At 44.2% G+C, this 144179-nt stretch overlaps 1 protein-coding gene and 4 non-coding genes across 5 annotated transcripts; 3 read left to right on the top strand and 2 right to left on the bottom strand.

Moving 5' to 3' along the window:
- Nucleotides 1–12677: 12677 nt before the first annotated feature.
- Nucleotides 12678–12759, bottom strand: trnas-gcu (transfer RNA serine (anticodon GCU)). Its single transcript has one exon. It is a non-coding gene; the product is annotated as a tRNA-Ser (tRNA).
- A 4116-nt stretch (nucleotides 12760–16875) lies between these two features.
- Nucleotides 16876–16957, top strand: trnas-gcu (transfer RNA serine (anticodon GCU)). Its single transcript has one exon. It is a non-coding gene; the product is annotated as a tRNA-Ser (tRNA).
- A 1981-nt stretch (nucleotides 16958–18938) lies between these two features.
- Nucleotides 18939–19020, top strand: trnas-gcu (transfer RNA serine (anticodon GCU)). The gene has a single exon. It is a non-coding gene; the product is annotated as a tRNA-Ser (tRNA).
- A 2521-nt stretch (nucleotides 19021–21541) lies between these two features.
- Nucleotides 21542–21623, top strand: trnas-gcu (transfer RNA serine (anticodon GCU)). Its single transcript has one exon. It is a non-coding gene; the product is annotated as a tRNA-Ser (tRNA).
- A 45135-nt stretch (nucleotides 21624–66758) lies between these two features.
- Nucleotides 66759–138247, bottom strand: c5 (complement component 5). The gene is made up of 42 exons (XM_061729639.1): nucleotides 138090–138247; nucleotides 135974–136169; nucleotides 131263–131416; nucleotides 129858–129928; nucleotides 129669–129766; nucleotides 129503–129585; nucleotides 129335–129425; nucleotides 127372–127480; nucleotides 123851–123983; nucleotides 122581–122696; nucleotides 114814–115002; nucleotides 112716–112919; nucleotides 112424–112636; nucleotides 109977–110126; nucleotides 109774–109900; nucleotides 109519–109584; nucleotides 108486–108677; nucleotides 105021–105105; nucleotides 104173–104255; nucleotides 103754–103893; nucleotides 102378–102611; nucleotides 100236–100296; nucleotides 99546–99635; nucleotides 99250–99462; nucleotides 92744–92819; nucleotides 89849–90008; nucleotides 89642–89746; nucleotides 88128–88299; nucleotides 87213–87337; nucleotides 84590–84670; nucleotides 84281–84433; nucleotides 83611–83673; nucleotides 83446–83539; nucleotides 79061–79100; nucleotides 78853–78955; nucleotides 77785–77859; nucleotides 75004–75109; nucleotides 71285–71368; nucleotides 71079–71168; nucleotides 68196–68288; nucleotides 67374–67512; nucleotides 66759–67291 (listed from the first exon to the last, which is right to left on the bottom strand). Exons 1-42 carry the CDS (start codon nucleotides 138152–138154, stop codon nucleotides 67159–67161), a joined length of 5055 nt encoding a protein of 1684 aa, XP_061585623.1. The 5' UTR covers nucleotides 138155–138247; the 3' UTR covers nucleotides 66759–67158.
- Nucleotides 138248–144179: the final 5932 nt, after the last annotated feature.

The raw sequence follows: 144179 nt of genomic DNA, 5'->3' as shown, positions 1-144179 counted from the left end.
CTGGTAGATCTGCTGCAGACTCACAAACTTGAGTGAAAATAAAACATGTTCTTCGTCTGAGTTACAGAAACAGACACAAATGTCCTCATCTCATCCTCGCAGTGATGCAGAAAAACTAGTTCACGCGTCTGTATCTTCTAGACTAGATTACTGTAATGTGTTGTTAGCAGGATTTCCAAGTAATTTGCTGAATATCCTCCAGATCCTGATCCAAAATGCAGCAGCACGAGTACTGACAGGAATCAGCAGGAGAGACCACGTCTCTCCAGTGTTAGCGTCGCTCCATTGGTTACCCGTAAAATTCAGAATCCAATTTAAAATTTTATTACTTGCATATAAAGCCCAAAAAGGCTTAGCTCTGCATTATTTACAAGACCTGATAGTGCCTTATGTTCCTGGCAGAGCTCTCCGTTCTCAGAGTGCAGGTTTACTCGTAGTTCCTAGAGTATCTAAATGTAGATTTGGAGGGCGGGCGTTCTGCTATCAGGCACCACTACTATGGAACCAACTTCCAATCTGGGTTAAGGAGGCTGACACCACCTCCACCTTTAAAACTAAACTTAAAACCTTTCTGTTTAATAAAGCCTATAGTTAGTGTTTAGTAATCCTCTAGCTGGTGTTGGTAAATCTCTAGGTAGTGTAAACTCTAGTGTGTTAGAGTCAGTAGTCATAGTTGCAGCTATAGAACAAGACTACCGGTATAATAGTTAGTCTCAAACATAGCTTGGTGGTAGATATGCTGCTATAGGCTTATGCTGCAGGGGGGCACCGACATGATCCGCTGGGCGGTGCCTCTCACCCTTCTTCTCCTCTCCTCTCCATTTCCATTTTTGTTTATTATAAGTATCTCATAGCTATCATTTTTGTCCATCGCTCCTGTAGTGTCTTGTGCTGCCCCCCTTTTCTTCTCTTTTTTCTCTTTTGTACATGGTGAAGCATCCTCTGCCGGTGGCGAAGAGCATCTCTGAATGCACAACACCGGAACCTGCAGCGTGGGAGTGAGAGGGGCAGGGTAACGGCCCAGTCAGGCGGGGGAGAGGTTTGTCCGTCAATACTCCTCTCCCTGGCCCTGCCCCTTCTCAACCTTTCCCCGACACTGCACCTAACCTGGGGCTTTCTGATTGGGCCTGCCTGCTGTCCCCACCCCCGGTCATCCCGCTGCTGCTTCCACCTGCCTGCTGTGCTGCTGACGTCCCCGACCCCCCAGTCTGGCCCTCGGCAGGAGGGTCCCCCCTTATGATCCAGGTCCTGGTCCAGGTTTCTTCCCTCCTAAAGGGGAGTTTTTCTTGCCACTGTTTGGCTTAAGGCTTTTCTCCCAATAGAGGAGTTTTTACCTGCTATTGTTTATGTAATAATTGCTCGGGGGTTTATGTTCTGGGTCTCTGGAAAGATCCTAGAGACAACTTCTGTTGTATTAGACGCTATACAAATAAAATTGAATTGAATTTAATTGAATGTTGCCCTGCTATTGCCCGTTGAATAAAATGAACAAGAAGCCGCCGTCAGAGTCTCTTTCTCTGATGTCACATCCTGACTCAGACGTCTGACTCCAACCCCCCGACCAATCGGTGGCCTGTAGTGTGATCTTCTATCAGATACCTGCTCTGTGGAAGCTGAGCTCCACCTTCAGCCTCTGCTCCTCCTCTCTCAGCTCCTCCACTCTGCCTACAGCGCCCTGATGCTCCTGGTCCTGGTCCTGGTCCTGGTCCTGGTCCTGGTCCTGGTCCTGGTCCTCCTGGACAACAACAGCAGCTGTTTTCTACCAGCTCTCACCACCCAGAGCTGAATAGCAGACTGTAGTGTTACCTGACAGGTGAGCAAGTCCAGATGCCTCTGAGCCTCCCGACAGTCTGACAGCAGGTCACCGAGTCTACACACACACACACACACACACACACACACACACACACACACACACACACACACCCCTCACATCTCTGCAGTTCCAGTGCTGTTATTGTGAGCAGCTGCAGGTGTGAGCCTCACCTGTGCGCAGCGGAGCGTGTTTTCCTACAGAGTTGTTGGAACTCCTCATCTCTGCTCCTCAGCACCTCCTCCATCTCCTTGAGAGCCTGCTCCCGCTCCCACCTCCTCCTCCTCAGCTGCCCCGCCTCCTCCCAGACGTCCCTGCAGTCACATGACGGTGGTAAAGAAGGATTCCCTGCTGATGTCAGAGGTCAGAGTTGGAGCCGAGGGTCACCTGAGCTGCTGCGTGGCCTCCAGCAGACAGGCGGCGCCGTCCCGAGCTCTGCTCTGCAACACAGCCGTCTGCAGGAGAAACAGATGGAGGCGCAGGTTTGATCTGGCTGTTGTCACCTCACCAGGACGGCGGGTCGGTCCCAGACCTGGTTGGACCCGGACCCAGACGGGGCTGGTGTTGGGATTGTGTCCAGGTTTGGGTTGTGGGTGAGGTCGGTACCTGCTCTCTGCTCGTGTGGACGCAGCTCTGAGTCTCCAGCAGCAGCCGGTCAGCCTGACGGAGCTCTGCCCGTCTCTTCAGCAGAGTCTTCTCCACACAGGCCACCTCCTCACACACCTGCATCACCCTCCTGCACACACACACACACACACACACACACAACAAATCAAACGTGTGTACAGTAATCCCTGGCTACAACGCGGTTCACCTTTCACGTCTCGCTGCTTCACGGATTTGCATTGTGCATCGTGTTCTGCATTCTGATTGGTCTCCCTGCTTCTTCACTTCCTGTATCAATAACGTTGGTTGCTTAGCAACAAAACTGAGAACGGCCAATGAGCTTCAGCAGCAGCTCAAGAACGGGACCTTTAATGAATCGTTCATTACAGTCTCAGATATAATCCATGGTGTCGGTTTATAAGAATCTTTTTGCCCAGAAGAAAAAAAAGCGACACCAACGACCCGTAACTATGTTCTTCTCTGGAAAAAACACTCCTGCACCGCGGCTTTAGGAGAAAAAGACGCTACAGAGCGAGTCAGGATGCAGCAGCATCAGAAGAGCAGGGAAATACATGCCAGTCATGATTTGTCCTACTGTACTTGTATTTTTTTTCATAATCATTTTTCATTTTCTCCTGTTCAAATCCAATAACCCAGGTCGTGGTGGAGCTGATCTCCGCAATTTGAAGCCTTGTATAATAATTGTAAAAAAGAAATGGTTGCTACTTTGCGGATTTCACTTATCACGGGTTCTTCTTGGAACGTAACCCCGTGAAAAACCGGTATTATTGTAGTCAGGGCTGAAGGGGTGAAGAGCTCAAATCCTGGTGTCACTAGCTGATGGCAGGATGGCGCATTCAATAAACACAGTTTGAAATTGACAATCCCCATTTAGTGTTGACACAAGTCGTGTCTGATCTTCCACAAACTGATGCTGCACCGTGTGTCCAAACTGAACATTTTTAAGCTGTAGAGTGGCAACACACAGAAAAAGCTCTGCATGGCTGTTCTTTTCAAAGGTTTTTAACTTCTGCAAAAGTAGATTGCAGTTGTATAGCTGTTTAGATATGTGTGTATGTGTGTGTGTTCATGAATAATTCCCCATATAGTGGATGTGTGACCACACACACATCTACATACACTGCGATTGTCGGCTCGTTTTGAACCGATTTTCCGTTCATGCGACTATTTTTTGGATCGGGCCGGATTTCCACCCAATCGTTGCTCGTGCCTCGTGCAGTAAACGTGGGCGACGACGAGAGATTAACGCCTCACGACGAGAGAGTAAGACCTCACGATGAGAGAGTAACACCTCACGACGAGAGATTAACACCTCACGACGAGAGATTAACGCCTCACGACGAGAGATTAACACCTCACGACGAGAGATTAACACCTCACGATGAGAGATTAACACCTCACGACGAGAGATTAACACCTCACGATGAGAGATTAACACCTCACGACGAGAGATTAACACCTCATGATGAGAGATTAACACCTCACGACGAGAGATTAACACCTCACGACGAGAGATTAACACCTCACAAATCGTGTGCTCGCAAGAAAATCAAGCGTGTTTGAAATCCTGGTCGCTCCTCGTGAAGGAATCACAGTTGAAGCAGCCACGACCCGATTGGACTCATCCTTTCACAGAGAGCATGCACAATCTCTGATGTCACGTCAAAAACTAACATTTTAGTTTAAAGTGTTGCAAATTCACATTACAAATCATGTTTTAATAGCAGAAAAAAAAAGACCGCATTTCCCACGTCTGCCCAGCCAATTCCTTGTCCAATCACGACGTTGTCTAATCTTTTTTCATTTATCGCCACACAGAATGGCACAAATTGCTAAAGGCTGATTTATGGTTCCGCGTTACACCAAGGCAGAGCCTACGGTGTAGGGTACAGCGGCAATTTAACACGGAACCATAATTCAGGCTTAAGGCAGTGCGTTTGTTTTTGATGAGCATCTTCGGGGTCTCCCACTTCGGGGTTCCTCCTCTTCCACTTCTTTTTGACGTTGCAGTTCCAGTAACAGAAGTCCGATGTGAGGATTATGAACATATAGTGTGAGCAGACGGGAGGATTATGATCGTATAGTGTGAGCAGACGTGAGGATTATGATCGTATAGTGTGAGCAGACGTGAGGATTATGATCGTATAGTGTGAGCAGACGGGAGGATTATGATCGTATAGTGTGAGCAGACGGGTCGCATCGGGTCGTACAGTGTGAGACCATAAATCGTGGGCTGTGAACTTTTGAACTCAGCGATCTAGTCGTGCAGTTTGAGATTGGACTGAATCAACTATTTAAAATATCGCACAGTGTATGCCCAGCTTTGGCCGTGTGTGTTACCTGTGTGTGTTACCTGTGTGTGTTACCTGTGTGTGTTACCTGTGTGTGTTAGCCGTGTGTGTTACCTGTGTGTGTTACCTGTGTGTGTTACCTGTGTGTGTTATCCGTGTGTGTTACCTGTGTCGTCTCAGCGTGTGTTGCAGCTTCTTGGTCTTTAGTCGGAGCCTTGTCTTCTCTGCCTGAACTCGCGCTGCTTCTTCGTGCACACACTCACACACACACCGGTGTCCCTGCTGACATACAGGACATGTGGAGCAGGTGTCACAGATGCCCCAGGTCCCACCAGCTGGAAGAACAAACCCCCTGTGATGCCACACATGGCTTTATTAATGCATACTACTGATATTTACTCAAAAGTTTGCCGAACTTCAGTATACTTTTTGAGTATACTGTTTAGTATGGCATTCGGGACGCAGCGCAGGTTTTCCTCCAGCTCACCCAACCCCCCGCTGAGGTTGAGTTTCCAGTCGCTCCACCCTTGTCTCTGGAGCGATCCCCACGACGTCACAAACTCAGATTCTGTCCATAGGTCTCAGCTCAAAACCCGTTTATTCAGGCAGGCGTAGCCTCACGTCCTAACAGTAACATGTTTGCTATTATTTATTTACTGTAATATTTGTCATGGTTTTTCCTGCTTAGACGGCGATCTTGAGTATCTTGCGAGCCGCCTAATCAATTAAATGTATTATTATCATGGTTACTTTTAGGGATGCCCTGATACCGATACTGCTCTCATATACTCGTACTCTCAAAAATTATCCGATACCACACACCGATACTTCATTGTTGTTGTAGTTACTGGTTAGTGACTCTAGGGGGAGATGTTGAGCTGCAGTCAGCGGTGATGAGAAGAGAGTGATACATGAGTGAGAAGAGTGATACATGAGTGAGAAGAGAGTGATACATGAGTGAGAAGAGTGATACATGAGTGAGAAGAGAGTGATACATGAGTGAGAAGAGAGTGATACATGAGTGAGAAGAGAGTGATACATGAGTGAGAAGAGAGTGATACATGAGTGAGACTGGCAGGGCCGTTTCAGGCTAGATAGAGACAATTAATGCAGCGGGACGTCAGCAGTTGGACATATTTCAGAATAAGGGACGGCGACAGAAGCAAGACAGACTGAAGCTACTGCTGCTAAAGTGTCAAGAGGAGGAAAGGAGAATACGTTGTTTAATACCAGCAACTTGATAAAACATCTCCAGACGCATCATAAAGCTGAATATACGGAGTTTACTAATGCTACTGCCAGAACACAACAGCAACATTAGCTCAGGTTGTGCAAAACAGACAGACGATGGCAAGAGACAAGTTAAAATACCGGAGGCTCTAACCCGTTATCTAGCGCTGGATGAGCAGCCACTGTCAGCTGGAGAAGAAGAAAGATTTCACCGTCTTCTCGACGCACTCGAGTCGTGATATGATGTTTCATTGATATGTTATATGCCAGTGCCAGCGTGGAGACTTTTTATTTACACAGATTATTTTTTGTTTAAAATAGTTATTCTACTCATTTTATTTATTTTTATTGAATTTATCTGTTGCTAATAAAACCTGTCTTCCAATTCATTGCATTTTTCATTGCATTTATAGCCTAGTTATTTTTGTGGTAGAAGTATCGGCAAGTACACAAATTAAAATACTCGTACTCAGTGTGAAAAAATGGTATGGGGGCATCCCTAGTTACTGTCATTATTAATCAACATTTTCACAGTGTGATGTGAGGACAGGCTGCTGAGAGTGGTGTGTGTGAGTGAGTGTGAGGCGGACCGGGTCTGTGGGTTCTGCGGGACGACCACGGAGCAGCCTGGGGGGGACGGGGTCCACCAGGGACGTCCCCGCTGCTTCAGGAGGAGGAGGAGGAGACGTCCCTTCATCAGAGCTGCTGTCCCTGCAGCCTGCAGGAAACCCTCATTAGTCTGACAGTCACAGGCCCGCATGAGTGTGTGTGTGGGTTCATACATAGAAATATAAAAGTAGATGCCGCATCGAGCGCTGAGCCGTACGTCAATGTCGCCGCCATATTGGATGTTCAAGACTGCGCTGTAAACTAATACAAGTAAATGGACTTATTATATAAAGCGCCTTTCTACAAAGAAATGTACGTTTTACGTCTCATTTATTCATTCACACACGCACTAATATACTTGGGAAACAGTTTGGCACCAAATATAATATATTTAATTTTCTCAGATGGCAAAAATAAGAACTTTATTGATCCCACATAGGAGTAATTAATGTTATATCAGGTATAGAGAACAAGGTAGCGCCGAAAAACAATATATATCCCCCCTCACAAAAATAAGAAACATAGAGAAACATATTTTCTCATCAACAAAACATATTTAAAATGTTTCAAATAACAAAATAACATATTTGAACCATTTTTTCAGACAATAAAATAACTGAAAAAATCTGAAAAATGGTTCAAATATCTTACTTTGTTACTTGAAAAATGTAAAATATGTTTATGTAAAATATTTTACATATTTTTTACATATATATTATATTTGGTGCCTAACTGTTTCCCAAGTATATTAGTGCGTGTGTGAATGAATAAATGAGATGTAAAACGTACATTTCTTTAGAAAGGCGCTTTATGAAAATAATTCCATTTACTTGTATTAGTTTACAGCGCAGTCTTGAACATCCAATATGGCGGCGACGTATCACAGCAGCGCGCGGTGGGGCGTCTACGTATAAATGTCTATGGGTTCGTACCTGTGTGAGTGTGTGTGGGTTGGTACCTGTGTGTGTGGGGGGGACGTAGACCCAGTATCCTCTCCCAGGCGGGGGTCTGCCCCGCTGGGGCCCCCTGTCGGGAGAGCTGAGGTACTGCAGCCCCAGACCAGAGTCCTGCGTCCCCTGAGAGGCCACACTGGGGGCCTGAGACGGACAGGGAGAACATCAGAACACCACACCCACAATCATGTCTTCAGAAACATCAAAATACTAGGGCTGTCAAAGTTAAGGCGTTAATAACGCGTTAACTTAACGTCCTCTTAACGCCGACAACTTTTTTAACGCAAGATTTTTTAGTGCGTCCGAAACATTAGTACATACTCAATAGTATGTACTATCCATACTCATTCTGGATAAATGTATTAGTATGGATTGATGGACACTAGCTGAGCAGAAACTTCCCACAATGCAATGCAGGGGTGTTTGGTTGCTAAGTGATACGTATATGTTATAAGTATAATATTAAGTATAATAATAATATTATTATTATATAATATTAATATTATAATATTCGTATATAATAATATTATATAATATTAATAACACGTTAACTTAGCGTCTTAACACCGACAATTTTTTTAACGCACGATTAACGAGCAGGCTAAAAAAAAAAGAAAAAAACGTGCATTATATAATATGTGTAGCTTGAGGAAAAGTATGGTGGACTACAGCATGAACCTTTTTTGGAAAAGCAAAGAAAGATGGAGAATGAAAAGGGACTTTTGAACGGCAAGTTCCCTTTCAAAAAGATGCCAGAGGGTTCGCTGGACAAGACTAAAGTTATTTGCATGTACTGTCGATTTGAAATGAATTACCATGGAAGTACGTCGAGTCTGAAATACGACTTGCAGCCAAACACACGGCCGATGCAGAGAGCAACCCCCCCTCGTCAAACGCAGACAACACTGGATGAGCCTTTTATTTATAATTATATATAATTACATGAAAAATGTACCTGACCAATGCAGTTCTTGTACAATGTTTGTGATGCATATGGTTCATTGTTTTACACTGAGCTGCTTAAAACAGGAATCTTAAGTTAGTCTTTACAAGTGTAAAGTTGGGGATTACATTGTGTTTGTATTTATGAAGGAATGTTACATTCAGGTCAAAAACTTTTTTTTGTGGAAAGTTGAATAAACATTGGCATAAAACAAGCATATTGGCCCTTTCTCATGTTGTTAACAGTATTAAAAACATTTAAAAAATACCTTAAGGTTATTTAGAACAGCAAAAAATGTGTGAATAAATGTGTTAACTATGGAAAACATGCGATTAATCGCGATTAAAAAAATGTATCGTTTGACAGCCCTAGTAAATACTAATGCTGATCATTATAAACACATGATGGGGCTTCAGTTTACTTTTCTAAATCACTTGTTCTTTCCTTTTAACGGTAGAAGACGATTGTTTTACCGGGACGTGTGATGCATGAAGGTCTGAGACCTCTGAACCCTAACCCTAACCCTCTGACCTCTGGTCAAGTGTGTATTGGTTTCCGGACTCACATTGACTCCAGCGGGTACGAACCAGCCCCGTCCTTTTCTTCCGGCCACGGCCTCACTCCCAGTCCCAGTCCCGGTACTGGTTCTGGTTCTGGTTCTGGTCTTCATCCGGTCTGGCTTCTGTCTGGGTCTGCGTTTCCCAGCGTCAGCAGACTCACCCACATCCTGAAACATAAACATGAAGTTAAAGGGCCAGTTCCAATCCCCCCCTAGTCCTACTTTTCAGTCCTACCCCTAAATTTTGCGCGTTCCTGTGAGGGTAGTGGTGTCCCAATTCCTCTTTGCATGTAGGGGTAGTGGGGAAAACGAGGGGTAGGGGGGATGAATCTAACCCTTCAGAACGAGGGATTTCAGATACTGACTCGCTGACCGAGGGCCTGAGAAAATTTCCCAGAATGCTTTACGTCATCATTTGCAGACTGAATCAAACAAAAAAAAAAATGGCGGACATTTCTAATTTTTAGTGAATAAAATCAATATTTTGAGTTAGTTTCTGCATAAAAATGTGTTTTGATTACATTTCTAGCGAGAAATATATATTTTACTTTCATAATATTCACTCAGTGAATGTACATAATCACTTGCTTGCTCGTTGTTGCGTTGTATCTTCAGATCTCGCCAGAATAAAGGCTGATTTATGGTTCCGCGTTACACCAACACCTACGGCGTAGGCTCTGCGTCGATTTAACGTGGAACCATAAATCAGCTTCTCATCCCCCGAAAACATTGGATCAAATTTCTTAACAGGCGTTATTTGGATAAACTGAGCCCAGGTTGGGGATCTTAACGGTTACTTTTACACCTGAAAAAATATTATAACTTAGTAAAGTGGCATATTAACAGCGCTACAGCTTAAATTAAAACAGCTTTTAGCTCTGGGCTTCCTGATATGGTGTGACGTTTGTGCAAACGTAACTACGCAGTCGCTTACGTACCCGAACGTAAACCACGCAGTGACGTAGCAAGTGGTGTCCCAATCCCTAGGGAAGATTACAAGGACCCTAAAGTTTGTGGTTTCATTTTTAGGGCTAGTGGTAGAAAGTAGGGGGTGTAATGGGATTGGCCCTTAAGCCTCCCCGTCCTGCTGCTCCACCCACTTCCACTAAGGTTCATCTGGTGGTTGAAGCAGTTTCACTTCCTTTTCCCTCCAAAACCCTGAATGTTTAATTGGGTGCATTTGTCAGCATGTGACTGCTGCAGGTCTCCAGCGGTCAGTGGGTGTAGTGATGCTGCACCTGTGCATGCAGCAGCTCCACCGTGTGGTTCAGAGCCCTCAGCTGATCCGTGGTGCAGCTCAGCTGCTCGGCCGTCAGCCGGTCGGCGTCACGCATGAACCCGTCCAGCTGCCGCAGCTTCCTGTTGAGACGGTCCAGACCCCTCTGATGGCCGTCGGTCAGGGAGCGCAGCTGCACAGGCAGACAGGAAACACTCATCAGGACCGCAGACCCCTCTCTGTCTGGGGTGCAGATGGGAACTACATATGTTGGAAAGGAGCAGCTGATGTCTGACCTGCTGCAGCAGAGCGTCTCTCTCCTGCTGCACCGCCTGGAGCTGGAGACCACTGGGATGTAGATCCTCCTCCTGCAAGACCAACCACGTCTGATCAGTCACAGTTACACAGATCTGATCCTTACGGGAGAGTATTAGGGCCGTGCAGGAGAAAAAATATTTGAGAAGGGAAGATTTTTTTTTATTTTGCACTTCGAAAAGTCGAAATGTCGAGAATAACGTTGAAATACAATTTCAAGAATAAAGTCAAAATGTCGCCTTTTTTCCTCAACATTTCAACTTTATTCACGAAATTTTGACTTTTTTCTCGAAGTGCATAATGAAGAAAAAAATATTCCTCCTCTGCAGATGTACCAAAACATTAAATCAGATGCAAATACTGCTATTTTTATTTTTGTCCTGCCTGGCCCTAATACTCTTCCGTAGATCTTTCAACCTCTTCTAACCCTGCAACGACACCAGCACGATCTTCTGGTGCTTCAATTCAATTCAATTCAATTCAATTCAATTCAATTTCATTTATATAGAGTCTATAACAACAGAAGTTGTCTCCAGGATCTTTCCAGAGACCAGAACATGAACCCCCGAGCAATTATTACATAAACAATGGCAGGTAAAAACTCCCCTAGAGGGAGAAAAACCTTAAACCAAACAGTGGCAAGAAAAACTCCCCTTTATTCAGGAAGAAACCTGGACCAGGACCTGGATCATAAGGGGGGACCCTCCTTGTGGGTCTTGGATGAGACAAACAAAGACCAGTCACACACGCCAATAGAGGGAATACGCATGACGTCACAGATGTGACTTTACAGTGGATTACGCCCACTGAGTGTCAGAAAGACTGAGTGGATTCCCACAGCAAGAAGCCTCAATGCAGATTGTACTTTCATGTACACACAAACGTACACTCATTCACATGCGTACAGGAGCAGAGCTGTGGACTAACACACTTATTTTATCAGGAATTAATATATTTCATCCAGCAAACTGACATTTTTGCTGATTTGACTGCCGTTTTTACCTGAACTGCTCATGTGAAACACGTAACTGATGGTTGAGGGGCTGTTTGGTCTGAACTATTTTATTTGCTACATCGATCCAATGCAAAATAATTAAAAACCTTGCTTATTAATCACAAAACACAGTTTAAATAATATGACCAAATCCACTACGACCCGGTGTGTCAGTGTTCACCGCAGACAGACTGCAGCTTCACCGGGACCAACGGTTCTGATGGCTGCTGTTGATCCGGTGTTCTGCCAATTTCTGCTGCTTTGCCAAAAAATGCTCCCCAATGGTTTTCTACCTTTGTAGAGCTACAATTTTACTGTGTTTTACTCCCTAGCCCACTTCCTTTTACCCCAAGTGGTCCTTGTCTCTTGCCAGGCCGTCATTGTAAATAAGAATGTGTTTTTAATGACCTGCCTGGTTAAATAAAGGCCAATGACTGAATGAATATCAAATAAAGCCATAGAATTGTTGTTGTTTTTTCTCTTTATGGTATAATGTTCACAAAGTGTAATACAATTCATGTCATAGGTAGTGTATTTTGAAGGATCCAATACTCAACATCCCATATTATCAATTTTACATCGTGCAAGAAATCATGCAAACTTTGAAAATCCACTGTGCGCATGCGCAGAACCAAAGTAGCATTTCTCGGCAGGTAAGTTTGGCAGAACACCTGGACCGACCATGTTAAGGAGCATCAAACTCACTCTTCTTATCTATGCGTTAATAACGCAGAAATATTAAGAAGGCTTCCCAAAGTGTGACGCATGGTGAAATAGGAAACTAAGATGTGCACGCTATATAAAGAAGATATATGAAGTTTATATACACTTTGTTCCTCCAGTTCTGCAGCGCAGCGCCGCGTACCCTAGGGCGTTATATACGCCGTCGATTTAACGCGGAACCATAAATCAAGCTTTACACCAACGCAGACCCTACGGCGTAAGGAACCAGGCGACGCGCACCCACCGCCGTAGGTACTGCGTCGATTTAACGCAGAACCATTAATCAGGCTTTAAAGGCGTCCCGAGCCTAAACGGCCGATTTTTGACGCTTTCGCTATAAATCCACCGTGACAGTCGCCGTGGTGTTCGGATTCACTTCTAATCACAGACAAAAGACAAAAGCACGACGAGGATGGGATTCGAACCCACGCGTGCAGAGCACAATGGATTAGCAGTCCATCGCCTTAACCACTCGGCCACCTCGTCTGCTCCGCTGGCCCGAGCCCTGAGCCGGGCTGGACCGTGTCCCCTCCCGCTGCAATGGTCGGCACATAGATATTAATATATAAAGGCCTTTATTAAAGGCCTTTATTATATATCTATGGGTCAGCAGGCCGCAGCGAGGCGTCGGTGACGTCACGCACACGTGACTCACCCACCTGCCCCCCCACCAATTTCTGGTGGACGGCACAATAATAATTGCAAAATATAATAAGCAAAATAATTGTTAAAAACGAACGTCACATGATCAGATTATGGTATACACCAGCTCCTACAATGGTCTTAACTCCATAAGAAACTTTTTTTATTTTTATCAATTAGCAGAAGCTAGAGTGCCACCAGAAAATAAATCCTACCGCAAACAACTGTTTTTTTTAGTTCCATCCTCCATAGAAAGGTTATTTTTGTGATTAGACTTTTTTTATGTAATAAACATATGTAATTTAGTTAACGTGACACAATTTTTCTCCTACCTGGCCCACACAGCTCAAAAAACTTCTGGGCGTCTTGGGTTTTTTGATCAACCCACTTGGAAACAACCAATTACCTGATTAACTGGTTTTCCAGTTAATCCCCAATGTCCCATTTGTCCCATCTCAAATCCTGGATGAGAACCAACTTCCTCAAATTTAACAGCGATAAGACAGAGCTCATGGTTGTGGCCCCCAAAGCCACTGCTCTGGAAGGTGGAGATCTTCTCATCCAGGTGGACGGCTGCTCCATCACACCATCCTCCGAGGTCCGTAACCTGGCCGTCATCTTGGACTCCACCCTCTCCTTCCAGTCAAATCTGTTACCAAATCTGCCTTCTACTACCTCAGAAACATTGCACGTCTCCGTCCCGCACTCTCTGTGGCAGAAATTCTCATCCACGTTTTCATCACCTCCCGACTGGACTGTAATGGAGTCCTGTCCGGGATTCCCAGTAAAACCCTGGACAGGCTCCAGTACGTGCAGAACTTCTCACACACACCAAGCCCTGGCAGCACATCACCCCCACCCTCATCCACCTCCTCCACCCTCATCACCCCCACACAGTACTGGAGTTGAGGGGGGATGAGGGGGAATGAGGGGGGATGGGTCCAAATCATCCCCCCTGAAATAAAAACGGTCCAAATCATCCCTTATGTCATTTCATCAATGAATGTGGTTTTACTGTTATTTCAACATTTAGAGTCATCACCAGAAAAATAACTTATTTGACAATTTTCACCTGTTTCAGGTAGATTTTCACTTGAAATAAGTAGAAACATCTGCCAGTGGGACAAGATTTATCTTCTTATTACAAGCATAAAAATCTTGTTCCACTGGCAGATTTTTCTACTTATTTCAAGTGAAAATCTACTTGAAACAGGTGGTTTTTTACTAAAATGAGACATTTTAACTAGAAATAAGACAAATATTCTTAAGATTTAGAGTTTTTGCAGTGATCCATTTTACTTATCCTGGGAAGAACAGAGTCATATTGATAAGTTCAGAAAAGTGTTTTTTATTGTTGTGTTTTGATGTATTTGATGTAAGCCCAGTGGATATTTAAAGCTTACAGAAGGCTGCATTTAACTGCTGCTATGTCATTCCTGCAGTATTTCTGCAGGTGTTTTGGTCACTGCTATTATTTGTAATATATTATATTATTTGTAATCAGCACAAATTATCTGTCCCCATATGATAAAATCCACCATCCCCCCTGATTGTTTTTTACAACTCGAGTACTGATCAGAGTGATGAAGTGCAGTTGTGTAACATCTGAATTCAGGTTACATCATCAACGCCGTTCAGTTCAAAGTCCTGTACAACCCAGATGGGAATAAACCATAGGGACGAGGAGGTCCTAACACATCCTAACAGGTCCGAACAAGATCAAAGAGTTTCCACTGAGGTCCAAACAGATCCGAACAAGGTCCGAACAAAGTGCCTGGTCACGTGATGTAGGAGGGGGCGTGGTTATCGCTTTAGAATGTCGGCCATGTTTTTCTCCGCATCACCGGACAACACCAAAAACGGAAAAAAGTTTGAAAACTTGATTAATGCTCATAAAGGCACTGGCAGGTACAAGCCGAATTTTAAAGCGTGTGACAAAACGACGAACAAAGTATTTTTCCGTACCGCCAGCCCGTTATTTAACTTGTATTTTCAACTTTCTCGTTAAATAGCCGATTTGCTAATGGAGTTTCTGCCTGTGTGTGACGGTGGGTTATGATGCTGATGTGACTGAATCAGAACAACAATAGTAACGTATTCCTTTGTTTATGTACTGAATAAACTATGCCGATTTCTCGGGAAAAGCCTTAAGATGTGAAAAAATATTTCCAAATGTCATTGTCCATCAGTGGAATAGTATGTATCTGCTATCTGTGGCGTTTTCTCTCCTCTGGTAATGGAGCCTGGTTATACAGTTAGAGCAGCGCAGACAGATGTGTACTGATGTGTAGAACTGTCCAGATGTATTAAGCATGCTTAATTAGGCCAAGTTTAATTTTTCGTCAGTGGAATAGTATTTTTACATCTGTCTGTGTGATAATATATATAGCACCTTTCAAACCATACAGTTACAAAGTGCTTCACAACAATAATAAAACAGTAATGCAAAACATAACTACATACCCATACATCCAGGGTGCGATTTGTGAAAAAACCAGAGGGAGGGATAATTTTGAGAAACATTTTTTTTCAGAAAAATTACCACACAACAGCGGTCCAACAGTATAGGCTATATGAAAACTTGTTTCTTGTGTAAACCTTACACTTAAGCTACATGACGTACGCGGTAGGCCGATTTTGAACATGAACTGAACCACTACATTTGCAGAAATATTTTCTCCTAATATTGTTTTTAAATGTGCCAAATAAAAATAAATAAACAAAATAAATATTTTTTAAATTCTTTCTCGATATCAGTTTAACAGAAAACATGAAATAAAGTGCTGTCAAAATGTTTTTGTTTTTTTTGTATTTGTTTTTTGTGGTTAATCAATCAATTCAGAGTCTGACCATCAGACTAAAACAGTCTGCTCTGATAACGCACTTCAGCCTTTTTTTTCTGTTTTCTGGTTGGCGGATCAATAGCAGCGTGGTGTCCCTGCTTCAACCACATCTCCACAAGTCTGCGGGCCGGGAAGGAGCAACATCTGGTCTATTTACAGAGATGAATAGTAGATTGTTCAGTGTGGACACATTCATTCTGTTTGTGCCTTCTGTAAGAACGTGGCACTGAAAGCTCTCTCATACTCGGCTGTGGTTCCTCAGGTGAGGAAGGCTGTGGCCGAAACGCGTGGGCTGTAACCTACTTTTTTAATCTTCTACATGAAATAGCCATTTCAAATAAAGGCTTTTTATATTTAAAGAAGAGTGCCTTGGATTTTTCTTCTTTTTCTGTCCTCCCTCATGCATTTTGTGTTCACACCATGGTCTTCCCTCATTGATCTCAGTGCGCTCAGCGCCCACCTCAGTATCAGCCACGCCCACCTCAGTATCAGCCTGACTGCTGCTGGTCTCTCCTCTGAAGGAAAAGTGAAAGGGGCCTGCAGGATCTCCAGTGCATCTTTAATTAATTTAATTAAGAAGCGGCCTGACTCAACGCAGCCCCCAACCATAGTTTCGGCGGGGGGATGAGCTTGTGATGTGTGAGCTCTCCTCAGCTGGGGAGATGATGCTGTCCACCATCCCATCAGCAATGTCACATCTGGTTTCATCTTCGCATTTTTTCTCTGGATTTTTGGTTGTGATCCTGTAAAATATGAGGATATGCTGCTCTGGATTCTTTTCATTTTTTCATTCATTTTGACTGGCCGTATCTTTTAATTTGGCGGGCCGGAAGTCGCACTTTTGGAATGCAAGACAATCTGGTTTTCAAAATAAAACTGCTTTCTGTGGGCGCGATGCCTCTGACGCGCTCCCGGTATCAGCAGAGGGTAGGACGTGTAAACCAGTGGGGGGGAAAATCCCCACCATCCCCACCGGCAAATCGCACCCTGCATACATCCATACATAGTCCTCTGCTCTCTCTGTACAGCCTATAGCTTGATATTATCCTGTTTTATATGTAATGTTTGCAGATGACTAAGACAGGAAAGCCAGACAGTTACCAGGGGCACCAGAGCAGACGAGGTGGCCGAGTGGTTAAGGCGATGGACTGCTAATCCATTGTGCTCTGCACGCGTGGGTTTGAATCCCATCCTCGTCGTGTGTCTGTTTCCTGTAGGGGTGAGGCTCACCTGGTGTGTTGATGGAGGAAGGAAGCTGACGGTTTTGTAGTCACTTACTCAAAGATTTAATTTAGCATTTATTTATAGGAAACGTCTAGAGAGAACCTGCTACTGAATGTGGACCTACAAGCTGCTGGATCATGACGACCCTGCTGAGTCCTCTGCTTCCTGCATGGAAAATGATCTTCTATTTCTGCTCAGTATGGAGTAAAAGCAACCTCTGATACTGACCGGGTTCTGCTGGACGAGCCTGCATCTCCGCTGGTCTCTCAGTCTCTGCGGATTACGGCAGGGAGAGAGTTCCAGAGGGTGGTACTGTAGTACTGTAGTACTGTAGTACTACAGTACAACAGTACTACAGTACTACAGTACTACAGGGAGAGAGTTCCAGAGGGTGGTACTGTAGTACTATAGTACTACAGGGAGAGAGTTCCAGAGGGTGGTACTGTAGTACTATAGTACTACAGGGAGAGAGTTCCAGAGGGGGCAGCAACACTGAAGGCTCTGTCCCCGACGGTCTTCAGTCCGGTCCGGGGGATGGAGAGCAGACCAGCGTCTGAAGACCGCAGGTTCCGGGAGGGAGTGATGGAGGAGGTCAGACAGGTACTGGGGGCCAGAGTGTGGAGGGATTTGTAGGTGAGTAGCAGGAGTTTGTACCGTATGCAGAACTTGACGGGTAGCCAGTGGAGGTGGATGAGGGTGGGAGTGATGAGGGTGGGGGTGATGAAGGTGAGGGTGAGGGTGATGAGGGTGGAGGTGGGTGAGGGTGGGGGTGATGTGCTGCCAGGGCTTGGTGTGTGAGAACCCTGGCAGCTGAGTTCTGCACGTACTGGAGCCTGTCCAGGGTTTTACTGGGAACCCCGGACAGGACTCCATTACAGTCCAGTCGGGAGGTGATGAAAACGTGGATGAGAGTTTCTGCCACAGAGAGTGAGGGACGGAGACGTGCAAAGGTTTCTGAGGTGGTAGAAGGCAGATTTGGTAACAGATTTGACTGGAAGGAGAGGGTGGAGTCCCAGATGACCCCCAGGTTACGGACCTGGGAGGATGGAGTGATGGTGCAGCCGTCCACCCGGATGAGAAGATCTCCAACCTTCCGGAGCAGTGGCTTGGGGGCCACAACCATGAGCTCTGTCTTATCGCTGTTCAGTTTGAGGAAGTTGGTTCTCATCCAGGATTTGAGATGGGACAAATGGGACATTGGGGATTAACTGGAAAACCAGTTAATCAGGTAATTGGTTGTTTCCAAGTGGGTTGATCAAAAAACCCAAGACGCCCAGAAGTTTTTTGAGCTGTGCAGTGCTGGCGGTTTCCTGATCAGGAGGGCTGGGGGTAAACGATTATTTTTAAAACGATGATTCGGGCGATTGTTTTATCGATTAGTCGACTAATCTAATGAGGAATTGGACGATTAGTCTACGGATTATTTTTCAGTTTGATTGATAAAAGTACGGAAGAGTTTTAGGGCCAGGTAGGAGAAAAATGGCGTCACGTTAACTAAATTACATATGTTTATTACATAAAAAAGAACTAATCACAAAAATAACCTTTCTATGGAGGATGGAACTAAAAAAAAAAGTTGTTTTCGGTAGGATTTACTTTCCGGTGGCACTCTAGCTTCTGCTAACTGATAACAATAAAAAAAGTTTCTTATGGAGTTAAGCTGGTGTATACCATAATCTGATCATGTGACGTTCGTTTTAGCAATTATTTTGCTTAATCTATTTTGCAATTATTATTGTGCCGTCCATGGGGGGGGGAGGGGCTGGGGATTTGGGCAAAAGTGCGAACTGTTTGTTTTGGGTGAGTCACGTGTGCGTCGCCTCGCTGCGGCCTGCTGACCCATAGATAAATATGAAGGCCTTTATATAAAGGCCTTTATCTATAAATCTATGTGCTGACCAGTGCAGCGGGAGTGGACACGGTCCAGCTCGGCTCAGGGCTCGGGCCAGCGGAGCAGACGAGGTGGCCGAGTGGTTAAGGCGATGGACTGCTAATCCATTGTGCTCTGCACGCGTGGGTTCGAATCCCATCCTCGTCGTATGTCTGTTTCCTGCAGGGGTGAGGCTCACCTTGTGTCTTCATGGAAGGAAGCTGATGGTTTTGTAAATTCAATTCAAGATTTAGCATTTATTTATAGGAAACGTCTACTGGGAGATCCTGCTACTGAATGTGGACTGCTGGATCAGGAGGACCCCGCTGAGTCCTGAGCTTCCTGCATGGAAAATGAACTTGTCTTCTATTTCTGCTCAGTATGGAGTAAAAGCAACCTCTGATACTGACCGGGTTCTGCTGGACGAGCCTGCATCTCCGCTGGTCTCTGAGTCTCTGCAGCCCCTCCTTCAGCCTCTGGTCGGAGTCCTGCTCCACCCCCCGGGTCGTCTGGTCCTTCAGATTACCCGTGACCCTGAAGGGGTCCCGGTCCAGGGTCAGCTGGGCTTGGAGTCCCCCTGTGTTGTCCTGGTTGTGGCCGTGGGCCTGCTGGACCTGCTGGACCTGCTGTTTGCCGGTACCGGACTGCTGGATCCAGAACGTACCCTCGGGACCTGCAGAACTACAGGAGGACAGAGGACAAGATCAACTGAAGTGTGTCCTGTAATCAGCAGCTCAGCTGTCTTCAGTCTCCAGACAGTCCCAGTAGTTAACCCTTGTGCTGTCTTTGGGTCAAGGGAGGGGGAAGGGAGAAAAGAAGGAATGAAGGAATGAAGGAAGAAAGGAAGAAAGGAGAAAAGAAGGAAGGAAGTAGGAAAGGGAGTAAGGAAGGGAGAAAAGATGGAAGGAAGGAAAGAAGGAAGTAATGAAGAAAGGAGAAAAGAAGGAAGTAGGAAAGGGATTAAGGAAGGGAGAAAAGATGGAAGGAAGGGAGAAAGAAAGGAAAGAAGGGAGGGAGGAAGGAATGGAGAAAAGGAAATGAAGAAGGGAGGGAAGAAGGAAGGAATGGATCAAATAAGGAAAGAAGGAAGGAAAAGCAAAGAAGGTAATAAAGGAAGGAATGACGTAAGGGAGGTAGGAAGAAAAAGGAGCAACGGAGGGTAAACAAGGAGGAAAAGAGGAAAGGAAGAAGGAAGGAGAGAGCATGGCAGGAGGAAAGAAGGATAGAAGAATTGGCAGCACAAGGGTTAAAGTGTCCCCCTGCTGACTGGTATCATGGTGTCCACTAGACTAGAGCAGGGATGTCAACCGGTGGTCCTCGGCCCTCTGGTGGTCCGTGGCGGTATTGCAGGTGGTCCGTGAAATTGTAAATGGAAAACAATAATAATTTAAAAAATATATATTTATTCTTTAGACTCAATTTATTTTCCATTTACTAGTCATTTTTGTGAATAATTTACCCATCCAAATATTGTCAAATGAGTGAGAGTGAACTGTAATATTATAAGCCCTCTGGGCTTTCTATTGTTCATTTTTCATTGACTCTTTTTTGTTTGTTTTTTTTTATAGTAAAAGCTGCAAATAAAAATAGACACTGATGCAAATAAATAGTCTATATAGGCCCATACTCTTATTTAAAAGCAAGGTGCAAAATAAAACAAACATCCCCAAAAGCAGCGGTCCCCCGAGTTGCTTCTTTTTTGACTAAAAAAGAAACATTTCAACTAGAAATAAGACAAATATTCTTGTTAAGATTTTGAGTTTTTGCAGTGTGGTGACGTTTCTGTTGCATAATGTGACGTTCTGAAGCCTAAATGTCCGTTTCTCTCCGTTTACAAGCAAACGTGAAGACGGAGTTTTTGAAAATCTCCACTTTGGCCGGAGTTTTCAGAAATGATGGTTTTTGGTGACTTTGAGCTTCGTTTCCGTGTAAACGAACGGCCAAAACGCATGAAAACACCACCGTTTTTGCTACGTGGAAACGGGGCCTGAATCTCTATCGGCTAGTTTATAAAAAGGAAGCATCACGTTGTCGTGGTAACCGAGCTGCAGCTGTGATCAAATAACCCCTGCCTGGTTCACAGAGCATGTTTCCATGGCGATTAACTGTAAGCACAGCAGGAAGTCACAGAAGCTGCGTTCTTGAATGTCCACTGATGGAGACAACAGTTGTGGTACCAGTACCTGTCCTGGTCCCGCTCCGCGGGGGTCCTCAGCTCCTCCTCTCGTTCTGACAGGACACATGGAAACTGCCCCATCTGGGTCCTGGTCTGGTCCAGCCGGCTCTGCAGCGTCTGAACCTCTTCCTGGAGATGGAGACATGGAAAGACGGACAGATGCAGTGACAGATGTGCTGCTGACATCCCCGACCCCCCAGTCTGGCCCTCGGCAGGAGGGTCCCCCCTTATGATCCAGGTCCTGGTCCAGGTTTCTTCCTCCTAAAGGGGAGTTTTTCTTGCCAGTTTGGTTTAAGGTTTTTCTCCCACTAGGGGAGTTTTTACCTGCCATTGTTTATATAATAATTGCTTGGGGGTTTATGTTCTGGGTCTCTGGAAAGATCCTAGACACTATACAAATAAAATTGAATTGAATTGAATTGAATAGATGTCTGGTTTACCCTCGACACTTGGAACACGAGACCTGAACGTCAAAGCACGATTGATTAAAGGGGATGGGTATATGACATACAGGACGAGGTGGCCGAGTGGTTAAGGCGATGGACTGCTAATCCATTGTGCTCTGCACGCGTGGGTTCGAATCCCATCCTCGTCGTGTGTCTGTTTCCTGCAGGGGTGAGGCTCACCTGGTGTGTTGATGGAGGAAGGAAGCTGATGGTTTTGTATATAGAACCATTCAAGGAACAAAGTCAATTACTCTAAAGTTTAATTTAGCATTTATTTATAGGAAACGTCTACAAGGGGTTTTCAGGGGGTTAAATCAACACTGTCACCTGTGGGTTTAGCTCCTCCCTCAGCTGCAGAAGCTCCGCCTCCAGCGCCGCCTGCCGTCTGCTGCTCTGCACCCGTCCTTGTCTCAGAGCCTGAGCCTCCGTCTGCAGCAGAGACAGCTCCTCCTGCTGCACCTGCATGTTCTGAAGACACCAGAGACATCTGCAGCAGCTCAACTGGACTGGTGGACGTACACGACTGCAGAACTGCAGAACTGCAGAGCATAATCACACTGGACTAGAAGCATTTGGAGGGTCATTTTTAATTATTATAGAGGACGCCTGTGACATGAGTTCAGATGCTCCACGTCCATGATTTGTAAAGTAAAACTTTTAGGCTTCAATGAAAGCTCCGGTTACATTAACCGTTAAGTTTACTGTTATCTTGGCAACTTCAAACACACTGGCCAAAACGGCATTTTCAAATTTAGTCATTCATCAAAATGTGACTTGTTACTGTAACCTAACTGCTGATTGGCTGATCAGTCACTTCCGGGATCAATGTCTGTAAATCATGATGAAACACAGTGTGATACATGCATGACACACATCAATTACTGCAGGTCCACAGATACATTTAGTCCCGTGTGAACTAGTGATGCTAATGAATACTCTCTAATATTCTCCGATACCACGCACCGATACCACTTCATTGTTGTTGTAGTTACTGGTTAGAGACTCTAGGGGGAGATGTTGAGCTGCAGTCAGCGGTGATGAGAAGAGAGTGATACATGAGTGAGAAGAAAGTGATACATGAGTGAGAAGAGAGTGATACATGAGTGAGAAGAGTGATACATGAGTGAGAAGAGAGTGATACATGAGTGAGACTGGCAGCGCCGTTTCAGGCAACATAGCAACAATTAATGCAGCGGGACATCAGCAGTGTGGACATGTTTCAGAATAAAAGACGAGGACAGAAGCAAGACAGACTGAAGCTACTGCTGCTAAGGTGTCAAGAGGAGGGAAGGAGAATACGTCGTTTAATACCAGCAACTTGATAAAACATCTCCAGACGCTTCATAAAGCTGAGTATACAGAGTTTACTAATGCTACTGCAAGAACACAACAGCAACATTAGCTCAGGTTCCGCAAAAGAGACAGACAATGGCAAGAGACAACCGTTAAAATAACGGAGGCTCAGAGCCGTTATCTAGCACTGGATGAGCAGCCACTGTCAGTTGGAGAAGACGAAGGATTTCACCGTCTTCTCCACGCACTCGAGCCACGATATGATGTTTCATTGATATGTTATATGCCAGTGCCAGTGTGGAGACTTTTTATTTACACAGAAAGATTATTTTTTTGTTTAAAATAGTTATTCTACTCATTTTATTTATTTTTATTGAATTTATCTGTTGCAAATAAAACCTGTCTTCCAATTCATTGCATTTTTCATTGTATTTTTAGCCTAGTTATTTTTGTGGTAGAAGTATCATATCGGTATCGGCAAGTACACAAATTAAAACACTCGTACTCGGTGTGAAAAAAATGGTATGGGGGCATCCCTAGTGTGAACAGAAGCGTTGACTGGTCAGAAACTCACCTGTGTGTGCAGGACAGCCGCGTCCTCCAGCTGCCTGCAGTGTCTCTGAGCGTCCTCCAGGTGGAGCTGCAGAGTCTGGTTCTCAGTCTGCAGACGCTGCACCTGCTGCTGGGAGCGCCGGGCCTGGAACACACACCACACACACACACACACACACACACACACACACACACACACACACACACACACACACACACACACACACACACACAAACACACACACACACGTAAAACTTCAAACCGCGACGGGAGGTCCTTCAAAGACCCAGCTAAACACAGAGTTGCACATTACACTACATCCTATTTTCTCTTTAATTTAGCTGTCAACATTTTTGGATCCATCAGGGTTGGGCGGGTCCAGTTCCTGTCGAGATGGTGCCGGCCCCTCCCCATGAGTCCCTCTCATTACAGAGGAAGCATCGACAAAGATGTTGGAGCTGAACATCCAAAGCAGTGTGGCTTCCTTAGCTGGGCTGTTAGCTTAGCGGGGTCCCATCGGCCCGTCCATCACCTCTAAACGCGTTTCTGTCCAGGACTCCAGGGTTCTGCTGGTGTCCATCCCAGCAGGCACCAGGACAGATCAGCAGCCCATTGCAGGCCTGAATTGGTATTAAATCCATTTTCATAACTGAACTGAACAGCACCCAAATTGTTTACTTTCCATGTTTAGTTTCATTTTATTGTTTTACATAAATAACAAGAAAAACATTCTGTCTTGATAGCAGCAGCGTGGTAGACTGCGGTAACAGTTAAACGCTGATCGATGATTTTTTTATAAGTGTGGACACATGCTTCTCAAGATTTCATTAAATAAATGATGGGGTTCCCCAAGGATCAATTTTAGGCCCATTACTTTATACATGTCATCAGGAGACATGGCGTTGATTTTCACTGCTATGCTGATGATACACAAGTTTACATCACTGTGTCTCCTGATGACATAGAACCCATTCACGTTCTTTTAGATTGTATTTTAGAGATTAAATCATGGATGGCAGATAACTTCTTACAGCTTAACCAGGACAAAAGTCTTAATTATGGTTCCTGAAAACAAGAGAGAGATCATCTTAACAAAACTGCAACATTCAAATCTTCTAAGTGTGTGAGAAATATGGGTGTTCTTTTTGACTCTCAGCTGGATTTTGTTTCACGTATTAGAAATGTAACAAAGACAGGATTTAATCATCTTAAAAACATCGCCATGCCTGTCTCTTGCCAGCACGGAGGTGTTGATGCATGCTGCTATTTCTAGAATAAACTACTGTAATACTCTGCTCTTTTCCTATAAAGAGTATTTCAAGTTTACAACTACTACAGAATTCAATTCAATTCAATTAAATTTTATTTATATAGCGTCTAATACAACAGAGTTGTCTCTAGACGCTTTCCAGAGACCCATACCCAGAACATGACCCCCGAGCAGTTATTACATAAACAATGGCAGGTAAAAACTCCCCTAGTGGGAGAAATTCAGAATTCAGCTGCATGTGAGCTGACGAGGACCAGAGGGCAGGACCACGTTACACCAGTCTCAAAATCACTGCACTGGCTCCCTGTACATTTCAGGATTGATTTTAAGGTTTATTTTATTAATTTATAAATGTCTTAATGGTCTCGGGCCTTCTTATTTATCTGGTTTGCTTTTAAATTATGCGCCCTCGCGGACCCTAAGGTCCTCTGGTACTGGCCTTTAAATTGTCCTAAAATAAGAACAAAAACTTTTGGTGAGACATCGTTCCACTACTACAGTCCTCACCTGTGGAACAACCTACCAGAGAACCTCAGGGCCGCAGAGACCTTCCTTTTTAATTTAGCTTATAACTGAATTTCATTTATTGAATTAGTGTGGTTTAGTTTATTGTTATTTAAAGGGGACCTATTATGAAAAACACGTTTTTTCTTGTTTTAACATATATAAAGTGGTCTCCCCCCACCCTGCCAGCACAGGGGAGACAAAATACCATGAATTTCTGCAAGGTCTCTAACCCCCGCCGGACAGAGTCCCCCAGTGTCACGTGGTTTTTTTTGAGCCGATTAGAATCTGCTCCTGTCGTTACGTAACGACAGGAGCAGATTTCCATAGGTTCAGCCTCCGCTGCTGAAACCACGCCCACAACCAGCTCTCTCCGCTGCTGGAGCGGTCCTTTCATTGAGCCAGTCGGACGCGGCGCCGCGGCGCAGCGGATCCGGGTTAAATCATCCAGGTTCCCGGGTGGTTTGGGAGCTGGTTCCTCGGGGGTCTGTCCCAGGCTGGACCAGCTTCACCCTCCGAGATTTTCAGGCAAATCTGTCGGTTTGATCCCCGGTAACGGGCGATGCGCCGCGGATGCGCCCCGGAGCCGATCTGTGCGCCCGCCGTGGAGTTGCAGCGCCCGTCGCGCAGAATCCGCCGGGCAGATCCGGCTGAAATTCCGCCTGTCGGTCCCCGGGAGTCCCTGCTACCAGTCCAGGCCGGTTCCTGCGGTCTCGGCCGGTCGGAACCGGTCAGATTCCCCCGTTAAAGCCGCGGTGACGCGCGCTGCTCCAGCAGCGCTGCTCTCCCGGCGTGGCTCCGGGGCCAGCGTTCAGCATCCGCCGGGTAGATCCGGCTTAAATAGTGCATAAATGTTATTTATATACAACTCATGTTTTATTTTTTTAACAATAAAGTTTCCATTTGTGAAAATTCAGTGTTGTGATAATTTACAGGCTCGGGCTGCTCTGGCGGAGCGAGGTTTATGCTCCTCCCCTGCTACCCGTCATTCAGGGAGCCAATCAGCACAGAGCCTCATTATCATACCCCCCCCTTCCCTAAAAATGAGGCACAGAAAAAGAGGTTAGAAGCGGTAAAACTAGTGACAGGGCCCACAGGCTGGACTTATGATTTATGTAGAAAAAACTAGCTTTAGATTGTTTTTAAGACATTCAAGGCCTGTTTAAAATATACATTAAATGCCATAATAGGTCACCTTTTAGTCATTATTATTTTAACTACTTATTTTTCAATTATTTTATATACTTATTCTTTTGTATTAACTTTTTAGGTTTATTTTAATGTTGTTTTTGCTTTTTAACTCCAGTGCTTTTTCCTCATGGGGATCTTCCACACCGAGACTTTTCCTGTGAAGTCGTTGCCGTGGCGATGGCCCTGGTCGTGGTCACTGGGGAGTCCGGGCTGTGGTGATCTGGGCGTTACCGTGGTGACGCCCTCATGGGTCTTTGGTGGGGGGTCCTGGCGGGGGTCCTCACCTCAGCATCAAGCCAGGTATTTATGATGTTTATGATTATGTTTTGATGTGTATGTGGGGGGGTGAGGGGGGGTTATATGTGCTGTGTGGATATTAAAGTGAGGATGTGTGTGAAAATGACCCCATGTTTATTTATTTATTTGTAAGGATCCCCATTAGCTATCCCCCTAAACACAGCTAGTCTTACTGGGGTGCACATTAAAAACAATACATTTAAAACATACAGTTAAAAACAAGACATTAAATTAAAAAAGAACATACATGAAACATTCCAATATACAGTAAAACATCATCTAGGCCATGAAAATCAGATCAAAAATACACCTTACCCTGTCCAGTATCTATATGTGTCTGTATAAGTGTGTGTGCGTGTTTGGTATTGATGAGGCATCGTGACACCGTGGCTGACCTGAAACTCCAGCTTCCTACCCCCTGCAGGGGCCACACCTTGGAACTAGCTTCAACAAAGACTTGAACCACGGGAATGCCATATGACAAAGTTCCTGACTGATTGATATGTTAATACCAACTCATTTGGCCACAGACTTGAACCACGAGAACACCCTATGGAGTAATTTACAACTGAATGATATTCATGCCGAATGCCCGAGGACGACATTTGGCCACAGATCACATCTGATTGTAAATTGTTTTTGTCTCTCACTTGGCTTGTTTATTCCTGCCTTTTGTGCTTTGAACTTACTGTATAAAAAGTCATGATTCCAACCACTCTGGGTCGGCACACCAGCTCAGACCTGATCTGTGTGGGTCTGCTCACCGCCGGCTTACTGAATAAAACTCACTACACCACAGCGGACTTCTGGACTGGTTTTGATAATATTCTTCAACAGTATCCTGTACATATGATATTCCAAGGTTTTTCTTAATTTGCTTTTTGAATATTTATTTCTGTGTTAATTTAGTCATATAGTGGTAAAGAATTCCATGATTTCTACTGTATGCTTCAGAAAATTAGTGTTTGGCTTAGGAAGTGAAAACCGGCCCTTTGTTGCCTGTCTAGTGGCGTATGGATATGTGTGTTTTAAACCATGAGTGTGTGTTTTTCTGTGTTAAATGTTGATTTGATTATGTAAAGCACTTTGCGTTACTCGTGTGTGAGAAGTGCTACATAAATAAAGTTTGATTTAGACGACAGCGGGTACCTGCTGCCTCAGTCCTCTGAGATACTCCTGCAGTCCACAGATCACGCTCTGCAGATCCTGCTGAAGAGCCTCGTTGGCCAAGATCTGACCTGGAGAGGGAAGAGGAGGAGTTAAGCTGTCCAGTCAGAGAGCTGCTCTGTGATTGGTCAGGTTTCTCCTCACCGTCGGTCAGCTGCTGCTCCAGCTCTCCGATCTCCTGCGTCTCCATGGCGATGCGTGACAGCAGGTCGTCCAGGCGTCCCTCCAGCTCGCTCTGCTTGGTGTTCATCGTGATCGGCAGCTGCTGCAGCTGGATCGCTGATCAGTCACATGAGCCTGAGAGGGAAACACCCACCAATCACAACGCTGCTTTCTTCATCAATCACTCAGGGAACTGAGTTCTATTCATTTCACTTTATTTTAATAGCAGCAATTCACTAAAAAGACATCCTGAAGACCTTAAAACAAAAAAGTTGAATCGATCCAATCCGCACAATCCAGTTCAATTTGATAGATAGATAGATCGATTCGATTCCGATTCTTAAGATTCAGAATTGATTATGAAGATTTGATCTGATTCGATTCGATTCCGATATTGATTTGGGGTAGTGTTATTAAAACTGTTTTTTGAGCTGTTGCATGAATGATATGACTGTAGTCAGTACTCGAGTTGAGGGGGGATGAGGGGGGACGGCATCCCCCCTGAAATAAAAATGGTCAAAATCATCCCCCCTGTAAAACTGCCATCCCTTATGTCATTTCATCAATGAATGTGGTTTTACTGCTATTTAAACATTAGAGTCATCACCAGAAAAATAACTTATTTGACAATTTTCACCTGTTTCAAGTAAATTTTCACTTGAAATAAGTAGAAAAATCTGCCAGTGGGACAAGATTTATCTTCTCATTACAAGCAAAAAAATCTTGTTCCATTGGCAGATTTTTCTACTTATTTCAAGTGAAAATCTACTTGAAACTTGTTGTTTTTTCCAGTGATGAGTCTTGTTTTAAGTGTAATAGGATTTTTTACTAAAATGAGACATTTTAACTAGAAATATGACAAATATTCTTATTTTGAGTTTTTGCAGTGATCCATTTTACTTACCGTATCCTGTGAAGGACATAATCATATCGATAAGTTCAGAAAACTTTTTTATTTTTGTGTTTTGATGTATTTGATGTAAGCCCAGTGGATATTTAAAGCTTACAGAATGCTGCATTTAACTGCTGCTATGTCATTCCTGCAGTATTTCTGCAGGTGTTTTGGTCAGTGCTATTATTTGTAATATATTATATTATTTGTAATCAGCACAAATTATCTGTCCCCATATGATAAAATCCACCATCCCCCCTGATTTTCTTTTACAACTCGAGTACTGACTGTAGTTCTGCAACATATTAATACTAGTATTATATTGAGATTCAACAGCAAGTATTGCAGCTAATGATGCTGTAAGGACCAATCAGCTCCCAGAATGCTGATAGAACTGCTTTCAGAAACAGAGTCCGTATGAAATTTGTTTTTATTTTTTCCCACATTCCGTTAAAATTTTTTCAGTTTTCGTTTTTTAATTTTTGAGAATTTGTTTTTTTTAGCATTTTATGCAAATGTAACCCCAATACAGTATATAAAGTAATGAAATATAGATAATTTATGCAATTATAACTGAAAACACATTTAAAGGCAAAAACATGGCACCAGTTATTGTGCTGTCCAACAAAACATTATTTTTTGGGCATAAACAAAAAAATACCAAAAGTTGTACAGCGGAAATTAAAACATCTACTAGTCTGCTTTTAGATCTCAGCTTTCGCTGTCGTTTTGGTGCGAAATGCATTCTGGGATACTTGGCTGCTACTGCTGTGTGAACGGTCTGCTGGAGCGGCTACTGAATTGTTCATTTAGTAGGCAGTATACGGTACATACTTTGCAGTATGTAGCATGTAGTACATTAGTATCCGAGTTCGGATACAGCCTCAGGTCGTTTCCGAATTCGCATACTGTACTACAAGTATACACTGATTTGGCCAAAGTGTAGTAAGTAGTATGCTGTATGTGAACAGAAGGAAATCTGCAGTGTGCGAAAAATACCCAGATGTTGTACTGATTTGGAAAAAAATCCACAGCATGCATCAGACCAGCCTACCTCACTTACTATATCCCAGAATGCAATGCGGCCTCGGCCGGGCAGCGCTTTTTTCTTTTTTTTCTCAAAGCTTTATTGAGAAAACACGGCAACCGGACAGTGATGTGATGTGAAGGCAGAAAGGACTGTAGTTTGTAGTTTTGTCTGAATATAAAGTGAAGCTTCATGTCCTCTATTTTTACTAGATAGATGAATAAAGATCTATCTATCTATCTATCTATCTATCTATCTATCTATCTATCTATCTATCTATCTATCTATCTATCTATCTATCTATCTATCTATCTATCTATCTATCTATCTATCTATCTATCTATCTATCTATCTATCTATCTAGTAAAAACATGAAGCTTCACTTTATATTCAGACAAACTAACGTGACAGCTACGACTGTTAGATTTCATCTATTAAACCAACATTTATCTTCCTAAATGATTTATTTCAGCCAGCGGTAATTCTCCACAGAGCTGCAGGTTTCTCCCCGGGACGACGCCGTAGTTTGACTCGGCGTTCGCGTCTGTTCTCCGACCGTGAGCTGCTGCTGTTACCATGGTAACAGCTGCTGTTGCGGCCGGACCGGCGGCTCTTTTGATCCCCGGAACATCGGATCAAATTTCTTAACAGGCGTTATTTGGAGAAACTTGCTACTAAACTAAACGGTTACTTTTACGCCTGAAAAGATGTTAAAACGTAATAAAGTGGCATATTAACAGCGCTACAGCTGGAATTACAACAGCTTCTAGTCTGCTTTTAAATCTCATCTCTGCTGACGTTTTGGTGCGAGATGCATTCTGGGATACACTCTAGCACACTGCTGTGTGAACGGTCTGCTAGAGCAGCGTACTGAATCCTTCATTTAGTAGGCAGTATTCAGTGCATACTTTGCAGTATGTAGCATGTAGTGCGGTAGTGTCCGAATTCGGAAACGACCACAGTCATCTGTATCAGGGTTTACTGGAGCAGGGAAACATCTAAGATATGCAGCACAGCGGCTCTCCAGGACCTGGCATGAAGACCACTGCTCTGTAATGACACTCACATCTCAGAAGGGTCAAAAGTGGAGAATGCGGGCATCGATCCCGCTACCTCTCACATGCTAAGCGAGCGCTCTACCATTTGAGCTAATTCCCCTGTAAGAAGCCTTCGTCCCACCCCCACTAGCCCCCACCAAACCCCCCAAACCCTCACTAGCCCCCACCAACGCTGCAGCTGCAGCTGCAGCTCGTCATCCTGCTCAGGCCAAGAAGGAACATTGACAACGGCGACCCCTGAAGGAAACCCCCCCCCCAAACCCTGACTAGCCCCCACCAAAGCTGCCGCTCGTCTTCCTGCTCAGGCCAAGAAGGAACATTGACAGCAGCGACCCCTGAAGGAAACCCCCCCAAACCCCCACTAGCCCCCACCAAAGCTGCAGCTCGTCTTCCTGCTCCCCCACATCAACAGTCAGGTCCAGGACAGCAGCAACCCCCTGAAGGAAGCAGCCCAAAGGAAAATAAATTTTGTGACCTCTCTCCAGACCTAGAGATGTGTTCCCCAGGACATGGCCTGTGTTGAAAAAATCTATTTTCTGATTCTAAATCAATTCTCATATAATTTTCATTATAAAGCGATTTCATCCGTCCTCTGTTTGCTGCCCTGGATCTGTTTGGTAATTCTGCCCCACACTTTTCAGAAAGCAGTTCTATCAGCATTCTGGGAGCTGACAGCATCATTAGCTGCAATACTTGCTGTTGAATCTCAATATAATACTAGTATTAATATGTTGCAGTCAGAACTACACAGTCATATAATTCATGCAACAGCTGAAAAAACAGTTTTAATAACACTAACCCAAATCAATATTGGAATCGAATCGGATCGAATCAAATCTTGATAATCTATTCTGAATCTTAAGAATCGGAATCGAATCGATTCTTGACATTTGAATGGATCCCCAGCCCTGGTCAGGACATGTTGTGACAATCGTTTCATTGTTGACTAGTTAACAAACTAAAGTGCCATGCAGAAGGCACCCCCATGAAATCCTCCTGGGAGTCAGAGTCCCCCCTCCTGTTCACTAAAATCAGCTTAGAACCAAGCGACTTGGTTCCTCCTGATGTGCTGACATGAAGCCTGATGACAGGCACTGGTACCGGTGCCCCCCCTGGATCCTCCTGGATCCTCCTGTCTGACCTGAGGTTCTGGACTCAGACCTGGGGCCTCATTTAGAAAGCTTGGGTGCGCACAAAACAGGGCTTGAAAGATGCGCATGCCACCTTCTACACAAAGGTTGGGATTTAAAAAAAAACTTAACGGGAAAATGTGCGTATCTCTACGCAAACTTTGATCCTAGCGCACAAACATTTTGAAGATATGAGGGAACTGGCGACGCAGACGGTGAGGTGGTGAAATGAAGCCAGATTCATGTCATACTTTTAATGTCATCACATATCAGACTTGTATTATAATAGCGCTGATCGTGTCCCTCTGTGTTTGAAACACAGCGTCAGTCAGGACTCTGGTGCTGCTGCTGCAGCCGCGGTGCAGGACACGCCGGGTCGGTGTCGTGCCAAAAAGAGATTGCCTGCCAGAATCTGATTTCTCCCCTGAAAATGGGTCTTTTTACCTGCCAAAAATTGATTGAAGGCCAAATACAGTTAATGAAAAGTTGTTTCTACCTAAATATGACTTGATCTCATTCTTGAGCTTCATAATCTGAAAATCTGATGTTTTAGCGCTATCGCTCAACGGGCTGCTGTGCGCGCTCCCGCGGCCAGAAATCACATTCTGGCAGGCAATCACTTTTTGGCACGACACCTGTCGTACGACACCTGGCCACTCTCCTCTTGGCCTCCTCCTTCAGATCACACAATTTCTTTTTATTTCTGCCACAGATCTGTCCGTGGCACTCACGGCGTTTACAGCAGCAACGGCGTGCTGCCACTCACTCGCTTTCTTTTTGTTAGTGATGCCATTACTGTGACCACCAAATAATGTGGTTTTCCTGTCCTCCACCTCATCCATAAGCATCTCGATCTCAGTCTCCGTGAAATTTAGTGGCACGGTGGCTCGACACGTCTCAATTATCCTGACCCACAGCAGAAACAGACTGCAGGAAGCCGCTGCGCATGCTCAGCAGGCTCATTTATATGCAAATACAGTCATCAAGTAGTTTGCATTGCCCATTCATGGTAGAAAGTGGGCGTGTAGAGGGCGGGATATAAAATTTAAATGAGGCCCCTGATCTGTAGCAGCCACATTAAAGGCCCTTTTACATTAGTCCCGCTTCACCTCGGTTCTATCCGCCACGGCCCCGTTTTGCGCTTTTGCACTAGGGCTGAGACGGGTAGAGCCGCTCCAAGCCGATACATTTTTTTGTAACCATTCTGGCGAGGTTCTATCTGGGCTGAGCCGGGACTATTTCTCACGTCACCACCCTCCTCGCCACCGATTGGTCAGGGGGCGGGGCCGTCATCAAACTACAGGCCCCTGATTGGTCGGGGGGCGGGGCCGTCAGACGTTTGAATCAGGAAGCGGGAGTCAGCGGCGGCGATTTTATTATACAGCACAAACGTCTGTTTGGTGATCCAACTCTGAGGTGCAGATGTTCATAAACCTGGTGGCTGACGAGAGAATCAAAAAAGGGATATAGACGGGCTGTTTTTTTCTCAGCCGCTCGCGGCTCCAGCTGATTTCTCATCTGCGCCGACACAAACAAAGGTGTTGCACAATCGAGCACGTCACAGCAGCTTCACCCCAACCCCCCCCCACTTCTCACCTGGGGGTGGAAAAACAAACGGGAACAAAACGGGTGGAGCCGCGACGAGCCGCACCGAGCCGAGCTGGGCGGAGGCGGGACTAGTGGAAAAGCGCCATAAGACAGTAGTGAAGTCTGTTATCGCATGTGGAGGATTAAAGGACTGATGTCTCAGCAGTACTTAGAAGACCTGGTCCAGCTTTTATCTCCAGTAGACTGGACTACTGTAACGCTGGTCTCACGGGTCTAGAACTTCCATCACCAGCTGCAGTTAGTCCAGAACCTGCTGCCCAGGGACCCGGGTCCTCACTGAGACCCGGGTCCTCACTGAGACCAGGAGACCTCCTCACTTGTGGAACAAACTCCCACGATGCATCAGGGATCCCTTAAGTCAAAGTTGAAAACCTTTTTATTTACTCCTGCATTTCAGTAATCTCCCACAATGCACTGCAACCTGTGTTTCTTGCATCTCATCTGTTTTATTCTCTTTAACTTACGTCTGTCTTTAATTTTTTTACTTTTAAACTCTTACTTTTTCATCATTTTACGTAAAACAATGTAAATCATGTTGTCTATGACATATGCTAAACATATAAACCTGCCTCTGCTTCACTCACAGGTCACAGATGGAGCAGAAAGGGTTAAAAGTGGAGAATGCGGGCATCGATCCCGCTACCTCTCACATGCTAAGCGAGCGCTCTACCATTTGAGCTAATTCCCCTTGTAAGAAGCCTTCGTCCCACCCCCACTAGCCCCCACCAACGCCTTCGTCCCACCCCCACTAGCCCCCACCAACGCTGCAGCTGCTGCTGCTCGTCTTCCTGCACAGGTCCAGACGGAACATTGACAGCAGCGACCCCTGAAGGAAACCCCCCCCAAACCCCGACTAGCCCCCACCAAAGCTGCAGCCCGTCTTCCTGCTCCCCCACGTAAACAGTCAGGTCCGGGACAGCAGCGACCCCTGAAGGAAACAGCCCAAAGAAAAAGAAGACCGGAAAGCAGAGAAACAGAGCTCTGCTGGCATAGACGAGTCTTTATGGTGGCAGACAACAATAACAGTGTTTTTTATACTTACAGTTGGAAAAGTGCCAGTGTCTGCACCTCGTACTTTCTTGTTTTGTTGCTATGTTTTGCCTGAAATTGTATTTATGAGCTTACTTTCGCTATCGTATTTACAGGACTGTCTCAGAAAGTTAGAATATTGTGAAAAAGTTCTTTATTTTCTGTAATGCAAAAATGTCATACATTCTGGATTCATTACAAATCAACAAGCCTTTTATTATTTTAATATTGCTGATTATGGCTTACAGCTTAAGAAAACTCAAATATCCTATCTAAAAAAAATTTAATATTCTGGGAATCTTAATCTTAAACTGTAAGCCATAATCAGCAATATTAAAATAATAAAAGGCTTGCAATATTTCAGTTGATTTGTAATGAATCCAGAATGTATGACATTTTTGTTTTTTTTAATTGCATTACAGAAAATAAAGGACTTTATCACAATATTCACATTTTCTGAGACAGTCCTGTAGTTTTACTTTTGGTCTTGTCTTTTAGAATTTTCTGTTCAATAAAAATTATTTTATTTAATTTCTTTAAGAAGTGTTGTAAGTTACAACCAACAGACTTTCGGTGTCACCACCTAACAACTCACTTTGTAATGACTTGGGAGCTAATTGTGCCTGATATGTCACGTATGTATTGGACATCGCTCCCGCTACCGCTTGCATGCTAAGCCAGCGCTCTACTATTTGAGCTTGACCTCTGTCTCCAGCCGGCACTTGAGGACATTTTAGGCAAAGGACCGTCGACTAAGAAGACATAAATGGTCCAGTTGTTCCCCCTTCCCTCATTTCTTAAACACAAAGAAGTTGATCAGAGGGCTGGAGCTGATATCAGGTATTGAGTTGGTATTTGGCAACTGCCTGACTGAAGTCCAGGACATCTCAAAACCAACGTCGGAAGATGGGACTGTCACCCAAATCATTCATTCATTCAATAATTGAAGTCCAGCTGAGAACGTCTGGAGCTTCATGGAGCAGAGGATCCAGGACTGTGTCCATAGCAGAGCGAAATGGGACAACATTCCTCTCCCTAAACCCCATCAACTGGTCTCCTCAGATCCAGATGTTTTTGGACATTTGTTAAGAGGAAATGTACACAGAGGTGTTTGTTTCTTAAAATGATACATTTCTTCAGTTTAAATATTTGAAACGTCTTTTGTGTTTAGTCATGAATTAAAGGGGACCTATTATGAAAAACAGGTTTCTTCTTGCTTTAACAGATATAAAGTGGTCTCCCCTCAGCCTGCCAACTCAGAGAAGGAGGAAAGCAACCAAATTCTGCAGTGTCTGTACAGCCGCCCGGATGAGCCGTCCAGTGTCATGTGGATCTACGAGCCAATAAGATTCTGCTCCCGTCGTGAGTCACGACAGGAGCAGAGGTTTGGCCTCCGATAAGTGAAACCAGCCCACAACTGTAAAAGCGTGTAACTGCATGAGCGTCCGACTATCGTAGCACTGCGTGACATCGTACTCTCTGTCCATCTTCCTCCAGCAGCTGCCACTTTATTGAGGTTTTTGTAGTGAAATGAGGAGGAATCATAGAGATAACTTCTCATTTCAACTAACTGGATCAGCCGTTCCTCATCCGTGACTGTTTCCTACAGCGCTTTCAACCGGCTTTCAACGCGAGCGACAGGAAGAAAATAGAAGCAGGGCGTCCGACAAATGTTCAGCTCAAACTGCCCGAGGCACGACCAACGATTGGGTCGAAATCCGGCCTGATCCAAAAAATAGTCGCACGACTGGAAAATTGGCTCAAAACGAGCCGACAATCGCACAGTGTATGCCCGGCTTAAATCGACGCCATACGCTACGCCGTAACATCTGCGTTGGTGTAACGCGGAACCATAAATCAGCCTTCAGTGTGTGCTCTGTCTGCTGTTCTCAACACTCTCTGTTGTGCTCATTTTGCTGGGACGTCGGGTCCCTCCGCCGAGACACAACTTTTGCAGTAGGCCTATGTGTCATTGTTGTGTCTAAAAATGATGCGCAGTGCCCACCCAATCAGAAACATTACAGATATTTTGTGATTTTTTTTTATATATATAAAAAAATAAAATTATAAAAAAATAAAGGATCCCCATAACCTTTGATTGGGTGGGCAGGACGCACGTTTGGGTGGACACAGCCCACCCCTGCCCCAAAACCGGCCTCGAGTTCCAGTAACAGAAGTCCGACGGGAGGATTATGATCGTATAGTGTGATCAGACGGAGCATCCGAGCATCGGGTCGTACAGTGTGAGACCATAAATCGTGGGCTGTGAACTTTTGAACTCAGCGATCTAGTCGTGCAGTTTGAGATGGGGCTGAATCAAACAAATTAAAATATCGTACAGTGTATGCCCAGCTTTAACGCAGAACCATAATTCAGGCTTAACTCCGCCGGCCGCAGCTTCCGCCATTTTTTCATAGCGGTGTATCTTGTCATTCAGGCAGCCAATCAGCACAGAGCCTCATTATCATAGCCCCGCCCACTCAGAATCCCTCATAGATAATGAGGTTAGAAATGGTAAAGATAAAGAAATGGCCCAGAGGCTCAATTTCTAATTTATATAGAAAAAACCATCAAAAGCTTGTTTTTAAGACGTTCAAGGCCTGTTTAAAATAGACATTAAATGCCATAATAGGTCCCCTTTAAATACGGGTTTATGACGTCTGTCAATCAGTGTATTCTGTTATTATTTGTATGTTACAAGTGTCCCCACTATTGTGGAGCTGAGGTCGGTGTGTTAACAGATGGCTGCGGTCAAAGACACTCACTGAAATGCTGTTGTGTTGTTGTTAAATTGTTATTATGCTGTTGTTGCTCATTAGTTGTTGTACTCACAGCAGTTTACCTCCTCTCTTCATCCTCTCTTCTCTCCGTTACAAACTTCTCTTCCTCCCTCCGCTCGCCCAGTCTTCGAATAAACACAGGAACTCTTCCTCTCAGCCAATCAGAGAGTCTCTGCTCAGTGAATAGAACACTTTCAGCCAATGGGAGTGAAGAAAAGCTGTGCGGACCCTGGAGGGGAGGAGTCAAGTCTTCTTAAAGAGACAGTGACCTTTTTCTGTCTCCTATTTTAACATTAACAGCTCTAGAAACTTTTTCACATCTCAGCCTGACTCTACAGGACTGTCTCAGAAAATTAGAATATTGTGATAAAGTTCTTTATTTTCTGTAACGCAATTAAAAAACAAAAATGTCATACATTCTGGATTCATTACAAATCAACTGAAATATTGCAAGCCTTTTATTATTTTAATATTGCTTATTATGGTTTACAGTTTAAGATTAAGATTCCCAGAATATTCTAATTTTTTGAGATTGGATATTTGAGTTTTCTTAAATTGTAAGTCATGATCAGCAATATTAAAATAATAAAAGGCTTGCAATATTTCAGTTGATTTGTAATGAATCCAGAATGTATGACATTTTTGCATTACAGAAAATAAAGGACTTTATCACAATATTCTAATTTTCTGAGACAGTCCTGTATATTACGACTATAAACTATATTACGAGTATTAGGGCCAAACTAAGACAAAGAAAAAATGGAAATTACGAGAATAAAGTCATAATATAATGAGAATAAAGTCGTAAAATTACGAGAATAAAGTCATAATGTTGCGAGAATAAAGTCGTAATAGAATAAAGTCGTAATATTATGAGAATAAAGTCGTAATATTACGAGAATAAAGTCGTAACATTACGAGAATATAGTTGTAATATTACGAGAATAAAGTCGTAATTTATGAGAATGAAGTCGTAATATTATGAGAATAAAGACGTAATATTATGAGAATATAATTTATGAGAACTCTAACAGGGAATGAGGAATAGTGAGCATCTTGTGAAGTTATATTTATAATATATTTAATATTACAACTTTATTCTCATAATATTACGACTTTATTCTCAAAATATTACGACTTTATTCTCGTAATATTATGACTTTATTCTCGTAATTTTAAGACTTTATTCTCATATTATTATGACTTTATTCTCGTAATTTCAATTTTGTTTGTCTTAGTTTGGCCCTAATACTCTGTCGTACTATATGGTTTCATATCCCCATGTCCTTGTTTAGTACAATCGGTGGCTTAGAGTTTCTCTTAAAATGTGATTTTGAAATGGGCAACATTTCTGTTAAATTGTCAAATTTCCACAAGCAGATTCTCAATTTCTGGAAGATGCTGTTCAAACATAATTTTCCCCCCATAGATCAACTCTATGGAACAATAGAGTAATATTATCTAATAGAAGATCTTTGTTTAAACAAAGCTGGTTTGAGAAAGGGATAGTTTTTGTCACTGATCTGCTAGATGATAATGGGAATGTATTGGATTTTGCATCCTTTTTGAACAAATATGGTTTAAATTGTCATGCAGAATTTATAAAGGTTTGTAAAGCCGTTCCCCTGCCACTTATTCATTTGATTAAAAGTGCTCTAATGTATGGAGATATTGAGACAACACTTCCTGTGTTAGTTATTGTGGATTATGAGTTATTGGATAAGAAATGTAATAACAAGTTTATAAGTTCTGTCTTTAAGTTGAGATCATTTAATGACTATCACAGAGGGTTATATTCTGACACTTCACAGTCTTTAAGTTTGTCTACACTAGAAAAAGACCACTCAAACTATATCAAATGGCCCATTCCCCCCTCGTTTTAAATTGATCACTAACATTTGTCCAACCACTACATTTTTGAGACAAAGACTTAAATTTGAAGTTGACCCCTCTGCTTTTTGTAATGAATCTGAAGAATAACTTGATCACATGTTTTTATTGTGTCCTGTCTCACACATTTTTTGGCCTGAAATTAGAAATTGGCTATCTTAAAAAATGAACGACATCCCAAAATTAGAAATCGCCAATATTATTTTTTATATAGATACAATTGACAAATCAGTGTCTCTCTTGGTAAATGTCATTCTTTTACTCAAATAACTCTGCAAAAAAATGAGTAGCTGATACAGTATATCAAAGTATATTTTATTTTAATCTCTTTCTGAAATGTTGATGCTATTTGCCTTAAAACGCCTTACTGTTTTTGTTATTACGTTTATTTATGTTTACCTTATTGTTTTTGTGTGTATGTCTCTTGTTCATGATACCTCCCAAAATATGTTCTATTTTATTATATTGTATTATATTTCTTCCAGCAGTTTGTATAAATGTGTGTTTTTGTTTATAAATTGTGTAAATTGTGTAAATTAAAAAAAAAAGAAAAAAAAAACCTTTTTCACTCAGATAAACTTAAGCTCACTTTGATAACCCGGGGTTTTAAATGATATGTTGGAAAACAAAAAGCAGGGTCTTAAAAACCGGGAATCAAAAAATAACCTTTCACACCCGTCTGTGAAGGCATATTTATTCAATTCAATTCAATTCAATTTTATTTATATAGCGTCTAATACAACAGAGTTGTCTCTAGACGCTTTCCAGAGACCCATACCGAGAACATGACCCCCGAGCAGTTATTACATATATAATAAATAATAATAATAAACAATGGCAGGTAAAAACTCCCTTAGTGGGAGAAAAACCTTAAGCCAAACAGTGGCAAGGAAAAACTCCCCTTTAGGAGGGAAGAAACCTTGAGCAGGACCAGGCTCATAAGGGGGGACCCTCCTGCCGAAGGCCAGACTGGGGGAGTCAGGGACGTCGACAGCACACAGCAGGCAGGTGGAAGCAGCAGCGGGATGACCAGAGGGGGGGGGGGGGGGCGTCAGCAGCACACAACAGTCATGTGGAAGGAGTAGCGGGATGACCAGAGGGGGGGGGGGGGGGTGCAGGCAGGCGGAAGCAGCAACAGCAGACATCCACGTAGGCAGGTGGAAGAAGCAATGGGATGACCAGAGGGGGGGGAGGGCCGGGAACTCACGGCCAGAACGCAGCTCCTGAGGCTCCGGCCTGCAAACATACACAAAAGAGAAAAAAGGGGGGCCGGCACAAGAAACTACAGGAACGATGGACAAAAATGATAGCTATGAGATATTTATAATAAATAAAAATGGTAATGGAGAAGAGAGGCAGGGAAAAGGAGAGGAGAAGAAGGGTGAGAGGCACCGCCCAGCGGATCATGTCGGTGCCCCCCTGCAGCATAAGCCTATAGCAGCATATCTACCGCGAAGCTATATTTGAGACTAATTCACTAGCAAGGACCACGCCATCAACAGGATACGTTTAAATGATTTATTGATACGAAGATGATAACGATGACGATGGTGATGATAATGGCGATGACAATGGCGATGATGATGATCTATGGATCAGTCGATGCGTTGTGGGGAAGCTGGTAGGGAATCCGCCGCAGCGCCCGGGCAATGACGAACCCCCTAGGAATCTATGAGGTAGAGAAAGAGAGGGAAGAAGGAGAAGAGAAAAGGGGTGGGGGGGAGGGGTGCATAGAACGAGAGCGAAGAGGAAGTGAAGGTTAGGCTGGTATTTGAAGGTTTGCCGGAAGAGGCGTGGTGCCGGAGGAGGCGTGGTTGAGGCGTGGTTGAGGCGTGGTCCTGCTCCCGAAATTCGCTTGTTAAGCTCCAATTCACTAGCAAGGACCACGCCATCAACAGGATACGTTTAAATGATTTATTGATACGAAGATGATAACGATGACGATGGTGATGATAATGGCGATGACAATGGCGATGATGATGATCTATGGATCAGTCGATGCGTTGTGGGGAAGCTGGTAGGGAATCCGCCGCAGCGCCCGGGCAATGACGAACCCCCAAAACCGTGGATTATTTAAGGAGATGAGACTGAGCGGATCTGAGGTCGCTAAGATCTGAGCGAATGTAGCGATGATAGTTGGGAGGACCATCGGCCCATGAGCTGTATGAGGTGCTCTGGGATACGTGGCGGGAGGCTGAAGTGGCGGCTCCGATCCTAAGGAGTGACCGGAGTAGTGCGTTGGGGAGATGCCAGATAAGGAGAGTATATGACGGAAGCGATGGTGAAACCAGAAACTGGTGACGACTGTCCTGACTCGGACGCAAGGATCTGTCGAAGATGTGCTCTGTGTTTTCCAGGAAGACAAGTAGTTGGCCAGGGTCTCGAAGTATTCAGGGGAGATTGGTCTTCGGGGATGAGAAACGAGAAAGAGAGTCGGTGATGGTGGTGGAGTGACCGGGGACATGTGCTGCATGGAGGATAAATTGATGTATGGCTGAGTGCCAGACTAGACGGCGCATGAACAGCATGATGGATGTGGAGTTGGAGCGTCCTTTATTAATTATGTCGATACTTATCGATATGAAGATGATGGCGATGATGGTGGCGAAGAAGATGGCGATGATGATGGCGATGAATGATGATGGCGATGATGATGACGAAGGCGAAGGCGAAGGCGATGACGATGATGGTGGCGAAGACGATGCCGATGATGATGGCGATAAATGATGATGGCGATGATGGCGATGAAGATGTTGACGAAGGCGATGACGATGGCGAAGACGAAGGCGATGACGATGACGATAACGATGCCGATGCAAGTGATGATGGCAATGACGATGTCGATGGCGATGACGATGAAGATGATGGCGATGATGGTGGCAAAGACGATGCAGATGATGGCGATGAATGATGATGGCGATGATGATGATGGCGATGACGAAGGCGATAACGATGACAATGACGATGCAAATGATGATGGAAATGACGATGGCGATGACGAAGGAGATAACGATGACGATGAAGATGATGGCGATGATGGTGGCGAAGACGATGGCGATGAATGATGATGGCGATGATGATGATGATGGCGATGATGATGATGGCGATGACGAAGGCGATGACGAAGGCGATGACGAAGGCGATGACGAAGGCGATGACGATGATGATGCCAATGACGATGCAAATGACGATGGCAATGACTATGGCAATGACTATGGCAATGACTATGGCAATGACGATGATGATCTATGGTTCGGTCGAAACGTTGTGGTATTCGTTTGCGCGCTCTGAGGGCCGTCCTGCTGCGAACCATCTGCCATCGTAAAAGCCCCCAAAACCGATTGAAGGAGCAGCATCAGTGTATGGATTGATGTCGTGGAGGTGAGCCAGTTGGTCATCATAAAAGAAAGTGATCCCCTTCCAGGTGGCAAGGAGGTTGAGCCACGACGAAGCTCGGCATGGCTCGAGTTGTCTGGGGAGATGGGAGACAAGAGAGATGGAACAGCGGAAGCGATGGACGGCAAGTGTGAGATGAAGGCCCGCCCTTGGGGAATAATGCGCATGGCAAAATTGAGGAGCTTTCGGTTGGAAGAGAAGCCTGAAACAGATCCGTATCGAGAGTGATACCAAGGAATTTGAGGGAGGCGGAGGGGCCCGCCGTTTTCTCAGCGGACAATGGAACCCCGAGTTCGGAGAAAACGGAAGTCAGGGTGACCAGGCCGGAAGCGGGTGGCGATGAGAGAGGGGTAACGATGAGGAATCATTCAAGAGATGGACGAGGAAGGAATGCCGTGGTTGTTGGAGAGGATCCAGCAGAGGGCCTCTGAAGGTGTCGAAAAGTTAGGGGCTACTCTTGCAGTGACTGACTGCAAGTAGTATGCACCTCGCCAGCGGACGCTGAAGTACACCAGCCCGGAAGCGGGTGGCGATGAGAGAGGGTGCCAGAAACCCTGGCCGGATCTAGCGGCTGTAGTTGGTGGAGGTGGGCTGAGGGGGGCAGTGGCATCCCGGTGCCAGTAACCCCGGCTGAAGTTAGCTGTTGTAGGTGCTGGAGGTGGATTAGGTGCTGGAGGTGGGCTGAGGGGGGCAGTGGCATCCCGGTGCCAGAAACCCCGGCCGGATCTAGCTGCAGTAGTTGGTGGAGGTGGGCTGGGGGGCAGCGGCATCCCGGTGCCGGAAACCCCAGCCGGATCTAGCTGCCGTAGTGGCATCCCGGTGCCATAAACCCAGCCGGATCTAGCTGCTGTAGTTGGTGGAGGTGGGCTGGGGGGGGCAGTGGCATCCCGGTGCCAGAAACCCCAGCCGGATCTAGCTGCCGTAGTGGCATCCCGGTGCCATAAACCCCAGCCGGATCTAGCTGCTGTAGTGGCATCCCGGTGCCAGAAACCCCAGCCGGATCTAGCTGCTGTAGTTGGTGGAGGTGGGCAGGGGGGCCAGTGGCATCCCGGTGCCAGAAACCCCAGCCGGATCTAGCTGCTGTAGTGGCATCCCGGTGCCAGGGACCTTGGGGAGGGAGTGAGGAGATTGCTGGTGTGGGTGGAAATCCGACCTGCGAACGACGGCTATGGGCTGATCCGGATTGTCCGCGTCCTCTTCCCTCCGATGGCGGAGGTGGGCTGGAAAGGCTGGAAGATGGTGAGCTGCAGTGATGCCGGATGTTCAGAAGGGATGAACCGGGTGGAATGTGGACGACTGAAGAGGCAGAAGTTTCTGGGCGGCTGTCAGGCTCGGGAGAGCGGTGTTTCGGGCACGGCGGCGGCTGAGGAGTTTGCCTCCTCCGAAACATGGCGGGGTGTGCTAGCATCCCGGTGCTAGTAACACCGCTGAGTTAGCTGTTGTAGGTGTTGGGGGTGGACTGGGGGGGGCTAGCAACCCGGTGCTAGTTACCCCAGCCCCGAAGTTAGCTGTTGTAGGTTTGTTTGCGCAGGTTTGGCCGGAACCGGAGAAGTGCGGGAAGCGAAAGCGTTGGGATGACGGGCGGCGGGACCAGCCGCGGACAGGGCGAACGAGCAGCTGCCCGCGGGGCCGGAACGAGTCGAGGAAGAAAACCGGGCCGAAATGCGGTGGGAGGGAAGCCAGGCACTGGCCGGAACTGGGGAAGGGCGGGAAGCGAAAGCGTTGGGATGACGGACGGCGGGATTAGCTGTGGACGGGGTGAAATGAGTAGTTGCCTGCGGGGCCGGAACGGGTTGAGGAAGGAAACTGGGTTGAAATGCGGTGGGAGGGATGCCGGGTACCGACGTCACGATGCCGGTGGCCCCCAACCGAGGTAACCTGCTGGGACTGATGGAGCTGGGAAGCAGAGGATCCTGGCAACCCGGTGCCAAGAGCCCCTTCTAGCGCTGGCGGTTGAGGCTGCTGAATGAGCATAGCCAGGGTTTCTAGCATCCCAGTGCTAAAAACCCCGGCTGAGTTAGCTGTTGTAGGTGCCGGGGGTGGACTGGGGGGGGGCCTAGAAACCCGGTGCTAGCAACCCGGGCCGAAGTTAGCTGTTGTACTTGCTGGAGGTGGGCAGTGTAACGATGGAATCGTTTATGTTTCCACACGGACGGCTTAAGGTGAAAGACCGCTCATGTGCAGTTAAGGTTCCTGCAATGAGGCAACGTTGTTCGGAGATTATGTTTAACGAGAATGTTAATAAAAGACCTTGTGAGTAAAGGTAATGCTCAACGTCCGGTTTGTACGATCGCTTCTCTTTTACTATTGCGGTCTATGGGAAGCTTTCGGGGCCCCATGGGATGATTTTTTTTTTTTTTTTTTGGCGCAGTACCATGGCTGGCCACTGGAAAATCTTCTGAGTGCGAGACCTGGGGGTCGACGTCACGGCGCGCCCTCGGAGTTGGCGTGATGACGTCATCCGGAAGAGAGCAGGTGGCTGATGGCGTGGCAGGCTGGCATGAGATTGAGAAGTTGAGAAGTTTTTTCTTTTTGTTCATGCGGTGAAAAGGGACTCCTCCACCAGGCGGTGGCCCTATGGAGGGTGGCGACAGTCCAGCCCGAAACACCTGCAAAAGGCGGGCCGTCGGGGGCCCCTGCCGGGGCGTGGCTAGACCGCCAGCGGATTGCGCAGCCGGGGATTGCCCGCGTCCCCGCCGATGACGGAGGCGGGCCGGGGGACGGGGAACGCACCTGCAGGCGGGCTGCCGCGATCCAGGATGTTGATGAGAGATGAAGCGGACGGGATGGACCACTCGTTTCTGGGTGTGGGTCGCTGGAGCCGGGTTGACAGCAGCTCCGCAGGTGGCTGAGAGAAAAGAAAAAGGGTTGGAGAACACGTGCGTTCCGGAGGAATAAACCGCCGCCGGAGCGGCAGCCGACGTGGGAGGTCGGCGGGCTCTTGGCGGGACACCGGGGCGGACGGGGCGGCTCGGTCTCGCTGCGCGGCCCCCCCCGGGGGTGGGGGGGGGCGGCGGATTGCGCAACCTGCGCTGTCGGATCAATGGCGGAGAACACAGGAGGAGTCGGAGACCTGCGGCGACAATCCAGGATGTTCAGGAGAGGTGAACCGGACGGATGTGGATCACAGAGGATACGGGGCTTGACCGGGCTCGCCGGGCGGCCGTGGGGGCCCGGAAGAGCGGCGCTTCAGCGACGGCTGAAGAGTTTTCCTCCTCGGAGGAAATCCCGATCCCGATCAGCTGGTGCATGTTGCTGGTGATCTCCTGCAAGCCGATCGTGGTCCGAAGGCGGTAGCAACACGAGATCCATAATGCCTGAATGGGTGAGTAACTGTTTTTCGAGATACGAGAGTGTGTAGGAGCGTTGACGTGCTGCCCGAGAGCCAGCGTGCATAGAACGAGAGCGAAGAGGAAGTGAAGGTTAGGCTGGTATTTGAAGGTTTGCCGGAAGAGGCGTGGTGCCGGAGGAGGCGTGGTTGAGGCGTGGTTGAGGCGTGGTCCTGCTCCCGAAATTCGCTTGTTAAGCTCCAACTATTATAGTTTTGTTCTATAGCTGCAACTATGACTACTGACTCTAACACACTAGAGTTTACACTACCTAGAGATTTACCAACACCAGCTAGAGGTTTACTAAACACTAACTATAAGCTTTACTAAACAGAAAGGTTTTAAGTTTAGTTTTAAAGGTGGAGGTGGTGTCAGCCTCCTTAACCCAGATTGGAAGTTGGTTCCAAAGTAATGGTGCCTGATAGCAGAACGCCCGCCCTCCTAATCTACATTTAGATACTCTAGGACAGTGATTCTTAACCATAGGGCCGCGGCCCACACTTGGGCCGCGAGCGCCATCTAGTGGGCCGCGAAAAAAAATCAGTTTTGTACGTGTGGGCCGCGACCAAATGAGGAGAAGAAGACCCTCAGCTAGTTGTACGTGTAATAGTAAGAGAAATGGTGTGTATTTAGTGAAAATCCTTCATTTTGCACAGAGTAGGTTTAGATCCGCCAGGATCAGGGATCGATTACTTGGGTCTGCGCCCAGAGCAAGCGAGCGCGGCGTGTTCATTCATCCCGACGCGTCCCCGCGGCCGGGGAGGTCGGTGCCGCTCGGGCGGCTCCGTCGTTACTGCTGAAGGATTGTACATGTAGATGTGTGGGCTGGACTGTTGTTCGGGCTCGCAAAAGCATCGGAAAGTGACACGGCTGCAGCGCAGCCAGAGAGCTGCGGGCCCTGCCCGGCCGTCTCAGCTGATCAGGCTCGGATGAAATCCGACACGCGCAGTCCTGACAACTTATTAATGTAAATAAAACTTAGTAAGTTACTTAGTAAGTAATTAGCTTGACTCTTACAGAGATGAGAAGCTAAATAAAACTAAATATCGTTCCAGGCTCATCAATGAGCACCTTCTCATGAGAACCTGACACCATCCAGCCCAGATTTAAGTTCTGGCAGGAGAAATTAGAGCTCAGTTGTCTCACTGAACGACAGAAAGTGGGGACATATAAGATTATAAGGGGAAGAAAGAAAAACTGCAAAACTGTTCAATTGTTAAGATGTGTTTATATTCATTTATTATAAAAATGTGTTGAGACAATTAACAAAGAAAAGGGGAAATTCAAACTGCTGGTAAAGAAATAAAATAAGATAGCATTTGAAAAATAAAATAAAATCTATTTTATTTTTAAGAGAAAAAAATATGTGTAATTGAAGTTACACATGTTAATGGGCAAATACCGGTATTTATTGTGATGTTCTGGACCTTCGCTTGAGTAAATTTTATCTAAATGGACCTCTTAAAGTTGAATACCCCTGCTATACAGTGTTAATATTTAATGGGCCCCGGGCCACTCTGTACTGAAAAAATTGGGCCCCAAGGTCAGAAAGGTTAAGAACCCCTGCTCTAGGAACTACGAGTAAACCTGCACCCTGGGAGCGGAGAGCTCGGCCAGGAACATAAGGCACTATCAAATCTTGTAAATACTGCGGAGCTAAGCCGTTTTGGGCTTTATATGCAAGTAATAAAATTTTAAATTGAATTCTGAATTTTACAGGTAGCCAATGGAGCGACGCTAACACTGGAGAGACGTGGTCTCTCCTGCTAATTCCTGTCAGTACTCGTGCTGCTGCATTCTGGATCAGCTGGAGCCTATTCAGCAAATTACTTGGACATCCTGCTAACAACACATTACAGTAATCTAGTCTAGAAGATACAAACGCATGAACTAGTTTTTCTGCATCACTCTGCGAGAGGATTTTCCTAATCTTTGCAATATTACGGAGATGGAAAAACGCTATTTTACAAACCTGATTAACATATGGTTTAAACGACAAATCCTGATCGAAAACAACACCAAGATTTCTCACAGTTGCACTGGAAGCCATCGCAACACCATCTAATCCCTTCCTAAGATGCTCTGGACCAAGAATGATAACCTCTGTTTTATCTGAATTTAGAAGCAAGAAATTTCTGGACATCCAGTCCTTGATGTCCCTAAGACATGCCTGAAGTTTAACTAACGGTTCTGTTTCATCCGGCTTCATAGACAAGTAGAGCTGCGTATCATCAGCATAACAATGAAAGTGTATGCCGTGATTCTGGATTATACTTCCCAAGGGCTGCATGTATAAACTAAACAAGATTGGCCCTAGCACTGAACCCTGCGGAACACCATAACAATAAAGTAAAGTTTGAATAAAGTTTGAATTTAATATTGTCGATGTTGAAGCGCAAAATAGGAGGTATTATTTTAGCAGATGTTTGTCTGATGAAGCTATTGCTAAATTTAGGGAGGCCATTGCTCATCTTACGACAGTGGAAAATAGTGATGTACTGTAGTCGAGGCCAGTGACCTGGGTTCTACCCAGCCCCCCAGTCTCGAGCTCAACAGGCACGCCGATTGTTTCCAGTGGTCAGCCGCGGTACTGCAACAAAAAATCCCATGGGGCCCAGAAAGCTTTTTTCCCATAGACCGCAATAGTAAAAGAGAAGCCTCTAAAACTGTTCACAGGAACCTCCAGCTGTAATCACCGGCAATTACTAATCTTTGTATTCTATATTTTTAATTCATGGACTTTATATCCGTCAAAAATGTTTTATAGCGGCCAGAAAAGTCAAAGAAAAGTCTCTTTCTGGGCGTGACGTCACGGATGACGTCACAGCCGTGTCCGTGCATTCCACGGATGTTTTATATTAATATATATTATATAATTATATTATATTAATACATTAATAATATATGTAATGCTATACATGTAATAATATACATTAATTAATATATTATTTTAATCAGAGGTGGGTAGTAACGAGTTACATTTACTCTGTTACATTTACTTGAGTAAGTTTTGGGAAATGTTGTACTTTTAGGAGTAGTTTTGAATCACTATACTTTTTACTTTTACTTGAGTAGATTTGTGAAGAAGAAACTGTTACTCTTACTCCGCTACATTAGGCTACGTTGAGCTGTTACTTTTCTTTTATCCCTTTTATCCGCGTACGCGTCAATCTCATGACATCACTGGGTGATTCTTTGGGAAAAATGTTTGATTTTGCATGTTTTGTCACATTTACACAGACTCAAACACACACAGAGTTTCTATGAGTTCATGTTTGTTCTAGTTCTGCCTGGTTAAAAAAGAAAAGTACAAAGGCTTGAAACTTTGTGCTACTTGTGCTTAATTTATTTTTTTATTCTGTTATTATTTTATTTATTCTATTATTTATTAACGTACTTGAATTTACTTTAAGATTATTTTAATTTAAGCTTTTTTTTATTTTTTATTCATTTTAATGTATTTTATTGATTTAATTTGCCTGAAGATGATTATTTTGTACTTTTGTCTGTTTGAATGGTTGTGTTAATAAAAATTAATCAGACGTTACTCAACAGTTACTCAGTACTTGAGTAGTTTTTTCATTAAGTACTTTTTTACTTTTACTCAAGTAATGATTTGGATGACTACTTTTTACTTCTACTTGAGTCATATTATTCTGAAGTAACAGTACTTTTACTTGAGTACAATTTTTGGCTACTCTACCCAGCTCTGCCCATTTCAACTATGCGTCTCCCTTGATGGAGGGATCGCCACAGTAGAATTGGAGACACGAGCATCAACCAAGCTGCATGTCTTGACAGTCATTCCTCTTATTAAATTTAGAATAATCAATTAACCTGACATGCATGTTTTTGAACTGCAGGAAGAAGACCAGAGTGTCTGGAGAAATCCTACACAAGTACAGAGATCATTCCAACGCCCCACTGAAAGACTCCTGGAGGGAGTTGAAGCAGAAACCTTCTTGCTGTGAGACAACAGTGCTAATCATGAAGCCTCCTCGTCATTATTCACTTTAAAATGCATGCAGATCTCTTTTGAACTTGTCAGGTGGAGTACAAAACAACTCAGTTTTTCACAGAGGACCCCGGTTTCATCTTTTCAGTCATATAACTTTAGACACAATTTGTTTTCAAGTTCTTACTTTTAAGGTGAGCAAAGAAAAGCAGTCAAAACCCCTGCAGTCCGATCACTTTCACCTGCAGTATTTTGTTATTAAAGTCTAACTTTCATGCAAAACCCCAACAATTTTACTCTGCCACATTTAATGGATACATAGGACTTTTTCGGTGAGAGACACATCGTCATCATCTAATCCAGTAAGAGTGTTGGTAGCAGCATGGTTTTAATACACCTTAAACACAAATTGAAGCCTCAACTTAACCAGCAGTCAAATACTTTAGCTCTTTTGTGTGACCTGGATTTTCTGATTTAGCTTTTCCCCTCAACGAAAGAGGTAAACAATTCAATTTAATTCAATTCAATTTTATTTGTGTAGCGTCTAATACAACAAAAGTTGTCTCTAGGATCTTTCCAGAGACCCAGAACATGAACATAAACCCCCGAGCAATTATTACATAAACAATGGCAGGTAAAAACTCCCATAGTGGGAGAAAAGCCTTAAGCCAAACAGTGGCAAGAAAAACTCCCCTTTAGGAGGGAAGAAACCTTGAGCAGGACCAGGCTCATAAGGGGGGGCCCTCCTGCCGAAGGCCAGACTGAGGGGGTCGGGGACGTCAGCAGAAAAGCAGACATCCATGCAGGCAGGTGGAAGAAGCAGCGGGATGACCGGGGGTGGGGGGGCGCAGGCCAGCAGGCAGCTCCTGAAGCTCTGGCCTGCAAACATGCACAAAAGAAAAAAAAAGGGGGCCAGCACAAGAAACTATGGGAACGATGGACAAAAATGATGTCTATGAGATACTTAGAATAAATAAAAATGGAAAAGGAGAAGAGAGGAAGAGAAGACGGTGAGAGGCACCGCTCAGTGGATCATGTCGGTGGAGAAGGTGGAGAAGTGAGGGGCCACAACCATGAACTCTGTCTTATTGCTGTTAAGTTTGAGGAAGTTGATTGTCATCCAGGATTTTATTGCAGAGTGGCAGTTAAGGGGGAGCTGGGAGGATGGTGAGATTTTTTTTTTTTTTTTTTGTTTTTCACCTTGTCTGCACACATATTAATGATTGATACCATGACGGTAGAAACCAAAGGCATCTATATGTGCATTATTACTATATTTAATATATATACATATATATACGCATACATATGCATACACATACATAAATATACACATACAAACCCAGTGATTTTTTTTTTTTTTTTTTTGGGGGGGGGGGGGTGACGACACACATCAAGCACTGGAGCAAGCATGCAGGTGAACAAGCCAGTGTGTATGTCTATGTGTGTTCCCCGCCAATGGAGGCTCAAATCCTCCATGGCAGGACCCTTTCACACCGCATTCTCACCGACACAGACACACAATCACGCACCGTTTCCCCCTCCCCGGGGGGGTCCAGCACCGCCAGAAGGCACCCCAGGCTGCACGGCGAGCCCCGCCAGGCCCGGGCATCACGACCCACCTATCCCAGGCCGGTGAGGGAACGCGGGTGATGTGGGACCCCCTCCTAACCCTGGTGTTGAGTGCATGTGATTAATGCCATAAAAACAGGGAGGGGGAGGGCCAAGTATTGATTTGACACCGACCCCCCCCTCCCGAACTACGTGTCCTTGTCAAATGTATTTATTAAGTGTTGAATGTGCAGTGTCTACATTGCTGTTAAAACCGTGAGGCGGGGAGTGCCGGGCCACGCGGGACAATGCCCCCCACGACCCGGACCCCCCGTCCCTTCGCCTATGTGTGTATGAATCGTTTAGGGGGTTAAGGAGGGGGAGAAGAGGCCGAAGCCAGGAAGCAGGACCAGCAGAGCCGGCCCTGGTAAGACACCCACGTTCCCCCACCGGCCATCCAGTAGACGGGAGCCGGCCCTCCGAGCCCACCATACCTCCACGGGCACCCCCGGCGCCGCCGGAGCCCCCAGACGGAGGGGGAACCGGTCCAACATCCCCCCATTCATACTGACAACATAAGACATAGACACCTGGGAATGGTGCCACCCCGCCGTCGCGCCCGCTGACGCGCCCGCCGCGCCCGCCGGGGTCGTTTGTGATTTTGATCATGGCGGTCTCAGTACTGTGGTGGGTTCTGTAAGCTGACTGGAAGGGTTCATAGAGCTCATGGTTGGACAGATGCTGGTGGAGCTGGGCCGCCACTGCTCTTTCCAGGATCTTACTGAGGAAAGGAAGGTTGGAGATCGGCCGGAAGTTGTTGAGGTCCTCAGGGTCCAGACCAGGCTTCTTCAGAATGGGAGTGATGGAGGCGATTTTAAGACTGGGGGGCACTGTACCAGAGACTATGGAGGAGTTGATTATGTCAGTGATGACAGGACAGAGGGTAGGTAGGCAGGCTTTAACCAGAGCAGTAGGCATGGGGTCCAGAGGGCAGGAGGAGGCTTTGGCTTTGGTGACCAGTTTGGTAACCAGTGCAGTGGTGACAGGGGAGAAAGAAGAGAGAGAGCAGTGGGGGGGGCTCCAGGAGCGCTCCAGGAGTGCGCACAACTTGGAGCAGCGATCAGGGTCATCGGTGGTAGCGGGGGCAGCAGGGGGGTGGAGCAGGCGATTGATGGTGGAGAACAATGTCCTGGGGTGATTCTGTTGAGCACCGATGAGGGTGGAGTAATACCTCACCTTGGTTATGGCAAGTTCGTCCTTATATGAACTCACATGCTCTTCAAAAGCCAGTGGACAGCCAGGCCAGTTCTTTTGTGCAGCTGCTCCAACCGGCGACAGGTGGTCTTCAAGATACGGAGGTCAGAGGTGAACCAGGGGGCAGGGCGGACATAGGAGACAGACCGGTATTTGAGGGGGGCCAGAGAGTCCAGGCTGCTGGATAGAGCCGCGTTGTAGTGGTTGACCACGTCATCCACCGAAGTGGCCTTGCAGACCTTGCAGCATTGTTCGGCCTTGATGGAGGACAGAGTCTGTCTTGGCATCTGGGGGGGTTGCAGTCTGTCTCTCAGCAATGAGTCTGTACACCAAGCCTTGTTCTTAAAAATGCACAGACCCCCCACCGCTGGTCTCACCAGAGTCCTCTGCTCTTCTGTCATATATATGTAAATAAAACCAACAGTAATGGATCCTATTGTCCACTGCAGCATCTGATGCAGACGAGTGTTTCACTAACTCTCCAGGTCAGTGTGCAACGTGTGGGTTCACACATTGTGTCAGTGTCCTCAACATCTTTCTTGGGATGTTGAGGAGCCCGGAGAAGGTGGACGAGAACAACACTTTCAGTGAGTTACGTCTCTTGGAGATGATTATCTCTCTGAAGGAGGAGATGATGATGTTGAGCAGCCTGAAGTCTTCTACTGAAAGTAGATCCAGCACCAGCTTTTTTGGACAGCCGTATTTCTTACAGATGTCTTTGAAAATTTTCTTGTGGATTTTCTTTATCTTTTCTTGGCTGATGTCAAAGTCTTCTCCTTTAACTTGAGTCCATATTTTCTCCAAAAGCCAGTTATGGATGGCTTGAAAATCCTCCGGACTGCATGGCAGCTGTGCTATTTTAACAGCTCGCTCTATCAGGGCCTCGACAACTGAGCTGGCAGCAACTTTGCGACTGTCCAGCTCATCTTCTTCCTCCCACGTGAAGGTGTCTGAGTCATCTGACTGGGTGGACTCTGAGGACGTCTCTTCAAAGTCAAAGTCTTCCTCAGGTGTGATCCATGGTGAATCTTTGCAAGCTGCAAAATGCTCCTCATGAGAGAGCGATGTTGATTCCTCACAAGCTGCAAAATGCTCTACTTGGGAGAGCAATGTTGATTCCTCACAAGCTGCAAAATGCTTTACTTGAGAGAGCGATGTTGATTCCTCACAAGCTGCAAAATGCTCCACATGAGAGAGCGATGTGGATTCCTCACAAGCTGCAAAATGCTCTACTTGGGAGAGCAATGTTGATTCCTCACAAGCTGCAAAATGCTTTACTTGAGAGAGCGATGTTGATTCCTCACAAGCTGCAAAATGCTCCACATGAGAGAGCGATGTGGATTCCTCACAAGCTGCAAAATGCTCTACTTGGGAGAGCAATGTTGATTCCTCACAAGCTGCAAGTGCAGTTGAGGGTCCAGATTCATGAGGTTCTGCATCTTCCACAGATGTCATTTGTACCTCAGGTGCAGACGTCTCTATGACGACTGCCGGCGTTTTAGGAAACACTGTAGAAATAGGATTAGTGAAGACGTTCTTTATCCTTTTCATCAGTTCTCCTGCTCTCTCTTTAACTGCTCCAGCAGGTCCTTTGGTGTCCACGGCTGCTTTACGGGACTGTAGCTGAAGTTTGCATATCATCTGTATGAATTGTATTATTACATCAGATGATTGTTCAACTGCATCATCAAAGCTGGGGTCAGTGATCTGGTCGACCAAACGTGCAGCACGGTTCTGATGACCGTGAGGGGAAGATGAACCTCTCTCCTCTACGTGTTTGATGATTAACTCTCTGATGATGCCTGAGATCTCTGGCCGGAGCTCTTGTGTGATGGCTCCGATCCTCTCCTTTGATAAGGCAAATCTGATCAGATATTTCTGCAAAACTGCAGCTATGATGTAAACTGTCAGGTCCCACTTCAGCTTTTCCAGCAGGCTTTTTCCACGATCATCATGGTTGTTGGGGACCAACCATGGACAGTTGTGTGTGATGACCGTGTTCAAGAAGCTGAGGAGTCTCGGTCTGACGTCGTCTGAGACGATGTCCACAATCTCTGACGACGTTATTCCCTTTATTGTCTGCTCAACAGTGATTTCTGAATCCTCCTCATCTACAACACCTTCTTTGAGTGCAGTCGGTGGGGATACAGGTTCTTTCTCAGCTGTTGGCCCGTGCTCCTCAGGTGCAGACATATCAGGATTGACTGACGGCACGTCAGAAAACATTGTGGGAGAAGGATCAGTCCAGGTATTTTTCATTACTTTTTCCTGTTGTTCTCCCTTGCAAGTGACGACTTCAGCAGCTTCATCAGTGTCCTCTGTTGAAGGAGGGACGTCAGCTTCTTCACTGCAGGACGCTTCAAGTCCACACAGTATCATTATGAAGTCTATTATCGTGCCAGATGACTGTTGGATGGTTTCATCAAAACTGTAAGAGTCAGTGAACTGGTCTACGATGAGAGCTTCCAGGTCCTGATAACACTTAACAGGAGATTTAAATGTCTCCTGCACATGGCTGAAGATCAGCTGTGTTATAATGTCAGGGACCTCAGAGTGGAGCTCTTTTCTGACGTCCTGGATGTCTTTGTTAGTTACGTCGCACTTGTCTGCTACTTTCTCCAAAAGAGCTGCAGTAATGAATCCAGTGAGGTTCAGCTTAAGCTCTTCCAGCATGTTTTCACTGGGATCATCACAATTATCGGGGGCCAACCAAGGCCAGTCGTGTGCAATAACTGCGTTCAAAAAGACTGGCAGCTCAGGTTTGACTGTGTCCCTGATGAGGATCAATAACTCTTCTGCTGCTATTCCCTCCATGGCGTATGTAAGGAAACACCTGGTGATGGTTGTCGCAGGAGAAGACTTGGAAGGAAATCCAAAGTAACTTCAGATTATTTTTTTAGCAATAATAGCTGGGATTTTTTTCCAGAAAGGCTTTTGTGATTATGCTTGATATTCTGTCAGAAATACCAACTGCTTAGTTTTAAACTCGACTGTGTTGCACATAATCTCCAAATGCTTTGACGCATCAAAGCACAAACGGTGACGTTTGTTTATTCAGAACGTAACTAACCGTTGCCTAGCAACCGTTAGCGAGCGCACGTCATCCAATTTTCGGTTTGAACCGAATGCAGAACTAAGATTCATTGTAGTTCCTCAGCTGGCCGCTAGAGGGGGAAAAAGAGAATCCATCTGCATCGACTCCCATGTTAAAATGTTTCACTTTAGAATATATAAGGGTCAATGACGAATAAGGATATTCAACAGGTCAATTTTAAAATAATAAAAAAAAGAATATCTATTGCAGTAGTTCAAACATTAAAAATGTTGTGTACACATACATTTTGACAAAAATCATTTTTTGTCTAGATGAATTGGCACTAGCCTTAAAAAAAAGTAATGTGGTGCAACCATGATTCATATTAAAATAAATTAATTTCCTTAACATCTTGACATCTTTTTTTTCAGTATTATACAAAAATTGTTGTTTTTTTTAATGGTCGCCCCACATGATATTTCATAAAATGGGCATCAGTCAAACTTTGTTTGTATATTATGATGGAAATATAAATACAAATATGTTGCAATCTTACACGCTACAAGACACTTGGGAAATCATTCCAGATAGGGCAGAAGATTGATTTAGAAACATTTAGATTGATTTCAAAAAAGTGTTCAAAACAAGAATCCTGGTCGGACGGTCACACCACATGACATTTTGATACTTAAAACGACAACAAAATCCCAAATAACTAGTATTTTTGTAAAATTCAAGTGGGTCCATATGTGGGACAGGTCGGTCATATATATGGTATTTTTTTATCCATTTAAACCTTTTTTGAATTGAAAAAAAAATCTGTTTTTCAGAAAATATAGGTGTCACGTCATTGACTAAACATCCAGCAGCAGCTGCCACAGCTAACCTGAATTGGTATAAAGTGGTGTATTCTCACAAGGAATGTAGCTTGGCAAAGTACTAAGAAAAAAACAAAGGTTCATCAGAAACTACCCAGATAGAAAATCATTCTGGCTTTTTTGTGGTATATATCTGGCCTCTTTTTGACAAAGGATTAGGGTTTTGGGTCAGCTTTGGTTTAGTTATGATTTGCCATAATAAATAAATGGCGCGAGTTTCGGCTTCTGTTTGGTTAACCAGCCAAAAAGGCGATGAGCGCGTTCACATCTCATGATTTTATGGCAGCGCTTTGTCATCTAATCCCTCCGGCTGGACAAAAGTCTGCACAAACACCAGGAATTGTTTTAATGGTTACAAGAGTCTCACATCATTTCTCGGCTGGATCACTGGAGGTGAAAGCGAAAATATTCCTTCTCTCCGAATTGGTTTGTTTCTGCTAACCACAAGTTTCATGGTTTTGTTTGATCTGTTTGAGAAGCAGGTCATGTACGCAACTTGCATTTTATAATAGGCTATAATATAGCCTAATGAAAAACATGACGTTTGTGTCGGCTCGTCATCGCTGATGACAATTAAAACGTCTCTGATAATACGCTTTGCATTGAGTGCATATGCTTAACATTTTAATATGCCAGCGAGACGTCTGGTGATTTTGCGACCAAGTGTAGTTACACTTTTAACCAGAACAGGAGTCCAGGTGTTGTGATTGCCTGCCAGAATCTGATTTCTCCCCTGAAAATGGGTCTTTTTACCTGCCAAAAATTGATTGAAGGCCAAATACAGTTAATGAAAGGTTGTTTCTACCTAAATATGATTTGATCTCATTCTTGAGCTTCATAATATAAACACTAGAGCTCACATGATTGCTTTTAACTCTTTTAAAGGACCATTACAACCAGTACTCGAGTTGAGGGGGGATGGCATCATCCCTCCTGAAATAAAAACTGTCAAAATCATCCCCCCTGTAAAACTGACATCCCCCCTTTCCATCCCGTATGTCATTTCATCAATGAATGTGGTTTTACTGCTATTTCAACATTTAGACTCATCACCAGAAAACTTATTTGACCATTTCCACCTGTTTCCAGTAATCTTAAAATAAGTAGGAAAATCTGCCAGTGGGACAAGATTTTTCTTCTCATTACAAGCAAAAAAAAACCTTGTTCCACTGACAGATTTTTCTACTTATTTCAAGTGAAAATCTACTTGAAACAGGTGAAAATTGTTGTTTTTCCAGTGATGAGTCTTGTTTTAAGTGTAATAAGATTTTTTTACTAAAATGAGACATTTTAACTAGAAATAAGTGATCCATTTTACTTATCCTGTGAAGGACAGAATCATATTGATAAGTTCAGAAAAGTGTTTTTTATTGTTGTGTTTTGATGTATTTAATGTAAGCCCAGTGGATATTTAAAGCTTACAGAAGGCTGCATTTAACTGCTGCTATGTCATTCCTGCAGTATTTCTGCAGGTGTTTTGGTCACTGCTATTATTTGTAATATATTATATTATTTGTAATCAGCACAAATTATCTGTCCCCATATGATAAAATCCACCATCCCCCCTGATTTTTTTATAACTCGAGTGCTGACTGTAGTGAATTGGTGCGTACAAGTAAAACTTAAATGAAGTGAAAACAAGTCAGTTTTCCTACAACAGTCGGTGGTCGTGTGGCCGAGCGGTCCAAGGTGCTGGAATTAGGCTCCAGTCTCGGAAGAGGCGTGGGTTCAAATCCCACCACTGTCATCAAGGCTTCAAAGCAACCTGATAAATTAGTTACCAGTGACATCTAGTGTCCAAATTTGTGCAGTGTTTTAGAGGCACCAAACATTCATCAATATCAGAGATGGTAGTTTTTTTTTTTTTTTTTTTTCATTCATTATCTTACCCGCTTTATCCCTTGCGGGGTCACGGGGGTCTGCTCGAGCCTATCCCAGCTTATTTTAGGTGAGAGGCAGGGGTTACACCCTGGACAGGTCACCAGTCCATCGCAGGGCCTGGAGGTGGTAGTAACGAGTTACATTTACTTGAGTAAGTTTTGGGAAATGTTGTACTTTTAGGAGTAGTTTTGAATCAGTATACTTTTTACTTTTACTTGAGTAGATTTGTGAAGAAGAAACTGTTACTCTTACTCCGCTACATTAGGCTACGTTGAGCTGTTACTTTTCTTTTATCCCTTTTATCCACGTACGCGTCAATCTCATGACATCACTGGGTGATTCTTTGGGAAAAATGTTAGTTTTTGCATGTTTTGTCACATTTACACAGACTCAAACACACACAGAGTTTCTATGAGTTCACGTTTGTTCTAGTTCTGCCTGGTTAAAAAAGAAGTACAAAGGCTGGAAATTTTGTGCTACTTGTGCTTAATTTATTTTTTTATTCTGTTATTATTTTATTTATTCTATTATTTATTAACGTACTTGAATTTACTTTAAGATTATTTTAATGTAAGCTTTTTTTTATTTTTTATTCATTTTAATGTATTTTATTGATTTAATTTGCCTGAAGATGATTATTTTGTACTTTTGTCTGTTTGAATGGTTGTGTTAATAAAAATTAATCAGACGTTACTCAACAGTTACTCAGTACTTGAGTAGTTTTTTCATTAAGTACTTTTTTACTTTTACTCAAGTAATGATTTGGATGACTACTTTTTACTTCTACTTGAGTCATATTATTCTGACGTAACAGTACTTTTACTTGAGTACAATTTTTGGCTACTCTACCCAGCTCTGATTTTAATACATATTATATTAATACTCGTTCTCATTGCCCCGGGGCATGATGGGAGGGCCCAGAGCATCATGGGAGGTGACTCAACTGCGCATGCTCTATGGGCCCGTGTACACGGAAGTAAACCAGGAAGTCCGAGATTTTTTCGGCGGATGCGCTGGCTGAGCAGAATGCATTGAAATGAATGGGCGGCCATTTTTGGTACAGTATCCAATTATATAATACATCCATGGTTCTACCTCTGCAGATGTTGATTTCCTTGCTAGTTATTATTCAACGTTGATAGAGGATAACAAAAGTAACCCACGTTTTCTGTTCAGCACTGTAGCCAGGCTTGACAAAGAGTCACAACTCTGTGGAGCCGTGCATTCCTGCAGCTCTCAGTAGTGAAGACTTTATGAGCTTCTTTAACAGTAAAATGATGAAAATTTGAGAAGAAATCAATCAGTCGGCTGTGGGCGTTTCTTCAGCTTTAGCAACTTCCCTAGGTTCTGACTTTAGGTCTGACTTGACTCTAGACCAGGGATATTCAATTGGCGGCCCGCCAGGAGCCTTTATGTGGCCCCTGGTCATATTTCAAAAAAGGGGGTGTTTGTTGAAATTTTTTTTTTTTTTTTTTTTATAATAGTGATGCACCGAATGTTCGGCCGAAAATAGCAAAAAAAACACTTTCGGTGTTCGGTGGAATAAGTGGGGAAAAAACCGAACAGTTAATAACACCTGGAGTGAGGGAGCAGTGTTAAACGCAGCAAACCTGTCAGCATGTCAGATCATTACTTGGATGGAAAAAGCAGAGGACACGAGAAATGATCCAGGCTGAGTTGGATTTGGAAAAGCCGCTTGGTGATGGAGACGGTGACGGGACGCACAGCGCAGGAGATCGGGGAGAGAGCGCAGAGAGAAGGGCCGATGCGGTGGAGAACCCTCACTATATGTTTGACGAGATCCTCCAAGAAAATAACCCAGATTTTTACAATTATTATACAAGGCTTCAAATTGCGGAGATCAGCCCCACCGCGACCCGATTAACTGGGCTGCGCTGCGCCCGCTGCACACCGCTGGCTGACGAGCAGCCTTGAGACACAGGCAGACACACAGGCAGACAGACATGCCAGGAATGCGTTCACACAAGGTGCGATTTTTATTTGTAATGTGTGCAGAGAATGCATATCGCATTTAAGTTTAAGATGCTTGGTAGCCTTTTTTTAGTTGGTTAACGATGCATAGTGTTTGTACATGTTAATCTCTGTTGGAGATGTTTTTTACTTCAGATTTTTTGCCAGTGTTGCACAGTGTTAATGTTTGTCACATTATTATTAACCTCCGTTGTATAGAGGACTTGTTGACATCATTAGGCTTCTAGGATTGGCCTGAAATTTTTTTCATTTGAATAAGTGAAGACTTTGCATTTCAGATGGAACTTCTAAGCCTCCTATAATTTCATGCGATTGTTTTGTTTTGCTGATATAATGCACAGATGTGTCATAAATAAAGGAGCTTATGGTTAATATTTTGGTTCCTTATTTATAACATCAAACTGGCTACTATGGACTAAAATGCTTGTGCTCAATGCTTAATATAATATTCAAATAAGGAAATCTTGGTGGAAAGTGGTGCTTTGTCATTATGGCGTGTTTTATTAAAAGTAGGTCAATATCAATTTCATTAAGTTTGCACAATGCATGGTTTCAAAATGAACTTGCATTTAAAATAATATTTCTTTATCTGAATATTATATTTAACATTCACAATGACTAAATCTGGAGACAATTAATACATAATTCATATGTAAACTAGATATATTCAAATGTATAATACAAATGTATTATATTTACATAAGTCTTCGTCTTTGAGTGCAAAATACATTTTGAAAACCCCCACATTTTCAAATTGTGCGGCCCTCTCCATACAGTCCTTTTGCAGATGTGGCCCCCGGCCGAATCTAGTTGAATACCCCTGCTCTAGACAGAGCCGGATTAAATAAATGGACTACACTAGGCAGACTGTGATTTTTGGGCCCCCCTCCATCGATGTTATTTATGAAATCTTAAACTTACCAAAGTTACTACCGGTAATAAAACTTAATTCCCATTTTACATAGCATAGTCATAGATGTCTATCAGACTATTTTTAGATTTTTATTATTTATACGTTATTACAACGCTCTATTAAATGCTATTAAATTATCCTTATCTTATCGATTGTGAGCATTTTGCAGAAAATCTTAATTAAATGTGTTGATTAAATTGAATAGTTAAATAAGAAGTCAAATCTACAAAGACCAATAAAATTTGCAGTAAGACAAAGTGTGCTGTAGTATGTATGTCTGAATGTGTATGTATGTGTCATGCTGAGTGCCAGGCTGTGTCTAATTGTTTGTTTATTGTTTTGGAATTGTGTTAACCATTTTATTTGCATGTTTTTGTTTTGTTAGTTACTGTTTGAAATGTAACCTTTTCTGTGTTTTGAGTTGACATGCAATTACCTTTTGTTTGAGTTGATTAGACACAGCTGAACACAATCAACTGAATCCTGACAGACAGCTGCAGTGGCCAATAAACCACTGCAGGCTGGCCCCCCTAGACCAATGGTGAACGAGGGGAGGGTTTCCTTCCCCTTATATATATTCAAGGCAGACATCCAAGCTGGGAGATTGAACGGACGGACAGAGGCCCATGAGGGACGAGAGTTGATGAACAGGAGTGGATGGACTGACGTACAGAGGCCCATGGGGGCCCAGGTGGTTGGGGAGCCCCCGGCGGACTCGGACCGGGGATCCCTGTTGGCGTGGGCCAACAGGGAGGGGGCACTGAGAGGGCACTGGAGGACAGTGAGCCCAGAAAGACTGAGACTGTTCATCTTTAACCTTTTTTAACCTTTTATGGATTGGCCATTTTAGAAACAGTTCTATTTTTAGTGACTCCCCCACCCCTGATTTTATAACCGTCTTGGAGCAATAAATGTCTGTTGCTGCACTCCTGCTTTTTGTTGTGGGTTACTAAGCGCTGCTCACCCTCGAAAGTATTTCGTTGGGGACTTGAACCACCCCTGTGACATTTGGCGTTGTTGGCAGGATTCGAGTTCGTGAGCAGTGCTGGGTACCCACAACATAGTTTTTTATAATGCCAATTTATCCTGGTGCCCGTTTTTTGTTGGGCCTTGAAGAAGGCCCTCTGCTCCAAGCCCTGAGGATGTTTGCCCGTCGTAACAGTGATGCAACCTTTGCCCATATGCAGCAAGAGAGACCACCGGAGGCTACTGGTGGGGCTTTTGGATGCTGCTGAGAGCTGGCTGTGGCACGAGACCACCGGAGGCTACTGGTGGGGCTGATGGATGCTACTGAGAGCTGGCTGCGGCACGAGACCATCGGAGGCTACTGGTGGGGCTGATGGATGCTGCTGAGAGCTGGCTGCAGCACGAGACCACCGGAGGCTACTGGTGGGGCTGATGGATGCTGCTGAGAGCTGGTTGTGGCACGAGACCACCAGAGGCTACTGGTGGGGCTGATGGATGCTACTGAGAGCTGGCTGCAGCACGAGACCACCGGAGGCTACTGGTGGGGCTGCTGGACGCTGCGGAGAGCTGGCTGCAGCACGAGACCATCGGAGGCTACTGGTGGGGCTGCTGGACGCTGCGGAGAGCTGGCTGCAGCTGCTGGGATAAGGAACCGCTGGAGGCTGCTGGTGATGGACATGGGGATTGTTGGCAGGGACCGCCAATGGTAAACTGTGGGGGGGTGTCATGCTGAGTGCCAGGCTGTGTCTAATTGTTTGTTTATTGTTTTGGAATTGTGTTAACCATTTTATTTGCATGTTTTTGTTTTGTTAGTTACTGTTTGAAATGTAACCTTTTCTGTGTTTTGAGTTGACATGCAATTACCTTTTGTTTGAGTTGATTAGACACAGCTGAACACAATCAACTGAATCCTGACAGACAGCTGCAGTGGCCAATAAACCACTGCAGGCTGGCCCCCCTAGACCAATGGTGAACGAGGGGAGGGTTTCCTTCCCCTTATATATATTCAAGGCAGACATCCAAGCTGGGAGATTGAACGGACGGACAGAGGCCCATGAGGGACGAGAGTTGATGAACAGGAGTGGATGGACTGACGTACAGAATCAGTCAGTCAATCAACTGAATCCTGACAGACAGCTGCAGTGGCCAATAAACCACTGCAGGCTGGCCCCCCTAGACCAATGGTGAACGAGGGGAGGGTTTCCTTCCCCTTATATATATTCAAGGCAGACATCCAAGCTGGGAGATTGAACGGACGGACAGAGGCCCATGAGGGACGAGAGTTGATGAACAGGAGTGGATGGACTGACGTACAGAGGCCCATGGGGGCCCAGGTGGTTGGGGAGCCCCCGGCGGACTCGGACCGGGGATCCCTGTTGGCGTGGGCCAACAGGGAGGGGGCACTGAGAGGGCACTGGAGGACAGTGAGCCCAGAAAGACTGAGACTGTTCATCTTTAACCTTTTTTAACCTTTTATGGATTGGCCATTTTAGAAACAGTTCTATTTTTAGTGACTCCCCCACCCCTGATTTTATAACCGTCTTGGAGCAATAAATGTCTGTTGCTGCACTCCTGCTTTTTGTTGTGGGTTACTAAGCGCTGCTCACCCTCGAAAGTATTTCGTTGGGGACTTGAACCACCCCTGTGACATATGTATGTGTATGCGTATGTGTATGTATGTGTATGCGTATGCAGAGCCGTTTGGGAGATTTGCGAGGCCCTGTGTGAAATGGCTAGGGGGGCCCCTAGCCAATTTTTGGGTTTTTTCGGGTCGGATCGGGTGTCTATATGCGCAATTTTAAAGGAGCCATCTGTAAGAAATGGCCAAAACTGGTACTGCAGTCACTTTCAAAATATTGTTGAGCGGCGTGTACCCTCCCCCTCCTCCCCCCGACCAGAGGTTGCCAGGTAGGCTGCAGAATGCAGCAGGAACGTAGGCTGACATGGCTGCAATAATTAGAGCCCAGCTGGCAACCCGGATGCCGAAACAATACTGACTTGGTGATTGGGAGATAGGTGGAGGGTGGAGCTTCAGAAACAATACTGACTTGGTGATTGGGAGATAGGTGGAGGGTGGAGCTTCAGAAACAATACTGACTTGGTGATTGGGAGATAGGTGGAGGGTGGAGCTTCAGAAACAATACTGACTTGGTGATTGGGAGATAGGTGGAGGGTGGAGCTTCAGAAACAATACTGACTTGGTGATTGGGAGATAGGTGGAGGGTGGAGCTTCAGAAACAATACTGACTTGGTGATTGGGAGATAGGTGGAGGGTGGAGCTTCAGAAACAATACTGACTTGGTGATTGGGAGATAGGTGGAGGGTGGAGCTTCAGAAACAATACTGACTTGGTGATTGGGAGATAGGTGGAGGGTGGAGCTTCAGGCCAAAACAAAAAATGACAACATAAACATCAGTTGAGGGCTGCAACTCCTCTTTTTAAACTGGAATATCCTGGCTTGAGTGCTGTTGTCAGTGACATAAGTATTTGAAATGAACATGATTTTTAAATGTCTGTTGACATATCAGGGTCATTTTATGATTCGTTTTATTATTTCTCTTACATACAGCTCCTTTAACTCTCCAATTAGAAAAATACTGGATACCTTCCCCTGCCTCATCATCATCTCTTGCCTCGACGCGGGGCCCCACGGCTGCTTGAGACCCGGTCGGATCGGTGATTTTTGTAACAAATTTATCAAACGTGCCTTTCAGAGAGGCATTAAACTCTTCCATTTTCTTTCGTTTTTTTCTTTTTTCATCTCCTGATGGAAATTTCCTGATTCTGTCTCGTTCTCTCGACATTGTGTGACAGTTTGTTCCAACTCCACCCGTCTGGATCAGACTAGCTTGTGTCCGCGCTTGGTCTGATCAGTTGTATTGAACAACAGACACGCGTCATCATTGCACATATATTTATTGATATGCACAGACTAGTACATATTTAGGTCTGTAATGGAACGTGACTGTTCATATTTATAAGGGAAAAAAGGGAAAAAAAACAAAAAAAAACAAAAAATTGGGGGAAAAAAAAAACGGCCTACAGCGCGAGGCCCCTTGGGGCGCGAGGCCCCGTGCGGTCGCACGGTTCGCACATCCCTTGCGGCGGCCCTGTGCGTATGTATGCGTATATATATATATATGTATGTATACTAAATATAGTAATAATGCACATATATATATATATGCCTTAGGTTTTTACCGGCCTGTTATCAACCATTAATATGTGTGCAGACAAAAAAAAAAAACATTTTTTTTTTTTTGTCCCTCTGTCTGGGCCCCCCCCTGTCAATCGGGCCCTAGGCACATGCCTAGTTTGCCTTTGTGTTAATCCGGCTCTGGCTCTGATCCTATAAACCTCCCTGAGCAGACCTCACTCGTTAATAGAGCTAAGTCAACCACATGTATGTCAGACCCCATCCCGACTCGACTATTCAAAAAAGTTTTTTCTCTTATTGGCACGACAATACTGGACCAGATCAACTTATCCCTAAACTTACCTTCTCTAGGACCCAGACATCTTAGCTAATTATAGACCAATAGATTATTTATTATATTTATATTTATATTATTTATAATTATAGACCAGTGTTAGGGTCGCTCCATTGGCTACCTGTAAAATTCAGAATCCAATTCAAAATGTTATTACTTGCGTATAAAGCCCAAAACGGCTTAGCTCCTGGTTTCTCCAAGACCTGATAGTGCCTTATGTTCCTGGCAGAGCTCTCTGTTCTCGGAGTGCAGGTTTACTCGTAGTTCCTAGAGTATCCAAATGTAGATTTGGAGGGCGGGCGTTCTGCTATCAGGCACCATTACTTTGGAACCAACTTCCAATCTGGGTTAAGGAGGCTGACACCACCTCCACCTTTAAAACTAAACTTAAAACCTTTCTGTTTAGTAAAGCCTATAGTTAGTGTTTAGTAAACCTCTAGCTGGTGTTGGTAAATCTCTAGGTAGTGTAAACTCTAGTGTGTTAGAGTCAGTAGTCATAGTTGCAGCTATAGAACAAAACTATAATAGTTAGTCTCAAATATAGCTTTGCGGTAGATATGCTGCTATAGGCTTATGCTGCAGGGGGCACCGACATGATCCACTGGGCGGTGCCTCTCACTCTTCTTCTCTTCTCCTCTTCCATTTTTTATTAATTATAAGTATCTCATAGCCATCATTGTTGTCCATCGTTCTTGTAGTTTGTTGTGCTGGTCTCATTGTTCCACATCAGCTGAGACAAGACATGCTTCACAAAAACCAGGAATCACACTTAGCAATTGTCAAGCACAAAGATAAAATCAGGGATGTTTCTTTAATGGCCACAAATGTCTTCACACATACATTTTTACATAAAATAGAGGAAAAGTAAAGAAGAGGGTACTAACTATTGAACAGAGAAACCCCCCACGTGAATTCCTCACAGGAAGATGCACACTAGCTTTAAGGGTGGTCCAACAAAATATGAAACTTTATGGACTGTTTTTCAGTGTTTTATATCATATACAGTAAGTTGGACCTTACATTTTTATTTAAGCTTTATTAGTAAATTATTATGAAAAGAGAAAAATCAATTTACATTAAAACTGTGAGCTGAATTTCAAAACGTCCTCCTCCTCGTCTCCACCTTCACTGTCAACCCAGCGTTGCATTCACAGTTGCAGTGTAACATGTGCTGCAGGGTGGAGGTGGCGGCTCAGGGACAGCCCATAAGCTGCAGGTCCAGAGCGTAGTTGTCCAGCTGGGCGATGTGCTCAGAACAGTCCGCAGAGCTGCAGTCTGTTGGCCAGAGCTCTACCAGCGCCTCCGAGTCCAGGGGCACACGGTACCTGCAGCACAAGAGCACAGGAGCGTGTGAGCGTCACACACAACCACAGGGAGAACCACTGCTGAAGGGAAACAGAAACCAACCTGAAGCTCCTGTCCAGCCTGACCTCTGACCCGCTGGATCCCATCACCAGGTACTGCTTGTTCTTCTGGAGGTCCACACCCGTGCAGGTGGCCTTCTTCAGCAGCTCCACCTCCGTACCTGAACTCACCGCTTCCAACTCTGCAGAAAGCACAAGGTTTTGGTTTCTCCTCATCTGGGATCTCAACATTGCCCACGGTTACATGATGTTTTTTAATTCGGAATTAATTGTTATTAATTAACCTAACCAGACCTTAACCAGAGCGTCGGTTAGGTTATTGCACCACTCATGATTGGTTAGAAGTAGGAAACGCTTGTGGTTTTTGCTAAAAATAATAGTTTTACATCACTTACGCTACCTCTGTCTTCATGGCGACAGCAAACATAATACTCGAATTTACGTTTAATACTAGAAAACACGGTTAGAAAAAATCATCAAAACACCATTAAAACACTGTTAAAACAGCGTTAAAAACATGCTTTTACAAACTGACAGTAACAAACAGTAACTTGCACGTCAAAAACGTATAATTTAGCCACTAAAGAATAATATATAAATAATAATAATGTCATAATCCGTGTATATATCACGACAACGGATCCCATTGACTTCGCATGGTACAATATCCGTGGTGCTCACACAGAATTATACCATTTCCGTGTTGGTGCCACGGAAAATAGTGGTGAGAGGTCGTGGGCATTTCACAGATTTTTTGAGATCAGGTTGGATTCATCACAGACTTGGGACTTCTGAATGTAGTGGAGGTGTTAGGCCCTTGATGTTTCTGGTGCAGAGTGATCCCACCAGAAACTCAGTGTCTCACCTTTATCCGTGTTCTTCAGGACTTCACCTACGGTGGCTGTGTAGGTCATGAAGTCTCCCTCTGCCGCCGAGGACTTCACCGTCACCCTGTAGGCTGCAGAAACATCACGAGAGAGAAAACTGTTGTTGTGAGACACGAAGCAGCAGCGCTAAATCCGGGTAATTATCCAAGAGGCTCAACACATTTTATCCAGTTAATCCAGCTCAGCTCATTACAGTTGCAATAAAAACCTCCCAACAAGACTTAATCTGCTGAAAGTTAATGAGGGACCACTGAACTGACTTTCCATCTTCAGGAGTTGACTGGTGTTACGTCTTCGTCCATGTCATCAAATTTCCTACTTAGCTCTTAGCACTGTAGCCTATTGACTTCGGTGCTGTGAACAACGACCTAACAGAGTATAATCACTCATATTTTAAAGACATTAGACTTTCTTGTGTTAATTTAACGAACAGAGCGTTGGCCGTTCTGGAAGGGTCAGAGTAGAGCCCTGCACGGGACTGTTTTCTTCATCCTGCTCCCGCTGAATTTCTGACCATAACCGCCTGCAACGTGTGTTACACTCCCACCCGCATCCGCAAAACTCTGAGAATTCATGCCGCACAATAATAGAGATGCATTGATTTAGTGTCTTCTCCCGTCCTGCAAGAGAAATGTCCTGGACAAATTTATCTGATTTAATGTTAACATGATCATTGTGGAGCTTGATGGATAATTGACAGTTCATAGGTCACCTGACCGAAAGTTAGACGCAAATCCGACAATGATGGATTATCATCATCCACAAGCTATTTCACCTTTCACGCACGCATCAATTATGTGATTGAGTTTATAGCAACGAGAGTAGCTGTGAGTGGCTCAAATAACACTAATAAATGACATAAAATAAACAAAGTTAATGAAGGAAAGAATTTAATTTAACAAATTAACCACTTGGCCATTACATTGCTGTGGAGGAAGAGAATGTTGCTGACCGACTGAGGTTCCAATCCCTCCCCAGTTTCTCCAAATATCTCACTGTCCTTGTTTTGTCTTTGTTTTGTAAAGACCTTGTTTGAGGTTCTTTTCCATGTCATTGATTTCCATCTTGTCACTAGACTACATCTCGATCCCGCAGTGTTTTTCTTAGCCGCCCGCAGCAAAGTTCAAACCTCCCGCTCCCGCCAGGGTTGCGTTGGGTCCCGCGGGACCTGGTCGGACCCAATCTAAGCTGTTAGCAGGCAACTTGTTTTGGCTGAATGTTAGCTAAATGTTGATGCGATTTAGCCATTGAAACTACATTTAAAGTAGCAAAGTGTGAGACTGTAGATTAAAACATCCCCAAATAATTTAGAAACAACATGTGTGGCGTTAGAGAGCAACAAAGTGCAGCAAGATGACACGAAGACGTTGCACGTTAACTTGTCAGTCAAGTTGCCGCTACAGGACAGGTAAACAGAAAGAGCACGGAGGACTAAAGCTCTCGGGAAGAGAACCACCCGGCACCGAGGGAAAGACGCATTCAGAAGGGAAAGAGGGCAGATAAATACACGACTAAACAAGTAAACTGTGGCTGATTTTTGTTTCACAAAGTTTCATAATTTTTACTAGTTAATAGTTAAAGGAGCTGTATGTAAGAGCAATAATAAAACGAATCATAAAATGACCCCGATATGTCAACAGACATTTAAAAATCATGTTCATTTCAAATACTTATGTCACTGACAACAGCACTCAAGCCAGGATATTCCAGTTTAAAAAGAGGAGTTGCAGCCCTCAACTGATGTTTATGTTGTCATTTTTTGTTTTGGTCTGAAGCTCCACCCTCCACCTATCTCCCAATCACCAAGTCAGTATTGTTTCTGAAGCTCCACCCTCCACCTATCTCCCAATCACCAAGTCAGTATTGTTTCTGAAGCTCCACCCTCCACCTATCTCCCAATCACCAAGTCAGTATTGTTTCTGAAGCTCCACCCTCCACCTATCTCCCAATCACCAAGTCAGTATTGTTTCTGAAGCTCCACCCTCCACCTATCTCCCAATCACCAAGTCAGTATTGTTTCTGAAGCTCCACCCTCCACCTATCTCCCAATCACCAAGTCAGTATTGTTTCTGAAGCTCCACCCTCCACCTATCTCCCAATCACCAAGTCAGTATTGTTTCGGCATCCGGGTTGCCAGCTCGGCTCTAATTATCGCAGCCATGGCAGCCTACGTTCCTGCTGCATTCTGCAGCCTACCTGGCAACCTCTGGTCGGGGGGAGGAGGGGGAGGGTACACGCCGCTCAACAATATTTTGAAAGTGACTGCAGTACCAGTTTTGGACATTTCTTACAGACGGCTCCTTTAACTATTTTTACTAGTTAATATTGAACTATTTTTAATAGTTAACTATTTTTAATAGTTAATAGTTAACTTTTTTTACTAGTTAATATTGAACTATTTTTAATAGTTAATAGTTAACTTTTTTTACTAGTTAATATTGAACTATTTTTAATAGTTAATAGGGAGTGCTAGCCTGATGGTTACAGGGGGGGCCTGGGGTCTGCAGGACCAAGTTCAATCCTGGATTGCAACTGAGGTCAACCACTTTGGGCCCCTGAGCAAGGCCCTTAACCCTTACTGCTCCCCGAGCGCCGTGCAAGAAGATGAGGTGCTCAAGATCACCCTGAGCAAATCCTTCTGGGACATGTTTTCTTAACATGTTTTCTATGTTGCATTGTCAAAAATAATATGGCTTTATGGGATGTGTTACTCGTCTTGTTTTACAGTGTTCTGGGTTGTACACTAATCCTTCGATTGGTACTGAGATCAGTGATTATTCACTGCTCAAGTAAATAACTGAAAACCGTTTTGCATCATAGACAAATCAAAGTGTTTGAAGGCGATCAGAATCCAGACTCACCGTATCTGATGTGAGGCCGGCAGGTTTCCTCTGTTCGTTTGTCGGCTGTCAGAGAAAGGTCGCTGTTTCCTCTGTAGGCAGCACATGCAGCTTAACAACACAACAGGAGTGAGGTAAACAAACTCATTAACGTTCCAGAAAGTCTCACTAATGACAGGTGTCAGCTGGGGGCCTGAACAGCCTTCAGAGCTGAGGGGTGACGTTACCTGTCATGCACTGACACTGCTCGCCCACACAGAGGCGCTGCAGCTTCTGCTCCTGGTAGGAGAACTGCTGCAGGCACAGACTTCCTGAAACACAGACGGACCACAGTCATCCTCCTGCAGACCTGGGGCCTTATGTACTAAGAGTGCGGCGCACAAAAAACGTGCGTACACCACTTTCAACGCTCACGGTCGGATGTACAAAGAATGACGTGAACGTAGAAAGCTGCGGTCCTTCACTCACACATTAAGGCTGTTGTACGCACTTTTCTGAGGTTCTGTCCGTTGGCGACACTCACTGGTGATGCAGTGAAGTGCAGAATATGAGGAAACTTAACGTCAACAATAAGTTCACGACCACGTGAAGGACATGACAGTCCCGACATCACCAGATAAGTTACACAAGAGTGGAGCTGCAAAAATCTCACAATCAACCACATGATCTTAACAAACAACTAAAGGCAGGAGCTCAACGATGGAACCTGCAAATCCCGATGGAGCTTTGGCTCCGTTAGAGGAATGATGGCAGGATCAGGAGCGAGTCTTCAGGGACCAGACTGATCTGCTGGTCCAGGATCCAATGAATGAATAAAGTTTTTATTGAATGTTTAGGCAACTTTCAGAGTCTGATATTAGTCGGCTGCAAGTGCTGCAGGACTCCTGACAGTGTTTCCCCGGTGATGGACCGGGATCTAGACCGGCCTCTCCTCCTGTGGATGCAACACTCCGAGTTTAAGCAATCTTGCTCTTTTCTCACGTTTGCACCTCGATAATACCGTTGGCACAAGTTGTCTTTATTTCTGCAGCAGAGGAATCAGATCGTGATGCTTCATGTTTTAAATATAAATGTATATTGTTCACATTGTTATACTTATGAGAGAGGTGATCGCGGACATCCACAATGTGTAAGACTCAATAAACGTGAACATTGGTCTTAATCCGTCAGTATATAATACGTGTGACAATAAAGCAGAACGAGGAGCCGTTTTTCATCCACCAACTTAAGTTCTGGTGTCGGTTCTTAAAATACAAACAAAGAAAAGCAGGGTGTATTGATGCACTGACGCTGCTCATAAACATTCACAAACCACTCCGCTTCGGAGAGGCGCAGTCGCGCTATCTACGCTTGGAAATCCATTGCCCGTCTACATCGCGTTGTACGGTAAAGCGTGTGGACGGCTTCAAAACGGTTATTATTATTATTTTCATGTCTTGAAATAGATACATATGATATGTCATTACTTTTTGTAGTTTTACTAAAGTCTAACAAAATGATAAAAAAAGCAAAACCAATCGCCCATTCAGAATCCCATTCATTTCTATATAGGCAGATTTTAAATATTCATTAAAAAAAAACAAATCAAATTGTTTTCAGGAAACTGCACCATATTCTTGTTCATCATGTCCCCAGGTACCTCTGACATCATTTCCAAGTTCTTTCACTAATAATTACATGCTAAAATCATACCCAATACACAGGTATATAGGCAGATTTCAAAAATTAATTACTATTAGTATTATATTGGGTATGAATTTAGCATGTAATTATTAGAAAATGCTACAGTAAAAGAACTTGAAAATGATGTCAGAGGTACCTGGGGACATGATGAAAAAGAATATGTTGCAGTTTGCTGAAAATAACTTGATTTGTTTTTTTAATGAATATTTAAAATCTGCCTATATAGAAATGAATGGGATTCTGAATGGGCGATTGGTTTTGCTTTTTTTATCATTTTGTTAGACTTTAGTAAAACTACAATAAGTAATGACATATGTATCTATTTCAAGACATGAAAATAATAATAACAACCGTTTTGAAGCCGTCCACACGCTTTACCGTACAACGCGATGTAGACGGGCAATGGATTTCCAAGCGCGGATAGCGCGACTGCGCCTCTCCGAAGCGGAGATGGCGTGACCGCAGTCACAAACTCGTACGATCATTATAAAACCAACACTCTTCACGGAACGCAACGCAAAGCAAAGAACAGCATTACCCATATGCAGCTGAAATCGCAAGAAATGCTCCCAAATTAATGTATTCCAGCTCAGAGCCGATGTTTTTTTTAATATATTTTGCCTGTTTTTGCACATTTCTTGTTAGGATGAGCGGTTTTTAATGGATAATTATCTTCATTATCATATTCAAACATATATTTGAGGGAGGAGACAGGCAGGAGTGTTGTGCTCCCGCATGTGCGCTCAAATCCACGCTGATTGGTATGTACAGAGCAACCTGCGTGGATTTGGGCGTACGCAGGGTTTTGTACATCGGAATTTTTGCGTTCGTGTAAATTCCACGCACGGTTTCACGTTGAAATCCACGCACTCTTAGTACATGAGGCCCCTGATGTTTTTCTCTTCAACGGCTGAAAGGACTGGTATTCTAAACAACAACAAATGAATGTAACTGTAACGTTAAAATATAATAAAGAATCGTCTGTAATGTACAGCGTTGTACAGTGATATAATCATCGTATATAAATATAGTCAAATAAAAATCACATTACCGTTCCTGCTGTATGTTTAAACCATGGATGTAAACACTGTGGTTCAGTCAGCAGCGCCCCCTGCAGGTTTGGAGCACTTCCGGTTGTAGTGACCGGTTATGAAGCGTTTTTCTTTTGAAGATGGTTTCTTGTTTTATATGGTTTTGTGCTTTGCATCGTTTCTCTACTTTGTTTTTTGCAGCAGGTTTTTTCATTTGCACCACGTTCCTCTTTTTGTAGCTCGTTTTGAGTTTGTGAATTTGAATCGTTTCTGTACTTGAAGCCGTTTTCCTTAATTAGGCCGTTGCAGTACGTTTGGCCCTTGTCGCCTACCGTAGATACAGCTCAGTCTTTTGCTGTTCTGTTCTTTCCAGCAAATCATTCACAACTGACTCAATGAGCTGACAGGATGACAGGAAATTGAATGTAACTGCTGCCTTGGTGCACTGTGTTCGGTCTCTCAGCTGTCTTGTTTATATGCTGGCATTATGAATTTAAACTAGACCATGAAGCGTCAGCTGGTGCTATTTAACTGAACTGAAACCCCAAACGACTTCATGAAGAATCAGAACCAGGGGTCGGCAACCCGTGGTTCTAGAGCTGCATGCGGCTCTTTAGCGCCGCCCTAGTGGCTCCTGGAGCTTTTTCAAAAATGTTTGACCTTTTTTTCCTTTTGTTCTTGTTTTTTTCTTTCTTTTTTTCTTCTTTTTTCTTTTTTTCTTCTTTTTTCCTTTTTTTTCTCTTTTTTTTCTTCTTCTTTCTTTTTCTTCTTTTTTTCCTTTTTTTCTCTTCTTTTCTTCCTTTTTCCTTTCCTTTTTAATTTCGATATTTCAACTTTTTTATCGAAATTTCGACTTTTTTCTCAACTTTTTTTCTCAACATTTCAACTTCTTTCTTGAAAGTTTGACTTTTTTCTTAACATTTCGACTTTTTTCTCGTAATTTCGACTTTTTTCTCAACATTTTGACTTTTTTCTCAACATTTCGACTTTTGTCTCAAGATTGTACTTCAACATTAATCTTTACATTTTGACTTTTTTCTCATAATGAAAAAAAAATCTTCATTCTAAGGCTGATACAAGACTTCATTTTTTGCGGCTCCAGACATATTTGTTTTTTGTGTTTTTGGTCCAATATGGCTCTTTCAACATTTTGGGTTGCAGACCCTTGATCAAAACCAAATGAAATATTCAGACGACAAATCCCAGCATGCTGTGCAGGTGCTGACTCTCACCTTTGTCCTCTGTCTCGCTGACGGTTAGCAGACACTCAGTGACTCCGACCACTCTGAACCTGGTTCTGACCCGGAAACCCACACACAGGAAAACGTCTGCGGGAACCTGGAAACCAGACAGGACGTCAGCTGTCCATCACTGCGGGTGAGCAGCAGTGGTGACATTAACACCCCAGTAGCTGATTACTGAACTAAACCCCGAGTGTGTGAAAATAGAAAATACACCCAATGGAAACATGGCAGTTCTGCAAAACACCCCACTGTACTGCGCAAAGGTTTAAACTCTCACATTAGGTCTATTTTTTAGTTATTCTAAAAGGAAGTATTTCAAAAAAGTTGGAAAAGTTACTCCCTCATATAGCTTGTCAGAGTTTGTAGACAATACTCGAGTTGTAAAGAAGAATCAGGGGGGATGGTGGATTTGATCATATGAGGACAGATAATTTGTGCTGATTACAAATAATATAATGTATTACAAATAATAGCAGTGACCAAAACACCTGCAGAAATACTGCAGGAATGACATAGCAGCAGTTAAATGCAGCCTTCTGTAAGCTTTAAATATCCACTGGGCTTACATCAAATACATCAAAACACAACAATAAAAAACACTTTTCTGAACTTATCAATATGACTCTGTCCTTCACAGATTAAGTAAAATGCATCACTGCAAAAACTCAAAATCTTAACAAGAATATTTGTCTTATTTCTAGTTAAAATGTCTAATTTTATTAAAAAAATCTCATTACACTTAAAACAAGACTCCTCACTGGAAAAAACAACAATTTTCACCTGTTTCAAGTAGATTTTCACTTGAAATAAGTAGAAAAATCTGCCAGTGGAACAAGATTTTTTTGTTTGTAATAAGAAGATAAATCTTGTCCCACTGGCAGATTTTTCTACTTATTTCAAGTGAAAATTTACTTGAAACAGGTGAAAATTGTCAAATAAGTTATTTTTCTGGTGTTATTTTTCTGGTGATGACTCTAAATGTTGAAATAGCAGTAAAACCACATTCATTGATGAAATGACATAAGGGATGGAAAGGAGGGATGACAGTTTTACAGGGGGATGATTTGGACCATTTTTATTTCAAGGGGGATGATTTGGACCGTTTTTATTTCAGGGGGGATGCCATCCCCCCTCATCCCCCCTCATCCCCCTACTGGTCTGAATCCTCAGCTCCTCTGTGAAATCGTGGACAACCTCCCTGTAATTCTTGTCAGTTGTGTGAAATAAGACCTGGAAACAGGCATTGTGACATAGAATTGTCAAATTGGTTTAATTCACCGTACGAATTGTTACAGATTACTTTTGTAATCCTGTATTTGACCTGGTCTTGGTACGTTTTGACCGTATAGAAACGTAATTCTTACCATTGTAAGAATGAGATGTACCTGCTGTACTCTACTGCCCTTACTTTTTAACCACTTGTGCTTTTTATTATTTTACCTCTTTTCTTATCATTTTATTTGTTAATTACTGTTTAATTGTGTCTTGCCGCTTTTAATGTTGATGTAAAGCACTTTGAATGACCTTGTGTTGAATTGTGCTGTACAAATAAACTTGCCCTGCCTTGCCCTGAAACCCCTAAGACAGGGGTTTTAGGAAGTTAATGGGGACTGAATTATTTTACTTTAGCTAGAAGTGAAGGGGTCTGTCCCACCGTCATGAATAACTCTGTTAGCTTTGTGACTGGCAGCTGTGCCATGTGACGTATGACAACTAAACTCGCTGATTAAAAGTGTTCTTCCTGATCTGCATCAAAAGATGATGAGGTGAGCAGCAGAAACTAACAGTAATGATTAGCAATGACAAGATCAGGTTGTGTTAAAGCGGCAACAGCCCCTTCACTGCAAAAACTCAAAATCTAACCAGGAATATTTGTCTTATTTCCAGTTAAAATGTCTAATTTTTAGTCAAAAAATCTCATTACACTTAAAACAAGAGTCATTACCAAAAAAATAACTTGTTATTTGACAATTTTCACCTGTTTCAAGTAAATTTTCACTTGAAATAAGAAAAATCTGCCAGTGGGACAAGATTTATCTTCTCATTACAAGCAAAATAATCTTGTTCCACTGGCAGATTTTTCTACTTATTTTAAGTGAAAATCTACTTGAAACAGGTGAAAATTGTTGTTTTTTTCCAGTGATGAGTCTTGTTTTAAGTGTAATGAGCTTTTTTTTGACTAAAAATTAGACATTTTTACTAGAAATAAGACAAATATTCCTGGTAAGATTTTGAGTTTTTGCAGTGTTGGGTCCTCCTTTAGCCGTAGAGGATTTTACAGCGCGACAGTAAGATTTACTCTTGTTTGGTCTCTTCTTTGGTCACACTCTCAGTTTTAATGTCCGCTGTAGCTCTGATCTAGTGTCATCATTGCTGGTGTGTGACGTCGTCGTATAAACCGATATGTAGCCGTCCCATGGTGATGGGAGTGCGACGGTACGTTTTTCCAACTGCACTGATAGCAGGGTTGGAAGATAGCGTTCAGAAATATTCTTTCAAATAAAACTGAGACTGTATTTTATTGTGAACAAATGTTCTGTGTTCTGCTTTAAAGTCTCTTTAACACTAATGGAAGCAGCATTAGAGACTGAAAAACATACTTGTCAACCCTCTACTGAAAACTTAGAATCAAGTGCTTTTTTGAGAAACATGACAGTCTTTTGTCTTCTTTGCCTTTGAATCTGCACCCCTCCCCCTCTCTCTCCATCTCGGTGAAGTACTTGGTGATTGTTAGGCAGATATTTTGGTTTTGGTGTTTGGGTGACTCACAACGTCCATCTGGATGATCACGGTGCTTCCCTGGAGCTCGTAGTGGGAGATGAGCGGCTCGTCTGTGTCTGTGAACTGCAACAAAGCATCACAAGGAGTTCCATGTGAACACACAGGTCAAACATCTCGTTATTTTTCTATTAAGTTCTGGATAAATGGTGTGCAGCACAGACGGCCATGGCTGCTGCCCTACAGAAAGCGCTCCTTCTTTCAAAGGGGAACCTTCCAGAACATACAGGAAGTGTCCAGAACATTACACGATTAATTCAAAATGGCCGACTTCCTGTTTGTTTCGGCCATTTTAAGTTTTCTTTAAGTTGCGAGATGATAAAGGTGTGTACCGATTTCCGTGCATGTACGTCAAACCGTATTGTGGGGCTTGAGGCACAAAGTTTTCTAGGGGGCGCTGTTGAGCCATTAGTCCACGCTCATTAATGCAAACCATTAAATATTAAATTTTTCGCAAGGCCTGGCTTGCGTGCAAAATTTGGTGACTTTTGGGGCACGTTTAGGGGGAAAAAAGGCCCTCCTTTCCCCGGAAGGAGGAAAAAAAAACAAAAAAACGAGCTGCGTTTTTTTTTTTATTTGCACCTGTGTTTCTTTATATTTGCAGCGTTTATTTTATTTGCAAAGCGTTTATTTTATTTGCAGCGGCGTTTCTTTTTATTTGCAGCGTTTCTTTAATTTTCAGCAATGGCGGGTCTCGGCCACCGTAAAATGAGTGTTGGAGAAGTCCGAAGGGTTCACAACGGCGTCACGGCAGCGGCGTGTGCTTTGCGTTGATTTAACGCAGAACCATAATTCAGGCTTCAGACTCGACTGTCCAGCCTGCGTGCTGCACGTCGACTCTCCTGATTGCACATCAGTTAAAATAAACTTTGCTAATCCCGGGCTCACCGGTGTTGTAGTTTGTTAAGGATCTGTACTGTACTGTACTACATAACAGTAGGATTAGAGAGTGACACAAACAGCGAGAGACAAGCTTGCTATCGTTTGTCCTGTGCGTAGGCGAAGGCCTAGTTGTTCGGTAGAAGCATAACTCTACTGAAGATGGTCAGGTGTCCTCACCTGCTTCAGGTCCTCCAGGTACGCCTCCACACCTGTCGGCAGCTGGATCTTCATCACTGTCAGACTGGACTCTGTGAAGGTCTCACCAGGGGGAGGTTTGTACCTGAAACACAAAGATCTGCGTTTCCACCATGTCCAGCACACACACGCCTGCAGCATGATATCAGGAATGGAAGATGAGGTGAGTGGATAAACCATCTTTTCTTACTTCACACAAGCGGACAGGTGAGGAGCTCGCATACTGGGATCTGAGGGCGAGGGAAGCGATGTCATTATTGCAGATCAACAACTACAATTCTGTTGAAGCGCTGGAGACCTGAACATTCTCAGAGAGTAAAGACACAGGAAAATAAGCCCTGTTATCAATAGATCCTGCCTGCTAACTTTGTATTCCAGTCTTGTTTATCCGTATCTCTTGTATTGTAATGTTGTCTGGGCAGCACCTGTCGCACATATCTCCACAAACTTTATTTACTTCAAAAAAGATTTGTTACAACAGTCCAAGGTCAGATTTCCAGGCCCCATCTGTTCCCCTTTTTTCTAAACTCAAGATTATAAAAATGTTTGATATCAATAAAATGCAAATCTCTATTTTTATTTACAAAATTCTGTATTTAAAGGAGCTTGAGGCAGGATTTATGAAAAAAATTAGTATACGTTTTAAGTTTTCTAGTAATAATGTCAGATGAAGCGTTCCAAACCAAAAAGAATGAGCCCTCTAGTCTAGTGTATCTCTCCGTTGCCTTGAACAGGCTGTGTGCTGCAAAATGTGCTGCAATTGTGGGGCCGAGTTTCCCGCGCTGGGCTGCGGATGTGACGTCACATGACGCTGCATGCACGTTCTCCCCGTTCTCCCGTGCCGGCTTCACTGTTGGCTGCAGTACCCCCGACGGCCGTCGTGGTGAAGGGTGGCGCTAGAGAGTCTCATTTCTTAAAAGGAGCCTCATGCTCCTTTAAGCCCATCACTACCACTCCACTTCCAACAATACTTTAGTATAAAATCCAATATTCACAGTTATCCAACTAGATCAGCATCTCATCTCCATCCACCCTGATGTCGCACCATTAGAGCGCAATAGAATATTAAATACAGAGGGGTCGCTGTGGAATAACATCTATAACCTAGTACCTAGCACTCCGTCCCTCCTTGTTTTCAAAAACAGATGAAAAAACAAACTCCTAGCTGAGATGTAAACAGCTGCTGACCCAGTACCATCACCGTCTGCTGTAGCTGGTGTGTCTGTCTGTACATGTACATACAAGTACACTGTATATACCAGGGGTCGGCAACCCAAAATGTTGAAAGAGCCATATTGGACCAAAAATACAAACAACAAATATGTCTGGAGCCGCAAAAAATGAAAAGTCTCGTATAAGCCTTAGAATGAAGACAACACATGCTGCATGTGTCTATATTAGTTTTTTTTTTTTTTTTTTTTTTTTTTTTTACCTTGTTTGCACACATATTAATGATTGATACCATGACGGTAGAAACCAAAAGTAAATATATGTGCATTATTACTATATTTAATATATATACATATATATACGCATACATATGCGTACACATGCATAAATATACACATACAAACCCAGTGTTTTTTTTTGTTTTTTTTTTTTGGGGGGGGGGGGGTGACGACATCCACTGCCAATCCAGGAAGCAGGAACACACGGAAACACACGTCAAGCACTAGAAATCTGCAACAAAAAACCACAAAACAAAGCACGAAACCGGCACGGAGCCAACCAAAACAATAACAGCAATCGACCTAAATCTTGAGATCTGATCGCAGTCTGAGCTAAGCTATCGCTACCGCTACCTAAACCCAGAAACTAGAGAGCCAGCATGCAGGTGAACAAGCCAGTGTGTATGTCTATGTGTGTGTGTGTGTATGTATATGATCCTGCGTGTGTGTGTGTGTGTGTGTGTGTGTGTGTGTGTGTGTGTGTGTGTGTATATGCATGTGACTAAGTGACTATGTGTGTGTGTGTGTGTGTGTGTGTGTGTGTGTGTGTGTGTGTGTGTGTGTGTGTGTGTGTGTGTGTGTGTGTGTGTGTGTAATAAACCAAACAAAGCTCCACCTGAAGTGTATCTATAGTGGGGGGAGGGGGGGGAGCAACCCCGCCACCCGCGAGACCAGAGGCCGACACGGAAGAGCCCGGAACCCAGGCCACCGGCAATCCCACAGAGGGGAGAAGTCGGAGGGCGGCAACCCACCGCCTGCGAGGCCCCCCCCCCCCCCAGCGGCGGCCGAGGGGGCCCGCGGGCGGGGCCCCCACGGCGTGGGAAGAAGCAGCCAGGGATCCCGCGGCGGCGGACCGCGACCCAGGCAATCCCCGGCCACCCGGTCCGGGCTGGACACGCGGCCAGGAGGCCCTCACCCTTCAGGCCAACGACCCCCACCCGGCAGGGGGCCAGCCTGCCCGGAGAGACAGAGCCGCCCCGGCCGCCGATGCGGGCAGGCGCACCCGTCCCCCACGAAAGTGGCCCTCCAAGACCAAAGGGGCGCCCCGCCGCAGAGGCAGCGGGGGGGACCGGAGCCGGGCCCGGAGAGAGGGAACCCCCCAACAAGGCGACACCCGTGCAGGCCCGACAACGGAGGGCCCCAGACCCAGGCATCCCATTCATTCATCCATTCACCTATCCAATACCTATACTAATAATAATATAATATACTATACATAATAATAATACTAATAATAATAATAATAATAATAATAATAATAATAATAACCATCTTTGTATAATATAATATTCATAAATTATTAAGTTTTGATGTCCTGCCAATGGAGTCTCAAATCCTCCATGGCATGACATACAATCACGCACCGTTTCCCCCTCCCCGGGGGGGTCCAGCACCGCCAGAAGGCACCCCAGGCTGCACGGCGAGCCCCGCCAGGCCCGGGTAACCTGACCCTCCTGTCCCAGGCCGGTGAGGGAACGCGGGTGATGTGGGACCCCCTCCCGCCCCTGGTGTTGAGTGCATGTGATTAATGCCATAAAAACAGGGAGGGGGGAGGGCCAAGTATCGATTGACACCGACCCCCCCCCCCTCCCGAACTACGTGTCCTTGTGAAATGTATTTATTAAGTGTTGAATGTGCAGTGTCTATTTTGCTGTTAAAACCGTGAGGCGGGGAGTGCCGGGCCACGCGGAACAGTGCCCCCCACGACCCGGACCCCCCGCCCTTCGCCTATGTGCGTATGAATCGTGTAGGGGGGGAAGAAGGGGGAGCGGAGGCCGAAGCCAGGAGGCAGGACCAGCAAAGCCGGCCCTGATAAGACACCCGCGTCCCCCCACCGGCCATCCAGTAGACGGGGGCCGGCCCTCCGAGCCGGGCCAGGGCCCCACCGTACCTCCACGGGCGCCCCCGGCGCCGCCGGAGCCCCCAGACGGAGGGGGAAACGGTCCAACATCCTCCCATTCATACTGACAACATAAGACATAGATACCTGGGAATGGTGCCACCCCGCCGCCGTGCCCGCCCGTGCACCCCCCGGTCAGGGGAGGCCCGATCCCCGGACCCGGCCCCACCCCCCCCCCCCCCCCGAGGCCACCCCGGCGGACACCCCAAGGGTCACGGAGTCCCCACATCCGCAGGGGCACTTGGCCCCTGAGGACAAAGGCAGCAATGCCCCCCCAGCGCAGACAGCCACCCCCCACCCAGGCAGGGCCGGGCCCTCCGGGTGGGACCCCCACGTCCACGGCCCAGCCCCGGGAGGCCCGGAGACGCCCAAGCCACAGCCCCCCGCCCGGGCCCTCCCCAGCCACCCCCCCCACCGCCATGAGGCAACCCCCCCCCACTATATGTGTCTATATTAGTTATAACTGGGGGGAGATTTTTTTTTTCATTATGCACTTCGAGAAAAAAGTCATAATGTCGAGAAAAAAGTCGAAATGTCGAGAAAAAAGTCGAAATTTAGAGAAAAAAGTCGAAATGTCAAGATTAATGTTGAAGTACAATCTTTAGAAAAAAGTCGAAATGTTGAGAAAAAAGTCGAAGTGTCGAGTTTAAAAAGGAAAAAGGAAGAAAAAAAAGAGAAAAAAAAGGTAAAGAAGAAAAAAGAAAAAAGAAGAAAAAAAGAAAAAAGAAAAAAAAAGAAAGAAGAAAAAAAGAGAAAAAAAGGAAAAAAAGAGAAAAAAAGAGAAAAAAAAGAACAAAAAAAGAACAAAAAAAGGAAAAAAAACAGTCAAACATTTGTGAAAAAGCTCCAGGAGCCACTAGGGCGGCGCTAAAGAGCAGCATGCAGCTCTAGAGCCGCGGGTTGCCGACCCCTGGTATATACTATATATCCAGATGCTCTTTGTTTTGGTTTATGCTACATTCTGCTCCTTTTATCATATTTTTTATGATGTCTATTTTAACTATTATTTAATCATCTTGTGTTTTTTCCTAAAGTATTTCTTGTTTTCCTGTCTGAAGTGTATCATATACTCGATAAGCCTCTCAGGTTTCTGACCTCTCCAGCACATTTTATTTTATATTGTTGTTTTTAATTTTTTTTATTTTCTCTAAACACATTCCATTGTATTTCTTTCTTTTCTTCTTTCAAAAATGTGCAAATAAATAAATCAAATGAAAAGACACTCACTATCAGAGACGTCGGGGCCCACGACCTCGACGGTGACGTCAAAGTTACATGAAGGCTGCGCGGACGCCGTGGTCTGGTAGTACACCGTCTTCAGCTGCAAGAGCAGTCACAACTGTTCTCTAGTGACACATGTGCAAGGAAACAACGGGATTCAACTATACTCACCTTCACATTGGACACACCCCTTCCATACCCTGTGGAGACTGTGATGTCGTCACTTAACGGTACCTATGACAAGAGAATAAAAGGAACAACATGTATGGAGTAGTGATGGAAAAGAGACAAGATCATTTGCCAACTAACAGTTCTCATAATGGCCACGAAATTCATGAAAACCCCACCTATCTTCAATGCCTTTTATAACGAATTTAAGTTGTACTTTAAATCCCTCAAGTATATGAACTTCAAATCTGGGAACAAACTGCAGAATTACATTCAGTGTTATAACTTATAAATTAATAGATTGTGATTGAAATTATGTATAAACCCTAAGGAAATTATAACTGCAAAACTTCTTTTATCCTCGTTTTCTTTTTAATTTAAGCTACATTTATTTATTTTATTTGTCATTATTTTGTCATAATATTTATGATGTTTTAATTTAATTTAAGTATTCTTTGTTTCTTATTCTTTATTTCCTATTTCATTAATGTGTCCACTCAGTACAGGCCTTTTCTAATGTGCTTGCTACATGGCAGCTTTGATGTGCCTTGTTTGTTCGTAAATTCAAGAATTTTCAATAAAAAAAAGAAGAAAAGGAAGAAGAAAAGAAAGAATTAATAGACCAAAGTAGAAGCTGCTAGAAGCATCTCAGTGTTGAGTGTGTCAGTCTCACCTCGATGGGGGCGGCCACAGAACGGCTCTGGCTCAGAGAGACTCGCCTCAGCAATCCTTTCCTCGCATAGCGGATGGTGATGTCCTGATTGATTACGGTTTTGGGGATGATCCTGCTGTACTCCGTCAGGGCCTCCAGAGTCAAGGCTGTGTCCTGACAGACATCAAGCGTCACCATGGAGACCAGAGGAAACCAACATCGGTGTGGGGACCTACATGTATGTTCTTGTGCAGCTCAAGAGGATTGGTCTCAAGACAGTGTTGGGGTTGTCACTCTCACGCACCAGACATGGATTTAGTGTGTGTGTACCTGTATGGAGTAGAAACCCTCCCCGTAATGCTGATCCTGGGTCAGCCAGGTCAGGATTGGGTTTGCATACTGGATCCTCCCCTTTAACAGAAAAAAAACAGTGAAATAATCCATCCATCCATTTTCTATACCCGCTTTATCCTCTGCAGGGTCACGGGGGTCTGCTGGAGAGGCAGGGGTTCACCTGGACAGGTCCCCAGTGTGAAACTAATCATTCATTGGCTTCGGCCAGAGGTTTTCAACTGGTTTTGTCCCAGGAACCACCACTAACCAAGAAGCAACTCGGGGACCAACTGCTTTTGGGGACGTTTGTTTTATTTTGCACCTTGATTTTAAATAAACGTATGGGCCTATATACGCTATTTATTAGCATCAGTGTCTATTTTTATTTGCACCTTTTGCTATAAAAAAAAACAAAAAACAGTCAATAAAAAATGAACAATAGGAGCCAAGAGGGCTTATAATATTACAAAGTTAACTCTCACTCATTTTACATCATTTGGATGGGTAAATTATTCACAAAAATGAATAGTAAATGGAAAATAAATGGAGTCTAAATAAATATATATTTTTTACATTTTTGTTTTCCATTTACAATTTCACGGACCACCTGCAATACCGCCACGGACCACCAGAGGGCCGCGGACCACCGGTTGACAATCCCTGGCGTAGGCTATTTACACCCTGCTACCAATATCAATGTGTTATTTGCACCCATGTATTATTAGAAAAATTTTTTTTTTTTAATTATTTAAAAAAAAAATCCATCAGCTCAACAGTGATTGACAGGTATTCGCACCAATTTTGATAAACTTCATTTAATCTCTTCAAAATATCTTACAATGACATTGGAACAAAAATTGTTCATACAAAAGTGTGAGAGCAGACGTTTGTCTGGCTCTATTGTTTGACATGGTTCCAATTTTAGAGTGGTGCACATGCACATGGGCAAGTGAAAAATGCACAACCATGTCTACCTCATTCTGCTGCACCATTCACTTTTTTAAATTGTATATATGTTAATAAGAGCTGTCATTTGTCTATTTACTGTATAGTGAGTGAAAATAACCAAGTCAAATTCCATGTCTTGTTTGACCTGACTTGGCCGAGTAAACATTATTCTGATTCTGATCCTGAAACCCCTCAGAACAAGCTTCAGCCCCAGAACCTTCATGACTACGATGGCGTAGTTTGATCTCCAACCACATGTGGCATTATTCAACAGTCATGGAAAGATACGATAGCAAGTCCTTACAAAAAAAGCAGGATGTTTCTATAAATCCATGACTGTTTGTTCTTTCTCATTCAGTTGTAAAATGGTTGTTAGTGATTTCATCATCATCAGTCAGAGTGTCGCTCTAAAACAAGCTTTTCATCAGTCTGAATGTATTTTATTTGATAAAACCAATCTGAGATATTTAATTCAGTTACAACACTTTGACCTTGGATTATCGCACAGTTTTCCTGACAGCAGTTTCCAGACATGTTTCTTGCGTCCACTAATACTGGACAGCGCTGTGAGTACAGTCAAAACGATTTACGTTTAAACATTAGTGCCCTGCAAAGCTTCTTCAGTTTGTGCTATAACTTATAAACAAGCATGGCATTGCTTTTTAATATTGGTACTAAAGTGTAAATGTTGTCACGTGTCTGCTCTAACGCGCCACGTCTTTCCATACAATATATAAATACATTTCAAGCCTGAAATCAACAAATAAATGAGTCTTCAACTCCTTTAAATGGAACTAGAAAGAATGTTTATCATGAAAAAAAGATTGCGAATATATTGTAGTCTTCAAAAACACCTCCTAGAGGCAGAAACTGGAAGTGCAGGGACTGTCATTTACCAGGACTGTCTCAGAAAATTTAGAATATTGTGATAAAGTCCTTTATTTTCTGTAATGCAAAAATGTCATACATTCTGGATTCATTACAAATCAACTGAAATATTGCAAGCCTTTTATTATTGTAATATTGCTGATCATGGCTTACAGCTTAAGAAAACTCAAATATCCTATCTCAAAAAATTAGAATATTCTGGGAATCTTAATCTTAAACTGTAAGCCATAATCAGCAATATTAAAATAATAAAAGGCTTGCAAAATTTCAGTTGATTTGTAATGAATCCAGAATGTATGACATTTTAGTTTTTTTAATTGCATTACAGAAAATAAAGAACTTGATCTGTGATGTATGTAAAGTCTTTTTCATTCTTCTGTCTTTAAAATGCGTATTTAAGATATAAGATTTGATTTGATTTGATTTATTTTATTTTTGTACATGTAAAAAAAAGAAACAACACTTCATGAGAAGTTTAAGAAAACAACAACAAAACAAAAAATGTCATCCTTTAAAACTTGCTAACTTGATTTACATGTGCCAAAAAAGGAGTAGGAAGAAGTGTAAACTTATTTAGTCCTACCCCCATTCACAGATCATTTAACCTGTATTTATAAATATTCACACACTGTACTCACACTGCTAAATAACAGTATTATTATTATTATTATTATTATTATTATTATTATTATTATTATTATTATTATATACTGTAATTATACTCACACACATACTTATACATGCATAGATACACATAGGGGAATGAAACAGGAAGTAGTAGCACCTTCTGCAGCACCGACAGCAGGACGTACGCGGTCGTCGCCACCGTCAGACCGCTGGATTCGTCCGGTTTCAGCCAGTCAGCTTTCCCACTGGACTCCTGCCAGTACCTGAGTTCAACAGGGTTACCTGCACACACATGCAGGGGTCACATCAGCTTTACAGGACATTATTCACACAGGATTCTCAACCACAATCAGGAGATTTACTCTGATATAAAAAATACACATTTTAAATATTACAATATTACTGTAAACGGACTCATTACTCCTCAATGTCGACGTAAATCCAGCACAAGGCTGAAGTTTCTATAACTGATGTCAGAGGAACAGCAAGGTAACAAATACATATAGATACTAAGCTAAATGAGCTACGGAAGAGTATTAGGGCCAGGCAGAATAAAAATAAAAATAATATTTTAGAGGAGGAAGATTTTTTTTTCATTATGCACTTCGAGAAAAAAGTTGCAATGTCGAGAAAAAAGTTGCAATGTTGAGAAAAAAGTCGAAATTAATGTTGAAGTACAATATTGAGAAAAAAGTCGAAATATATTTCAACTTTATTCTCGAAATTTTGACCTTATTCACGAAATTTCAACTTTATTCTTAAAATTGTATTTCAACATTAATCTTGACATTTCGACTTTTTTTTTAAGTGCACAATAAAAAAAATCTTCCTCTCTCAAATATTTGTTCTCCTGCATGGCCCTGATACTCTTCCATAAACAGCAGATGTGTTCATAAACGTATAAAAAATGTCAAAACATAAAGAAGAATCAATACCATATAGATGCATAAAATGAATAAACAGCTGTCCGTCAGAGTTTATTTGAATTGCTATAAAAACCGTGGTCAATAAATGACGGTTTGGCGGTTCTGGCGGGGACGTTTGGTTTGTTGCGTTTTTATCCAGACTTGACCTTTCTGGCGGGCCAGCTTCTCCAGGCTGTCGAGCAGCATCGTCACGGTGAAGCCGCTGGGGTTGTGACGCGTCAGCGCGTAGGTCGCCACCGCGCGAACAAACACACTCTTCACATTCAGGGCATGCTGGGAGATGTATTCTGCTGCCGAGCGCATGCTGTCGTCATGAAACTGAAAGAGGAAAAAAAACAAAGTGGCAATGACAGATGCTACTGTAATGTCACAAGGGCATATTCAATAAGGACAACAGATTACAATCATGTGTTATCAGCTTCAAAAGCCGTCACCATTCATTCATCTGGATCTGTTTGGTTTAAGGTTTTTCTCCCAGTAGGGGAGTTTTTACATGCCAGTGTTCATGTTATGTCATTAAATCATTAAACTGGTTACCCCTCAGCTCAAGAAGACAACACCACTGGCTCCAACTCATATTCAAATGTATCCACTTTAGTTATCCATCTTACTTAAAACTATATTTGATTCCATATACATCCTCATATTCTCTCAGAAACACTCAGCAGCCCTTCTTTTTCGTTCCTCTGACATTTAAAGAAATTGGCAGACGTGTTTTTAGGTTCAAAGCCCCATCAGCTTGGAACAACAATATAAGAGAACACAAATCATTACATCTCTTTAAAAACTCACTATTTTCCAACCTCAATAAACCATGTAGTTGCCTCCAGTGGTATTGCCTTCTCATTTGTGTCATTTTTTTTCTCTTTTTTATACATAATGTATCTATTTTTTCATATATTGTATAATAATGATGATGACTATGACTATTATTAATACTGTTGTTCTTGTTTTCATTACTGTGTTTATGCTGTGTTTAGTTGTTCTCTTCGGGTGTGGTAGGTCTTGGGGACTGGTGTGTGAGAGCCTTATGTATTGTGTATGTTGTATGTAACTGTTTTGTACTGTGTTGTGTGTTTTATGTTCGACCCCCTCAAAAACAAGATGATTCATCTCAAGGGGCTATCCGTTAATAAAAATGTATTATTATGTTCATGTAATAATTGCTCGGGGGGGGGGGTCATGTTCTGGGTCTCTGGAAAGTTCCTAGAGACAACTTCTATTGTAATAGACCAGGGGTCGGCAATCCGCGGCTCTTTAGCGCTGCCCTTATGGCTCCCTGGAGCTTTTTCAGTTTTTTTTTTTCCTTTTTTCTCTCTTTTTTCACTTTTTTCTCTTCTTTTTTTCCTTTTTTCTTCTTTTTTTTCCTTTTTTTCCTCTTTTTTTTCCATTTCCTTGTTAATCTCGACATTTCAAATTTTCTTCTCGAAATTTTGACTTTTTTCTCGACATTTCGACTTTTTCCTTGAGATTGTATTTCAACATTAATCTCGGCATTTTGAATGTTTTTCTCGAAATCTTGACATTTATCTCGACATTTTGACTTTTTTCTCGACATTTGACCCTGTAATAGACGCTATATAAATAAAATTGAATTGAATGAATATACTATCTCATCCCTTCTCCTCTTGAGGACTGGAGTTAGGAGGTGTTTTCTCACCCGGAGCTGCAGGATCCGGTCGTTGATCCTGGTTGCTCTGTGTAAGGCGATGAGCACGAAGGATGTCAGATAAACTGTCTGTTCCACCGCATCAGTTCCTTCAGCCTGCACCCAAACACAAACAAGACATTTTACATTCCTCACCCTGAGCAGTGAAGGATTCATGCAACAAGAAACTGAGAGCGGAGGAGGAAGACCATTGCTAACCAGGATTTTGACTGCTTTGAAGGAAGATTTCTCAGTGAAGGATCCATCCTCCTGCTGACAGTTGCGGATCAGCCAAGCCACCGAGTCTGAGAGAGACTGATGGTCAACAGATACCAATGGATCTGCCATGGACATAATCTTCACCACCTCAGCTGTGACCCTGACAGGCAGTGTAGAGAGAGAAAAAAGGATCAACACTAGACATTTTCTACAAAAGTGGTTCCAGTGCTGGTTCATAAACCAGTTCCAGCCAAACATGAAGAAACACCAGTTGAGAGGGAAACTGGTGCTTCTCTCACCCTAAAATGTCCTGTGGGATGCAAGAACCGGTTTCTTTAAGGGTTAGGGTGTCATGGTTTCTCAGTTTGGAACATGTTTTTACATGATCACTCACTCTCCTGTCATTTCAGATCCTGCCACCCTCATCAGCCAGACAATCTACTATTCCCCTCACCTGTGCTTCCCCGCCCATCTCCACACCTGGTTTCCATTGTCATCAGTTCCCCTTTATATACCGGCCCACTTCCACATGCCCGCTGCCAGATTGTCTAGTGTTCATGCCTAGCTTTCCAGCGTTCCTGAGTCTGTCTGTTTCTGCCTGCCTGCTACTTTGCCTGATTCCCGGTTTTTGGATTTTTGCCTGCCCCCTTTGGATTTGTCTGCCTGATCTGCCTGTCTGCCCGGTTTTTGACTCCTACCTACGTTTGACCTGATTAATGCCTTTTTGGACTCCGATACTCTGTTTGGTGTTGTGCTTTTGGGTTCTCTGTCTTTGAGCCGTGACATAGGGGCCAGGAACGAGGACCTCGAAAGCTAGACAATACTTCCTTAAGTAATAGTGCATCCATCCTTCCTCTCGTCGCCTCCCTAGGGGGGTGTATTAGGCATGTCCGACTTGGAGAGGGCCTTAAGACATAAGACATGCTGGAGAGATTATATCCATCGAGGTTGAAGAATATTTAAGAATGACCTATTCAGATCTAGAGAAGGAAGAAAAGTGGCACCTCATATTTCTTCCTTAGGACAGATAGGTCATGTTATTATTGTTAAGCGAACTAATGGTGCTTTTCCACTAGTACCTACTCAGCTCGACTTGGTTTGGTTCTTTTCCACTAGGGGTCTAACGTGCTGAGTAGATACTTTTTCTGTAACTATTCTGCCGAGGTTCTAAGCGGCTGAGTCGGCTGTATCTCACCTCATCACATTACAGGCCACCGATTGGTCGGATGGATGGATGGATGGATGGATGGATGGATGGATGGATGGATGGATGGATGGATGGATGGATGGATGGATGGATGGATGGATGGATGGATGGATTAAAAGTTCTGTTGTGAGGTAATTGTAACTTATTGTCATTGTTGCTAACTGTTGGGAGCGCTGCCCCCCGATTTGCAGCAGGACCCTTGACAAGCCAGTATAGTGGTCATTTCTGATGTCACCACTGAACATTTGAAAGGGGTGATGGACTTCCACTAGAGTGTCCATTGTCTCTGAACCACGGCTCGACTGAAGGAGCTGGGAGCCAGCTCTGATGAACCCTGTGGAAATGGTGGGATTTCCAGCCATCGATGTTGTCAATCCAACACCGTTGGCTTCAAATGTCACTTTGGTAGTAAATTATTAGTGAGGATGCTTGGACGGATTCATATGAATGAGTTTAAGTTAGCCCGCCTCCAGGCTTGTTCACATTTGCAAGACGGTGAGAGAGGGTTCAAAAGTACTCTTAAAGGGGACCTATTATGGCATCTAATCCCTATTTTAAACAGGCCTTGAATGTCTTAAAAACAATCTTTTGATTTTCTTTTGCTAAATAAATTAGAAATACAGCCTCTGAGCCATGTCTTTATCTTCCCATTCTCTAACCTCATTCTCTATGAGTGATTCTGAGTGGGCGGGGAGGCTATGATAATGAGGCATGTGCTGATTGGCTGCCTGACGCGATGACGCGATACACCGCTATGGAAAAATGGTGGAAGCTCGGAAGCCGGCGGAGTTACCGAGCGCCAGCGACAAAATCAATTCCATTGCCTTATTTTCTATTGGACTGTCCTAACTGGCCGCAGCGATGCAGCGCACTGTTTTGAGCTGGCCGTTTCCTGCCGCTCGCGTTGAAAGCCGGTTGAAAGCGCTGTAGGAAACAGTCATGGATGAGGAACGGCTGATCCAGTTAGTTGAAATGAGAAGTTATCTCTATGATTCCTCCTCATTTCACTACAAAAACCTCAATAAAGTGGCAGCTGCTGGAGGGAGATGGACAGAGAGCGTCCGATGTCACGCAGTGCTACGATAGTCGGATGCAGTTAATAATAATAATAATGACTTGGATTTATATAGCGCCCTTCAAGGCACCCAGAGCGCTTTACAGAGACCATTATTCATTTATTCACATCCTCACTGGTGGTGGTAGCTACGTTTTGTAGCCACAGCTGCCCTGGGGCAGACTGACGGAAGCGTGGCTGCCATATTGCGCCTAACGGCCCCGCCGACCACCACCAACATTCATACACATTCACACGGGGTAAGGTGTCTTGCCCAAGGACACTATGACAGCAAACTGGGACAGAGCGGGATTTGAACCGCCAACCTTCCGATCATTGGACGACCCGCTATAAATTCAACAGATGTACTCAACAAATATACTCAAGTATTAAAAGGGGAAAGTCAGATATACTTCATCATAATGACAACGGACTAAGTTTAAAGTTTTTATTTTAGATCCTTCCACTGAGTTTTAGGGACTAAATTCCTATTTACGATAACTAACTTTTGCACGTGGTTGTCCATTACTGGACAGAGATAAAGCTACCTGGTGATTAATTGTTTGAAACCTCTGGACTCTGGTAAATGTTCTTAAAATGTTCTTTTGGGGTCAGAGCGTTGGTGTTCACCCACCAGGTGCTGGCCTCTCTCTTCATCCACGGACTGTAACTGTTGTCTCCATTCCTGAATGATGAGATGGCAACCAGGCCTACACACACACACACACACACACACACACACACACACACACACACACACACACACACACACACACACACACACACACAGTAAATGAATAGGCAGTACTGGAGTTTAGGGGGATGAGGGGGGATGAGGGGGAATGGCATCCCCCCCTGAAATAAAAATGGTCCAAATCATCCCCCCTGTAAAACTGCCATCCCCCCTTTCCTGTTACGGCTCGCTCCTCTTCACCTTCACATCCACCCCTCCCCCCTCACTGATTGCTCCATGGCTCAGCTCAGCACACCTGATGTCCCTCACCAATCTTCACACCAGCCTGCCAATCTACAATCAACCACTGCCAGTATAAAGACCCAGTCTGCACTTCATTCCTCGCCAGAGCTTCACTTGTCTACACGTATGGTAAAGTACTACAGGCCAGCCTACAGTTTAGCTCTCTAAAGTTATAGCAGAACTATTTAGCCTCACAGCTATTGCTAAGCTGTTAGCTTCATGCAGTTGCAGCCTTTGTTTTTCTCCTGCTGTGGTTTTTTCACCACTGACCCCGTTCTTCTCTTCTCCTCAGTTCTCTGGATTTCTACGCTGAGCTGCGGTCACCTGCGGAGCCCACACCCCACTCCAACTTCCTCATCACTGCTTTTGGCCTCTTAAATAAATACGCCCACGGGCTTCACCAAACTTACGTCTCCTCGTTGCTGTGCGCTTGGGTCACACTCACTAGCCATAACAGTAAGCTCTGGCCAAAGTGACCCAGCCAGCATGACGGATAGGACTCCGCCCTTGACCCCGCTTCAGGCCCAGGAGGCTAAATTGGCTCAACACTCTCGTCTGCTATCCGAGGCCTCTACGGTCATTGCAAACATGAAGACTGATCTCCAAGCGGTTTCAAGTGCTCAGCAGGCCCAGACCTCTTCCCAGCAGACCCAGGTCAGCCGTCTCGCCACCTCAGTCCAGGCCCTCACTGACCAGGTCGCCGCTCTCATAGCACAGACCGCTCCGTCCTCAGCTCCTCCGATTCCAGCGCCCAGGCCCAACTTAGTCCCTGAGCCAGACACGCCTCCCCCACGGGAGCCCCATCTTGTTGCTCCGGCTCTCTACGATGGGTCATTCGCTCTCTGTCGGGAGTTCATAATGCAGTGTGAGTACGTTTTTGATCTACAACCTAGCATGTATTCCACTGCCACTGCTCGCATAGCTTACATTGCTAATCTGACCACGGGGCAGGCTCGTCGGTGGGTTATGGCTAGTCGAGAGGGCTCTACACCCTATATGCAAGACTATGCAGCCTTTATTGAGGAATTTAAGACTGTTTTCGATCATGATGTCCATGGGCAGGATGCCGATTCAGCTCTTTCCGCCCTCCAGCAGGGTTCTGTCTCTGTGGCAGAGTATGCCACAGAGTTTCGCATCCTTGCAGCTCGCTGCAAATGGAACGAGGCCGCATTATTCAGTGCTTTCCGGCGGGGCTTGGCAGAGCCTGTGAAGGATGCCTTAGCCGGTAGAGAGAGGCCTAGTACCTTGAACGAGCTTATCTCCCTCTCCATTTCTCTTGATGAACGTCACCGGGAGCGCAAGCGAGAGAGGGCTCACCACAGTCGTAATGTATCCAGGCCACTCGCTCCACCTCCGGTCAGCCTTGATCGGCCTGTCCAGGTCTCCCCTTCAACTTCTTCAACTTCTGCTGCTGAAGAGGAGCCTATGCAGTTGGGACGAGCTCGCTTGACTCCTGCAGAACGTGAGCACCGGAGACTACAGGGGCTCTGCATGTATTGTGCTAGCTCCGCACACTCTGTTGACTCATGCCCAATCCTGTCTTCCAGAGCCTCCTCAGCTCGGCAGTCAAAAAGACAGGGCTCACCCGCTCGGGGGTTCCGAGTGAGCCGCTTGGTTAACCCCCAGTCCCTCTCCAGTAAGGCCAGGTTCATTGTCACTCTTGCCTGGCAGGGAGGGACGCTCACCACTCCGGCGCTGATCGACTCTGGGGCTGATGAGAGCTTTATTGACCATCGCTACGCCATGGAGGTGGGTCTCCCCATTGCACCTCTGCAGAGGTCACTCTCAGCATTCGCTTTGGATGGACACCCTATGGGGCCCGTCACCCACCGGTGCGACTCACTCACCCTCACAGTCTCTGGTAACCATGTGGAAAACATCCGCCCCTACATTATCAACTCTCCTGATATGCCATTCATCTTAGGCAGACCTTGGCTGGAGCTCCACACCCCTCACGTCTGTTGGAGCTCGGGCCGCATTCTCAGCTGGAGCATTCCCTGCCATGCCCGCTGCCTTCGGTCCGCCCAGACGCCTTCCCCGGTTAAGCGGCCCAGTCCTGTTCCTCCTGATCTCACCAAGGTTCCCGCTGAGTACCACGACTTGGCAGTGGCCTTCAGTAAGGAACGCGCCTGCACCCTTCCTCCCCACCGACCTTACGACTGTGCTATTGAGCTCCGTCCTGACGCCCAACTTCCAGTGAGTCGCCTCTACAATCTCTCTCTACCTGAGAAGGCGGCTATGGACCGTTACATAAATGACTGTCTGGCTGAGGGTCTTATTCGCCCTTCCACATCTCCGGTGGGAGCAGGGTTCTTTTTCGTCAAGAAGAAGGGTGGGGATCTGAGGCCCTGCATAGACTACCGGCAGCTCAACAACATCACAATCAAGAACAAATACCCTCTCCCCCTCATGAGCTCCAACTTCGAACCCCTCGTTGGTGCTACCATCTTCACCAAGTTGGACCTCCGGAATGCGTACCACCTTGTGCGTATCCGTGAGGGGGATGAGTGGAAGACCGCCTTCAAAACCCCCCGTGGACACTACGAATATTTGGTCATGCCCTTTGGACTCACCAACGCACCCGCAGTCTTCCAGGCTCTTATGAATGACGTGCTCAGGGACATGCTAGAGGTATTCGTGGTCCTCTACCTGGATGACATCCTTGTGTTCTCCCGGGGCCTCCAGGAACATGTCCAGCATGTCCGCATGGTCATTCAACGCCTCTTGGAGAACCGCCTTTTCATTAAGGCTGAGAAGTGTGTCTTTCACTCACCTTCTGTGGAGTTCCTAGGACTCATTGTTGAGGATGGCTGCATTCGTCCTGACCCCCGCAAGGTTCAAGCAGTCGTCGACTGGCCTCAACCCACCACCCGCAGACAGCTCCAAGGTTTCCTAGGATTTGCAAACTTCTATCGCCGTTTTATTCGGAACTACAGCCGCATAGCTGCCCCCCTTACTCAACTCACCTCTACTCAACGTCCCTACATCTGGACACCTTCTGCCGACGCCGCCTTTGCTGCCCTCAAGAAGCACTTCACCACAGCCCCAGTCCTCCTCCATCCTGACCCCTCCAGGCCTTTCATAGTGGAGGTAGACGCTTCAGAGGTAGGCATAGGGGCTGTCTTGTCCCAACGGTCTGCAGAGGACCAGAAGCTACACCCCTGTGCTTTCTTCTCCCGTCGGTTTAGTTCAGCAGAGGAGAACTACGATATCGGGAATAGAGAGCTGCTAGCCGTGGTGGCAGCCTTTGAGGAATGGCGCCACTGGCTTGAGGGCGTGGAGGAGCCCACAGTTGTCTGGTCTGATCACAAGAATCTAACCTTCATCCGGGCTGCCAAGCGCCTTAACTCTCGTCAGGCAAGATGGGCACAGTTCCTGGATAGGTTCAACTATATCCTTACCTACAGACCTGGCTCCAGTAACACTAAGGCTGATGCTTTGTCCCGACTCTACGCACCTGAGAAGTCCTCGTCCGAGCCTGAGCCCATTATCCCTGCTTCTCGTGTCATAGGGGTGGTCACGATGAACATCGAGGCAGAGGTCAAACGGGCCCAACATGCTGAACCCGGGCCGGACGGCTGTCCTCTTCGCCGCCTCTTCGTTCCCCAGTCGGTGCGGTCTCAAGTGCTGCTGTGGGGCCATACCAGCAAGTTTGCTTGCCATCCCGGATTCCAACGGACCCTCTCCTTCCTGAGCCGGCGGTTTTGGTGGCCGTCCATGAGAGCTGACGTCCGGGAGTTTGTCGCTGCCTGTGCCACCTGCTCCAGAGCCAAGGCGTCACATCAGCCACCAGCTGGACTTCTACGTCCTCTTCCTGTGCCCAGTCGTCCTTGGTCTCACATCTCCTTGGACTTCGTGTCCGGGTTTCCCCCTTCCCATGGAAACACCGTCATTCTCACCGTAGTGGACCGGTTTTCCAAGGCTGTTCACCTGGTAGCACTTCCTAAACTCCCGTCCTCGGCTGAGACGGCTGAACTCCTCACCCAGCATGTATTCCGGCTCCATGGACTTCCCAGTGACATTGTTTCTGACCGGGGGCCCCAATTCACGTCCCAGGTCTGGCGAGCCTTCTGTAGGGAGATCGGCGCCACTGTAAGCCTCTCCTCAGGGTACCACCCACAGACCAATGGCCAGGCGGAACGGACCAACCAGAGTTTGGAGTCTGCCCTTCGCTGCGTCTCTGCTCTCCATCCCACCTCCTGGAGCAAGGATCTACCCTGGGTGGAATACTCAATCAACACCCTGACCTGCTCCGCCACTGGGACGTCTCCATTTGAGGCATCACTGGGTTACCAACCCCCACTCTTCTCTCTCCAGGAGTCTGAGGCCTCTGTCCCCTCTGTCCAGGCCAACTTCCGGCGATGTCGGCGGGTGTGGAAGGAGGTTCGCGCTGCCTTGGTACGCTCCAATAAGCGCTCCTGCCGTGGGGCCAACCGTCGCCGCACTCCGGCACCGGTGTACCAGGCCGGACAACAGGTCTACCTCTCCTCTGCCGATCTACCGCTCCAGGTATCCTCCAGGAAGCTGGCTCCGCGGTATGTCGGTCCCTTCGAGATTGACCACGTCCTGAGTCCAGCGGCTGTGCGTCTCAAGCTTCCGGTCTCCATGAAGCATGTGCATCCCGTGTTTCATGTGTCCAAGGTCAAGCCTGTCTCCTCAAGCCCTCTCATGCCCTCCGCCCCAGCCCCTCCGCCTCCTCAGATGGTCGACGGTCATCCCCAGTGGACTGTTAGAGGGCTGCTGAAGGTGCGGCGGCGGGGTCGTGGGTTCCAGTACCTGGCGGATTGGGTGGGTTACGGCCCAGAAGAACGCTGCTGGATCTCCAGGAAGCTCATCATGGATCCCTCTCTCCTGCGGGACTTCTACCGGGCTAACCCCGACGCTCCCGGACGGTCGCCAGGTGGCGCCCCTCGGAGGGGGGGTCCTGTTACGGCTCGCTCCTCTTCACCTTCACATCCACCCCTCCCCCCTCACTGATTGCTCCATGGCTCAGCTCAGCACACCTGATGTCCCTCACCAATCTTCACACCAGCCTGCCAATCTACAATCAACCACTGCCAGTATAAAGACCCAGTCTGCACTTCATTCCTCGCCAGAGCTTCACCTGTCTACACGTATGGTAAAGTACTACAGGCCAGCCTACAGTTTAGCTCTATAAAGTTATAGCAGAACTATTTAGCCTCACAGCTATTGCTAAGCTGTTAGCTTCATGCAGTTGCAGCCTTTGTTTTTCTCCTGCTGTGGTTTTTTCACCACTGACCCCGTTCTTCTCTTCTCCTCAGTTCTCTGGATTTCTACGCTGAGCTGCGGTCACCTGCGGAGCCCACACCCCACTCCAACTTCCTCATCACTGCTTTTGGCCTCTTAAATAAATACGCCCACGGGCTTCACCAAACTTACGTCTCCTCGTTGCTGTGCGCTTGGGTCACACTCACTAGCCATAACATTTCCATCCCTTATGTCATTTCATCAATGAATGTGGTTTTACTGCTATTTCAACATTTAGAGTCTTCACCAGAAAAATAATACCAGAAAAATAACTTATTTGATGATTTTCACCTGTTTCAGGTAGATTTTCACTTGAAATAATTAGAAAAATCTGCCAGTGGGACAAGATTTATCTTCTCATTACAAGCAAAAAAATCTTGTTCCACTGGCAGATTTTTCTACTTATTTCAAGTGAAAATCTACTTGAAACAAGTGGAAATTATAATTTTTTCCAGTGATGAGTCGTGTTTTAAGTTTAATGAGATTTTTTTAACTAAAATGAGACATTGTAACTAGAAATAAGACAAATATTCTTGTTAAGATTGTGAGTTTTTGCAGTGATCCATTTTACTTATCCTGTGAAGGACAGAGTCATATTGATAAGTTCAGAAAAGTGTTTTTTATTGTTGTTTTGATGTATTTGATGTAAGCCCAGTGGATATTTAAAGCTTACAGAAGGCTGCATTTAACTGCTGCTATGTCATTCCTGCAGTATTTTTGCAGGTGTTTTGGTCAGTGCTATTATTTGTAATATATTATAATATTTGTAATCAGCACAAATTATCTTTCCCCATATGATAAAATCCACCATCCCCCCTGATTTTTTTTTTACAACTTGAGTACTGCGAATAGGTAACTGGACGTCATCATCAGCGGCCTGCTAGCCATCTGCTCACCTTCTTTAATCTTCCGTCTCACGTCGGCTGAGTTTTTGAGGATATCTGTTCCCAACACGTCCCAGCTGCTCGTTGTCTCCAGGTACTGATACACCTGGACATGAGGGAGCAGCCTATCCAGCTCTGCTCTCGCTGAGCCAACTGGCATGTTGATAAGTTGCTGGAGGCCCTCGGGATCAGTCAGGACAGTCACAACTTCTTCTGGAAGCTCCCCTGGTTCACAAATCAAAAAACACAGGTTAACTTTTGTGGTGACGGACGCAGGTACAGGTGCTTTTTGATGTTCCACATCTCACCATTAATGGTGAGCATTCTCTGGACACCAGTGTTGGGAACAATGTTTGTCGGCAGCTGGTTCTTCAGTATCACTGTTCTCTTCTCCGAACCTGCAAACCCACAGCTTTTAGGTGACAGAGCGGAACACCACACTGGCTTAAGATCAGAACAATCCACTCACCGTACAACCAAAACAATCCACTCACCGTACAACCAGAACAATCCACTCACCGTACAACCAAAACAATCCACTCACCGTACAACCAGAACAATCCACTCACCGTATAACCAGAACAATCCACTCACGTACAACAAGAAACAATCCACTCACCGTACAACCAGAACAATCCACTCACCGTACAACCAGAACAATCCACTCACCGTACAATGAGAAACAATCCACTCACCATACAACGAGAAACAATCCACTCACCGTACAACCAGAACATTCCACTCACCGTACAACCAGAACAATCCACTCACCGTACAACGAGAAACAATCCACTCACCGTACAACGAGAAACAATCCACTCACCGTACAACCAGAACAATCCACTCACCGTACAACCAGAACAATCCACTCACCGTACAACCAGAACAATCCACTCACCAGACAACCAGAACAATCCACTCACCGTACAACCAGAACAATCCACTCACCGTACAACCAGAACAATCCACTCACCGTACAACCAGAACAATCCACTCACCGTACAGTCCTTGTGGGTCAAGTGTTCCTCCAGAATGCACCTCCTGTCTCACTCCTTCAGGCTGAAAACACGGATGTAAGATTTAAGCTGGAGACAAAACTCTGTAGCATTTGACCACATGACGTGGCCGAGTCACTAATGAGCATGCTCAGTGATGTAAAGCCTGCGAAACATGGAGCTGTTAAACACTGTGAGTTGGGAATTCAGATGTTCCATGAATTCATGAACAATGAACAAGTCTCTCTTTTAATCTTACATTGATTTCTGTAAAAATATATTCATGAATCATCTGATCATAGTGGGTCTACAGTGTAAGTATGAGATACGGTAAATATAACGAACTGTACCATTATTTTTTTAACAAAAATGGCACCAAAAAGACAAGGACAATTCAACAGCTTGTAGACCCACCTCCAGCAGCAGAAGGGGTTTCCTGTCTGACTTCAGCAGTGTCTCACTGATGTTGATTTGCTGCTGTCCCTAAATTTTCTCTAATTAGGGCCCGAGCACTTACAGTGCGAAGGCCCTATTGTATCTGTAGGAATTATTCTTTCTTTCTTTCTTTCTTTCTTTCTTTCTTTCTTTCTTTCTTTCTTTCTTTCTTTCTTTCTTTCTTTCTTTCTTTCTTTCTTTCTTTCTTTCTTTATTTCTTTATTTCTTTATTTCTTTCTTTCTTCTGACGAAAGAAGGGCCTTTTTGCCCCCTAAACGTGCCCCAAAAGTCACCAAATTTTGCACCAAGCCAGGCCTGGCGAAAAATTTGATATTTAATGGTTTGCATTAATGGGCGTGGCCTAATGGCTCAACAGCGCCCCCTAGAAAACTTTGTGCCTCAAGCCCCATGCACGAAAATCGGTACACACCTGTATCATGTCGCAACTTAAAGAAAAGTCTCTTGGCGCCATGGCCGAAACCAAACAGGAAGTCGGCCATTTTCAATTAATCATGTAATTTTGCCGCAATTTATGCCATTTCTTCGGCCGTTTCTTCGCCCGAACCGTAACGTGTACCCAGGTGTGTTATACATAAAAATGTGCGTCCTGATCCTGCGACGACGTGCATTACTTTTCTCAGTCAAAAGCGTTACCGTGGCGACGCTAGACAGCAAAAAGCGCGCCCCTCCCCTTCATCTGATTGGTCCATATTTGATAGTTCCTACTTTCTGCCATAACTTTTAAATGGTTTGACATAGAGAGTCGTGGGTGGTGTCATCCGCTAAATGTCCAGGCCTGAAGAATCTACATGCAAGTCATACAAGCTTCCACTGCAGTCTGAACGTGCACAAGGGTGGAGGACCTTTCATCACTGCTTGCAGCTTTAATTGTCCTTGCCTTTGTCTGCAGAATGCTCTGCTGTACAGAAGAGTTCATGGTCTTTTCAAAGACTGACAGGTGTCCTTGTCCAGACCATAATCCTCCACCACCGTGCTTGACAGTGGGTCTGAAGTGTTTCTGCAGGTTTTCTACAAACATAGTTCTGGACATGAAGACCAAACATGTCCACGTTGGTTTGTGGACATCAGTCCTGCTTCAATGTTCTTGTTAGACAGAAAAGGTTTTCTCCAGGAAACTCCCAAACCAGCTGTCCTGGTTCAATCTTCTTCTACTCGTGTTGTCATTGACTTGACATGAGGCCTGTAGGCTCTGAAATGTAGTTCTTTTTTTATTTGTATTTCTCCGAGTATATCACTGGCTCATCACGGCGTAAATTTGAAGGGACGTCTAGCCATGGACAGATTGACAACTGCCTTAAATGTTTTCTGTAAAATGTTGAGTTCAAACAGCTTTGAAATGAATGATGTGCATCAGTGATTGCTCCTTTAAGTCCATTGCTGAGGTCTTTCTCCCTTGGCGTTGTGTTCATAAACACCTGAATGCTTTTATAAAGGTCCTATGCCTCCTAACATCAGTGGACGGGGACTAAGGAGTAGCAGCACCCCCCTGTGGAGGTGAGGTGTCCTTGCTGGTGCTGATGTTATATTGTGTTTGGGTTCATGTGTGTGGAAATGTAACGCGTTGTCATTCATCTGAGGTGTTCTTTGTGCAATACTGAGACCCACTATGGTGAGATGATGAATCCATAACATTAACTTAGTCAGTCCATCGCTTCTAATGTCCATTAACTTGTTGACACAGGTACGTACCACCACTCTCAGCGTCTTCTTCACGATGTCCCCACCTCCTGTAGATGTCTTCAGGGTGAAGGTCAGGGTGTGTTCTCCCGGCTCCAGGCCCAGGACGGTGAAGAGCACTTTGCTCACCCCCCCTGCAGACAGCCGTCTCCAGTTGCAGGCCGTGGAGTGCAGCCCCCCCTCCCCGGGCACCGGCTGGGACTGCACCAGGCAGAGCGCCGGGCCGGCCGTCAGCGTGGCACAGTACTAAGGGATGACACACACGGGTCAGATATCAGCCATGATCAGCACCGTGACCTGCGTGACCGAGCTTACACCAGCATGATTCATTCATTTATTTTATTTAGAGGCACCTGTCAGGTCACCCAAAGTCGCCTTACAAAAAATACAAACACACATTTTATAAGTTAAAATACAATGAACACAAAAAAGCAGCAACAGACAGTATCAAAAAGTACATAGACCAATAAATCAAACAATCTGGTGTAGTGTTGTGCACAGTGTCCAGTTAGAGTGAGTGAGTGAGTTTGAAGAGGTGGGTTTTGAGTTGGGTTTTGAATGTTGTGATAGAGTCTGTCTGTTTTCTGTGTGTTGGAACTATTGTAAATAAGTAGTAAGTTATCATGCTTGCTATTAACAGAACGTATGATGATTTGCTTACGCCTGTGACGCACTGATAAAACAATGCTGTGTTTAAGTGATTAAAAAGTGCTGCACAAGAAGTTTCTGGATATCAGCATAAAGCAGATATCTACAGAGAAGAGGAAACTATTTGTTGCTAAACAAATGAGAACAAGAACCAATCAATGCCTGACTCAATGCCTGAATCCGCTGACTGCGACCACTCCTTTTCTCCCTCCCTTTAGGGGCGCAGTTAGCTCTGTAAACTAGGGTACACCCAGAGTAAATAAAAGCAAGGAAGCAGCAGCTTCCCGTTGTAGTGACCGGTTATGAAGCGTTTTTCTTTTGAAGATGGTTTCTTGTTTTATATCGTTTTGTGCTTTGCATCGTTTCTCTATTTGCAGCGCGTTTGATGATGCTGCATTTGTCTTTGTTTTTTCATTTGCACCACGTTCCTCTTTTTTGTACCTCGTTTTGAGTTTGTGAATTTGAATCGTTTCTGTACTTGAAGCCGTAAGAAACAGGTGAAAATTGTCAAATAAGTTATATTTCTGGTGTTATTTTTCTGGTGATGACTCTAAATGTTGAAATAGCAGTAAAACCACATTCATTGATGAAATGACATAAAGGATGGAAAGGAGGGATGGCAGTTTTACAGGGGGGATGATTTGGACCGTTTTTATTTCAGGGGGGGATGCCATCCCCCCTCATCCCCCCTCAACTCAAGTACTGATTATAACTCTTCCCTGATGATTTAGGTTGTGTACCTTGATGCTGTTGCCCTGCTGGTTGTACACAGAGCCCTCCAGCTCCAGCTGCTCTCCTCTCACCACCTGGTAGGGCAGCGGGACGTCCAGGCTGAGTGGCAGGGTCACCGACACCTGCACCGGGTCCGCCACACACATGCCTGGTCGACAAAAAAAACACATTTATTCAACACATCCCTCCATCATGCAGTAGCTCTTCTCACAAAACGGCACAATGAATTATTGAAAGGCTGAAAGTTAAGAACGAAAGCTGCAGACTTTGAATAGGACAGCAGAGGAGTTGAGGTCCAGGGGTCAAAGTTCTATATTATTGTTTATCCAAGCCTGGATTTACCTAAACTAACTTTGGCTCGTGACTGCAGCTGTAGTTTCATTCAACAGAGCTCAGTAGGGTGATGTTGAAGCTAAAGGAGACTAACCGTTCTGGAACATGCCGACAGCTTTCACCTCCCAGGTAGTGAGCGAGTCTGGCAGAGTCCTGCTGACCGACAACTCACCTGAACTGAAAACAGGAACAAACTGATTAGACTGTTTTCTGCCAATACTGGATAAATGATGCATCTTCTTTATATTAAAGGGGACCTATTATGAAAAACACGTTTTTCTCTTGCTTTAACATAAATAAAGTGGTCTCCCCTGGGGCCTGCCAACTCAGAGAAGGAGGAAAGCAACCAGATTCAGCATGCAAAAACTAAAAATCTTACCAGGAATATTTGTCTTATTTCTAGTTAAAAGTCACAAAATCTCATTACACTTAAAACAAGAGTCATTACCAGAAAAATAACTTGTTATTTGACGATTTTCACCTTTTTCAAGTAAATTTTCACTTGAAATAAGTAGAACAATCTGCCAGTGGGACAAGATTTATCTTCTCATTACAAGCAAAAAAATCTTGTTCCACTGGCAGATTTTTCTACTTATTTTAAATGAAAATCTACTTGAAACAGGTGAACAGGTTTTTTCCAATGATGAGTCTTGTTTTAAGTGTAATGATCAGCACAGAGCCTCGTTATCATAGCCCCGCCCACTCAGAATCCTGCATAGATAATGAGGTTAGAGAATGGGAAGATAAAGACATGGCTCAGAGGCTGAATTTCTAATTTATTTAGCAAAAACAATCAAAAGACATTCAAGGCCTGTTTAAAATAGGTATTAGATGCCATAATAGGTCCCCTTTAAAGAGGTCAATGTTGGTGACCGGTTCCGCTGAAGTCCCTGTTCATGTTCATATAAAGTGAGACCCGTAGGTGTGTTTGATTTGTGTCACCTGACCCGCTGCACCTCCCACAACCAGCTCTCAGGAAAGTAGCTCCGCACCAGAGAAGGAGCTTCTTCAAAGTCAGCCCCCCTGTCTGTACCCGGACATGGAAACACTGGGGTTACTCTGAGCTTGAGACAACAGCGGACACCGTGGAGTCTCACACAGTCCTAATCACACACAGCTGGAACAGTATGGAAAAAAGCCAAATATATATTTTGATTTTAGCTCTAAGCCAATAGTAATGAACCCAAGATATTGCATGACTTTCTCCTCAATTTCAGTTCATCTGTAAAAGCAATACCAATTGTGACCACATGGGGGCATAAAGACGTGCTGTGCTGACAAAAGAGCGTCTGACAATACCGCCGAGGCCCGTAATATACGTAAGGGACAATGCCCGACTAGGTGTACATTAAAGATATAGTCCATGATGCACACACACACACACACACACACACACACACACACACACACACACACACACACACACACACACACACACACACACACACACACACACACACACACACACATTCTCACTCTCTCTCACACACACACACACACACACACACACACACACACACACACACACACACACACACACACACACACACACACACACACATTCTCACTCTCTCACACACACACACACACACACACACACACACACACACACACACACACACACATTCTCACTCTCTCACACACACACACACAAACACACATTGTTATTAATTATTATGATGATTTGAATTGAAACCATTTAAAAATAAATGTTCATTCCATTTCACTCTGTTAAAGGGAAAGTTCAGTTTTTTACAACCTGGACCTTATTTCTGGCATTTTTTATGGTTGTATACTCACCCGGGCAAGTTTGGTGTCATTTGGAGTCCTTCGGAAGATATTAGGAGTTTTCCATATAATGGCAGCGCATGGGGGCACCGCGGGACACAGACGATGCAGCGTCTAAATAACACATGATTGCCGCGAAACTCGTTCATTTCTTTTATGAATCACTAGATCTGCTTCCAGGACCTGTTGTTCTCTGTGCGCGCACTCTGTCCTCCGTTCAGTGAGCTCTTCAGCCGTATACTCTGGCTCAAAACGGTAAGGACGTCCATCATATTCAAAGCCGTCGTCCACAACCTCAGCATTTGACAAATATTCAGACATGTTTCAAATAACTAACAGTAAACTAACAGTAGTGAACTCCAGCTGTACACAGAGCTGTGTCTGCGATGCGCGCACAGAGATGACGTCATGAGTTCAGAGGTCTTGTTTACAAACTGATTTATTTGTTACACACACAGCCCCGGATGTAGACAACAGGTCCTGGAAGCAGATCTAGTGATTCATAAAAGAAATGAACGAGTTTCGCGGCAATCATGTGTTATTTAGACGCTGCATCGTCTGTGTCCCGCGGTGCCCCAGGCGCTACCGTTATATGGAGAAACGGCTCGCAAAAAACTCCTAATATCTTCCGACGGACTCCAAATGACACCAAACTTTCCCGGGTGAGTATACGACCATAAAAAATGCCAGAAATAAGGTCCAGGTTGTAAAAAACTGAACTTTCCCTTTAAGGTTATTTCATTTCTCTTTTCTTTAACAGAAACATTTGTTCAGGTGTAAAACTGAATTTAAATATTATAACTTACTTTCCCGGTTTTTCACATTAAACTACCACATTTTTTCCTTTAAAGTGTCTGCTTTTGTTGTCGTTGTCATGACCCGATGTGTGCCGCCCGAGCAGCTGAGATGGACGAGGACAGGCAAGGAAGGAAGGAAGGACGGACGGACGGACGGACGGACGGACGCAGCAGGCCTTTGTCATTTTTTTCATTATCTTTGTAAATGTAATGTAACACACACACACACACACACACACACACGCACACACACACACACACACACCTAGATACATATCATTGTAACTTGATGTCGGTTTTTGTCGCTGTTTGTACTGTATGTTAATAAAATTGAATAAAATAACAAAGCAGACACATGAGCTTTGTTGTGATATACTGCCCCCATGTGGTCTGAAATGGTGCTGCTATGGTGAGTGGCTTTAATTTACATCTATTTTTCATTGTTTGGACCTGCAACGCATTCAAAAAATAATTAAAAATAGTTTGACCATTTTGTAAGATTGTCATTTATTCTCAGAGCACTTAAAGCAGCACAACGTAACTTTCAGCTTTTGTTGAGTTTGGCGGCTCCTTTGGACAAAAGCGGTAGTGCTTTACCAGTAGTGTGGAACGGTTCCTACCATGCACCTCAAAGTTACATAATGCCAGTGAAGGCGATACAGACCCCTCAGACCATGACAGAGGTTCATTAAACCTGTTGGAAGTTGATGTACCATCACCATGACTCTGGAAATATGATATTAAGGTGGAAAAGTTACGTAGTGTCGCTTCTGTCCGTTAAGCGTCAGCATGCTGGCCGAGGCGGTAGAAATGTTGCCTCACAGCGAGAGGATTCCTGGTTCAACTCTGTCTCCTGTGTGGTGTTTGTTTTTCCCATGTTTGCATGGGTTTTCTCCAACAGTCAGGTTAACTGATTACACCATTCACCCATGGGATTGAATGGCTGTGGTGATCTGACTGTATGGATTAATGACCTGTCCAGGGTGTAATGGTGCCTTTCACCTTCAGAAAGTTGGGATGGGTCCACCAGATCCCTCTGACCCTGAATAGAAATATGCGGGTAAAGGTAATTGATGGATATGATTGACATGAAATATCTTGGGTTCCTACTTTCTGAAGCAACCTGATCTCACAAAAATGCGTGAAATGCCCACGACCTCTCACCACTATTTTCCGTGGTACCAACACGGAAAGTGGTATAATTCCGTGTTAGCACCACGGATATTGTACTATGCAAAGTCAATGGGATCCGTGGTTGTGATATATACACGGATTATGACATTATTATTATGTATATATTATTCTTTGTTATAGTGGCTAAATTATGAGTTTTTGTCGCGCAAGGTACTGTTTGTTACTGTCAGTTTGTAAAAGCATGTTTTTAACGCTGTTTTAGCAGTGTTTTATTGAGGTTTTAATGGGAGCACCACGGATATAATACTATGCGAAGTCAATGGGATCCGTGGTCGTGATATATACACGGATTATGACATTATTATTATTTATATATTATTCTTTGTTATAGTGGCTAAATTATGAGTTTTTGTCGCGCAAGGTACTGTTTGTTACTGTCAGTTTGTAAAAACATGTTTTTAACGCTGTTTTAACAGTGTTTTAATGGTGTTTTGATGATTTTTAACAGTGTTTTAATGGTGTTTTGATGATTTTAAAATGTATTTTTTGTGAGATCAGGTTGTTCTGAATACACAGCATCAACTTGTAGTTTAAATGTCGTCCCATTTTTCTAATTTGTAGTTGCACACGGTGTCCACCCAGCCTGGGAGTGTCAGAATCAGTGTCAGAATCAGGAGTGTGTACTGACCATGGCGTCCCAGAACCAGCCTGTCATTGTTGTCCAGGTTCTCCTGGACGTACTCGCAGCACTCCTTGAAGACACGTTTGCAGTGAGGGTGTTTCCTGAACTTCTGCTCGGCGAACTGTAAGCAGGTCACGCTCCTGGGGATGTATCTCATGCCGATTTCACAGCACTGCTTCAGATGACCATAACTTTTGGCTGCACGGAGAAGCAACCATCATGTTACCATCAGAACAGAAAAAACATCAACTCTAAGGGTGATGTTGCATGTCCAGAATCAGTAAGGGACTGTGGGTACTGCATGGTTATTCTCTTTATTCAGTGATAATCAGTACTCGAGTTGTAAAAAAAAAATCAGGGGGGTGGTGGATTTTATCATATGGGGACAGATAATTTGTGCTGATTACAAATAATATAATATATTACAAATAATAGCAGTGACCAAAACACCTGCAGAAATACTGCAGGAATGACATAGCAGCAGTTAAATGCAGCCTTCTGTAAGCTTTAAATATCCACTGGGCTTACATCAAATACATCAAAACACAACAATAAAAAACACTTTTCTGAACTTATCAATATGATTCTGTCCTTCACAGGATAAGTAAAATGGATCACTGCAAACACTCACAATCTTAACAAGAATATTTGTCTTATTTCTAGTTACAATGTCTCATTTTAGTAAAAAAAAATCTCATTACACTTAAAACAAGACTCATCACTGGAAGAAACAACAATTTTCACCTGTTTCAAGTAGATTTTCACTTGAAATAAGTAGAAAAATCTGCCAGTGGAACAAGATTTTTTTGCTTGTAATGAGAAGATAAATCTTGTCCCACTGGCAGATTTTCCTACTTATTTCAAGTGAAAATTTACTTGAAACAGGTAAAAATTGTAAAAAATGTTCTGGTGTTATTTTTCTGGTGATGAGTCTAACAGGGGGGGATGATTTGGACCGTTTTTATTTCAGGGGGGATGCCATCCCCCCTCATCCCCCCTCAACTCCAGTACTGCTTATCTCTTACCTTTCAGGTCTTACCTTTCTTAGCTTTAGCCTCCTCAGTCAGTGCTCGTTTATGGCGCACAGCTGCCGTGCACGCCTCACCTGCATGCACACACACACACACACACACACACACACACACACACACACACACACACACACACACACACACACACACACACACACACACACACACACACACACACACACACACACACACACACATCATGCTGCATCAACACTTGTGTGTCGTCATCATGTGACAGCAGTCCAACTCTTCCATAGACATACTTGTGTCTGACGGCTGGGCGTTGGCGTTGGTCATGAAGGTGAGGCCGGCCAGTCTGAAAACATCTGCGTTGTCTCGGCCTCCTCCGCCCCCACAGCCCAGGTCGCTCTCCTCAATGTGCCGTTTGACCTGCGGACCACCGTACGTCATGTCAGGGAGAGGAAAAACTCACCAGGGAAGAAAGCAGAGATGTTTGAGGCGCTACCATGGACAGTGGGTCTCTATAGCTGGGTCTCAGGGTGAACACGGCAGAGTCCACCACTGACAGAGCCACCAGACCGTCCTGATTGGTCCTGATGTTCAGCTGCAGGTTCTCCTGGGGCTTGTGGTCCGTCTTACGAACAGATGCGGTTGTCTGAAAGACACACACACACGCACACACACAATTTAACAATGAGGTAACAAGAGTGCCCTGTTCAGTGTAGACCACATAATAATAATAACCTGGTCCAGGTTTCTTCCTCCTAAAGGGGAGTTTTTCTTGCCACTGTTTGGCTTAAAGGAGCTTGAGGCTCCTTTTAAGAAATGAGACTCTCTAGCGCCACCCTTCACCACGACGGCCGTCGGGGGTACTGCAGCCAACAGTGAAGCCGGCACAGGAGAACGGGGAGAACACGCGGGAAATTTGGGCCCGAATTGCAGCACATTTTGCAGCACACAGCCTGTTCAAGGCAACGGAGAGATACACTAGAGGGCTCATTCTTTTGGGTTTGCAACGCTTCATCTGACATTATTACTAGAAAACTTAAAACGTATACAAATTTTTTTCATAAATCCTGCCTCAATCCGGCCTCAAGCTCCTTTAAGGCTTTTCTCCCACTAGGGGAGTTTTTACCTGCCATTGTTTATGTAATAACTGCTCGGGGGTTTATGTTCTGGATCTCTGGAAAACGTCTGGAGACAACTTTTGTTGTATTAGACGCTATATAAATAAAATTGAATTGAATTGAATTGAATAAACTTTATTTCTATAGCACCTTTCATACAAAAATTGCAGCTCAAAGTGCTTCACAGTAACAATACAAACATGTCAAGAACAATTAGAAATAGAGAAAAAACAACAGCAAGTAAAAACAAAAAACACAATTATTTAAGTGCAGTGATATAATACATAACCCTGAAAAAATTCAGTTCCAAATTCCTGCACAGAACAACTACTAAGATAGGATAAGAGCAATGTTGAATATAAAAAGGTAAAAATGCTGCACTGAGTCGTAGGCAAATGAAAAATAAAAAGATAAAAATATCAACAAATAAGAGTACAAGATAAAAATGATCATATAAAAACATTTAAAAGTATAAAAGTAATGCAGACAGTAAAAATCAATCAGAATCACCCGGATATCTCGTGCTTAAATGCTTGAGTGAAGAGATAGGTTTTAAGTTGTCTTTTGAAGATATCTACCGACTCGACCTCCAGCAGCCAGGTGATACTGGATCAGGACCAGGCTCGAAACCTCCATGATAAAAGATTAATTTGCAATTAATTTGGGCTAGGTTTGGTACTTATGGATCAGTTACAGCACTGGGGAAATACTATGAGGGCAATGAGTGTCCTAAAGTTCATGAATATTGCCAGATTAAGGTTTTGGGGTGTGTTTCATGATTTAGATGTACCACAAATGTCATAAACCCATGATCTGTCCTCCTGTGGTTCATGTCTTACCACGCAGGAAGTTCCTTCAAAGTGTCATGCAAAGACGAGTGTCCAGATTGCATGAGCTGGCAACAGAGGTGCCACAGGGATTGGTGCTTGGCCCTCTTCTCTTTTCACTATACACCACTTCACTAGGTGAAATCATCAGCTCTCATGGCTTCTCCTACCAATGCTATGCCGATGACACCCAGCTCTTCCTTTCCTTCCCACTTGGCGACACTACCGTCTCAATGTGAATATCGGCCTGTCTTTCTGATATCTCTGTATGGATGTAGGACCGTCAACTTCAGCTAAATCTGTCCAGGACTGAGCTTATTGTCTGTCCAGCCAGTCACTCCTTACCTCTTCAGATAAGCAGCTGGATTCCACCACACTTGTGCCCACATTTTCTGCTAGGAATCTTGGTGTCATGTTAGACAGCCAGCTGACATTTAAGGACCATGTTCCTGCTGAAGGAATCATCTACTGATAGTTCTTTTCGAAGGAAACATCTACTGAGAGTTCCTGCTGAAGGAATCATCTACTGAGAGTTCCTGCTGAAGGAAACATCTGAGGGTCCCTGCTGAAGGAAACATCTGAGGGTTCCTGCTGAAGGAAACATCTGAGGGTTTCTGCTGCTGAAGGAACCATCTACTGAGAGTTCCTGCTGAAGGAAACATCTGAGGGTTCCTGCTGAAGGAAACATCTGAGGGTTCCTGCTGCTGAAGGAACCATCTACTGAGGGTTCCAACCAACTTTTAAGTTAGATGGGGCCCACATGGACATACTGGCTGGGAGAGCTCACATGATCAGGTTCAGATTATACAGTAGCAGAACTGCGTTATTGGCAGGATACCACTTTCTACAGACAACCACTGGACTAGTATGCAGTCTATTCCCAGCCGTGCAAACCCCCCTCACTTGATATTTGGGGGGTCTCAGGTTGCCTGATTGATCCATACCATTCAGAAGAAACACAGCTGTGAAGTGTGGACACAACGGAGGTCAGACTGTACCTGAAGCCCGTTGATGCACTGGTCTTTGACGTCCATCCAGACGGAGTCGGCCACCAGCTCGGACACCCCCTCTCCTCCCAGGATGTAGTAGACCACCAGCCTGATGGATGGCACCATGGAGGCAGTGACCAGGAAGTTCAGAATCTGTTTGCCATCACTACTGGGGACAAACTCCTGATTTTTGAAAAAGACCACCTTCCCTTTGGAGAGAATCTGAGAGGGCACATCATTGACATCATCAGTAACCATGGGAACAATTAAACACTGATGACATCCTGCATGGTCTACTCACCAGGTAGCTGAGGGCTTTAATCTTCAGGTACCCCGGCAAGGTAGTGTACACCTGGATGTTGGAGTACTGGCCAACCACCAGGCTTTGGCCAAACATGGGCGGGTTGACGTAGAGGTAGCGTCCGTTGGGGGAGTGGTAGGCCACTGGCTCCAGGGTGAGACTGGCCTGACTGGCAGCTGGGAGGCCGCGGTCTGCCGTCTCAAACTGTGTCAACAGCCACAGACAGTCAGGGGAGTGTACAGTGGAGGGAGAGGAGAGCCTTAACAGCAACAATTATGATGTGGCTTCTAACTGAAATAAAGGAGCATTTCACCACTTAAGCATCTACTACTACTGTCATTTAGCAGACGCTTTTATCCAAAGCGACTTACATCTGAGAGAACACACCATGGAGCAATTAGGGTTAAGGGCCTTGCTCAGGGGTCCAAGGTGGTTTGTCTTGGTTGCCATTCTAGGGCTTGAACCTGGGATCCTTTAGACTCACGCCCACCTCTGTAGCCACTATACTACCAAGCCCACCATAAATGATTACAGTAATTTGCATTGTGCATCATGTTCTGCATTCTGATTGGCTAAACAGTCTCCCCGCTTCTTCACTTCCTGTGTCAATAATGTTGGTCGCTTAGCAACTATGCTGAGAATGACCAATGAGCTTCAGCAGCAGCTCGGGACGAGAACGGGACCCTTTGATGAATCGTTCATTACAGTCTCAGATAATCCATGGTGGCATGTCGGCAGTAGCAGAGCCAGAGGGGGGCGAGGGGGCGGTCGCCACCGGGCCCACAAGCTCATAGGGCCCAATGATAGGGCCCCGTTTTGTGTGATATGTTCATCTATAACCGTAAATTGTAGGCTATAATAACGATAAAATGTGCATTGTGCGGCCAGTGTAGGCTTAGTCTTACTTTACAACTGTCCTGAACGCATCAGGGCTGTGAGCCAACGCTGATTGGCTGTAAAGCCTGATTTATGGTTCTGCGTTAAATCGACGCAGAGCATACGCTGTTAGGTACGGCGTAGGGTACGCCGCGACGCGCACCATACGTGCGCATCGCCGCGTACCCTACGCTGTAGGCGCTGCGTTGGTGTAACGCAGAACCATAAATCAGCCTTAACAGTTACAGCCAATTTGCCGACTCTGCAAGTTTGCTGCCATGAAGGAGATGAGCGCTAAACTTTAAAAGAGGATTAAGCATCTACAAAGTTTTGAATGTTACCCTGTTTTCCACGTTACCTGGATTATTTTGTTCGGGCCAAGCGTTATGGAAGCGTCAACTGCCATTGGTGAGTCAGTGTAACCTTCTTAAATAATTTCTTTATCAGAATGTTGTGGTAGCCTTGACCACCTGCCTATTTGAATGAGCTTTGTGTTGTTGTCAACTAGACCGCCGAGTCTATTCTCTGTTATAGAGCTCAGAAATGATGTTATAGACCGCTGTGTCTATATCTATCTAAATAGATTGTGTAATTTTAGACCAGTTATGTTGTTTTTGTATTTAAGCTGTATCAAAGATGGAACTGAGTCAGTCCGTGACTATCTGAGTTTTCAGCTCCATATGATTGACAGCTGTCAGAGTCAGGATCAGCAGCATCAGAAGAGCAGTGAAATACACACACCAGTCATGATTTGTCCTACTGTACTTGTTGTATTTTTTTTTTTCATAATCTTTTTTAATTTTCTCCCGTTCAAATCCAATTACTCGGGTCGCGGTGGGGCTGATATCCGCAATTTGAAGCCTTGTATAATAATTGTAAAAAAAAAAAAAAAAAAGGTTGCTACTTCTCAGATTTCACCTATCACGGGATTCTTTTTGGAACATAACCCCCGCAAAAAACTAGGGATTACTGTACTTATTATGGCTCTTACATGCTCTGTTAGGTCTTTGACCACGGCCCAAATGGGCTGAGTAGCTAAAGTGCTCGCAAGGTGTTTGACACCATAGACTCTGACTGTCACTCACAAAAACCACACCCTTAATTGTGCTTATGTCTGTGGCTTTACAATTTTACCTGATGACGTAGAAAGAGTATACAAGCAAGTAGCAACAAGTGATCCAGTAAAGATATGACATGAAGAAAACAGGAGTGTGAGCAGCACCTTCAGCGTAGCCTTGGCTGCGTTATTCATGGGGTTGCAGATGAAGAAAGCGAGGCCATCTGAGTCGGTGCGACTGCTTTTATGACAGGACATGTCCCCCACACCCCCAGTAGCCGTGACCAGCTGCTGCTCCACCAGCTCAACTGGAACCTGGCTCACCGGCTTGTTCAGGTGATCCTTTACCAGCACCTGCAGAGACAGAGAGGAAGCTCATCTGCTACTTCAGAACCAGAGGCCGGCTTTGAAGCACATCCTTGGACAGAAAACACCAGCTGTGTGTCCACTTTGCAACCGATTCAGCAAATATTCATGTACCGTATTTTCTGAACTATAAGCCGCACCTGCATATAAGCCGCATCGCTGTATTTAAAAAAAAAGATATGCAAGCCGCATATATTTCTGTTGTTAGATTAGATATTTACTACATGTACAGAAGGATTTTGAACTGTAAATGATGTACATGTTTGTACCTAAATAGATCCTTTCCTAACAGTGTCTTTTAACACGGCAGCAACTTTGCTGATTAAAACGGGACAGAACCAAGAGAAAATAACCGGTATTTATTTATCTATTTATCTGTTTGAAATCTGCTTTTACCTACTTCTATCTGCTAAAGAACAAGTAGCGTATTCTTCTTTGCATTTATTTTGTCTTAGTTTTGATTCTAATTCCGGTTAGAGAGCCCCGAGCGGTGGAAGAAAAATCCACAGAATAGCCGCACCTTTGTATAAGCCTCATGGTTCAAAACCTATGAAAAAAGTAGCGGCTCATAGTCCAGAAAATACGGTAGTTGCTGGTTTAGCATCCCGTAATCGAAACCATTTCTACCTTTTTGAGGGATTTAAGACTCTGGTTGGGAACCCTGGGTTATTAAACTATAATGAACCTATGAGTAAGCCCCACCCCTCAAACACAGACGAGCTAATGGCTGTTGGGTATCAGTTCTACAGGGACCAGAACTCAGACATCTGCAGCTTTTAGCTCCACAGGAATAAAATATCCCAATGTTGCTTCCACATGCCTGCTGTGTGCTGTTGACGTCCCCGACCCCCAGTCTGGCCTTCGGCAGGAGGGTCCCCCCTTATGATCCAGGTCCTGGTCCAGGTTTCTTCCCTCCTAAAGGGCAGTTTTTCTTGCCACTGTTTGGCTTAAGGCTTTTCTCCCACTATGGGAGTTTTTACCTGCCAGGTAAAAACCTGCCAGTTTATGTAATAATTGCTCGGGGGTCATGTTCTGGGTCTCTGGGGTCTAGGGCCACGCAGGAGAAAAATAAAAATAATAATTTAGAGGAGGAAGATTTTTTTTTCATTATGCACTTCGAGAAAAAAGTCGAAATGTCGAGAAAAAATTTGAAATGTCGAGAAAAAAGTCGAAATGTATTTCAAATTTATTCTCGAAATGCCAACTTTATTCTTGAAATTGTATTTCAACATTAATCTCGACATTTCGACTTTTTTCTCGACATTTCGACTTTTTCTCAAAGTGCACAATAAAAAAAAATCTTCCCCCCTCAAATATTTTTTCTCCTACATGGCCCTAATACTCTTACGTATGGATTAGACTGTTTTTGTATTTTTGTGTCTAAAATCAGTCTAAAACATATACGACAAGGTTTTTATAGTCACCATTGTAAACCTGTAAACAGAGCTGACATATTGTCAAAGCTACTAATTACTTACTGGCTGTCACTTCAAACTCTAAAATAAAAGGTACTGTATTTGCATTAATCCGTCACTTCAATCTGCCCCGACTAGGCATATTTTTAAAAATGCTGATTGAAAAAGACAGACATGATATAATATAGCTAAATACTAACTAAATGTCTTTAGACTGCAACCTGCCTTTCCCTGCCTTGCATCTGTAAGGAGCTGGGATTGGCCCCAGCACCCCCCGGCAACCCTGTACAGGATTAAGTGGGTACAGAAAATGGATGTGTTAGGATTTTATGAAATTGTTTTTTTTCTATAAGATTGTACATTGATGGTTGCTCTCAGCGCAGAACCACCTCCTGTTTTCATGATTAGACTGATTATCTGAGTTCTTCTTTAGGGGAGGACGGTGAAGAGGATAGACTGGGCTGTAACTTCAGAATCATGTAACCCTGTAGGCATTTTTGAGGAAAAGATGGCATACAGCATTTTTTGAAAGATCAGTGTGTCCCAAACCAGAATCCACCGTATGCCAAAAAAATTAGACCCCTGGTTTTCTATATTCCCACATTCAAGATGGCCACCCCTTATGGTAAATTGGACTGTAAACGCTGTTGCCTATCCTGGTTTAGGCTCATAGATCAAGCTATTCCTAAGTTCCAATAATACTGTGTTTGGTATCATTTTAAAGGAGACATTTATAGCTGTCTTTCAAACCTAAAGTTGAACTTTTCTGACATACTTGGAGGTCAATAGAGCTCCAGAAACCCCAGAGAATGTAAATTTTTCACCATTTTCGCCTTTGTTATTTTTATTTGTATTAAGTCTGTGACACCTAAGAATACCAGAGACATAAAAAACAAATACAGCAATACTCACTTTCATATACAGTTTCAGGAAATTTATAATATCACCATATTATTTCTATCTTGTGGGTGATTGTGTGCTGGAATTCGTGGGCAGTTAGGATGCTGAAATACCGCAGTCAAGCAGCAGGTGGCGAGTTGCCACAACAACAAATTAGCGAGACAACTAGCTAACATGGATGTTGCCAGTGAAAATATATGTGGTGGTGTTCATCTCCTCTATTAAGGGTGAGTAAAAGTAACAATAATTTTGAAAAGATGAATCATGTGTTTAAGTTAATCAAGTCATTTAAAATATATCAACCAATTTCCTGGATTAAAGTTAAAGTTAAAGGGTTCAGTCAGTGAGAACATCAATGATGTCCGTTTCGGCATGTTTGTCAAGGGTCTGACAATAGAGAGACTACTGCCCACCAGAGATGCTTTGAGCTTTCATATTCAGCACGTTCACTTCCAGAGCTTGGTCTGGCGGCAGGCCCATTTGCAGTACCCGGTACTCCTGCCCCCTGAAAATATGGGATGGGTGATGGAGGACAATGTGCTCATTCCTAAACTGATGTTGCTTCCTGCAGTTCCGATGCCTGTGAGGAGCTAATGACCTGTGGTTGCACAATTGGATGCAACACATCCCGATGCGGTTGCAAACCAAACCCATGCACTGCATCTTGTCAGTGCCAAAAGTCAAGTGACTGTTGCATGAATATGTAGGCCTAAAGCACTGAAGACAAAAATGTGATAGCTCATCACTCATTCATCTTCTTCCGCTTATCCGTTCTCGGGTCGCGGGGGCAGCAAAGTCAGCAGGGATGCCCAGACTTCCTTCACCCCAGACACTTCCTCCAGCTCTTCCGGGGGGAGTCCGAGGCGTTCCCAGGCCAGCCGAGAGACATAGTCTCTCCAGCGTGTCCTGGGTCTTCCCCGGGGTCTCCTCCCGGAGGGACATGCCTGGAACACCTCCCTAGGGAGGCGTCCAGGAGGCATCCGGTACAGATGCCCAAGCCACCTCAGCTGACTCCTCTCAATGTGAAGGAGCAGCGGCTCGACTCCGAGCTCCTCCCGGGTGACCGAACTCCTCACCCTATCTCTAAGGGAGCGTCCAGCCACCCTGCGGAGAAAATTCATCTCGGCCGCTTGTATCCCCGATCTTGTCCTTTCGGTCATTACCCAAAGTTCATGACCATAGGTGAGGGTAGGTGCGTAGATTGACCGGTAAATCGAGAGCTTTTGCCTTTCGACTCAGCTCCCTCTTCACCACGACGGTCCAGTACATCGACCGCATAACTGCGGAAACTGCACCGATCCGTCTGTCAATCTCCCGCTCCATCGTTCCCTCACTCGTGAACAAGACCCCGAGATACTTGAACTCCTCCACCTGAGGCAGGACTTCTCCACCCACCCGGAGAAGGTACGCCACCCTTTCCCGGTGGAGAACCATGGCCTTGGTTTTGGAGGTGCTGATTCCCATCCCTGCCGCATCGCACTTGGCCTCAAACCGCCCCAGCACATGCTGAAGGTCCCGGTCCGATGAAGCCAACAGGACAACATCATCTGCAAAAAGCGGAGATGAAATCCTGAGGTTCCCAAACCGGATCCCCTCCGGCCCCTGGCTGTGCATAGAAATCCTGTCCATAAAGATTATGAACAGGACCGGTGACAAAGGGCAGCCCTGCCGGAGTCCAACATGCATCGGGAACAAGTCTGATCTACTGCCGGCAATGCGAACCAAACTCCTGCTCCGATAATATAGAGACCGGGCAGCCCTTAATAGAGGGCCCAGGACTCCATACTCACTGACCCCCCACAGAATGGCACAAGGGACACGGTCAAATGCCTTCTCCAGATCCACAAAGCACATGTGGACTGGTTGGGCAAATTCCCACGAACCCTCGAGCACCCTGCGGAGGGTATAGAGCTGGTCCAGTGTTCCACGACCGGGATGAAAACCGCATTGTTCCTCGGCCGTATTCTCCTCTCCAGTACCCTGGCGTAGCCTTTCCCGGGGAGGCTGAGAAGTGTGATCCCCCTATAGTTGGAACACACTCTCCGGTCCCCCTTTTTAAAGAGAGGGACCACCACCCCGGTTTGCCACTCCAGCGGTACTGTCCCCTTCCTCCATGCGATGTCGCATAGGCGTGTCAACCAAGACAGCCCTACGACATCCAGAGACTTGAGGTACTCAGGGCGAATCTCATCCACCCCCGGTGCCCTGCCACTGAGGAGCTTACGAACCACCTCAGTGACCTCGGCTTGGGTGATGGATGAGCCCCCACTCTCTGCTTCCTGTCGGGTTGAGGAGATCCTCGAAGTATTCCTTCCACCGTCCGACAATGTCCCCAGTTGAGGTCAACAGCTCCCCACCCACACCGTAAACGGTGCCGGCACTGCTTCCCCCTTCTGAGGTGCCGAACGGTCCTCCAGAATTTCCTCGAGGCCGACCGAAAGTCTTCCTCCATGGCCTCCCCGAACTCCTCCCAGACCCGAGTTTTTGCCTCCAAGACTGCCCGAGCCGCGGCTCGCTTGGCCTGCCGGTACCTATCCACTGCGTCAGGAGTCCCACAGGCCAACACAGCCCGGTAGGATTCCTTCTTCAGTCTGACGGCATCCTGTACTTCCGGTGTCCACCACCGGGTTCTAGGATTGCCGCCACGACAGGCACCGGAGACCTTGCGTCCACTACTTCGAGCCGCCGCGTCGACAATGGAGGCAGAGAACATGGTCCACTCGGACTTGTTGTCCCCCGCCTCCCCCGGGATCTGAGAGAAGTTCTCTCGGAGGTGGGAGTTGAAGATGTCCCTGACAGAGGGCTCGGCCAGACGTTCCCAACAGACCCTCACAATCCGTTTGGGTCTGCCCGGTCTGTCCAACCTCCTCCTCCGCCAGCGCATCCAACTCACCACCAGGTGGTGATCAGTTGACAGCTCAGCCCCTCTCTTCACACGAGTGTCCAAGACATGCGGCCGAAGGTCAGATGAAACGACAACAAAGTCGATCATTGACCTCCGGCCTAGGGTGTCCTGGTGCCACGTGCACTGATGGACACCCTTATGTTTGAACATGGTGTTCGTTATGGACAAACTATGACTAGCACAGAAGTCCAACCTCAAAACACCGCTCGGGTTCTGATCGGGGAGGCCGTTCCTCCCAATCACGCCTCTCCAGGTATCACTGTCATTGCCCACGTGAGCGTTGAAGTCCCCCAGTAGAACAATGGAATCCCCAGTTGGAGCACTATCCAGTACTCCTCCCAGGGATCCCAAGAAGGCTGGGTACTCCGCACTGCTGTTCGGCCCGTAGGCACAAACAACAGTGAGAGACCTTTTCCCGACCCGAAGGCGCAGGGAAGCGACCCTCTCGTTCACCGGGGTGAACTCCAACACATGGCGACTGAGCTGAGGGGCTATAACCAAGCCCACACCAGCCCGCCGCCTCTCACCCTGGGCAACTCCAGAGTAGTGGAGGGTCCAGCCCCCTTCAAGGAGCTGGGTTCCAGAGCCCAAGCTATGTGTGGAGGTGAGCCCGACTATCTCTAGCCGGTATCTCTCAACCTCACGCACAAGCTCCGACTCCTTCCCCCCCAGCGAGGTGACATTCCATGTCCCCACTGTGAGGGTTTTGGTTCAGGAATTGGGTCGTCGAAGCACCCCGCCACGACTGCTACCCAGTCCACATGGCACCAGCTCATCACGGTCCTTCCTGCGGGTGGTGGGCCTACGGGAAGGCGGGCCCACGTCGCCGTTTCGGGCTGAGCCCGGCCGGGTCCCACGGGCAAAGACCCGGCCACCAGGCGCTCCCCTACGAGCCCCAAGCCCAGGCCTGGCTCCAGGGAGGGGCCCCGGTGACGCCGATCCGGGCGACGTTACGGTCCTTTGTTCTTTCTCCTCCATGATTGGCGTGAACCGCTCTTAGTCAGGCCCGTCACCTAGGACCTGTTTGCCATGGGAGACCCTACCAGGGGCATAATGCCCCCGACAACATAGCTCCTAGGATCACTCGGGCACACAAACACCACAGTAAGGTGGCGGTTCAAGGAGGGGAAAAATTTGATTGTTCAGTGAAATTTTTGATGAATTAAATTGATGAAAATCACTCAGGCCTTTGAATATTGCTTACTAATAATGTGGTAGTCTTTACAAAATGCTGGTCCAAAGAATGAATGGTGGTGAATGGGACTGAGCTGGTTACAGCTATTTCAAGCCTTATAATAACTTCTCACAAAAAAAGTATGGTTATATCATACATTTCCTGACTCCTCAAAGTCCATTGGGTATTGTGGTTGTTGTCTTTTGGGTCGTTGATATCTCTTGATCCCAGAAGATAAAATTAACTAGATAGTTTAGGCGAAAAATTGTATGGAAATGTGTGTAATTTATGGTTTAAGGAGGCCGTGTGACCTCTATGTTTGTCAGAAAAACACAACCATGGGCTCAGATAAAAGCTGAGAAGGTCCCCTTTACATTGATACCAAACAATCATATATCTACTATTGACAAATAGGAAACTGATCACCATTTCTAACTTTAGACGACAAATCAATAGTTGTGCTAATTAATCAATAATTATGACTAAACGATAACTTTGACAGCTTAGCATACGGCAGAAATGGATTCAGCACAAAAAAATCATACAGAAACAATAGAGAAAGTGCTTTTCCTCAAAAATGCCTACCATGTTGTTTTCTAAGGGGCTTTTTCAATTTTCGGCCCTGACTAGGAACGGATGTTTAAGATTGATGGGTCCCTCCTGTTTTTCTCTGGGTTGTCGTAGATCTTTGCTGGGTTGGCATGTCAGATTAGAGATAAACAGAAAATATATGGCTGAAAGTGTGACATGTTTAAGTTTCTTTCACTGCATTCGGCCTCCCAGATAATATTCAACAGATAAGGTTCGGCTCCTATAAAGTACAAAACACCTCCCTTTTTCAGTATAAATATGCTTGATTGAAGGACCACAGTGTGCATTTCTCTCCTCCCTCTGTGGTTTGAGAAAAGTTTAAAACCTCCGGCTGGAAAACATTGTGCATGATATAATAAAAGCTTGAATTAACTTCTGTTCCCTGGTTTTCTTATGGTGCACCAGACAATCGAACACGAGGATCTTTCAGATGGAAGGACAGATCATTGTCTTCAGATCCATGCAATGAAAACCTGTGTACATGACATTTATGTTCATCACATTTAAAGAGTATGAAGAGGATATCTTTAGGGCAGTTATTATAAAAAGGTTTCAAATGATGAAACAATCATGACACACACCTGGATGTTATAAGGGAGTCCAGGCTTGATGAAGAGGGGGGTGGAGATCAGGCTCAGATGGTACGGTGACTTGACGAACTTCACCAAAGCAAACTCAGCCTCCTGAGTGATCCCACCTGAGAGACAACACCAGCTTTAGGCCACGTTTACACATAGCCGGGTATTTACAAAAACAGATATTTCCCCCTCTACGTTTTGAACGTAGATACGCATAAACCCGCTGTTAAGGTGCTATGAGCAGCCAAACCTACAGGGGGCAGTGTAACGAGAAGATAAAGTCATGCTAGCCAATCAGAATCCTGGAAAAAAACATCAACAAATGACACGAGTAACTTCCAGTTACTTCCAAGATGGTCGAGAGTCTTTCATTTGGAGTGACAGAGAAGTGGAGTTACTTTTAAGTGTGACTTTAGAATATAAAACAGGTAAAATACAAGAAAATATTGACGGTGGCCAAACACAATCGGTGCGTCCGAAATGCCATACTAAACAGTATATACTAAAGTTCGGCACACTTTTGAGTAAATATCAGTAGTATGCATTAATTTGGACGTACTATTCAGAGCCACACGTCACTTCCGGCTGTTGGAAGGAAGTGACGTGTCACAGCAGCGGTAGCAGCTGTTACCATGGTAACAGCAGTAGTAGCAGCTGTTACCATGGTAACAGCAGCAGTAGCAAACGAAACAAGATGACATTATATATTATTATTATAATATTAATCTTATATAATAATATTATTATACTTAATATTATACATATATACGTATCACTTAGCAACCAAACACCACTGCATTGCATTGTGGGAAGTTTCTGCTCAGCTAGTGTCCATCAATCCACACTAATACATTTCTCCAGAATGAGTATGGATAGTACATACTATTGAGTACGTTCTAATGTTTCGGACGCACTAAAATTTTTTTCGCATACTCATTTTGTATACTCATTAGGGTGGAAGTATGGAATTTCGGACGCAGCCATTGTAAACACAGGTCGCACACATGATGCTGGTGACGTTTCTGTCCATAATGTGACGTTCTGAAGAATAAATGTCCGATTCTCTCTGTTTACAAGCATACGTGAAGACGGAATTTTTGCAAATCTTTGGCCGGAGTTTTCAGAAATGATGGTTTTTGGAGACTTTGAGCTTCGTTTTCGTATAAACGAACGGCCAAAACGCATGAAAACCCCACCGTTTTTGCTACGTGTAAACGGGGGGCTCAGTAAACCAGAACCGTGTGGGTTCAGCCTTGGACTAGAGGTGACTCACCTGTGTCCTCCTGTACCAGCACAGCAATGTACAGGTACTTCCCCACCAAACCGCTCAGGTCTCTGGGTCCATCATGCTTCTGAAGGACTTTTTCCATGTTCACAGTCACATGCAGCTCACCTGTTGAGGACAGCTACAGGAGAAACACAGACATGATGCACCGGTACACCAACATGAACAGGAACAGGCTGTTGACCAATAACCAAGACTAGCTTTTAAACTTTGATTTTAATGTAGCACAAAATGTTGCCGCCCTTCCAAAAAAAAGGACAACCCCCCATGGTCACTGAAATAACCCAAGGCTGCTATAATTAACAATAAATAATAATTTACTGAAACTGACTAATGAAAATCAGACATTACTTTTCAATCACGGCTCAACAGAATCATAAAAAAAAAACAAAACAGAAAGACAAACTGAGGAAACTGATCTGGATGAAATTGATTGTAATCCCTAGAAAAAGACTAATAATGTGACCATAGTGACATGTTAAACTGTGTCCTGTAGTTAAAATCTCAGGTGTTTTCAATCTTCAGTCTGTCAGTCTGACTGTTTAAAGCAGTGATCCTAACACCGTGTCCTAACTGCATGCGATGCGAGCGAGCGTCAGCGACAAAATCAATTCCATTGCTTTATTTTCTATTGGACTGTCCTAACTGTCCGCAGCGACGCGGCGCGCCGTTTTGAGCTGAACATTTGTCGGACGCCCCCTGCTTCTGTTTCTTCCTGTTGCTCACGTTGAAAGCCGGTTGAAAGCGCTGTAGGAAACAGTCATGATGAGGAACGGCTGATCCAGTTAGTTGAAATGAGAAGTTATCTCTATGATTCTTCCTCATTTCACTACAAAAACCTCAATAAAGTGGCAGCTGCTGGAGGGAGATGGACAGAGAGCTGGAAGTTACCGTTATTTTTGTGTGTTTTGTCAGGATGCTGAGCAGACATTAATTTACCATTAGCTTCTGTTAATGTACTCTAGCTACTGTTAAACCGTTGAGGGAGGGTAGTTAGCGAGTTCAGCACAATAATATGGCCTGTTAGAGTTGAACAACAATTAATATCAATAAACGATTTAACATCAGCATTTATCTGCAGCCTACTCTGTACTGTGCAGCCGTCCCTTAAAACGACGCGCAGCCAATCACAGCGGTCGGTCCATGTGGGTTTGACACGTCGTCGTCTGAGACTGACCAATGGGAGCTGTCAATCAAAATAACGTGGGGGGCCCATATTAACGCTTTCAGCGTGGACAGAGAGCGTCCGATGTCACGCAGTGCGATGTGATAGTCGGACGCTCGCGTGCAGTTAGGACACGGTGTAATACACATGACTGTGTCACCAACAGAGTTGTGTAGACCTTGATTAGAATCAGGTGTGTTGATGTAGGCAGACCATTTCATGTGTCGAACAGTGCCTTGGAATGGGCCGTATGACTGATCCACACTGCAGATGGAAAATTACACTAATGGCGCTTTTCCACTACTCAGCCCGACTCGACTCGGTTTGGTTCGTTTCCACTATAACTGGGAGGGAATATGTCAAAAATCATAAAGATTGTGCACTTAGTGACAAGTTTTTGATATTTGGCATGGTGTTAGGTATGGACATAAGGTTTTCAAAAACCACCGCAAACAAATTGGGACGTCCCCCTAGTGGCCGGTTTGCAGAAAATTCGAAATGGCTCCCGTCGAAAAGACCAAAGGTCATATCTCAGCTTCTCTCAGTCCTAGATTGTTGTATTTTATCCTTTTTTCTACTTTTTTGGTGCTAGGAACTCAATTCTGAGATAAATTTCCTATTTCAAGGTCATGTTGAAGGTCAAATTTAATTTTCAAGGTCATTTTTTGCCCGAAAAAACTCCATATCTCTAGAATTGAGTCACATAAAAATATTGTATAGGGCTCTAGAACCCTATTTTCACCCCCAAGGAATGCAATTTTCTGTTAATTGGACAGGTCACTATCACTGTAGTGTCAATAATCTGATTGGGTGAGAACAGTGGCTTCATTCAGGTTTAAAATGAACAAAACCTCAGAACTAAGTCACAGTGAAAGAATAGGATTTTATTAAAGGAGCATGAGGCTCCTTTTATGAAATGAGACTCTCTAGCGCCACCCTTCACCACGACGGCCGTCGGGGGTACTGCAGCCAACAGTGAAGCCGGCACGGGAGAACGGGGAGAACCAGTCCCCCAGTCTCGCGCTCAGAAGGTGTGCCGATTTTTTCCAGTGGCCAGCCGCGGTACTGCAACAGAAAATCCCATGTGGCCCAGAAAGCTTTTTTCCCATAGACCGCAATAGTAAAAGAGAAGCCTCTAAAACTGTTCACAGGACACCTCCAGCTGTAATCACCGGCAATTACTAATCTTTGTATTCTATATTTTTAAGTCATGGACTTTATATCCGTCAAAAATGTTTTATAACGGCCAGAAAAGTCAAAGAAAAGTCTCTTTCTGGGCGTGACGTCACGGCCGTGTCGGTGCCATTGATGTTGCCCCGGGGCATGATGGGAGGCCCCAGAGCATCATTGGAGGTGACTCAACTGCCCATGCTCTATGGGCCCGTGTATGCGGAAGTAAACCAGGAAGTCCGAGATTTTTTCGGCACATGCGCTGGCTGAGCAGAATGCATTGAAATGAATGGGCGGCCATTTTGGGCACTGTATCCAGTTAATATTATAGATCCATGGGGAGAACGTGCATGCAGCGTCATGTGACGTCACATCCACAGGACAGCGCGGGAAATTCCAGCCCAGAATTGCAGCACATTTTGCAGCACACAGCCTGTTCAAGGCAACGGAGAGATACACTAGAGGGCTCATTCTTTTTGGTTTGGAACGCTTCATCTGACATTATTACTAGAAAACTTAAAACATATACAAATTTTTTTCATAAATTTGCCTCAATCCTGCCTCATGCTCCTTTAAAATAACACACACACAAAAAACATCAGTTGTGCATATTTAAACTCACTTCACACCTACAATGCTGCCTCTATTGCCTTGCTTATTAATTAATTTTAAATATTCTGCAAACCGGGAAAAAGGGGGCCGTCCCAATTTGTTTGCGGCGGTTTTTGAAAACCTTATGTCCAAACCTAACACCATGTCAAATATCAAAAACCTGTCACCAAGTGCATAATTTTCATGAATTCCTTCCCAGCTATGAGGAAAGAATTAAAAAGGGATGTAGACGGGAGATAAGGAACGACCAGATCCACCAGGAGCTCTGTCACTTCATAGCTGCTCACGGCTCCAGCTGACTTTTCAGCAGCGCCGAGACAAACAACAAAAAAAAAAAGCGTTGCCACTTGAAGCTTCTCTCACTCTCATTTTTTTACTTGATATATCGATAGCTTGAACAAGCTTAATCTTGATGGGTTTTTTTCCTATCCCTTGTGGTGGGTTATATAGGCATAAAGTATAAAGTTGTTCCTTCAGAGAAACCCCCCTCCTATAAACACTCCCCAGCTGCAGTTTGGTGTGTGTGATGTGGATGAAGACTGTGCGGGTTCATGTTTCTCACTCTTTCTCTGGTGACTGAGTTGGGGATGATGACTGGAGGGTCTTTCCCCCTAACGTAGCCGTAGCGCAGAAACACCTCTCCATCAGCCACCGGGGCACCGTGAAGATACCTGGGTCAGGTGGAAACAGCAGTGTGGCTTAGTCAACAAAACCCATCCTTCATTCACTCACTACTATCTCATAGGGGTGTAACGATACACTAATCTCACCATACGGTACGATACACGATATTGAGGTCACGATAACGATACGATATTATAGCAGTATTTTTTTAACAACCTTGAATGAGGAACATATGACTGGAAAAAATGGTCTTTTATTAGAAAGACACAAAATACAAAACAATGCTGTGCGTTTGCCCTATTGTTCCAGTTTGTAATGCTTTATAACTGTTTAAGTTTTAAAGAGAAAGCCAGGCCAACCATTTTCCAAAAACTGAACTAAAAGTAAATGTCAGGTTTGCATTATGCATCTTCAGTTTCATACAAGTACAAATATTTTGCCACAAACTGAATAGTTTCTCTCATGTACGACTTTACTTTTTTCTTTTCCAGAAATTTAACAACTAAAATTAAATAAATAAATAAAAGTAAATAAATACATACAATTTTTATAATATATTCTTTATATTCTGATGTAAATCAGGGACTATAATGACACTAGTCAGTTTATCTGTAGTGATTAGTCTGTTTTAGATTGGGTGGAGTGATACGCCACAGTACGGCACTAGGTGCTGTGTTGATGTTCTAAAATCCTACACTGTTGAGGGACATTAAAGTACACTGGAACTCAGCAGAAGTTTCCCCGTGTTTATCCTACTCACCACCCCAAAAAGGTTTAATTTAATAAGGTAAGGCTTAACTCTACACCAGACTTACATAAGTAAAAGGTCAGAGCTCAAAACCCTGCAAGAGTCCCGTGATCGGGACCAAAACGGTACTAGTTTCTTCTGAGCGGAGGAAGATTTTCATCAGCGGGTCGAGGTCGTCACGTGATCCCGCTGCACCAATAGGATGTTACTAGTTAACACAATAGATTAATATTAATAACCCAATATCGCGCTACAGTTTGTCACCTCCACGACACGTATCGTAACGTTTTTGTATCGCGAAATTTCGTGGCACGATATATTGTTACACCCAGTACTTGAGTTGTAAAATAAAATCAGGGGGGATGGTGGATTTTATCATATGGGGACAGATAATTTGTGCTGATTACAAATAATATAATATATTACAAATAATAGCAGTGACCAAAACACCTGCAGAAATACTGCAGGAACGACATAGGAGCAGTTAAATGCAGCCTTCTGTAAGCTTTAAATATCCACTGGGCTTACATCAAATACATCAAAACACAACAATAAAAAACACTTTTCTGAACTTATCAATATGACTCTGTCCTTCACAGGATAAGTAACATGGATCACTGCAAAAACTCAAAATCTTAACAAGAATATTTGTCTTATTTCTAGTTAAAATGTCTAACTTTAGTAAAAAAATCTCATTACACTTAAAACAAGACTCATCACTGGAAAAGACAACAATTTTTACCTGTTTCAAGTAGATTTTCACTTGAAATAAGTAGAAAAATCTGCCAGTGGAACAAGATTTTTTTGCTTGTAAGATAAATCTTGTCCCACTGGCAGATTTTTCTACTTATTTCAAGTGAAAATCTACTTGAAACAGGTGAACATTGTCAAATAAGTTATTTTTCTGGTGTTATTTTTCTGGTGATGACTCTAAATGTTGAAATAGCAGTAAAACCACATTCATTGATGAAATGACATAAGGGATGGAAAGGAGGGATGGCAGTTTTACAGGGGGGATGATTTGGACCGTTTTTATTTCGGGGGGGATGATTTCGACTGTTTTTATTTCAGGGGGGATGCCGTCCCCCCTCATCCCCCCTCAACTCGAGTACTGGTTACACCCCTACTATCTCAACACATGTGGTTTATTCACCTGGCAGAGACCTTGAAGTTGAACTGACTGAATTGACTGTAACTGATGAAGTTTTTCTCTGGTTCCAACTGGACGGAGAAACTAGGAAGAACTGATACAGAAGAAAAACACTCGATGGTTACAGGTTTCCGCTGTGGCTGCTGACTTCACAGTGGTCGTTTATCATACCATACTCTTTCACTTCAAAGTCGGTCTTTGCTTCTGTATTAAAATCATCCGTGTAAGAAGCTTCAATGGTCCAAATTCCCAACCTGTTATCCAAAAATGTTGATTTAATCATTGGGAATAATCTTCAATTACACAAGACAGCACATTTGATTTTTAGATTTCTGACTTTGGTTTGATGGGGATTTTGAAGGGGTTTTGCATGGATGGGATTCCATTATTCACATCGATCATCTCCACAATATCCACCGTTGTTTGATCAGGGTCCTGTTGGGGACAACATCAATCACTCATGTTTGTATCGTGGTAAAAGGAACCAACATTTCTCAGCTGGCTGTCATGAGTCATGTCCTCCTACCTTGAAAGTCAGGAAGACGCTGCGATTGGCCGGGTGAAGCTCCTGGTTCATGGAGAATGCTCTCACTTTTACTGCACACAAACACATTGAGAAAAATAGCTAATTGATGATAATGATGTGATTTAGGGCCAATCCCAATACACCCCCTACTTTCTACCACTAGCCCTAAAAATGAAGCCACAGGCGTAGGGTCTTTGTAATCTTCCCTAGGGATTGGGACACCACTTGCTACGTCACTGCGTGGTTTACGTTCGGGTACGTAAGCGACTGCGTAGTTACGTTTGCACAAACGTCACACCATATCAGGAAGCCCAGAGATAAAAGCTGTTTTAATTTCCGCTGTAGCGCTGTTAATATGCCACTTTATTAAGTTTTAATATTTTTTCAGGTGTAAAAGTAACCGTTAAGATCTCCAACCTGGGCTCAGTTTATCCAAATAACGGCTGTTAAGAAATTTGCTCCGATGTTTTCGGGATGAGAAGAGCTGCCGGCGATTTATGGTTCCGCGTTAAATCGAGCAGAGCCTACGGCGTACAGTAGGTTACGCGGCGACGCGTAACCTACTGTACGCCGTGGGCTCTGTGTTGGTGTAACTGGTGAGATCTGAAGATACAACGCAACAACGACCAAGCGAGTGATTATGTACATTCACTGAGTGAATATTATGAAAGTAAAATATATATTTCTCACTAGAAATGTAATCAAAACGCATTTTTATGCAGAAACTAACTCAAAATATTGATTTTATTCACTAAAAAAATAAGAAATGTCCGCCATGTTTTTTTGTTTGATTCAGTCTGCAAATGATGACGTAAAGCATTCTGGGAAATTTTTCTGGCCCTCGGTCACGAAGTCAGCATCTGAAAACCCTCGCTCTGAAGGGCTAGATTGATACACACTAGCCCTCGTTATGCCCACTAGCCCTACATGCAAAGAGGAATTGGGACACCACTACCCTCACGAGAACGCACAAAATTTAGGGGTAGGGCTGAACTGTAGGACTAGGAGGGGATTGGGAATGGCCCTTATTCTCATTATCAAAATGTATTTCTAAATTATTAAGGAAAGTTGTTGATGTACTCAAATGAGTTTTGTAACCCCTTTCAACCAGGGTTCAAACTCCTGCATAGCACACATTCAGCTCTGGTGAACGTGACAGATGACGCCTACTATTTGTTGATGGAGGCAAAAGGGAAACCCTGATTCTACTGAATGCTGCCTTTAAAAATATTGATCATAATATCCTTTCGTCCCACCTAAAACACTGGCTTGGCATTAGTTCTAAACCACTGATACTGCTCTTGACGCGTCTTTGATTTTTTTTTTCCTGCTCCCGTCTCTTATGGGGTCCCTCAGGGCTTTATTCTGAGACCAGTACAAATCTATACATCTATACATGTCCCACCTTTCTGATGCGGAGTGTAGAGAGGTTTGTCCGTTTGGATGAAGAGGAAGCCGTTGGAGCGACTGACGGGGACAGAAACATGATGGTTGATTTCTTCTGTTTGCACCTGAAGAATCACCTTGTCCACAGTCTTCCCCAGCTGATTCGGGTACAACTACAGAAACAGAAGAAGCAGAAGAGATCATGATGGTGTCAGACAGAGGCACAAGTAATCATTCGTACCCCACCTTTTAAACTGTTATTTTGTGTAAAAACAGAATGAAAATTCTCTGACTGTTGTGAAATGATTTAGTGCTTTTACAGGATTTAAGAGAGTAAGTTGCTGTCAATCCTCAGTCCAGATCAGGGGTCGGCAACCCAAAATGTTTTAGAGCCATATTGGACCAAAAATACAAAAAACAAATATGTCTGGAGCCGCAAAAAATGAAAAGTCTTGTATAAGCCTTAGAATGAAGGCAAATGGCAAAAGGCGAAATGTCGAGAAAAAAGTCGAAATATTGAGAAAAAAGTCAAAATTTCGAGAAAAAAGTTGAAATGTTGAGAAAAAAGTCGAAATGTTGAGAAAAAAGTTGAAATGTCGAGAAAAAAGTCGAAATGTCGAGATTAAAAAGGAGAGGAAAAAGGAAGAAAAAAGAGAAAAAAATAAGAAAAAAAAAGAAAAGCAAAAAAAGAAAAAAAAAGAAAAAAAAGGAAAAAAAAGAGAAAATAAAGAGAAAAAAAGAAGAAAAAAAGGAAAAAAAAGGTCAAACATTTTTCAAAAAGCTTCAGGAGCCACTAGGGCGGCGCTAAAGAGCCGCATGCGCCACTAGAGCGCGGGTTGCCGACCCCTGGTCCAGACTGTTTGACAATTTGGTGTCTTGAATATTCAATTGAACACATGGCAAGATGCATATAGGGAAAGACGTCAGCAATGGACTTAGTGAAGCAACTGGAGCTGCCTATCAATCTGAAAAAGGATATGGAACTATTTCAAAGGTATTTGGTGTTCAGTGTTCTACAGATACCATTCAACACAGTCATTTTCACAGAAAATTCACCCCAAGAAAAGACCAGGATATGGCAATAGAAATAAAAAGGAAAATAAAAAAGATTGATTGACTGATCATGTGAAAAGTTAAAGGTTATGACGGCACAATCGAAAGACTAAATAAACAAGTACAGTTTGTTTGGAAGAGTTTCCAGGAGAAAACATCTTCTGTTTAAAAAGATAATAAAAACACGGCTGAGGTTCAGAAAACTGCATCTGAACAAACCAGCAGACTGCTGGAAACATGTCCTCTGGACAGATGAGACCAACGTGGACATGTTTGGTCTTCATGTCCAGAACCATGTTTGGAGGAAACCAGCAGAACCAGCTCAGACCCACTGGTGGTGGAGGGTCTGGACCTGGACACCTGCCAGTCCCTGATGGACCATGAACTGCTCTGTAGACCAGAGTCTTCTGGAGACACATGTGAGGACATCTGTCTGATGGATGAAGATGACCTGACACAGGGTCATGTGACAGGAAATGATCCCTAAAGCTGGGCATACACTGCAATATTTTAAATCGTTTGATTCAACTCCATCTCAAACTGCACGACTAGATCGCTGAGTTCAAAAGTTCACAGCCCACGATTTATGTTCTCACACTGTACGACCCGATGCTCCGTCTGCTCCGTCTGCTCACACTATACGTTCATAATCCTCACGTCTGCTCACACTATACGATCATAATCCTCACGTCGGACTTTTGTTAATGGAACTGCAACGTCAAAAAGAAGTGGAAGAGGAGGAACCCGGAAGTGGGAGACACCGAAGATGCTCAGCAAAAACAAACGCGCTTCCTTAAACCTGAATTATGGTTCCGTGTTAAATCGACGGCGTGACCCCTACGGTGTGGGTCGCCATCGTACCCTACGTCGTAGGCTCTGCGTTGGTGTAACGCAGAACCATAAATCAGCCTTTAGCAATTTGTGCCATTCAGTGTGGCGATAAAGGAAAAAAAGATCAGACAACGTCATGATTGGACAAGGAATTGTCTGGGCAGACGTGGGAAATGCAGTCTTTTTTTCTGCTATTAAAACATGATTTTTAATGTGAATTTGCAACACTTTAAACTACAAATAATAGTTTTTGACGTCACATCAGAGATTGCGCATGCTCTCTGCGAAAGGATGAGTCCAATCGGGTCGTAGCTGCTTCAACTGAGTGATACCTTCACGAGGAGCGACCAGGATTTCAAACACGTTTGATTTTCTCTCTCTCGTCGTGAGGTGTTACTCTCTCGTCGTGAGGTGTTACTGTCTTGTCGTGAGGTGTTACTCTCTCGTCGTGAGGTGTTACTCTCTCGTCGTGAGGCGTTACTCTCTCGTCGTGAGGCGTTAATCTCTCGTCGTGAGGCGTTACTCTCTCGTCGTGAAGTGTCAATCTCTCGTCGTGAAGTGTTAATCTCTCGTCGTGAGGTGTTAATCTCTCTTCGTGAGGTGTTAATCTCTCGTCGTGAGGTGTTAATCTCTCGTCGTGAGGTGTTACTCTCTCGTCGTGAGGCGTTAATCTCTCGTCGTGAGGTGTTAATCTCTCGTCGTGAGGTGTTAATCTCTCGTCGTGAGGTGTTAATCTCTCGTCGTGAGGTGTTACTCTCTCGTCGTGAGGTGTTACTCTCTCATCGTGAGGTGTTAATCTCTCGTCGTGAGGTGTTAATCTCTCGTCGTGAAGTGTTAATCTTTCGTTGTGAAGTGTTAATCTCTCATCGTGAGGTCTTAATCTCTCGTCGTGAGGTGTTAATCTCTCGTCGTGAGGTGTTAATCTCTCGTTGTGAGGTGTTACTCTCTCGTCGTGAGGCGTTACTCTCTCGTCGTGAGGTGTTAATCTCTCGTCGTGAGGTGTTAATCTCTCGTCGTGAGGTGTTAATCTCTCGTCGTGAGGTGTTAATCTCTCGTCGTGAGGTGTTACTCTCTCGTCGTGAGGTGTTACTCTCTCGTCGTGAGGTGTTAATCTCTCGTCGTGAGGTGTTACTCTCTCGTCGTGAGGTGTTAATCTCTCGTCGTGAGGTGTTACTCTCTCGTCGTGAGGCGTTACTCTCTCGTCGTGAGGTGTTACTCTCTCGTCGTGAGGCGTTAATCTCTCGTCGTGAGGTGTTAATCTCTCGTCGTGAGGTGTTACTCTCTCATCGTGAGGTGTTAATCTCTCGTTGTGAGGTGTTACTCTCTCGTCGTGAGGCGTTACTCTCTCGTCGTGAGGTGTTACTCTCTCGTCGTGAGGTGTTACTCTCTCGTCGTGAGGTGTTAATCTCTCGTCGTGAGGTGTTAATCTCTCGTCGTGAGGTGTTACTCTCTCGTCGTGAGGTGTTACTCTCTCGTCGTGAGGTGTTACTCTCTCGTCGTGAGGTGTTAATCTCTCGTCGTGAGGTGTTAATCTCTCGTCGTGAGGTGTTACTCTCTCGTCGTGAGGTGTTACTCTCTCGTCGTGAGGCGATACTCTCTCGTCGTGAGGTGTTAATCTCTCGTCGTGAGGTGTTAATCTCTCGTCGTGAGGTGTTACTCTCTCGTCGTGAGGCGATACTCTCTCGTCGTGAGGTGTTAATCTCTCATCGTGAGGTGTTAATCTCTCGTCGTGAGGTGTTAATCTCTCGTCGTGAGGTGTTACTCTCTCGTCGTGAGGTGTTACTCTCTCGTCGTGAGGTGTTAATCTCTCATCGTGAGGTGTTAATCTCTCATCGTGAGGTGTTAATCTCTCGTCGTGAGGTGTTAATCTCTCGTCGTTACCCCACATTTACTGCACGAGGCACGACCAACGATTGGGTCGAAATCTGTCCCGATCCAAAAAATAGTCACACGACTGGAAAATCGGTTCAAAACGAGCCGACAACCGGGCTGAAAACCAAGCAGAAGATTTGGGTCTGAAGAGCAGATTTGTCTGTCTGATGCATATTCCACAGTTTAGGAGTAGGTTTAGGAGAAATCATGGAATTCTTTACCGCTGCCTATGACTAAATTAACACAGAAATCAATATTCAAAAAGCAAATTAAGAAACACCTTGGAATAGGCCTATCATATGTATAGGATACCAGACACACACTTATACAGATGTATATACAGGACTGTCTAAAAATTAGAATATTGTGATAAAGTTCTTTATTTTCTGTAATGCAATTAAAAAAACAAAAATGTCATACATTCTGGATTCATTACAAATCAACTGAAATATTGCAAGCCTTTTATTATTTTAATATAGCTGATAATGGCTTACAGTTTAAGATTAAGATTCCCAGAATATTCTAATTTTTTGAGATAGGATATTTAAGTTTTCTTAAGCTGTAAACTTAATCACAATATTCTAATTTTCTGAGACAGTCCTGTATACATACTGGACAGGGTAAGGTGTACTTTTGATCTGATCTTTCATGGCCTAGATGATGTTTTACTGTATATTGGAATGTTTCATGTATGTTTTTTTGCTTTAAGATAATGATTTACATGTACGGTAAAGTTTAATATAGGTTTGTCGTGTTATTTCGTTTTCTTTCTTTATGTCTTGTTTTTGTATGTTATAAATGTGGACCCCAGTAAGACTAGCTGTGTTTAAGACATAGCTAATGGGGATCCTTGTAAGTAAACAAACAAATAGGAGTCGCTAAAAAGGTCAATAAAAAAGGGGACCCAAACTAACGCTCATTACCGTTTTCTTAGTTTAATGGCATCTATGTTGCTAACAGGTGTCATGCTTTACCCGGATGTTGGCGATGCCTTGGTGGCGGTTCTGGGCGTTTAGGGTCAGTACGTCCTGGGCCAGAACCACGTGACCCGGGGCCATGGACGTCCTCACAAACACGTATAAGTTGACCTCATTTGTGTAACCGAGCAGCTGAACGAACACCGTCTCCACAGCGTCCAGGCGGAAGGAGAGGGGCGCTGTCACCAGATACCTGAGGGGAGTTGGGACATCGTTACTTCTCTTTCCTGTTTGCTTCAGAAAACATTCAGTTTTTCTTCTCTGTATGGATAACATGACGAGATCAATGACAAAATGAAAGTTGTCTGGTCACCCAACTTTCAGCAGTGTTAACTCTGACTCTTTTGGGGACATTTTATCTAATTTTCAACATTGAACACTATGTTGCACTCCAGAAGAAAAGATTATTTACAAAAACACAATTGTCCATATCAAGTGTTACAATTGCGCGATTATCAAACGCTGATCATGACTTTTGTGATGTAAGAACATCACTCTACTTTCCTTTTAGACTTCCATACAAACCCAGGAGCTAAATCCAGATCACCGAACCGATGACTGATGGGGAAGCAGAAGGGGCAGGAAGTGCAGCGACAGCAGCTGGAGATTGGCTCCTACAAAGGTTTTCATTAAACCCTTAAGTCGAAATAATCAGCTTTGGAGCAGAAATTAACCTATTTACTGTACATCCTTTTACAGAATACCGCCAGTTTGGTTTCAACTGCGCTAGTCCTGGTTTCAGCTCTGCTAATCCTACTTTTAGCTCCATAGTCCTGTTTTCAGCTCTGCTAGTTTTGCTTTCAGCTCTGTGAGCACTCTTTTCAGACACTTGAAATGTGGATATTTGGTAATGTTAGAGTAGTGAAGAATTCTCGACTTCTTTAGCTGTAAAATCACCCAGCAGCAGCTGTGGGTGTTTCTTTACTTCAATTACTTCATTAGGCTTTTACTTGACTCTAGACTGTTTCGATCTTGTAGTGTAGACTTCCCTGAGCTGACCTCACACGTCAATAGAGCTAAATCAACCACGTGTATGTTAGACCCCATCCCGACTCCACTATTTAAAAAATGGCGCGTCGCTGCGTAACCTACGGCGTAGGCTCTGTGTTGGTGTAACGCGGAACCATAAATCAGCCTTTATTCTGGCGAGGTCTGAAAAAACTGCAACAACGGGCAAGCGAGTGATTATTCACTTGAGTGAATATTATGAAAGTAAAATATATATTTCTCACTAGAAATGTAATCAAAACGCATTTTTATGCAGAAACTAACTCAAAATATTGATTTTATTCACTAAAAAATAAGAAATGTCCGCCATGTTTTTTTGTTTGATTCAGTCTGCAAATGATGACGTAAAGCATTCTGGGAAATTTCTCTGGCCCTCGGTCGGTGAGTCAGTATCTGAAATCCCTCGCTGTGAAGGGCTAGATTCATACACACTAGCCCTCGTTATGTCCACTAGCCTTACATGAAAAGAGGAATTGGGACACCACTACCCTCACGGGAACGCGCAAAATTTAGGGGTAGAGCTGAAAAGTAGGACTAGGGGGGGAGATTGGGACTGGGCCTTATTTCAATGCAAAAAACACCGTCTTATATTCGGGCCAATACAGTATAGCAAAACTAATTTTATTTCTCCACAAAGTCTGGATATAGAGGGTTGTCAGCCAGGAGCCCCCTAGTGTCCAGGAGGTCTCAATGCACCTCGACGGTCGGAATATCTGAATATCTTGGGTTCAAAAGTCACAGTATATGTCGGCAAACCCAGTAAATGTAACTTTTTTGCGTTGTAACTTTTCTGGTTTTGGGATGTTTTCATTAGTGTGTGTGGAAGCATCGTTGTAACTCTGCTCTTCTTCTTTCAGAGTGCTTGTAAGAACTGTTTACACAGCTTTAGTGTGTACAGAGTTTCGTCAGAAGTAGAAAATCTGGACTTTGCTTCCAGAGCATCTGTTGGAGTTCTCCTGCTGCACAGACTGATATCAGATCAATATCTGTAAAAGTCTTCCACAAACTCACAGGATTTAAGAACCACATAGGGATGCACACTCCTGCACCGGTTGATGTCAAGTTTAACAGAAGAAATACGAAAAAGCAGAAAAAGTCCACTCACGATTTGTCCTGAGCCTCCGTCCTCCAGCAGAAACACAAACACAGGAGGAGGACACGCACCTTCATCCTGAAGGTGAAGCTGTGAAGAAACAAGTACCGCTGGCCGAGGAAACCCAGCGAAGCAGAAGTAGATCAGCTCGTCCTGCTGCTCGGACCTTGCAGTGGTCGGGACTTTCTGTGCTGCCGTTTATGACTCAGTGTGTTTGTTTGTCTCAAAGGTGAGTTTACACAGTCGGGGTTTTTTGGTCTTACCCAACAGGAATCTTTATCAACTCTGCTCTGGAAATCACACACATGAGATCAGATCAGGACGGATGTTAATGGGCCAATCCCAATACACCCCCTACTTTCTACCACTAGCCCTAAAAATGAAGCCACAGGCGTAGGGCCCTTGTAATCTTCCCTAGGGATTGGACACCACTCGCTACTAGTTACGTTTGCACATACGTCACACCATACCAGGAAGCCCAGAGCTAAAAGCTGTTTAATTTCCGCTGTAGCGCTGTTAATATGCCACTTTATTAAGTTTTAATATTTTTTCAGGCATAAAAGTAACCGTTAAGATCCCCAACCTGGGCTCAGTTTATCCAAATAACGCCTGTTAAGAAATTGGCGCGGATGTTTTCGGGAGGAGAGCAGCCTGCCGGCTCGGGAGCTGATTTATGGTTCTGCGTTACACCAACGCAGAGCCTACGCCGTAGGCTCTGCGTTGGTGTAACGCGGAACCATAAATCAGCCTTTATTCTGGCGAGGTCTAAAAGACTTCGCCACAACGGGCAAGTGAGTGATTATGTACATTCACTGAGTGAATATTATGAAAGTAAAATATATATTTCTAACTAGAAATGTAATCAAAACGCATTTTTATGCAGAAACTTACTCAAAATATTGATTTTATGCACTAAAAAATAAGAAATGTCCGCCATGTTTTTTTTTTTTTTGATTCAGTCTGCAATGATGACATAAAGCATTCTGGGAAATTTTCTCTTGCCCTCGGTCAGCGAGTCAGTATCTGAAAACCCTCGCTGTGAAGGGTTAGATTGATACACACTAGCCCTCGTTATGTCCACTAGCCCTAGATGCAAAGAGGAATTGGGACACCACTACCCTCACGGGAACGTACAAAATTTAGGGGTAGGACTGAAAAGTAGGACTAGGGGGGGATTGGGACTGGGCCTTAAAGTCTCCGGTTCAGGACTCCTGCGTTCTTGTCTGCTTGTTTTCTTGTGAAACGTCACAGCTGAAGTTCTGTCCCAGTTCAGTTTACGGTCTGGTCACGTGTTGGGAGACCTCAGTACCCGTTTTATATTACTGATCAGAAACTTTAACAGACTGAAAGAGAAACATGTAACTTCATTGTTGTTCAGCGGGATCTTGGTTGTTTAGTTGTTTCATTGTTTAATTAATTAGCTACAGCGTGACTGCAGCTATTCTTCCTGGAGTCCACCAACGTTTTAAAATAATACAGTACTAAACATAACCTTATAAAAACAAATCAAATAAATTTCCACTAGATAAAGAGGATATCAAATTAAAAATATTCTGCAAAAAAAGCAGAGACATTCCACAAAATGAAGACAGCGAAATGAGAACATAAAACAAAACAAAAACACTGCACAGTTAATAGTTCATCAGGGGTCGTCATGTCTGAAAAGCAGAACACAATTTCATTTTATTTGTAGTTTAGAACTTCACAACTGATCTAATACAGAAAAAAAGAAAGAAAAAAATACATGCAACAACAGTCATAACCAACTATGTTTCCATTTCCAGCAGGTCAGACAATCAGTCTCAGCAGCTGCTGGTTTAAGTGATCTCTATTTCAATGTTCTATAGTTGTTACTTATACTGATTCAAAACATGTTGCTTAACTAATAATGTGAATGTTCTTATGCTGTTGTAGGATACAAGAAGGAAGTTCTTACGCTCAGATCTTTTGTTGCGTTGTCAAGATGATTTCCTGGTTGAAAATTTGCTCCCACACGACCTAACAAAGTTAAGAATTCTAAGCATAAGAACGCATTTATTGTTGTCTATTAAATATAAAATTATGAAATATAATCTAGTAATATAGGTTAGTAACATCATCAGGTAATATACGTTATTAATGTTATCTAGTAATATCCCTTTGTAATATCATATTGTGAGATACGTTAGTAATACCGTCTAGTAATATAAGTTAGTAATGTAATCTAGTAAAATACGTTAGTAATATCATCTAGTAATGTATGTTGTGATTCACAACATACATTACTAGATGTTACAACTTGTGAACCACACTGTGCAGCACTAGATCAGGGTGGACTCGATGGATCCTCTATAGACGTTAACCAGCAGGGGGCGAGGAAGCTGCGTCTGCTTCAACCTGCTGAGGAAGTAAAGCAGGGGTTTCAACTAGAATAGGCAGGGGGCCACATCTGCAAGAAGACTGTATGGAGAGGGCTGCACTGCGTGCGTGGACAAAGCGCACAGGCGGAATATTTTGGGGTTTTCAAAATGTATTTTGCACTCAAAGACGAAGATTTATGTACTGTATATATAGTACAGGATATATAGTATATAGTATATAATATATAGTACTCCTGCTCAGGAATGAGCAGGAGAATATCTGTCGAGTTTACTTATGAATTATGTATTAATTGTCTCCAGATTTAGTCATTGTGAATGTTAAATATAATATTCAGATAAAGAAATATTATTTTAAATGCAAGTTCATTTTGAAACCATGCATTGTGCAAACTTAATGAAGTTGATATTGACCTACTTTTAATAAAACACGCCATAATGACAAAGCACCACTTTCCACCAAGATTTCCTTATTTGAATATTATATTAAGCATTGAGCACAAGTATTTCAGTCCATAGTAGCCAGTTTGATTTTATAAATAAGCAACCAAAATATTAACCATAAACTCCTTTATTTATGACACATCTGTGCATTATATCAGCAAAACAAAACAATCACATGAAATTATAGGAGGCTTAGAAGTTCATGTGAAATGCAAAGTCCTCATTTAGAGATGCAAATGAAAAACATTTCAGGCATAGAAGCCTAATGATGTAAACAAGTGATGTAACAATAATGTGACAAACATTATCACTGTGCAACATTGGCAAAAAATCGGAAGTAGTAAAAACCTCTCTAGCAGAGATTAACATGTACAAACTCTGTCCAATGAATCATTAACCAACTGAAAAGGCTACCAAGCATCTGAAACTTTTATTAATTAACAAAATGCGATATGTAAACCATTTTAGTTTCGCTTGCCGGCCGGAAGTGACGTCCGATCGATCGGGACAACACTACTTTCCCCCCCTTTTTTGAAATATGACCAGGGGCCACATAAAATCTCCTGGCGGGCCGCAAGTGGCCCGCGGGCCGCCAGTTGAATATCCCTGAAGTAAAGTCTCTGATGGGCCTTTTCTTCACCTGGTTGGAGCTGTGGATGGACCAGGGGAGGTCGGCTGAAATGTGTGTCCCAAGGAACTTAGAGGTCTTTTAGTTTAGTTTTTTAGTTAATTTATTTAGCAATATAAGAAAAATATGAACAAAAAATTTAAAACAATGAAATAACATGCAAGGAAAGGAAGAAGCCTGGTGGCTTATATAGAATCCTTTCCATATATGAATAAAAAACAAAACAAAGCTACACAAGAAGGTCTCCACCCTCTCAACCTCCTCTCCTCTGATAGAGAGGGTGAAGGGTCCAGTTTTATTGGATTTTCTGAAATCCACTATCCATTCCTTGGTTTGTGTGATGTTGAGCTCCAGGTTGTTGTGAGAGCAGCAGTCAGTCAGGTGACTCCTCCCTGAAGGCCGACTCGTCGTTGCACCTCCAAGGATCCGACCCGGGGCCGGCCCTCCCTAAAGGTGCAGGGGCCTCATCTTCCAACGGGGGCCACATTTTGCGCAAACGGGACGAGCCGGAGGAAAGAAAAGAGACCTCTAATCTGACCGTGCAATAATTGGCGGAACTCGACACATTCTTTATTCTTTATTTCATTCATTAAAAGAAAAACAAAACAGTTCAATATAATTAGAACAAATCTCTTTCCTTGAATTAAAGGGAACAGAAAGAAGACTAAGCTTATTTTATCTGTCCCTTTTTCCTAAGAAATCAAATTTCAATTAAAGGAGCTTGAGGCCGGATTGAGGCAGGATTTATGAAAATAATTTGTATACGTTTTAAGTTTTCTAGTAATAATGTCATGAAGCGTTCCAAACCCAAAAGAATGTTTCCTCTAGTGTATCTCTCCGTTGCCTTGAACAGGCTGTGTGCTGCAAAATGTGCTGCAATTCGGGCCCAAATTTCCCGCGCTGTCCTGCGGATGTGACGTCACATGACGCTGCATGCACGTTCTCCCCGTTCTCCCGTGCCGGCTTCACTGTTGGCTGCAGTACCCCCGACGGCCGTCGTGGTGAAGGGTGGCGCTAGAGAGTCTCATTTCTTAAAAGGAGCCTCATGCTCCTTTAATGTAATAATAAAAAAACTAAAAAATTACAACTTTCGCAATAAAAAAACACATTCCAATAAACGTAATTAAAAAAAAAAAAAAAAAAAACTACAACAGTGTTATAAAATAACACAAAATATCTGTCATCAAACACAGATAGTCGTATTCTTTTTGATTCAAAGAAAGAAAATATGACAATGGTGCTAAAAAGATAGAGAGAAAAAAAAGAAAACCCACCTAACTTAACAATTATGATATTTTTTCATCAAACTGGCTTTTATTATTCTTTTAAATGTAATGTTTCATTTGTATTCTTTAGCTTCTGTATCCAGATTGTTCCATAAACTGATACCTTTTACAGAAACACAGCGCTCTGTTAATTTTGTCCTGAATTTTGTTTTTTTAAAGATCTCTGTTCCTTTTAAGTTATACTTATTTTCTCTTTTTTCAATTTTTTCTGTATATTGATTGGCAAAATGTTCTTATGAGCTTTCCACAAAATTTGCAGAATTCTGTCACCTGAGGGCTGCGCGTGCAGGCAGGCTCTTGCAGAGCTGCAGAAGGTGACATTTCAACATGTTGTTCAAAGACATCACAAATCAGGAGCGAGCAGGGAAAAAATAAAGGCAAATCACGAGGAAACTTGTGCTTCACTTGAAGGTGGGGATGTTGTTGAAGTAAAACTTTAGCACAAACATCTGAGCTGCCACTCGTTAGAGAGGATTCTCCGTGTCCAGTCTCTGTCTAGACGGGAGGATTGTGTTTTTCCAGCGGCCCTGAGTAACATTTATTGAATGCCGTGTTAATGCCTTATTTTCACCACTGTTGAAAACAGTGGTAAAATGACCAGTTGGTCGTATATAAGTGGCACATTTTAGCCAATATATGGGCTATAGTTTTATATCAATTTATGTTGTTAAGAAGTGTCCGACTTCATTGATGACATTGCATCCAGAAAATAGAGACATGTGCACCTGTAAAAGGCACAGAAGCATGTTTAGTCCTGATTTTTATTATTTATTTTAATATTTTTTTATTTATTTCAGGTTGACCTTTATTTAATATTTATTTATTTCAGGTTGAATTTTTATTTTATTTTATTTGACTCATAAAGTCAAAGGCAAGGCCTCCCAATAACATTTCTCTTAGGGCCCCAAGTCGGTCAGGGTTGGCCCTGATCCAACAGACATTTAATTTCTTGGTAATTTTCTGTGTTTATTACATATATACGGCAACAACATAATTTCCCTTTGGGATGAATAAAGTTTTATTCAATGAAACCCCTCGCAGGACAAAGTCTCATCCTGAGGATCCTGTCAGATGTGAGCAGCTGTGGAGAGTGTGGAGACCTGCACACCGTTTCCTTTTCACACGATGTTCATATCATCCAGCTTCCTGAAAATGTTGTGTCTGTGTAAATTTAATCTTTCACACCTCCATCCTCTGAGATACCAGCTGCTGCTATCTGCATTGATAAAAGTTACTGTTATTTTGTAGCATGTTTCCATCCTGTCAATGCCAACATTTCTGTCTGCTGGTGCAAATGTAGAGCTCAATAAAACTAACGCTATCGTAACTTATTTCATCTCATAGTAGCTGTGATATTATACAGATGTTATGTCATAAATAGACTCAT

This window comes from Cololabis saira, chromosome 9 (genome assembly GCF_033807715.1).
Source record: "Cololabis saira isolate AMF1-May2022 chromosome 9, fColSai1.1, whole genome shotgun sequence".
NCBI lineage: Eukaryota > Metazoa > Chordata > Actinopteri > Beloniformes > Belonidae > Cololabis > Cololabis saira.
Note: the sequence above shows the minus strand (reverse complement) of the source record. Positions and strands in the feature narration are given on the sequence as shown.

Coding starts and splice junctions, on each gene's coding strand:
- c5 (XM_061729639.1), bottom strand. CDS start 138,154: ATGAAGGTGCGTGTCCTCCTCCTGTGTTTGTGTTTCTGCTGGAGGACG. Junction 129,929..131,262: donor CTACACTCCGCATCAGAAAG/GTGGGACATGTA, acceptor GTTTGTGTGCAG/TAAAAGTGAGAGCATTCTCC. Junction 109,585..109,773: donor CGCCCAGCCGTCAGACACAA/GTATGTCTATGG, acceptor GTGTGCATGCAG/GTGAGGCGTGCACGGCAGCT.